This window comes from Amblyomma maculatum, chromosome 7 (genome assembly GCF_055883805.1).
Source record: "Amblyomma maculatum isolate TAMU_Amacu chromosome 7, ASM5588380v1, whole genome shotgun sequence".
Taxonomy (NCBI): Eukaryota; Metazoa; Arthropoda; class Arachnida; order Ixodida; family Ixodidae; genus Amblyomma; species Amblyomma maculatum.
This window is the reverse complement of record NC_139350.1, coordinates 126,276,912-126,421,090: the sequence shown is the minus strand read 5'-3', so window position 1 is coordinate 126,421,090 and position 144,179 is coordinate 126,276,912. Positions and strand designations below refer to the sequence as shown.

The 144,179-nt window shown below is 46.6% G+C and overlaps 1 protein-coding gene across 1 annotated transcript; it reads right to left on the bottom strand.

Moving 5' to 3' along the window:
• Window positions 1-25,131: 25,131 nt before the first annotated feature.
• On the bottom strand, window positions 25,132-139,367 carry LOC146184684 (uncharacterized). The gene is made up of 10 exons (XM_084609454.1): window positions 139,071-139,367; window positions 115,854-116,061; window positions 115,538-115,644; window positions 92,721-92,923; window positions 81,072-81,243; window positions 74,154-74,325; window positions 63,099-63,199; window positions 33,141-33,282; window positions 30,822-31,091; window positions 25,132-25,883 (listed from the first exon to the last, which is right to left on the bottom strand). The coding sequence occupies exons 1-10, from the start codon at window positions 139,257-139,259 to the stop codon at window positions 25,732-25,734; spliced, it is 1,716 nt and encodes a 571-aa protein (XP_084465580.1). The 5' UTR covers window positions 139,260-139,367; the 3' UTR covers window positions 25,132-25,731.
• Window positions 139,368-144,179: the final 4,812 nt, after the last annotated feature.

The window sequence follows — 144,179 nt, the reverse complement described above, 5'->3', positions numbered from 1 at the left end:
GACAGTTTCTCTATTTTTCAACAAAAATTGTTTACAATGTAGGTTGAAATCATACTAGCTGTGAAGTTTGTTTGTTTTTTTCACTAGCGGATGGAAGCCACAGCATTCATTGTTGGTATAAACGCGTTAAGAAGTGGTTCCGCACCAAACTTAAAATCAGTCACTCCGCAGGGGGCATCTGTTAAAGCAAATGTTTGCGTGCGCTGTGCGGCACCACGTATCCCGGGCACCCAAGCTGAGTTGTTTGTGGCGTCGCCGTGTCTCGGCAAAAGGGGATCCTCCAAAACGGGGAAACCATCTTTCAGCGCTAGATGCGAATTACCATCCATGTAGCACAGAAGATTAAAATAATTTCATAAAAATTATTGTAAATTGCAAAATGATTGCACGATATAAAGTGTTAGTATAACAGTCAATAAAAACATTTTAGGGTTGAGCTTTAAATATTATTATAATTCCTATATTATGAAATGTGTTGTATTATATTCATTATTTTAATTTTGCAAATAAACGTTGTTTTAATGAAATTTTTACATAATGTTAAGCTTCTTATAAAAACAATCAGAAAGTTTTTGATATTCGTCACACCACTTGTGCTGGAAGTGGTAAAAAAAAGCCAATAAATGACGCAGGTGATGCTCGATGCATTGACTTACAAATGGGTTCACCTGCTATATCGAAAGTATGCAGGAAACATCTAAAGCGTTAAATAAGGACACTCTCACTAAAACACATTTCAAGCCCTATAGCGACCCCATTGAGGCTCTTTTCAGGAAAATAAGGGTAATGTGAAGAATTAGGAAACGACATGCTAGATGCGAGGGCCGTTACAGCTAGCGGCAGTTCACTACATTGTCAAGACGGACGTTTCATCTGAGAGCAAAATCAAGGCACCTTGCGTCGATGCCAAAAAAGAATTATTTATGCCATGCCGCAATCAGTAACCGAGGAAGGGAAGGAAGTGATGGCATCTTCTGCCATCCCATTACCCACTGTCCCATATTCCGGTTTACCTTACGTCGCTGGATATATGGTTAAGTTATTTAACTTCGAGTGGGACGCTAGCGCTATTCTTCTTGAAACTAGCGAAAAAAGCAGCTCCATGTGTACTCTTCTACGACTACGAGGACAATATTCTAGTTGACTGCATTATACGAAACCAGAGCTTGTTGCCGTATTGGACAAGTTTTTTTTTTTTAAGCTACCGTGCACCTACTACACAAAAATGTTCTCGAAGTACTTAGGAAACAGATTCAATCAGCACTTCAGAATTCGCCATTCAGTAGCCCGGAATGAATTGACAACCGCCATGTTACAAGGTCCGCTTCTTTGATGTTTGAAAAATTTCTCAGATTCCTTCTGCCAATGTTTTTATGCATTGGAAGTGACAGACAGGAACGAGAGCCCAACTCCTTATGTGCACAATCCGTACAGGAAGATTTTGAGACTGTGCATTTTCTAGCCGCAAGTCGCATTTTGAGGAATTGTTGAATATGATGTACAATGCGTAACTTTGAAGGACCATGTTTTTAATTTTTGCCGCTCTTTTCAATTATGCATATCTGTTTACGCCCATTTCCTTGATTAAACGTTGTTGTTTATCTATGTATTAGAGAGACTACGTCTGTCATAGATGTGTGCACGGGCAGATGCATATTATTTTCTATTAATTTTGGGTAGCCTCACCATAGTATATGTCATACATGTGCGCCAGTCGCGAGACTAGATATACATCTTCGGTCTTTCAACCGACTGATATGTTTTGAACGAAGCTAGAACAGCCAACTCCACTACACAACTGAAATTTTAACTACATGCGCAAACTTTTGTTCCTTACTCTGAATCTGAGACGCGCCATGAATGTTTGCCGGTTCTCTTTTGCTCTGAACGAAAACGGCAGCGGTTGACAAAATCTCCACCCATTAGTTTGGCATGAACTCGCGTTAGGTCGCCCTACACTTACTTACAGCTTTCAAAGGCACACTGCATAGCCAGGTACATTTATTTTGGTACAACAAAGTGTTAAGGTAAGTGCACCCGAAGCTTTATTCTACCTTGCGCGGCCGTCCTGACGAAGGCGCGCGCGCGGGGATCATTGACTATTTTATTCCTCATACAAGATAAATCTTAGACGTTGAATACACGTCAAGAACTTTGTATAAGCCATAAGGGGTGAAATGTCAGGGTCTGCGAGTTGCAACTGATGCGGGCGGAGCGAAGAGCGAGCGCACGTTTCCCTTGCGCGTGAACGGTGGTAGCAGAGGCGCTGCAGTTGGGCGGTGGCGACCCCACCGAGGCGCAGCGGGAGATGGAAACAGACGCCATTGGTGAGGCCGTAAAGAGAAGAGAAGCGCGCACTCCCTCGAGACCGGCCGTGGTGAAACATGAAACGAGAGGGCATTATATGACTGAATAAGTCAGTAATTCATTGCAATCTTCCTTAACCGAGTGGCCACGTGCCGCGGTGTTCTGAAAATGCAATGCACTCTACCTATAGGGACCGGGCAGCTGTACGGGTGGCGCCGCCCCTTGGCGCATCGCTCAAACGCCGGAATGCGCTGGCCCCGGCTGGCGCATTGCCAGCGCTTTAGAGCGTACTGTTTGTCGTTGGTTTGTGTGCAAATTGGAAATCTTAAGGTTTAGATGACGTTGTGCGTGAATATACTATCCTCAAGAGAACAGAAAGTTGGGCTAGTTGTGTGAATATGTCCAGTGAAATGAAGTCTGGCCAAACAAGGCTGGCGAAACGTGGTGCGTTGTTGGCTCCACTGGCAGCTACGCAAACTCGTCGGACGTTTTTAAGTCGATTCATTTCTACGGGTTTCCACAGAAGCATGAGCGGCGGGTGACCTAAGCATGGTTCTTTGAAAGGCAAAGGCACGAATCTACGTATTTGGATACTGTGTGGTCATGGAAAGTGCCGAATTTTTAAAATTCCGCTTGCTACCGGATGCTCTGTGCCTTCTGTTCCCCAGGAGTGACGGCACGAGAGTCTCGGAGTCGAAGCTGCACTCCTTCATCTGCAGTCACTTTATTGACAATTGGAAATCGAAGTAACTACAACGCTAGCATTTCACCGCCTGCGTACAAGAAAACCCCAGCACGGAAAAAGAAAAGGCAGCTCCACCACCGTCGTTCGGGCTGCGTTACGATTCAGTGATGGGCAGAGAAAATGTTTTTGCAGATACTTTCGCTGACATAGTCAAAGATAATTTACTTTTTTCTCTTAACAGAAAGAGCAGATGGGAGACATGAACAATTCCTATTATCATGATCTTGTCATTTTTCCTCTTTTCGTTTGTCAACCAATAAAAATGCGCTGAGAGCTCTGCGTTGATACTTTTAGAATTTGTTAACATTTGTTTGTGGCATATCCATTTTGCCTAATAAAATCACTCATTTCACAGCTCAATCAATACCGCATGGTCCCAAAATCTGCTATCGGCTTCATGTAAAAGTCGAACAAGAAAAAAAAATACAATTTAATGTGCTGAAACGAGCATAAACGTACCATTTTTTTTTTAATTTCGAAGGATATGTAGCAGTTTTTTTTTTCGCACTGACGTTGCACCTGACACGGCTTTACGTATTTTCGCAGCAGCGTCCATTTCCTGGCCCGCCTAAATATATGTTTCTCATCGGCGTTTTAGTGAACGTGAGATTTCCTGATTGTGGCATAGTATGACAAGACCGTTTTACCTCTCAGAAATTGCTTCTATGGCCAATGTAAACAGATTTAGCGGCAGTCCGGCAAGCTGTAGTGACAAAGTTATAAGAGGAATGGCTTTCAGTTATTCGGATTCTTTTACGTGCAAATAGAAAACTACATACATGGTCGTGTCTCCTCACACTCATCAGGTATCGAGGTCAGCTAGGTATCGGCCCCGCAAGTTCGTGGTACACTGAGAAAGTAGACCACCTTAGTGAACGAGCCATCAGAGGGATTCATTTAACAATAGAACGCTCTCTTAGTTGTCGGTGGCTTATCTTACAACACATCACACTGTGTTTTTTTTTTCGATTATATTTAACAGTTTGACAGACTAGTGCCTTCAGGTGATCAAGGCAGGTGCGGTCAATCGCATTGAACTTCTTGCGCTGAGAGAACGCTAGCAGGAAATTTAATTTTTTTTTCTTTTCACAACCTCCGCAGCATGTAGGGAGAAAGGCATGTATAGTATAATATTTTCTACGTCAATTATATGTAGCAGCTCCGACGTGTTCAACAAGAGCATTTGTCGTATATGTAAAAATGATGCTGAGGTGGTATTACTCATTTGGCTTATATTATGATTAAGTTTGATAGTCTCAAGGCCGGGTTCAGTGAGCTGTTGTAGCGTAATTGTGCAGGAAGTCCTGGAAGTATATGTGTGTTTGCTATTCCAACCATAAATAGGATCCTACTTTTGTCTTGCTTGTTTATTTTTCTCCTTTTACAGCTATCGTTGCAAGGTTGAAACTGGAATGTCATTTGCTATTATACTACTCTGAATCGTTTGAGCTATAGCTATTACCAAAAAAGACAGGTGCAGCATCTTTTTCATTTTACATGAACGCTGACCATTACAACTACCACTACTACGGCGCCACGGCTACACGGCTCGGCGGTATTTGATCTCCAGGCAGGTTTCGACTAGGCCTAATATAAGATGGACGCGCAGTGCAGGTGCAATTCCCGTCTTTGAAGTCGCCTTAACAAGTGTCTAACGAAGGTGTTCCTAGCGCATGGTGAAAACACGGGCGCGGCATTTTCGAGTATATAACAGAAATACCATGCGCCGGGCGGTTAAAAAAAAACAAAAAAAAACACGCACGCCCTGCCGAGAACGGCCCTTTTCTTTTTCAAGATTTCCCGGTCAAAAAATACTCCTTGCGATTACTGAACGCAGCTCAAAGCTCTCAAAGCCACACCGCAAAACGACGGGTAGGAACAGGCTCAAAAATGCCTCGCAGAACGGAAACGACTGCGCCGCTCAGCTGCCTCGGCATTCCGCTGTTTCGGCACTCCGCCGCGGGCGGCGCTGTTCCACCGAGGCGACGGTGGCGCCATACAACGGGCGCCCGGTCCCTATAGCGTTACGATAAATATCAAATAATATGCTATGTTGGGTTGGGTTTTATGGCGCATAAGCAACTAAAGCCATCATGCTCCAAACACGGGGTAAAGCAGTTCCGGTTATAAATAAGTCAGAGTGTTTATTACCTTTACTTCTTGTAAAAATCAAGAATAGAAGAAATTTCTACAATGGCATTCCCTCCTAGTAAGAGACTTGGAGGAAATGGGATGTGTTTACTATAGAAACACAAATTATTCCCTCCTTATTTCCTCATAATTCATGCATGATATAAAATGTGGTTCTCTGTCAGCTGTTCATTGCATGTCTCACATGTAGGCTTTTCTTGTCCGAGGAGCATGAAGTGTGTGAGATGTGTAGGTCCAGTGCGGAGGCAACACAGGATATCATTAAAAAATCGCTCTTTATAACGGGATGACTTCCATTCTTGAACAATAGGCTTTACCAAGTGTAGCTTGTTGTTTGTTTCATTATCCCATGAAGACTGCCATTTAGCTCTTTGTTCAGTCATTATAAATTTTTAACAGTCTTACGGGGCATATTGACGGGATTTATTTCAGTGTTATGAGCGCATGCGGCACATTCGTCCGCTTTCTCATTCCCGCTGATACCCATGTGTTTATAACCTGTCCTTTTTTATCAGCTTTTACGACATTGTGGATGATATCTTCAAATAAGGGGTCCGTTATATTTTTGTGGTGCAGTGCTGTCTTAGAGTCAGAGGTAATAACACTGTTTTTCATGTTTGCTTTCATAATTTTTTCTTTCGCTACAGACTGCATAACATTCTGCATTGAAAATTAATGAACATTCAGGTAGTCGTGCTGTTAGTTTCCATTTTTCGTGAACAACTCCCTTTCCAACAGATTTTCTGTTTTCTAGCTATCAGTATAAAATGCGGTACAAACTGCTTGCATGTTTCATCTACTGCGAAAACCTCCTGTAGCATGTGCTCACGTGGGGTTTGCTTTTTATGAAAGCTTATTAGCGTGAGGTTGCATACATCAGGAAAGCTTTACCATGGCGGAAGTGGGTTGGGTGTGCAACATTCGAGAGAGCATCCAGTATATTCAATTCTCTGCATATTTCTTCAAAGCGAAAAATTATTGGTCTGGCAGTATGAGGTTTGTTGCTGTATAGTGTTCTGGGTGGTGTAATGACAGTGTAACAGAGATGTTTCGGGAGGGACCTCATTTTCAATGTGCACACGCAGGCAAGCATCGTTCTTCTGTCTGCGAGGGGCGGTTAATCGGTTTTCACATAGAGACTATTTACGGGGGATGTTCTGTATGCACCGGCTAACAGTCGAAGGCCTAAGTTATGTACTAGGTCCAGTCTTTTTAAATATGATGGTCCAGTGGAGCCATAAACAATGCATCTGCAATCTAAACAGGAACGCACTATAGAGCGGTATATATGCAAAAGGCGGGTTTATCAGAGCCCCAGAATATTAAGGGGTAGAAAAACGATTTTTTTTTAACTGGTCTGTGTGTGCCAAGAATGTCAGCTTTCTGTCAGTCATACCTAGAAATTTGTGCGCTTGTTTTACTGGTAGTTAAGCTTCATTTAGATATAGAGTTGGATTCGTCTGTAGGCCTCTCTTAAGTGAAAAACGAACAGCTGCTGTTTCTGAGGAGAGAATTTAAACCCATTCGTGTCTGTCCATGTGACTAACTTATTCAATGTTATCTGCAATTGCCTCTCACATGATAATATGCTGGATGATGTATAGGCAATTTGCAAGTCGTCAACATAAAGTGAATACATACAGACTTTGGAATTGCTTTACTTATAATATTCATTTTCACAACAAACCATGTAGTGCTTAAAACACATCCCCGTGGTACGCCATTCTCTTGGATAAAGGATTTTGACATAGTTGTGCCTAGACGAACATTATATGAGCGGTTAGAGAGGAATTCACTTAATATGTTTAGCATCCTCCCACGGCTGCCCAAGTCTGCAAAGTCATGCAGGATTCCGAACCTCCAAGTTGTGTCGTATGTATTTTCGAGGTTTGATTTGGTTTGATTTTTATTTGCCTTAATGCGGCATATATTAAACATGTGAATGAATTTCTACAGAAGGAAGCCCCAAAGTAAAAACCGTCAGGGGGGCCTCCTGTGAATAAGTACAAATATAAGACAGCAAAACAAGATCAGTGTACAGGGGGGACCTAAATCGTAAAAGAAATTTTCAAAAATGCAAGGAATGTATGAAGAAAAGTCAGTATACGCACTAATACAATTATACAAAATGATAACAATTAGTAACCAATACCATTGGCAAGAAATGACAAAAGATAGAATGAAATGTTATCAGTAATACAGAAAAAAAATTCAGTATAAAATAACATGAAGACAACTTTGTCGTAAAAGAGCATAAATATTTCGGACAATAATCACCTGCGGTAAAAAAATAAAAGAAAAAAAAGGAGAATGTTCACAGTGCTAATGCAGTTATTAAATAGCTCTCCAATGATTGATGAAATCAGCGTGATATGCGTAGTGATTTCAAGTGAGTGGGAAATGAATTCCAGGTGAGTATTGCTTAAAAGAATACTAACTGCTTACCGTAATTAGTACGAATTTTAGGAAGAAGTAGGTTGTTATGTTCTGAAAAGCTTGTTATGTTTGTGTGTGACAAGAGAAGGGGATCGAAGCAATCTAATTTGAGTTCATTATTATGAACGCGATATATAAGCAGGGATAAATTAGCCTTAAGTTGAAGGTTCAGAGCAAGAATGTTTAAATTAGCGTATCCTTGTAAACCCCGGTGGTCGCTTAGGGTAACAAACTAGATTCCAAGGGAAGGAATGCATAGCAGGGAGCGGCAGAAAGTTAGGTGGGCGGATGAGGTTAAGAAGTTCGCAGGGGTCAAGTGGATGCAGCTAGCACAGAACCGGATTAATTGAAGAAATATGGGAGAGGCCTTCGCCCTGCAGTGGGTATAGTCAGGCTGATGATGATGATGATCATCATCATCCTTGTAAAGTGGTCGATCTTAATGGGGCAAAAATGATTATACGGATTGCTTGATTTTGCAGATGACGAAGGCACGAAATATGAGTTGTATTTCCATATGATGATAAGCAGTAAGTGAGATGGCTATGTATGAAATAATACAGAGAGCGAAGAACATGCAGCTGCAAATAATGACGTGTTTTAATTAATACGCGAATTCCAAATGCAATTTTAGACGTTATATATCTGGTGTGCATGTCGAACTTTAAGTTAGAGTCAAGCGCTATTCCAAGAAATATGGCAGTATCTGATCCGTAAATAATATGAGTATTGAAGTGGAGATGTGGATGTATGTATGTATGTATGTATGTATGTATGTATGTATGTATGTATGTATGTATGTATGTATGTATGTATGTATGTATGTATGTATGTATGTATGTATGTATGTATGTATGTATGTATGTATGTATGTATGTATGTATGTATGTATGTATGTATGTATGTATGTATGAGAAGAAAACCGCTATAGTGTGCTGTCTGTGTATGAATGCTTCTCTGACAGTATTCACCAGACGAACAAGATAGTCAGTTGTACCACATGCCTTCTTAAACGCACACTGATGATTGTCAAGACGCTCTTGGGATTCTAGGATAAGCAGCAATCTAATATTACGAATACCCTCAATTGATTTAGCAAGGCAGCTAGTTAATGATATTGGCCTGTAACTGCTGGCCGAAGTCGGCGGCTTGCCATGCTTCAAGAATAGTACAAGAATGTTTTCCATGCCTCCGGTATCTGTCCTAATACCCATATCTTGTTGAAAAACGTTAGAAGCGCTTCTTCAGATGTCTCAAAAAGGTGGGACAGCATTTCGTAATGTATCTCGTCGGGACCTGGGGCCGTCTTTTTACCTGTAGATAGAACTCTAAGGATTTCTTGTGTTGTAATTAGACAAACAGCTCATTGCTGCCACCGCTATTTTGAAGTCTGTTTTTCCGCTGTATTTTTATATCTTAAGAATCATTTTGTGTAGTGTGTGCAGCTAAACACTCTGCAGAAATGTTCACCGCGTATATTTTTCTGCTTCTCTAAGCTAGTTTGCACACCTGGAGGGGTTAGGAGAAGGAGTGTGTAGGGAGAGTAGGTACCATCTAGTTTGTGAACCTGTTCCTATACCTTTTTGGGTGGATGTGATGGAACTGTTGATAGATGAAACAGTTTTTTTTTTTCAGATGTGTTTTCTGCACTAGGGCAAATATATATTGTTTTTGCTTTTACTGCCATAAAGTTCATTATGTTCTCGCCCGTTGGGAACCTGCGAAACACATCCGAAGCTTTATTTTGCCGTTTTTTCACTTCCTTACATTCCTGTGTGTACCACAGTTTATTAATTCGTCGTATTGTCACGTAGTGGTGACAAGGCCGCATAAACCAAAAGAAGAGACAGGCTTGATGGTACTGAAATTAACTCTTTATTGGGCTGAATTTCACCCGCAAAAGAACTAAGCAACTCGGCGGCGGCGATAGCAAGAAACGTGCTCGTCGATCGTCGAACAAAGAACGCCCGTCACATTCGTCAACGCTCAATTTAAAGGCTGCCTAGAACAATCTAGATAATGTCGCAAACTGCTACTAGTACACCCTGGAACATTGTGGAAACATACGCAAGTGATAGGAATTTTCGAGACAGATCTCGGCGCATCTTTCGCGACAAAGAAAATGACAACCCGTCGTATCGCGACCACGAGCATGAACAACCACGGGATACAGAATTGATACGCGTCCCAGAATCACAGTGATAAGGCTACATGCCGGCGGCTGTTAAAAAAAAACAACAAATACAGTTTTGAAGGCTTCGCGGCATTACTCCCCCTTAAAAAAAACATCGCCTCAATGTTCCAAAACAAAGCAACTTAAACATAAACAATGCAAAGTTTAAACACCACAGATTCTTTAACGCGCGTAATATGGCTTCAGGCATACAACATGTACCATTTCTGGGCGTGCGCGTCGCCGTTGTGATGCTGAAGTTCCGTCGGGAATGACTTCATAGTCCAGCGGTCCGACGCGGCAAATTATTTATGTACGGCCCAAAGTATCGACGCAACAACTTTTCACTTAGTCCGCGACGGCGAATCGGTGTCCAAATCCACACTTGGCCTCCTGGGTTGTACTCTGCGTGGCGTCGTCGTAAGTTGTATCGTCGGCTGTCGGTGCGCTGTTAGTCTTTAATATGCAGACGTGCGAGTCGTCGGGATTCCTCTGCACACTGCAGGTAGGCGGCGATGTCAAGGTTGTCCTCGTTGGGTAAGTGCGGCAGCATTGCGTCGAGCATCGTCGTGGGCTCCCTGCCGTACAAAAGCTTGAACAGGGTCGCTCTGGTCTTCTCCTGGACTACCGTATTATACGCGAAGATCACGTACGGCAAAATGGCGTCCTAGGTCTTGTTTTCAGCATCGACGTACATGGCGATCATGTCCGCGATCGTTTTGTTCAGGCGCTCCGTAAAGCCATTGGTCTGGGGATGGTACGCAGGTGTTCGTCGATGGCTTGTATGACTGTATTCCAGGATGGCTTGCGTCAACTCTGCCATAAACGCCGTTCCCCTGTCCGTGATGAGCACTTCTGGGGCGCCGTGTCGCAAAAGAATTTGTTCGACAAAAAATTTGCGATTTCCGCCGCGGTACCATTTGGCAGTGCTTTTGCTTAGCGTAACGGGTAAGGTAGTCAGTGCCCACGATGATCCACTTGTTACCCATAGACGAAGCTGGAAAGGTGCCGAGGAGATCTATCCCAATTTTTTGAAAGGGCAGGTCTGGGGGCGGAATCGGGTTTAGTAGTCCTGCTGGTCTGGTAGGCGGCGTCTTGCGTCGTTGGCACTCACGACATGTCTTCACGTAGTGGGCAACTTCGGCAGGAAGTCGCGGCCAGTAGTACTTCTCCTGGATTCGATGCAACGTGCCTGCAAATCCGAGATGACCTGCTGTGGGCTCATCATGCAACGCCTGCAGATTTTCCTAACGGAGGTTTTTAGGCACTACAAGAAGTTGCGCAGTCCTGTTGGGCGCGAAGTTCTTCACGAGGAGGCCATCGCTTAACGCGAACGAAGATAAATGTTGCCTGAACACACCAGGAGGGGAATCGATCTTTCTTTCTAAGTAATCGGCTAGCGCTTTCAGCTCAGGGTCTGATCGCTGTTGTTCTGCGAAACTGCTGGCGCTTACCGGTCCCAAAAAGTCACCGTCGTCATCGTCCTTCGGGGGAGCGTCGACGGGAGCGCATGATAAGCAGTCTGCATCGGAATGCTTCTGGCCCGACTTATAGACCAAGTCAATTCTTGAAGTCGTTGGCTCCATCTGGCAAGGCGGTCGGAGGGATCTTTCAAATTAGCCAGCCAGCAGAGCGCGTGATGGTGGCTTACCACCTTGAATGGTCGGCCGCATAGGTATGGACGAAACCTAGAAGTGGCCCAGATGATCGCGAGGCACTCCTTCTCGGTCGTCGAGTAATTGACTTCGGCTTTTGTGAGGGACCTGCTAGCGTAGGCGATTACTTCCTCTGTCCGGCACTCTTCTAGACGAGAACGGCTCCTAGACCCACACTGCTCGCGTCGGTGTGAATTTCGGTCTCGGCGTTTTCATCAAAGTGACCAAGTACAGGAGGGCACTGCAGGCGGCGCTTGAGTTCGTCAAAGGCTTCCCCTTGCGGCGCTTCCCATTTAAAAGGTACGTCAGCCTTTGTAAGCTCCGTCAATGGTTCGGCGATGCGCGAAAAGTTTCTGACAAATCGTCGATAATAACCGCATAGCCCAAGGAATCGGCGCACAGCTTTCTTGTCGGCAGGCGGTGGGAATTGTGAGATTGCAGCTGTTTTCTCCGGGTCTGGGCAAATACCATCCTTGCTAAAGATGTGACCTAGGAACCGCAGTTCTTCGTAGGCGAAGTGACATTTCTCTGCTTTTAGCGTTAGTCCCGATGACTTGATAGCTTCCAGCACTGTCTGCAGTCGTTTTAGGTGGGCTTCAAAGTTTGACGAGAAGACAACAACGTCATCCAAATATACAAAACAAATTTGCCACTTCAAGCCTGCCAGGACTGTGTCCACTGTGTGCGGGGCAGAGGCCAAATGGCATCACCTTGAACTCAAAAGGACCATCCGGTGTGATGAATGCGGTCTTCTCGCGATCTCTTTCGTCGACCTTAATTTGCCAATATCCGCTCTTCAGGTCCATCGATGAGAAGTACCTTGCATTGCAGAGCCGGTCGAGAGTATCGTCGATGCGGGGAAGCGGGTAGACATCCTTCTTAGTAATGCTATTCAAGCGGTGGTAACCAACGCAAAAGCGAAGTGTGCCGTCTTTCTTCTCCACCAAAACGACTGGTGCCGCCCAGGGGCTCTTCGATGGCTGGATTACGTCATCACGCAACATTTCCTCAACTTGATCGTGTATGGCCTGGCGTTCTCGCGGCGATACACGATGGGGGCTTTGGCGCAGAGGTCGGGCGTGTTCGTCCGTTATAATGCGGTGCTTGGCCAGTGGTGTTTGCCGTACCTTCGATGATACCGAGAAACACTCCCCGTAGCTTCTATGAAGATTGATAATCTTGTCTTTCCTGCTGTGGGTCAATGCCGGGTTCATGTTAAATGTGGGCTGACGGAATTGGTCCGGTGCGTCTTTCAGCGTTTTGTCGTGGAGGGTGAATACATCTTTGAGATCCACTAATTCATCGAGAAAAGCGATCGTCGTGCCCTTGTTGTATGCCGGTATTCTTCGGTGAAGTTTGTTACCAGCACCTGAGCTTGACCTCTCCGTAATTTCGCGATGCCTCTTGCGATGCCGACACCTCGTTCAACGAGCAATTGGATATTTCCTTCGACGATGCCTTCAGCGCTCTCGATGTTTGCGCTACCTACGCAGACTGCTGCGCTTGATCGGGGTAGCACGGTCAATTCGCCATCGAAGCCGTTTAGAGCGATGCGTTGCGTTGAAGTCGTCCTAGCAGGAATGGCTTTGTCTGCAGAGAGCTTGCTGAGCTTGGATCGCGGGTCGATGATAGCCCTATCTTCATTTAAGAAGTTCATGCCTGAAATCACGTCGCGGGAGCACTGCTGCAAGACCACAAAGCTGATGGGGTAAGTACGTCCATTTACGGTTATTCTTGCAGTACATCGTCCCGATCGAGTAATCAGGTTACCACCTGCGGTGCGAATCAGAGGGCCATCCGAAGCGGTTCTAACTTTCCTGAGATGGGAGGCTAACGGTCCACTGATGACTTAATAGTCAGCTCCGGTGTCTACTAGGGCAGTGACTCTGCGACCGTCGACATCAACTTCAAGTCACTTGTTCGCGTCCTCGCATTGCACGTGGGCCTTGGTGTTCGATCTCGGCTCCGTCGTTTCTTCAGGTCATGACGGGGCATACCGTTGTTACTTCGCTGGGCTGCGGTGTCGGCTTGCACTCTGGTCGGGTTGCGGTCGATGTCGTCGTGTGGAGCGGCGGTGAAATAGCTGTGGACGTCGTCGTTAGTGGTCGTCGGCGGCGGAGGATGTTCGTCTTTTCTCGGTTGAGCAACCTCACCTCCAAAGGTTGCTCTATTTAGTTTCCCCTGCGCGGGCTTGGAGACCTTCCGCGCACATTTTCATCGTAGTTATGGCATGGCGACGCAAAGCGGGCCCTGTACGGCGATGAAGATCTGAACCGAAGGCTTGGTGGCGCAATCTCACCGCTACGCAGATAGTTGTCGATTTCTTGCGGTCGTTCGCCTGGGCGTGGTCGTGGAGCGTCGATTGCAAATCCGCGCAGACCGATTCGTCGGTGCGGGCAGTGGTGCAGAATGTGGCCAGCCTCACCACAGTGGAAGCATAATGGCCGGTTGTTTGCTGTCCTCGAGGCGTCGCACGTCCTGGGGCTTGGCGGTAGGCTTGGCGGGCGGGGGTGAAGGGGCGGTTTTTGGGAACAGGACGGTAGCGGCGAGGGCTCGTAAAGTCATCACGTCGGGGCGCAGGGCGGCGTAATGCAGCAGAGTAGTTCATCGCTGTTGCCTCTTGCGCTGGAATAGTCGCAGCCGTCGCTTGAGGAACACCCAGCGTATGTTGGAGTTCTTCACGGACGACGTGCGCGAGCGTCGCCACCGGGGTTGTTGCGATGATGGCATCAATCGGCGGAGCTCCTCTCGCACGATCTCCCGGATGAGGTCCCGAAGGTTCTCTCCGCTTGCAGATGCGCTGGGGTAGTGGCTTGAGTAGTCCGGCTGAAGTGGTCGCTCGTAGCGGCGCATCCGGGTGTCCAACGTCTTCTCAACGGCATACGCTTCCGTTTCCAATTCCGCCATGGTTTTTGGCGGATTTCGGACAAGACTTGCAAAAAGCGATTCTTTAACGCCTCGCATTAAAAATTTGACTCTCTCACCTTCGGTCATGTTAGCGTCGGCGCGGAGAAAGAGGCGCTTCATCTCCTCAACGTACTCCAGGACAGGCTCATCAGGAAGTTGAAGTCTTGACTGAAGGAGGGCCTGGGCTCTTTCCTTTCGGACGACGCTTGAAAAGGCAGTCGCACTGGGATACTACCAGGTTCCTAAGACTCCTCATGAATGACAGGGGAAGAAATTTCAAAAACGTCATGCTTCATGTAGCGCGAAAGATAGAAAGGGTCACAATGAAACACAAGGGTATATGCTCAGACAAGGCACCATCGCCTGGTTCACGCAATCGTTTTGAAGTGGGTTATTAATACACCCCATACTGGCAATTGCACGAGACAGAATAATATATATATATATATATATATATATATATATATATATATATATATATATATATATATATATATATATATATATATATATACTGTTCCGGCGCCTGTCGCTACCGATCTGCATGCGACGGCTGCCTCTGCCTCTTCTACACCGCTGACGTCCCCTAATGCACTTCCTCCTCACCATTTCACCCAGTCAACAGGGTCAGTTACTTCACGTCAACGCTACCCTCCGGTTTTCGCCGGTCTCCGTGATGACGACGGCGAAGACTGCCTACAACAGTACGATCGGCTGAGCGCTTTTAATGGCTGGGGCGTTCTTGTTTTTGTGTAGATTACCGTGCTCTAAACAGTCACTCGCAAGGATGTGTATCCCCTGCCTCGAATGGATGACGTCCTCGATTGTTTACAAGGTGCCCAATTTTTCTTCAGACTTGACTTAAGATCAGGCTACTGGTAGATCCCCTTGCATGAAGATGATAAAGAGAAGACCGCCTTTGCAACACCAGATGGTTTATACGAATTTAATGCAATGCCATTTAGACTCTGCAATGCTCCTGCTACATTCGAGCACATGATTGACAAAATTCTCGGCGGCCTCAAATGGAAAACATGCCTCTGTTACTTAGATGACAGCGTCATTTATTCTTCATTTCCTGGTCACCTTACTCGTCTCGATAAAGATTTGACAGCACGTCCCAGTTCTGGCCTACAGCTAGACACGAAGAGATGCCGTTTTGAATCGAAATCTGTTAGAGTTCTTGGCCATCTCGTAAGCAGCGAAGGAATTAAGCCTGACCCCGAAAACATCGCTGCTGCGCTGCACTTCCCTATCCGACTAGGGTCAAATTTCTCCGCAGTTTTCTCGGCTTGGTATCACACTTCCGCAGATTCATCCGCAATTTCGCCTCTATTGCCTCACCTTTACACGCACTTCTTCACAACGACACGCCTTTCGTCTGGTATCCTGCTTGCGAAGAAGCGTTTGAAACTCTCAAGCGAGCTCTGACTTCGGGTCCCGTCCCCTGCCATTTTGATGACAAAGCTCCGACTATTTTGCACACCGACGCCAGTAGCCATGGCATTGGCGCTGTCCTTCCGCAACGCCAAGACACCTCTACAGAAAATGTTGTTGCCTATGCAAGCCGCCCTCTCATTCCGTCGGAAGAAAACTACACTATTACCGAGCAAGAATGTCTCGCCATTGTTTGGGCTATTCAGAAGTTTCGTCCTTACCTGTACGGCTCTCACTTCACGGTAGTCACTGACCACCACGTCCTATGCTGGTTATCCTCTTTGAAACATTTCTCCGGTCGTCTCGGGAGGTAGATCCTCCGCCTTCAAGAGTACGACTTCACTGGCACTTACAAATTCGGCAAGAAGCACAAGGACGCCGACGCTCTCTCTCGTTACCCTATTGCTTTGTCATCGCAACACATGTCCTCGCATTCCTCTCTTATCCCAACGGAGTCACGCCATTTAAACCCTACAGCTATCCAGTTTTTAAGCGCCGCCTCTCTTGCTCCCATGCCAGATATAGACTGCAATCTTGCTCACCACCTGAGTGCTGACCATTACTGTCTAAAGCTGATTAACAGTCTCAACTGTGTTATTAGACTTCCAAATGCCCGTCTCCATCGTGGGCTTAACAATTTCAGTTACAGGATGGCACATTATTTTGGCACAACTGCAGCCCACTGGGCCACACATGGGTTCCTGTAATTACTTCTTCCCTGCGTCCTCAAATTCTATAATCCTTTTACAACGACCCCACTGCAGGTCACCTTGGATACCACAAAACATACGACTGCATCAAAAGTCGTTTCTTCAAGTCTGGCTTTTCAACCTCAGTATTGAAATATGTAGTGTCTTGCATCCCTTGCCAATGACGCAAGCGCTATACGTCGTCTCCTGCCGGTCTCTTGCAACCTCTCCCATGTCCTTTCACGCCTTTCGAAGTCGTCGGAATCGACGTGTATGGACCCCTGCCCTTGACTCCAGCTGGCAACCGCTGGGTCGTTACTGCCGTTGACCACCACACCCGATACGCTAAAACAGCAGCACTTCCTTCTGGCTCCGGTTCCGAAATCGCCAACTTCTTCCTCCACACCATACTTCTGCGCAACTGCACCCCTCGCCTCCTCCTTAGCGATCGTGGCAAGTCTTTCTTCTCCACCATCCTCGCCGCAGTGCTTCATGCTTCAAGCACGGTGCACAAAACTACATCTTTTTACCACCCTCACACCAATGGCCTCACAGAACGCTTTCATCGCACCCTTTCTGATATGCTATCCACCAACATTCACCCTCAGCACAGCAAATTGGGACTTTTTACTGTCCTTTTTAACCTTCGCCTGCAACACAGCCGTTCAACGAACCACCATCTACTCTTCGTTTTTTCTTGTTTATGGCCGCCATCCTAATTTCTCCCTCGAAACATCTTTCTTTTCAGCTTCCGCTCCTTCTGCCGCACCTTCCCACGAACAGTTCGTCTCTTATATCACCCACTGCCGTGATCGTGCCCGCCTTCAAACTGAAACCACTCCAGCTTCCAGGAAAAGCACGTATGATACGACCCATCGCTCAGTGTCTTTCCGCCCTGGAGACGAAGTGCTACTCTGGACAGCTACTCACATCCCCGGCCTGTATGAAAAGCTTTTGAGCCGTTTTATTGGCCCGTATATGGTTCTAGAACAAACTTCCCCTGTAAACTATCTCATCACACCTGCATCGCCTGTTCGCGATCATTGGTGTCGCGGCACTGAGATTGTGCACGTGTCGCGTTTGAAACACTTCAATCTCCGACCTTGAGATTTAATTTGCTACCAGGATAGTCGCTTTCGTTCGGTAGGGGGATTGTTGTTAGCACTGTGAGTAAATTTCATCTTTAGATAAGCGTAATCATCATTGGTCATCGTGTCGTGGGAAGAAGACGAAGTTTTGTGTTGATGAGCATCGTCTAGTCAGTGGCTGCTGCTTTGCCCTATCTGAAATAGAAAAACGAATTTGCTGGTGTGTCATTCTGCCTCACAATATATATATATATATATATATATATATATATATATATATATATATATATATATATATATATATATAGTGCAGTTCACTTATAACGATACCAGATATAGCGATATATCGCTTATAACGATCAAAGTCTTGAGATTTATCATTTTTCCCATTGCCCCCATGTAAAAATAAACAAGATATAATGATCGGTTATCCGTGGTACATCGGATACAACGATAGCTTTATCGCCGCCTGATAGGTGTTTACCACGAAAATTTGACTGAATATTCAATAAAAATATTAGCAGTGGCTTAGATTGGTTAAGCCTGGTTATTGCGAAAGCAGTAGCTATGGCTACGCCTTGGTTCACCTGGTGGTGTAGCTGGTTGCGGTGCTGTGGTTATGCTTATGGTTATGCAGTGATTCACTCTGGCCATGGCATATGGTTCAACTATTGTTTATTGCGTGGTGCTACCTGGTTGTTCTATGTATAACTAGTAGCTAGGCAAGGAGTGCCGTGGCTGCAACGATATACTTGGTTGTGGGTGAGGTCAAGGCAGAGCGTACAACTGCCGCTCCGGCACATGCTGCAACGGCATTCTTTATGCCAGCAGAAATGAAAGCATCCCTGGAGACTGCATTGGTTCCACCTGCCGCTATGCCACCTCATATAGTATCCAACGTTGTACCCCCGGCGGTAGCTGCAGTAGGAGCGGGAGTTAGGCCGCGGTTGGTAGCTACCGCCTCGCGAGTTGACGGCACGAGTTGGGGGCCCTGTTTTTGCGGCAGATGGGATGACGTCATTCCGGCTGTAGCGCTCCCTCACGGAGGGAGCGGAAGTTAGGCCGCGTTTGGTAGCTACCGTCTCACGAGTTAACGGCGTGAGTTGGGGCCCCTGTTTTTGCGCAGCTGTGCTGGCGGTACGCCAAAGGTCACGCTAAACGTCAATGGTAGCTACGTCCTCGCTACGCGAAGGGCTGAAAAGTGAAAGTAGTATTGCTTTCGCAATAATAAAAAATATTATATTAAGAAGGCAATGACGTGGAAACTCGACATATGAGGCGAAAACGGAAGAAAATGAGCACTATAATCATCGCAATCGCAGGAGCGTAAAGGGTGCTGCTGCGGCCGTATTGTCATCGTCATCACCGATTCTGCATCTGTGGAAGATGGCGGCACCCACATTGGCGGAAGGTGCGAAAGCTCACGAGATGAAACGGCAGATTCATCGGGATTTTTGGCAGGATTTCAAGATTGGAAGCCTCGTGAAAAAATACGGCGATTCGCACTCTATGATTTTAACGATCATCAAGGCTGGGGATGTCCTTCTGTTCATCCAGCCGCTAATCGCTTTAGTGCACGCTACTGGAAGCGATGTTCACAGCTATTGTCAAGCTTCAGCTGCAGCTCAAGTGAGCGCGAATTTCCGACTTCTTTAAGTATGCTTAAGTTATTTTATGGCTATTGATTTATACTGTAATAAAGTGTTTAGTGCTCTGTACAATGGTTAGCATTGCTCAACCCGATTTACTCAACCCGAGTACTAGGCAAGCCTACATGCATGGGAAATTACGTGGGTGTGCTTTTTTTTCGCCGGTCCAGATATAACGATAATCGGTTATAACGATCAGAATTTTAGGTTTTCTCAATATCGTTATACGTGGACTGCGCTGTATATATATATATATAAGTTCCCGTCTATAAACCGCCTGCCGCATTTGGCGGTGCATAATTCACCGTAAACCACCCAACTAGCCGCCCAAATCAATCACCTGGCGGATATACTTTCAAAGGCGAGACATTTTCCATGGACACTCCTTCCGCCTAACACACCCCTGATATATGTTGCAAGATATACCACCTGAGCAGCCAGATTGATTCGCAAACGATCCCCCCTATCCTTCACCCTCTGGAAAGATAATATAGAAGCGGTGGAGGACATGGCCATTACCTTGGCCGCCCCATATGCCACCTGCATGCAATCATAGATTATATGACTGCCTAGCACGATTTTATTATGGGATAAATCAGCCACCTCAAAACACAGAAAACCTGAATACTGCAAGATCAGGGTCACACCACCAACACAGAAATGTCTCGTCTGGACACTGGGACATCGCGGTGTAACAGAGAATGTAGGCACCCGTGACGTTCCCAATCTCTCCTCTCCATTGACTCGCCTCTTTATCCTTCACCCCACCCTTGCCTCATGCCACGGCTACATACACACAGAGGCTGCAAAAGTGCAGACTCTCTAGCATAAATCCCTTTCTTCAACCAAGAGACCCTAAAGCGGAGATCGCATGGCGACGCGAAGAGATAAAAATATAAAAATCAACTGCCTGTGTATATACCTATAATATACCCAAAATATATCCTGGGGCCTGGATACCAAATGTTATTTCAGAGAAGAGAAGTCAGGCCTCCACACATGATGTGGGCCTGCCCATGAAATCCACCTGACGGTCCAAACGCTATTCCAAATTGTGAGGGATGTGAGGCTGCCCTGTCCAACTCTGGACTCGAAGCCCAAAGGGCCCTCGTAAAGCGTTTAGCTGCAGCCACTGCATTCCTGGACTAGGAAACCCAAGCACATATCCCGCTCCCTTACATCCGAATGAATGTTTTCCGGTTATGTTGGCCACGGAGGCCTCGATGAGCTTAGAGGAAGTTAATAGGTGTCACGAAATCGGCGCACATTTTTATTAAGCCGGCGCGGCGAGAGGCCCGCCCGGCGTCGCATGGAAGGTTCGAAAAAAGCCTCCTTCCCTGCGCGAGAGAGCGCGTAGCTTTGTACACGTCGCCGTCGCCCTCTTTTTCATCACCTGGCGATGACGGTGGCTGATCAGTCTGGAAGATGCCAGAGATCTCCAGAAATTGCCACGGGTCCTAGCCAATGACGACGCCTGGCTCGACGGGAGGAAAAGGGAGCTCTCTAACCTGCGAAGCAAAATGTGTGTGAGCGCTACCCTTAGCGCGCCTTAACAGACAGACGCAGCACGCCCAATTTATGGAGGCCGCACCACGTGTATAGTCAGTCAGCTAGTCAGTCAGTGATTGCGGCGTGTTCGCAGGTGCGACAACTGGACTCCCGCGGATCACCCGCTGCTGACAACCCCACGGACCTGCGAGGGAGCGGCGCTCGTCTTGCATGGCAGCCACATCGTGACTATCGAGGCGTCGGCCAGCAACATTCCCCGATGAACAATTTCGTGTTTGTTTATGTGACTCTCTCGTGTTTGATATGCGTTGTAGAGCCTCTGTGTTATTGAATGCCTCTGTAGTTGCATGCTTAGCATTTGTTTTTCTGTGAACCTCTCGTCTGTGTATTTTAAGTGTTCTTGTGTATTCCACTGTACTGTCTCTTGCTGTGTATAAAGTGTGTTTTGTTTGTCACTTCTGACTCCGATCCTTACTCTGGCTTGAACCGGCCACAGCTGGGCACCAAACAGCCATCCCCTTCTGTCACTACAAGGTAGTTGAATTCCGGCTGAGCTTGCCACGCAAGTCGAGGGCATCTCCAATGCGACCGGAACAGCTACCCCCACCCACTCTAAGGGTGTCTGGCAGTGTGCGCGCCGTTAAAGGCGCATCGTTAATAATGCTTCTAATTATTAACAGGTGACAATTATCCTGGCGTCCGCGACAGGATGTTTGGTGCAATCAAGCACAGAAGACGGAGAACGAGTTCGAAGAGTTACGAAGTGGTCGTAAACTGTGTGGCAGCAGAGCGATAGCGAGAGGTAGTGCCGCGCGGAAGCGTTTAGGCGAGATTCGCTAAGCAGACTTTAGGCTACACCCAACCGGTTCTCGCCTCAGATATGAACCTGAAAAAGCTGATTGAGGCTGGCACCCAGCTGTGGTAGCCCGGTGCCGAACTGCGCAAATGGGTTAGCCAGAGAGAAAAAGAAGAAAGAGAGGGAGCAGAAAAGGAAAGGGAGAAGGCTCGAAAGAAAGCCGAAAAAGAACGAGAGAGGGCTCGAAAGCAAGCCGAGGCAGAGAGACAACGAGAAGAGAGAAAGAATGGCTCAGGAAGCGAGCTAAAAGAGAGAGAGAATGGCAGAGAGAGCAAGCAGAGGCAAGGAGACAAGAAGAAGAAAGGGAGAAAGAATGGCTCAGGAAGAACGCAGAAAAAGAAAAAGAATTCTTAAAAGAGAGAGATATCCTTCTCTAGAACCTGGCTGAAGTTCGGCGTTTAAAAGGTATCACCGAGCCTCTGGAGGTTACCTTTCCCTGAAATAGGAGGTACAGCGAAACCAGTGTGTATTCCACTGTACCGCCTGTTGCTGTGTATAAGGTGTGTTTTGTTTGTTACTTCTGGCTCTAATCCTTACTCTGGCTTTAACCGGCGACAGCTGGGCACCAAACGGCTACTCCCTTCTGTCGCTACAAGGTAGTTGAATTCAGGCTGAGCTTGCCCCGCAAGTCGAGGGCATCTCCTTTGCGACGGGAGCAGCTACCCCCACTCAATCTAAGGGTGTCTGGAAGTGTGCGCGCCGTTAAGGGCGCATCTTTAATAATCCTTTTAAATATTAACGGGTGACAATGGGCAGCACGTGCGTCTGCTGCGTCGCGAAGCAGCTGGCCTGGCCTGGCTCTAATGGCGGTGCATCGCACAGGATGCCTTGACAGACTTCGATTTCGATAGTGCCGGAGGATGCGACCGGCTTCGTCACATTAAAATGTCATGGCTGGTTGTCACTAGAATTCCCAGCAGTGTACTTCCCGAGGAAAGAGCCGTATTCGCCAGCTTGGCGGGTAGGCGCCATGGCCTATAGACGATTTTAGTATCGATGCCTGGGCGCAGCGATCTTAGTTTGATGGTGACGCCCCGTATGAGCCAAACTGTAAAAGTCTTCTTCTGCTCCTCTTTACGCCATCTTGGGCTGTGCTGTGGGTGCTCATGCTGCGAAGCGGCCGTGTAAAAGTACTTTTTCGCAGTGCTCGTGAAAGCTATCCAAAACCTTGGTGCTATTTTGTGCTTTATTTGAGCGCGCCAGCAAACCATATACCATCCGTTTGGTATGGCGGCAGCTTTTGTAAACAGCACTAGCGGTCGGGGAAACTGCCAAGGACTGCACTCTGTTTCCGCAAGCCGAACTCGTCAGAGTTAACTGTGAGGATGTGTCTGTTGTATCTTTCACGATACATGTATTTTTAAATTATATTTTATAATCGCAATGGTAACTGTACACAAAAAGCTATAGCGAATGGACCGTACGGGCAGCTACGGAAAGATGCTTGCCAGTCATTGCCGCATTGATTTTACGTGATGTGCGACCGATTTAGATATACGATCTAGCTGTCCTGCTTCACCAATGTATACTTTTAAATTAAACCACGGCTCAAGAACAGCACATAAAAGACGTAGTGTCTAAAGTACCGTCCGGGCGACGTTTTTAGGCAGCCTTGGTGTTTGTCCTGCGGCCCAACCACATCGTATCCCCGTCCCGTTCTTCGTAGCAGCATTTTTTGCACGACGTATTGCTGAGCAAAACATCGAAAAACGTGTGCTCTCAGCTGCACCATGAACGAAGACAACAAAGTCGCAGCACATACAGCAGCGCTTACGAAAGCGGCATCACCCACTGTCGCGGCGAACGACGCCACTCTCGCCGAGCGCTACTCCCTAGTCGTCGCTAGGCCTAAATTGTTCCGCATCGAAGGCAGATCCGACTACGCTTTGTAATTGCTCAGCGCTAGAGTAAATGGTCTCTCATGGAACTGCCCTACTGCCGATCCCATTGTATCCGTAAAATAAAGATGTAAATTTCGGTGACGCTTTAGCAGCGGAGCCAGCGTGCCGACGAAAGGCCGCGCGCCGCACCAGCGGCAATGTGTTGCGAAACTTGTTTGTATTACAATTATAAATAAAAAACGGTATGGGTCAGAAATCTGCAAGATATATATATATATATATATATATATATATATATATATATATATATATATATATATATATATATATATATATATATATATATATTTTGCTGTCGGCTTATTGTTTAGATGATGAACAGATTTTAGCCCGCTCGTTTTGCGCTGGCGAAAGAGATCCACCATATCGTTGGCGCTGAGGGCTTGCGTGAGGCATGCCCTGCCCGGCGAGCGTGCTAAGTCTGCCTGGCTTGCACAAAACGTTCATAGGCGAATTAAATCAGGATGGACTGGAAAGCGGTGAAGGAGAAACATATCACAGCCGCAGTTGGATTGTCGTTGCATGCTTGCCGCGTACGCTCTCGGCAATCATCTTGCGATTTCTTTGATAGTTTGTGCAGTCCACAAACACGCATTGTTGTCCCGATGACATTACCACTACAATGGATGCTAATAAATTTATTTAAAGCTCTCAAGCGACAATATACCGACGTGCAAGGCCGCTCTGTTATGCATGAAGCGGGCGAATGCACAGCCCAGTCAGTACTGGCAACAATGGGCCGGCGCAAGGAATCTGGTTAGAGTGTATTTTCCTCCTCTTCTGCTTGCTCTCAGTAGAACGGTGTATAGTATTAATGAAGCAGCGCACGAAAAAGAAGTAACAGAAAAAAGTGCAGGAAAAGCTATAGCTACCTTATTACATTAGTGGTTCGGATCTGACGGTGTCGGATCGGGGCTGGAGGCAGTGTATACTATAAAAAATGTAAATCGTATCTCGAGCTTCATCGGCTGGTGGATGTGGCATTGAGCGATTAAAGGATACGTACCCTCGCCGGCAACTTAAAATTAATTTTTGCATCCCTATGAGGTTTTATTTTTTGACGGAATGGTAAGATGTATGCAGTGATATAGAGTTGCCATTTTTAGCGCAGTGTTGCTTGCTTAGTTTGAAGAAACACGAAATGCTGCTTATTACAAGTAAGTTAAGACCGAGAAATAGGGCTTGTACTCCCTATTTCAGTTATGCTCTCTAGTTCTCAGCTAACGTCCAGTTCTCCCTATGTGGACGCAGCTGTAGTACGTGCAGAAAAGATGTGGAGACTAAAACAGAACACGCACAGTTTCATTCTCCATGCAAACCACGTTACCTCATTATAAATGAGCTACCAATGTATTGATACTGTGAAATATTAGGGTGAATGATTGCGGATGTAAACATTAGACGCCTCATTCGTCCTGGATGATTTAAGCACAAAGCTATAAATATGTAAGTACAGTAAAACAAGTGGCTCTGGCCGTCACTTGAATGTAGTTGCAGCAGTTATATAGGTTTCTACTTTTTATTATATAATTTGATTTCAAAACCCTTAAGTTATAAACCTGGCATGAATGCTGTTCAAAATTTTAGGTGTTTACGAGGAGTGAAAAAAAAAAATTTGGTCCTTTCTTAGCTAAGAACAAGTGCACTAGCGACCACTTAGCTTACATGGTCGGTCAATGCGTTTATCATTATGTTGCTGCCACTTCGGCACATTTCACTTTAACCTCACGTTGTTCTTCCACTCAGCCAGCAACCTTGACCTCAGTTATTCTTCATGCACATTGTTTGAAACGTAAAATTAGTCCAACCTAAAAGTAGTCTCACAATGATACTGAACCCGCATTCAAAAAATCTAGCTTCAAAATGGCATTTATTGTTTGGTAATTATGCTTTATTTTTATTCACCAAAATTTCTTGTCAAAAACGAGACATTTCTCTCGAAAATGTAATTCGCTGCCTTGTACCACAACCATACCCTTTCTCAAAGCACGAACCACAAGCGGTTTCTTTGTGTGCCAGGAAGCGCGGCTCTTTAAGCAGCGCTTTTAACATCGCTCTAAGCAAATGGCATTACATCCATGGATGCTACTATACTCCCAATAAATGGCTTCCAATCAAATACGGTGGGCTATAAGCTTCTGCAAAAATGTATGCCCCTACACTGTTTAAGAAAACTGAGAGAACTGCGCTACGAGAAGCACAATGCACGGCCAGCTTCAGTGCAGTCGTTATTCCACGCCATCTCTTATCAAAGGTTTACAGTATAACTGTACGTAGGCCTCCTGAAGAGAGTTGCGAAGTATTTTGCCGGTCGACGATCGGGGGATGCTTTCCAAGAACTCGACACCAGCGTACAGGTGCTTGTGAACAGCAAAATGGCCTGAAATAAGAGAAGCGGATGGTTAATAACAGCTCTGTAGAGGTACTCAGAACGATGCAAAAGAAAGCGTGCAGTGGTCATAGTTTACTTGAATGTAATAATGAAGGGGAGCATATATATGCTCTTTTTTAATGATAATATCTTTGTAGATTCTGTTAGCCGATTGTCTCCGTCAGAATTCATTTTATACTCCTAGTGTTCCTTAACTCTAAGAACACGGTTGTTTCAAGTTACTGCTTCAACGAATTGGGCATTTTTTTCATTTGCGTTATTTGTTTTCTTCTCTAGATTAGATTCATATTTCCCTTTTTATATTACATCACTTTTTTATTCATGCGCAGAAGTAAAGCGCGAAAAGTTTCTTTATCCACATAGTTCACACTCAATTACATATAAAAACCCTCAAAATTATTGGTACCGATGATTTTAATAGCGCAGTAAACGTTTCCCGCAGAATGGCAAGGACATGCAAAATATGCAGGTTTGTTTTATTTTTGATTAGAACGTCGTGCTCGGTAGGCATGTATATTTGCACGCACTGTTCTACAGTTTGTGAACACGTTGAACACTGTGGGATCAGTATGATGCCTAACAAATGCAGCGAATGCATAACAAACGCAGAGATGCATGCGTACCAAGCTGGTTGTCGGTGAGGTCCCCAAAGCAATTGTCAATGCTAGAAAGTAAAAGCTGAGGTTATGCCTCCTGATTATCGGTCCAAAATCATCGACACAAAGCCACACGAATTAGGGTGCTTTATCCCGTGAGAACCAATGATCCAATATTTTGGACACCTACTAGCGCTATGCTTTTGAAGTTGTGCCAGATATGCGCTGACTATCTGCCAGGGGAGTTTGAAATGGCTACATGCAGCAGCACCTACTTTTTGCGGTAATCATCGGCCTATTATAATCTGTTTCTCCCACTTGTAACTGCGTTTTGCTTCATCTCATCCTTGAAACGTTTTACGTGACGATCGCAAAAAGTTTGCCGCTTCCTTCCACATCATAGCGTCTCCCTCCCTCCAATAAACGAAATTCTCAAACTTTCTGATATACGCGTTTCCCTGCGTTCTATGTTACCATTTGGAGCCACTATTTTTTTATTAGATAAAGTAGAATGTTTTTTTTTTGCTCTTTTACGTATAAAAATGTCGCGCACTTGCTGTCCTGGGTTTCTTGTGCAAAACTATAAGAAAATTCTATTCAATAGCTGTTTTTTTCTCGTCTTCCTTTACACAATTGTCTGTCATGTCGCACAGAAATAGCCACATATTTAAACAAGACAAAGGGCAGAATTATGCATCTTGCAGTCATTCTGTGCGGCCTAATCCGAGCGCGGACGGGGCTTATGCTTTATTTTTACTGTACATGTATATCACGACCTCTCACTAGTTGTAAATTTGTTTCAAGGACATGTCGCCGGCTACCTCATACATTTCGGTTGCCGTTAGTTAATAAGGATACACCAATGTACCACGTTCCACTTAATCGGCTTCATAAATCTTCCTCTGCCTCTGTCTACCTATGAGTTCGTTTTATATTACGCGTTGAGCATATGAATGAAACTACTAAATGTGCAAAAAAGTCAGCTTCGATATTTTTCAACCTAGAGCACTAAGCCTGGGCAGTACGAGCATGATATCCTGTTTCCATTGACGAAATCTGTGAGATGCGCGTGTGGTCTGTGAGAAATCAGAGTGGAATAGGACATTGCAATTGTTGAAAGCGCTCCATATTTTTTAGTCGGATGACAATTAGTTATGGGAATTTTATGCTAACTTCAGAGCTTCCGGCTATGAGCCAAAAGTTTTGCTTTCAGAATAATTGTAAAATAACGGTTGGAGGACTACCTCATGAGCCGCTAAACCTTAGAGCGGGCCTGGCTGTCAGTGCCGGTTCCGCATCAATGCAATTTCTAGTCAGCGCACCTTGCTCTAGGGGGAAATATTTAGTAAGATAATGACGATATTCCGACATATATCTGCAGACATCCTTTTATAATTACACCTAGCCAAATATGGATACGCAATAAAGTCGTCCTTCTCTGCTGCTTTGCCCCAGAAAATAAATGTTTCCGCGAATTTGGCATAATGTGTAATGATCGAGGAATGATTGCTCACAGATCAAGTACTTGGAAGCCAGAATATGGTGTTAAAGCTTCTCTCACTTGTTCCCCCACAACTTCACACAAGGCAGAAAGCACCATTGATTGGCAACGAGCACAGAAAGGCGATGACGGAGAGAGGCTAACAAAACCCTATCTCACATGCCCAACAGACCATTTATCCGAAAACGTAACAGAAAAACTAGCATTAGGCGCAGAGGAAAAGACATAATGAAACCTAAAATTTAGCTTCCATGTACCTTTTTGTGCTCGGTAATAGTAAATACTTAGCAAATAACCATCTTTTGAGGGGAAAGTTATAAAAGCGCCTTCGCGGAGTAGACCGCATGCAGATAAAACCGACTGTGGCCTTAGCAACAATTTACGCCGGTACTTGACAGCTACTAAATGGACCTCCGTAAGTAGTGTCACGCTTAAGACTGCCGTTTAGACTCTGTGCGCCTTTCCGACAATCTGGCGGCGATCAGATGTATTTATCTGCCCTGTAAAACCTGACCATGTTCAGTGAAGAACCGAGGGGTGGAAACAGTGCTGATATAGCCACGCACATGATGCGATGCACAGGAGCGGCCTCCAGCCGGAGTGCTACAGCTTCCAGGGTGCAGGTGGCAGTGTTGCATTTTCCGCAAGAGCATGCGAAATAGATCTGTTCGGTTTTGATGTGATGTGCAAAATGTTATCCAAGTGGCAGGCTGATTTTTCTTCACAATACATTTTCACTGTTGAACTGGCATGCACCAAGTAATAAGTTGCAAGTACATAAGCCTACATTCGTGCTTAGATGTTTTTCGATTGCCATAAATACAACGCAGAGGCTGCATACTACTGCAATGTGAGAAAACCACTGAAATGTGTGGAATGGGCTCCATAGCTTGAAATTCTAGCTCAACAAGACCATTAAACCAAGAACGATATCTTAGTAATTTTTGCTGTGCTGAGATCGCCTCTTATGAAAGCAAAATTGGCAGCATGAAGTATAAGTTGTGCATAAGTACATCTCAAAGCGAACCCATCCAAAGCTATACAGCAGGACGTCCGTTTGTTAAAAGAGCATTATTTTCATTGCCACCTTTTACGCAGTCGGCTAACCTATTCGTTCCCGTTGCCGCAGTTCTCATTCAGCGGACAGGATAGGGCAGCGGTCAACATAAACACGTACAGATCTTTCAGCTGCACATTACGCGTAGGGCTGAAACATTTATCCCATTCACACATTGGCTTTAACTTCTTTTACGGCGTGCTACGCATTCATTCTCAATTTCGTTCTCATACGTAGTGATTATCATACAGCCGTATGCTACTAAAGTCTGCCAACGACCACACGAAATGGCTATATAGCTGTACATTAACCAAACCGTGCGAACTTGCCTGTGTGGTCTAGGAGTAGTGAATCTGTCTAGGATCCACAGCTCCTTGTGAGTCGGACTGCAGATTATATTTGCCCTTGTTATTAGCTCCTTCCATGTCACATAGTCTGGTGGCGTCATACCATCTGCTAGCCTACCTGTGCCCGTTCATTTCACCTGCCAACTACCACCTGCCCGGGCTTCACCTTGCGAGTACTCCTCACGATGCGTGATTCCTGCATATCTCATCTAATGGAAACGTATTAATAACTACGCGCACTGCCAAGCACATCATATCATGCTTTTAGGGGGAGAAATTATCGAATATGATATACCATATAATGTGGAAATCTAACAGCCTGGCACTGTCGCCCCCACATTTCTTGAGCTACTACCGCAGCTAGAGATAATGAAAAAAAAACGAAGCATTTTCTTCATAGTGGACCTCTTTTGAGCATTCTAAAATTTTTTGTGACTGTATCTCATCCCATTCAACAGTTTCTTGCTGCTTCTTCATTCATGCTTATGCGCCAAGATGGAAGTGTTGCACATATATCATCATCCTGTCCACAAATTTTGAATTCCCGGAAACTGCGAATTGCTCAAGACATGTATTCGAATATTTGATTTAATTTGCGATGAGATCAATGATCGTAAATGGGAAACATTGTTCTTTAAAAGCTAAGCCCATAAAAAGAAATTTCCGCTTCCACTGATTGGTTTTGACAAAGGCAAATCCAGCTTTTCAGGACATATCTTTAATTGAGAGTCAATCGTTGATAATTGTAAGACGATAATAAGACCCTAAAAATAAAACCTAACCTTCAATTTTGTGGCATAACCTTGCTTTTATTGTTCCTAATACGTCCAAAACAAGTAGGTAAGAGTGCAATATGGCACCAGCGGGATTGTTGTTCTCATTTAATAGCAGACGACAATAAAGATCCCCAGGTATGAATCTGCTGATGTATTATTTGAGCATTTTAGCTCCTACATATAATATACAAAAAAGTCATTCACTAACAACCTCCAGTTAAGGCAACTGCGCTTGGCCAGGACTTACCGGTATGTCCCCATTAATATACAGCCTTTCATTAAGGCTTCATGGCAAACTTTGTACTAATCTGTTTCTTTAGTTTGTTGTACTAAAGAAATAGATCAGACGAAACGACAGCAGTGAAGCACAAAGAACGAAGCCTTGTTTTCATGCGGAAAATTATGTCAATACCATCGCTGGTAAAAGTTAGGAAGACTAAGGCAAATAGCTAAGAATGCTATGTGTTGATACTAGGGCCACACATTCAACACGCAACAGCCGAGGTTCGAGTAAGTTTCCGTGATACCATTGCATTTGCGATGCGACTTTACGGCCACGCTTCTAAGCGTACTTTTCTGCCAAAATGGTGTTTCTGCAGTATTAGCTAACGCCAACTATGCAAACGTCGCTCAGCACGACGATTCCTACCTGCCACGAGTTCCTGCAGTCTCTTTGCCTCTGTCTGTTCTTCTACGCTTCCCGGTCGAATGGGTCGCCTGGGCACCACGTAAGCTCGTGCTGCCTCTCCATACTTGGGGTGCGGCACTCCGATGACGACCACATGGCGCACTTGGGGGTCGGAGGAGAGCAGCTCTTCCAGCTCGGCGGGGGCCACCTGTTGGTCCATGCACTTGATGAGTTCTTTCAGCCGGCCGCACAAGAAGAAGCAGCCATCGGGATTGTAGTAGCCCCAGTCGCCTGCAGCAGAACGAAAGACACTAGCAGTGCAAAGACCACACGGAATTTTGTGCCGCATTTTATATATCAGGCAGTTCAATTTCACAACCTCTAAAAAAATGAGATTGTGGTCGTCGTGAATGGGGCTGTTCTGTAACTGCTTCTGCAGAAACACCGGGCTCTAGCTAGTTGTCTTAGAGACCGCCGTTATGACTTCATTAGACATCCTTATGCTTGCGCAGTGGTTTGATCAACACTTTTTATTTTAATCTAATTTAACCGAGGATGAGAGCATTCTCAAATTTTAATAAGAGGTCACTTTCATCAGCCTTTATTTTGCGATTACTGGCATTATATTAGCTTCCCGACACCTTTCGCATGTGTAGCAGTGAATGCGAAATCCCATGGAAACTCAGTGCCCGGCGTCCGCATTCGTATGTCCGGCAAGAGAGTCTATTGGAGCGCGAGGGGTCATGGATAGAGAGGACTGCGCAGCAAAGAGCTCAAAAGTATTTTCTCCGAGCCTCTTGCTTAGTACGTCGTCACCTGGGGCATACGGTCACACAAGTGGCCTTCTCATGCTTTCTGCAAAATGTTCCCTCGTGTTAGAAGTCCTCACATGCCATTCTCGTTCGCACTTTGCCAATCAAAACGGGCTGAAATTTCGTCCGCAGTGGCTCTTTTTTTATGCTGCCCAAATGTTAAAAGCGCCCGACTGCGGTGCGATGGGACGTTATAGTGAAGAAGCTCGGGCAGTGAAAATAATCCGGTGCCCTCAACTATACTTCGTTGCCTGCGTTCGCTTCTTCGTTTATCCTATCCCTATTGCGCGGTTGACGTTCTGGTCGAGAGTGAGGTAACTGCAGCACCTTTCCTATAATCCCAATCAGTTCATTTCCTTCAATTTCAAGGCGAAAACCTTTATAGGTTATTGGGGTGCGCAGAAAGTGTCTGTCCGCATAGGGTATCACACCGTTCCTATCGAAAAATGACGTGATTTATGAGCAAAAGAACGGTTGTACGATGCAAAGGCCGCAAAAATATCTTTATGGTCAAATTTATTTTACGTGAAAACATTAGTTTAATTATTATAACAAGAATTATAACAAAAAGCAGCATGACATCGAATAACCTTGAGCGTCGATGTAGTGCAGACACGTCACAACAGCCAATGACGTCAAAATTGGGCAAAATACGTCAAAACTTTTTGAAGTGTGCACAATTGCTGCAGAGGTTTAATGGCTTAATGTCAGGCCTCGTCTTTGCGATACAACATCGAAAACATCCAATCAAAAGTAAAAGAAAAATGGTAGTAAAGATAAAAAGTAAAAACTGTAAGAAAGAGGAAAAAAAGTAACCAAAAGAGAAAAAAATACGGAAAGTAAAAAAAGAGAAGAAAGTGGAACGAAACAGAAAAAGAGGATCAATAAAGAAAAAAAGCAGAATAAAAAGAACCAAATTAGCGAAAAAGCGGCGGATCAGTGCGAAGAGTCGCAGGAAAAGCCTGAAACAATGCTTCATAGAATCTTGAGTCTAGAAGTAGTTGAACACAGTCGAAACAACTCCACGGAACACCGACGTTCCACCACCGACTGGTGCCATATAAAAACTGCGGCTGGCGTGACTTTATAAAAATCACTCGAGAAACCTTTTGTTTATGATGATGGGTTTTCAAAGTACAAGGGTAAGTTTAGAGAAAGAGTGCCATGTATCTTCCTTTACTCGAGGTAGGGTCACAGTCACATTTTTCGAATAGTTCACCGCACTTGAGCTGAGTGCCAGACGACGAGAAATAGTGTGCCTATTCAATCACCGGTGGGCCCACGGTGCCTCTGCAGGTCGAACATTGTACCTCCCTCCTGTGAGGCGGGTACACAAACCACCAGGCAGTAACTGCGGTACTGTGGGAAACTTTAACCTTTCGCAGCGGATGGCTGCTTACGATCCGCACCGCAGGAAATTAAGCGCGAGTAAACCTCGAGATTGTGAGCGGCCCCATCTTTCCTGGGCACAGGTGTGATGATTACTGAGTCATCTCGCATCGAAAACAGACACATAAGGATGTCTCACCGGTGCGAACGAAGCCGTTCTCATAGGCGTCAGCCGTAGCTTTCGGATTATTGTGGTACGCCTTGAAAGCGCCTGGGCTCTTCACGCAAATTTCTCCAAGCTCGTTAGGTCCCAAAGCTCTCCGGGTACTCAGTTCAACCACCTGAGAAAAGCAAGAAAAGTTAAAAAAATATCAGCAGTACTGAAATGTTCTCGGATGTATCTGAGACTAAAAGCATAATGGAAGGCACACCGGATGTATAGCAAGCATAATCTATGTCTCCTGCTTTGGATTTAAATCAAGTTTTTGATATGTTTCTAATACTGCGATGAAAAATAAGCATACAGTAATTTGCAGTGGCCTTCCCAAAATCTTTGCAAGTACATCATTGTAATCTGGCTAGCTCTCTGGCATTAGGAAGTTTCTTAGTAAATATAATTTGCAAAAGGCCGCGAAGGATAGAGCGCAGAAGCATTCTAACATGTCGGTGTAGATGCGTGAGGGAGACGGAAGGTAGTAGGACCCAAACAATGCTATGGAAGAGTTTATATTGCAGCCACAGGCATCTTATGGAATCGAACCCACTTCAAGAGCTTTCGTATAGCGTAGAGAAAGAAAAAAAACTTTTCTCTTCGTTTATTTACCTTCTAGTCTCGAGCCGTGCTCCGCTGATGAAAACAATGAAGTGTAAAGGTTTATGCTGCCCGGAAGGTAACAAAGAATGCCAGCAAAAGCTGTGAAGTCCTTCTACATTCCCCTGCTGTCCGAGGCCACTTTCATGAAAATGCCGAGACCGAAATTCACACCGACACAAGCAATTTGAGCCTCGACGCCGTTTTCGTTTAGAAGAGTGTCGGACAGGAAAAAGGTAAAGCTTACGCTCTCATGTCTCTCTCAAAAGCCGAAGCCAATTACTCGATGACCGAGAAGGAGTGCCTCGCGATCATCCGGGCCACTACAAAATTTCGCCCGTACCTATACGGTCGACCAATTGAAGTGGTAAACGACCACCACACGCTCTGCTGCCGGGTAAATTTCAAATACTGCTCCAGCCGGCTTTGATGTGACTGTAGTTACAACACTTGCCGCTAGCATTCCGACGAAGACTACTTGTCACGGGCTCTCGCCGACGTGCTCCCTTGAAAGAAGACGACGACGACGCCTTTTTGAGGCCGGTATGCGCACCAACTGTTTCGCACAGCAGTAGCGATCAGACCCTAAGTTGAAAGACATAGCCGATTACTTGGAAGGCAAGACCCCTTCCCCTCCTGCTGTTTCTACCTTACGTGATCTTCGCGTATAATACTGCCATCCAGGAGACAACCAGGTTGAGGCCGTTTATATGTGTGTATGGCAGGGAGCCCACGACAATTCTCGATGCATTGCAACCCCATGTCACCCACGAAGAAAGCCTTGACGTCGCCGCCTACCTTTAAACGATGGTGAGGAAGCCCGAAGGCTCGCCGCCCGACTGCACGTTGAAGAACAGCGGCACACCGATACCCGACGCTACAACTTACGAAGACACGATACAGCGTACAAATCATGTCTGGGTACGGACGCTTATTCGCCGTCGCGGACTAAGTGTTAAGCACTTACGGCGGTACATCGTCCTATACAAAGCCCTCTGTCGCATCGGGCAGCTGTAGGTAATTCTCGACGCCACGAGACATCCCAGCGGCGGCCGGCGCGCACAGAGATCGTGCATGTCGTTCGCCTTAAGCTTTATTACACGCGCTAAAGGCCCTTGATTATTATTTTATTATTTATGTTCACCCTTCTCAGTTAATTTCGGAACATCGAGGCGATGTTTTTTAACGGAGGGAGGGGGGGGGGAAGAATGCTGTGAACCATTGAAAGATTTATATGTTGTATTCAACAGCCGCCAGCCAGCACGCGGGCTTAGCGATTGTAGCGCACGGAACGATCATGTTCTTGCTCGCGGTCGCCAGATACAGGTTTATCACTTTATTTGTAGCGCGAGTTGCGCCGATTTTTTTTTTTCGAGTGAACGCAGCGAAGCACGACTGTTTCTATATCCTCCGAGATGTTTCCAGGTTCCTTAGTCGCGTAATATAGATGATTGCTTGCCGTCTTCAAATTAAACGCTGCCGAATTTCGCGGGCATTCTTTGTTCGACGAACGACAAGCACGCTTGTTGCTATCGTCGCCTACGAGTCGCCAATGCTAATTTGCTGTATATTTTTAATTTACCAAAGTTAATTAATACGTGAAGGATCACTACCTAAGATTTTATCATTGGTTTGAAAGAAAAATATTATTGCATACGTTGTCAATCTAAAACAACACTAGTTGTGTTCTTTCCGTCACACTAGCATTTACGCGAAGTGAATTTTGAAACGAGCCGAAAACCATACCCCGCGCAGTCAAATAAAACTTCATCATGAGAGTGGTGCCAACTTAAAGCCCCGAGACGCGTCCCAAGTAACACTGTTTTTTTCCTCCTCAGTGCTCTCTCCAGTGAAGCTAGATGCACTCACTTGAATAATTTAACACAACATCTGCTGACGTCACGGCATTTTTGTTGCCCTATAAATAGAGAAAATAAGTCGTAAGATGATGGAAATAACATAGCTAAACGTGTGTCGAGGTGATCTACGCTTTTGAATGTACACTTTTCCTCAAGACAATAATAAAAATAATTAAAAAGAGCTAATTTGTACTGTATATATATATATATATATAAAAATATATATAACTACCCCGTAACACACACACATGTGTTACGGTGTGTGTGTGTGTGTGTGTGTGTGTGTGTGTGTGTGTGTGTGTGTGTGTGTGTGTGTGTGTGTGTGTGTGTGTGTGTGTGTGTGTGTGTGTGTGTGTGTGTGTGTGTGTGTGTGTGTGTGTGTGTGTGTGTGTGTGTGTGTGTGTGTGTGTGTGTGTGTGTGTGTGTGTGTGTGTGTGTGTGTGTGTGTGTGTGTGTGTGTGTGTGTGTGTGTGTGTGTGTGTGTGTGTGTGTGTGTGTGTGTGTGTGTGTGTGTGTGTGTGTGTGTGTGTGTGTGTGTGTGTGTGTGTTTGTGTGTGTGTGTGTGTGTGTGTTACGGGGTAGTTCAGCTTGGGATTGCAGAGAGCGGACACGAAAGACAAGGCTTTCAAACAACAGGCGTTTTCTGCAGGCACCAGCCAACACTGCTCGAACGTCGTCTTCTCCAAAACTCACGAGATTCTTCTTCTTCCTTCCTTATGCGCATATCAGCGCATGCACCGGCTGATGTAACACTACACCGCCGGCTGAAAAGCACCGTTATGGTGCGTACTAGCGTCCAAACCAGGGTACGTGTAGTACGGCCTGAGGCGTGCAACATGGACCGTCTTTGTGCGTGGTGTACAGCTATGGCGTGCGGGATGCAAGAGCGCAATTTCGTATGTCACTGGATTCACTTGTAAAATATGTTAGGGTCCTGTATAACGGGGCAAAAGTTTTTCCGAAAGGCCAACGCGTCGAGCTGGAGTCCAAAGCAGCACGAGAGAGCCGCAAGAATACTGGGTGTTGCGATGACAGGTATCATAGCGACGTTTCTGGGAGTGCTGAGAGGCTGCGAGTCGGTTGCGAGCAACAGCGCGGGCAGCATCAGCTCGGGCTATGGTGTCATGAGCATATGAGCTGGCAGTGGCGCGTAATTCCGTCTCCTCAACGGTAGGGTCCCGCAACTTCTTTCTCGTCACCGGTTGCCTCTCAGCGGATTAAACGGCGATTGTTACCGAGAGGTGCGTCTGAACGCAACCTACGGGTAACATACAGTCAGTAAAGAGAGGAAATGATTATGTTGAAATTAATTAAATAGTGTTATCGTTGTCATGCTATTGTCTCGTGGCGGTGTTTTGTGGCTGTTAAGAATTAAAAACATCACATGATGCAACCTAAAGGAGAACACCCCCCAGGAAAGAAACTAGTAGCTTATTTTAATGTTGCAATTTAAAAAACAAATTCAGAAAGAAGATTACCAAAACAGGATTCGAACATATATTTTACCCGCTAAGCACCTAGGTTAGCAATGCGTATCAATTGCGCCACTGAGGCTTTTGTTTTTTTCTGACATGGTATTTATTATACAGAAAGGGTTATGTACACAGGCTATTTACAATTCCCTCAGGCATTGCTGAGATGCACAACAGAAGACACAACTTTTTAAAAGGCAGGCAAAAATAAACACCTTGTCACCAGCGGAAACCAATCAGGTTGTAAGTCATTTTCATCATAAGTGTCCTTCAGTTGCAGCATCATTCTGCTAAAATGGAGTCTAGGTGGAACAACAGGTTCAGCGTTGCGATCCGACATGCGTGTCTTCCACAAGCTATGAAGTCCAATAAGGAAAAACATGTCATATGGTTCGTAATCAGATTGTGTAACAGTAAGATACCGCACACTGTACGAATTTAGAACAAAGTCTTTCTTTAGAGTTCTTTGCAGCACATCCCAAAAAAGAATTGCGCCTTTGCAATTAATGAAACAGTGCTCAATTGTTTCAGGCACATCACACAGACGGCAATTTACAGAAGATACAAAAATATTTTTGCTATGGAACCATGTGTTAACAGGTAGAGCTTCGGTGTGTAATTCAAAGAAAAATGTTTTCGTGCAAGGAGAAATCTGCATTTTGCGCACCCTTTTTAACACATCATGACCCTTAAAACCAAAGTATAAAGAACGATACAGTGGTGGCGGAAAAAGCATTGCTACCAAATCCTTGTATAGTATCTTGCGCGAAACAGAATATCAGTACTCATTCGAGAATCGTACTGTCAAAAACCTCACCGAAGCCTAAACTTCCTGCATAAATCCTGGTAACTGCGGGCGGTCAGTAAAATCTGAAGAAAACACTAAGTCGGGAAACAGATTCATGAAATTAACTTGTAGGAATGCACTAATAATCGGATGTGAACAATCACGAAAAAAGAAGAAACGGGCAACTAACCGCCTTACATACAAATGCACTAAGCCGAGCCCCCTGCACAAACAGGTCTGAATAGGTTATCACGTCGAATCGGTTCAAAATTGGATGATCAAATAAACGTCGCAAATATTCGGTGAAAACGCTGGATGTAATGCCTAGCACAGTGGAGGGCCTGAAGCACATAATAAAGTTTTGTCACCAAAAACATGTTGCAGGCCTGAGCCCGACCGAATATTGAAAGCCGATAGGGGACAAATGTATTAGCATAACGCTGGACTACTGGAACGCGCTCTTTCCAGTAATTTGAACTTGACGTAAATGCGTGCAGTGTAACGCCTAGATATTTAGGGATTCAGGTAGAACGAAAGGAAGAAGATGGTTTGCACGGTATAAAAAAGAAGAACCGAACAAGGGTAAATAGGGTACGCCTCAGGTCGCAGATGCACAGACGAAGACAAGGCCACTTGTCGAAACGTTGGCTCATCTGCGACCTGAGGCGTACCCTATTTACCCTTGTTCGGTTCTTCTTTTTTATAGATATTTAGGGGGCACACATGACCATTCAACTCCTGCATATAGGGGTGGTGTTGAGCCCCACGAACCAAACCAAAGGCCGGAACTCTTGGAGTGATTCATCTGAGCACCAGTAACAACGCAAAATTCTTCTACGCTGGATATAACGTTTTCTATGCTTGGTTTGTCAGTGCAGAAAAACGCAAGATCATCCGCATATGCAGGCACTTTAACCGCATTTCTAAGGAGAGGGAAGCCATGGATACTACTGTTATGTAAAACGCTCTGACAAAGTGGTTCCAAGTAAAGAGCAAAAAGCAGTAGAGACATCGGACAGCCTTGCTTCACAGAAGAGTTGATTGATATGGGGCTTGATAGGTGGCCATTTACAATTAGGCGAGCCGAACAATTTTATAGCAAAGTTGCACCCCCTTCAGTACTACAGAACCAACGTTCGCTCGTTCCAGAAGAGAAAACAGGAAAGAATGACGACCTCGATCAAATGCTTTTGCGAGGTCGACCTGAAGTAAAGCAACCTGATCATGAGAGCAGGAGCACGATTCGAAGATTGTGCGCGCAATATGTACATTAGTTTGTATGGCTCGGCCCCTAAAGCCGCACGTCTGGTGAGGGCCAATGAGAACCGACATTGCGAACTATAGGCGATTTGATAAAATTTTGGCGACAATGTAACCCAGGTAGCACAGAATGTGGGGCCGCAGTAGGGCCGATGTAGGCAAGAGGAACTGGGCAACCATCATAAAACCTGCATCTGTCCCCCATAGGGCAAATGTGGGCAAGCCCCATTTGGGCTTGCCCCTGTTCCTTCCGCATGGGTCCCACAGCGGCGTTGCTCGGGCTAATGCAGAGCACATTCCTGCATCCAGACCGCAAGGGTCCTTGGTCGGATATTAAAGGGCAATCCAACCTAAATGTGGGCTCTTTATGGGAAAGCCCTCATAGATCCGAAATGAGGCCGCCCCCATAAAATCTTTGTGGGGCCTGCACCGGCCGTAGTGGGGCAAAATAAATGGACAAGCCCACATGCTTCCCCAATCGGCCCCTTGTAGGTTACTTGAGGGCAGGTGAAATAAGAGCTCAATTTGGGCAAGCCCTCATGAAGCCCAAATGAGGCAGACTTAGCTAAACCGCTTTAGGTCCCACATAGGCTGTATAGGGGCTGGAAGGCGGGCGTGCCCGCATGGTACCAAAGTTGGTCCCTTGTGAGAAATTTGGAGGCACGTGCAACCGCAGGTGGGCTCTAGGTTCAAAAACACCCAGCCCCATTGGGGCTGCCCGCACAAAAATGGGCCGTAATGGGGCTGGAAGGCGGGCACGCCTGCATGATACCAAAATCGGGGCCTTTGTGGGGAATCGGAAGGCACGTGCAACAGCAAGTGGGCTTTACGTTCAAAAACAACACCCAGCCCAATTGGGGCTGCCCACACAAAACCGCTGTAGGTCCCACATCGGCCGCAATAGGGCTAGAAGGCGTGCGTGCAATTGTGCAATGATTCTTTCCAACCATTATTTGTATTAGATGCTGCCCTATACTACTATTAGAGATGATCTGTATAACAGTTGTTGCTATGCTTAGTCGGTTAGAAATATTACGTGGCTTTAGTTCTAGCGCTCATGCAAATTGCACTAAAAATGCTAAAACATACTGATTGCTAACTGTTGCTCCTAATGTGGTTGCTGTGGATAGCGTGCAACACTCAGCACAGAATTGCTGTTCAGAACAAACATCTCCATAGCCTGAACAAGATGTACACGAAGTCATTTACGCTAGACTAATGTTAAGAATTATTGCAAAATTTAATTATGTAGCTGTTTAGAAAGGGTAGACATGAATAAAATAATTAGTTAAGTATGTGCATAAATAATGATTGGGAAAACGTGGACAAGAGCTTCCCATCAATTTCCTGCGTCGGACCCCTATGAGAATAATGTGGGAAAGCCCAAGTGCGGCTTGCGATATGGAGCCCGTATCTGTCCTATATGTCATTGTCTGAGGGGCTAACCGAAATAAAAAATAAATGTTCATCCAGAGCGGCAGCCCATAACTGTCCAAAGAAGGACCATTGTGGGGAGTTGGCGGGATGTGCCCTTTTGGCAATGCGGGAAAAATGTGGGCAGCCCCGCAAGGGCTGCCTACATCAGTCCCTAGTGGGGCCCATCGGGGCTTTGTCGACAGCCCCCTTCAGGCCTACGTCGGCCCCTTTTGCAGCACCCACATTGAGCCCACCGGGGCTGTCTTGCATTGCCTACATTGGTGATTGGTCTATAGCCTTCCACTGAACATAATTTTTCTTCATCAGTACTCTTTGGAATTAGGACTGTGTGGCATTTTGTAAAAGTCTCCGGAAGGGCTTCTAGATCAAAACTTATCGCGAAGACATCTAGCAGAATAGGATCAAGAACAGTTTTAAAAGCTTTGTAAAATTCAGAGGAAATGCCATCAGGACCAGGCATTTTTGAGAGAGGTAATTGATCAATTGCCACTTCTACCTCTTGCTGCGTGAAAGAGCTACTAATTGCACAACAATCATCTTCTGATAAAGGGGTCACCAGGGATGTGAAACGCGAGATGTCAGAATTTCTTACAGGAGGAGTGGCACTAAACAACATCGAATTATAATCCACGAATGCGGACGTAACGTCATTCGTACTCGTAACCAATGTGCCATTACACATTAATCCCGGAATCAGCTCTGCAGTCGCATGGTGACGTTCATCAAGCAAAGCTTCCCGCGCCGGCCGTTCGCAGTGCAAAGCACGCTTGACACGAGATCGAATTAAGGCACCCCAGTATCGTTCCGCATCATGCGTTTGTAACTCACTTTTGACACTAGCAATTTCGTCCGTATATGATCCAGGGGAGTCACATTCTAGCTCATACAGGTTACACAAGTTTTTCTTAAGTGTCTCCTCCTGATGTTTCCTGTAGAAAGATTTAATTCAGCCAAGTTCAATTGCTATCGCACGTACTTCCTGCTTGAACATTGCCCAACATTGCCCAAAATTGTCATCAGAAACGTACATAGACAGCATGTCAGTCAGTGTCCGGTTAAGGCATTCGGTAGGCCTGTTCGTCTGCGGATGGTAGGCAGTCGTGAAAGAATGACGAACGTTGCACAACCGTAGGCTCTCGTCGACTATACGCGCAAGAAGGCAACGGCCACGGTCGGTGAGTAGTTGGGTAGTTGGCGGGGAGCTCCATGGGCGAGTATAACGCCGTTGAGGAGGAAAGCAACGACATCAGTTGCACAACTGTTTGGTATTGCTCGTGTGACCGCGTAGCATGTGGTGTAATCAGTGGCCATCGCAATCCATCTGTTCCTCCATGCGGACAGTGGAAAAGGCCCTAGACGATCCAGACCCACCCGAGAAAATGGATCTATGGGGTGGTCGAGCGGCTGCAGAAGTTCAGCTGGAAAAACTGAAGGCTTTTTTCCGGCGTTGACAGCGGTCACAAGCAGCCACGTAGCGCCGGACTGCGAGGTATAGGCCTAGCCAAAAGAACCGACGCTCACACTGTCGTATGTGTGAGAGACGCCTAGATGACCCGCTGTAGGAACGTCGTGAAACTGTTCAAAGACGGCTGTGCGTAGATGCTGAGGGACTACAAGTAGAAGGTCGAGGCCATCAGGTCGCATATTGTGCCGGTATAAGGTGCCATCGGGGAGCACAAACAAACGAAGGGAAGGGTCATGGCAATCGGCGTTGAGGCGATTGATAATTTCGCAAAGCTGAGGGTCCTGGCGTTTCTAACGGCGAATTTTGGAAAAGTCAGAAATAGAGAGCACGCAAGCATCATTGTCACATTCAGGTTGGTTTGGCGGGTCGACTGGATGACGGGACAGGCAATCGGCGTCTCGATGCAACTGGCCAGACTTATAAACTACTGAACAATTGTACTCCTGAAGGCTCAAGGCCCAACGTCCAAGGCGGTGAGTAGGTTCTTTGAGTGTAGAAAGCCAACACAATGCGTGGTGGTCAGTGACTACTGCGAATGGCCGCCCATATAAGTATAGGCGGAACTTTGTAATTGCCCAAACTAGGGCTAAGCACTCACGTTCAGTAATGGAATAATTCTGTTTGGTCGCAGAGAGGAGTAAGCTGGCACAGGCGATGACGCGAGGGGAACCGAGCTGGCGTTGTGCGAGAACGGCATCAATTCCATGACAACTTGCGTCGGTGCGTACTTCTGTGGGCGCTGACGGATTGAAGTTGGCCAACACTGGTGGACCGGTGAGATGGGCTATAAGAGCGACGACGGCGGCCAATAGTTCGTGGCCTCAGGAAAAGGAAACCTCTCTTTTCAGAAGCTGCGTGAGTGTACGGGCGATTTGCGTGAATTTTCGTATAAATTTTCGGAAATATGAGCAACGTATGAGGAAGCTACGCACGTCGCTGCTAGATTTTGGTATAGGAAAACCACTTACAGCGCGAATTTTGTCGGGGTCTGGCTAAAGGCTATGGGTGTTGACCAGATGTCCTAGGACCTTGAGTGTCCGGCGACCAAAGCTACACTTCTTGAAATTGAACTGAAGGCCAGCTCGTCGGAAGGCGCCAAGAAAAGCAGAAACACGATGCAGGTGGCCCTCAAAGGTTGATGAAAATACGATGACGTCATCGATGTAGCACAGACATGTGGTCCATTTGAACCCGCGTACTAAGGAGTCCATCATGCACATGAAGATCGCAGGGGCATTACATAAACCGAAAGGCATCACTTTGAATTGGTAGAGGCCATCCTGGATGACAAAAGCCGTCTTTTGACGATCTCTGTCATCAACAGAGACCTGCCAATATCCAGAACGGAGATCAATGGAGGAGAAGTAGTTGACACCATGCAGGCAGTTGAGGGCGTCATCGATCCTTGGAAGAAAGTACGCGTCTTTGTTATCTTGTTTAGGTTCAATAATGTACGCAAAACCTCCAGCTGTTGTCTTTCTTTCTGACGAGTACTACCGGAGACGCTCAAGGCCTGCTCGACCGCTCAATAATGTTGCTGGCCTACATTTTCTCCACTTCTTCCTGGATGATCCGGCGTTCATAAAGAGCAACTCTATAAGGCCGACGGTGAATAGGGCGAGCATCTCCAGTATCGATGCGATGTGTGACGACGTACGGTTGACCCAGGGATCCGTGATCAAAATCAAAAATGTCGCTGTTTGACCGCAAAAGGCCAGGAAGGGCACTGGCATATTCTGGAAACAGGTCAGAGGCACCTATGGCTGAGATGCGGTCCTCCGGATTATGTGACGGGACTGCTTGTGCAGGTACTTCAGCGTGCGGTCGGAAAGCGCTGTAGAAATAGTTAATCTGTACAAAGGTGACAGCTCGGCAGGAAAATGCCCTCCTGGAGAACCTGCGAAGGCATGCTGAAGTTGAGTACGGGGATGTCATCATCATCATCATCAGCCTGATTATACCCACTGCAGGGCGAAGGCCTCTCCCATATTTCTCCACTAACCCCGTTCTGTGCTAGCTGCATCCACTCGACCCCTGCGAACTTCTTAATCTCATCCGCCCACCTAACTTTCTGCCGCCCCCTGCTACGCTTTCCTTCCCTTGGAATCCAGTTTGTTACCCTCAGCGACCATCGGTTATCCTTTCTTCGCACTACATGTCCTGCCCATGTCCATTTCTTCTTCTTAATTTCCACTAGAATGTCGCTAACTTGAGTTGTTTCTCTGAACCACTCTGCACGCTTTCTATCTCTTAATGTTACCCCTACCATTTTTCACCTACGGGGATGTAGGTGAGGTTATTCTCGACGTGTAGAATGTTATGAGGTGGGACGATGTTGCGCGGTAGAGTGACGTCGGTGATAGGGTTGACAACGTAGTCGCCGTCAGGAAGGGAGGGAAAAGGGGACATGGGCACGTATACTGCTGCTTTGAGAGGTAGGCGTGTAAATGTACTGGAGCGGAGGTGAGGCTGGGAATGGTCAGCACTAGGATCGTGAACACAATGGGGCAGGGCTAAGCGCAGAAGTCCGGAGGAACAGACAATGAGAGAGGAATGGGCTGTTAAAAAGTCTAGGCCTAACATGACGTCTTAAGGACAAGTAGTATGGACGGTAAAGAGCACTGGGACGTGGTGGCCGGCGATGCTAACGCGCGTAGTGCACATCTGGATGATGGTAGCAGTGTTTCCATCAGCAACACGAACTGTAAAGGTATTATCGAGCGAAAGCACTGTTTTGAGGCGCGGCCGCAACGACGAACTCAGGACTGAAATATGGGCTCCAGTGTCAATGAGAGCGAGCACAGGGACTCTACCTACGAGGACATTGGTCATGTTGCGGCGTGGTGCGATGGTCGAAACACAGTTGGTTGTCCGGGTTGGTAACGCAGAGTCCTGTCCGGGTGCTTCGTTGCCTAGTTTCCCGAGTAGGGGCATTGGTAGGTTCGGAGCAAATTGCGGCGAAGAGTAGGTGATCGCGAACGGTGGGCTTGAGGCGATGGCGAACGGCTAGGAAGACGGGCTTGCTCAATGTTCTCGGTACGAAGCTGTGCTGGGGTGAGAGGAACTCGGCGTGGTGCATAGTAGTCATGGCGGACAGGGACGTAATAGGGGCGAGAGGGGGGAGCCGAGTGGCTTCGGCAATAGCGGGACATATGGCCAGACCGACAGCAGACGAAGCAGATAGGCCTATCGTCAGATGTGCGCCACTCCGCAGAATTGTGGGTAGGGTAGCGCGGTGTGTAGGGCGGGGTTGTGGTAGCAGCAGCAACCACTGGTATGGGCTGTGGTGCACGGGATGGCGTGGTAGGATTGGAAACGAGGCCCCCACATTGGCGAATTCTTGGCGGACAGTAGCCTGTATCATATCTATTGTCGCTTCTGCAAAAGGTGATGTTATGATAACAGGAGTCAAGGCCTCGGTTTCCCTGCGGACGGTGGTAGTGAGGCTATTCTGACTTGAAGGCTACTGCAAAGTGGGCAGGCCGCCACATGATGATGTAGTCGCCCTGTTTGGAAGGCGCTCAAACCGATGGACGATGCGGCGCTTCTTCGCCTTTTCGAAACGGCGACAGACTTGCAGGACTGAGGCCACCGTAGCGCAGTCTTTGCAGAGAAATATATTAAATGCGTCATCAGCGATACCCTGAACTATATGGCTCACTTTATCATCTTCGGTCATGAAGGTGTTCACCTTTCGACACAGTGCGAGGACATCCTGTATGTAGGCGAGGTATGATTCGGTTGACGATTGAGCACGAATAGACAGGTCTTTGTTGGCTGCTAGAGCTCGCCCAATCAGCTTGCCGAACAAGTCCTGAAGTTTTTGTTTTGCAGATATCCCAAATAGGCATCGCCTGTTCGTGGTTGGTAAACGAGGTCTTCGCCGTTCCCGCTAGATAGAAGATGATGTTTGCAAGCAATATGCTAGCATCCCACCGGTGATTCTTGCTGCACCTCATCGAGCCATTCAATCATCGAGCCAATCTTCAACATCCTTCTCATCGTCGCCGTTAACAACAGGCGGAATGCGAATTTTGGCTAAGACCATGGGGGCAGCTGGAGTTTCCGTAGTGGGTGATGCGTTCTGGGATGACATGCTTACTGCGGCAGTCGCTGGGATTAGTTCGGGGAGATGGCGACCACTGCGCAAATTCAGGTTTCTGATGCAGAAATACGAGAAGCTCTGGCAAGGGGAATCGAAAGCGCCTCCACCAAGGTGTTAAGGGGGTAGTTCAGATTGGGATTGCAGAGAGCGGACACAGAAGACAAGGCTTTGAAACAACAGATGTTTTCTGCAGGCACCAGCCGACACTGCTCGAACGTCGTTTTCTCCAAAACTCACGAGATTCCTCTTCCTTCCTTATGCGCATATCAGTGCATGCATCGCCTAATGTAACAATATAGAGCGAAGTGTACGCTTCATTTAAAGAAACATTTTATTAGACTCGACGTTTCGACCAGAAACTGGCCTTCATTAGGACTCCAATAAAATATTTCTTTAAATGAAACGTACACTTTGCTCTATAATTACCCTAAATGTAAATGTTCTCGCATCCTATATATATATATATATATATATATATATATATATATATATATATATATATATATATATATATATATATATATATATATATATATATATATATATATATATATATATATATATATATAGAGAGAGAGAGAGAGAGAGAGAGATATTGTTACGCCGCATAGCGCCGCACTGAGAAGTAGCAGAAGCAGAAAAAGAAGAAGCGAAGGAAGCGAGGCGCACGAAGACTAATCCCGGTTTTCTGAGCCGTGTGCGTCCATCCTTCAAATGAAGTTCACCTGTAATAAAACCATTTCATCCGTTACATTTGTTGGAGGTGCTGGGTAAAAAACGTTCTAGATCCGCCAGTACCTCGTCGCAGCCGTCGTGTAGCAGGTTTGCCACCTTTATCTCCTAACAGTACCTTTCAATGGCTACCATCCGCACGACGCAGACTCATGAACAGCGACCTGAAGAGACGATGGCCTTTTCCCACCAGCGAGAGCCGCGTACGTTCCACGGTGAGCCCGAAGATGACGTTGAGCAATGGCTCCGACATTACGAAAGATGCAGCAAGTCCAACCGCTGGAACTCAATCGCACGTCTGTACAATGTTGTTTTCTTCCTCACTGGCACGGCTCTGACTTGGTTAACCACGAAGAAATCCTGACGACCTGGGACCGATTCGTTGAATAAATTACGAAGTCCTGTGGGGATACCCTTGCGAAGAAGGAACGCGCTGAGCATCAGCTTTCCCAGAGAGCCCAGCTGCCCGGTGAGACATGCTCACGTCACATCGAGGAAATATTGAAACTTTGTCGCATTGTAAACCGGCAGATGTGAGAAGAAGACAAGGTAGGGCACCTTCTCAAGGTGATTGCTAACGATGTGTACAACTTCCTTATTTCGCGGGACACCCTTGCCACAGTAGCAGATGTCATCAAGCAGTGCCGGCATTTGAGGCGTTAAAGGCATGTTGGATAGCACCCAAATTTGGCCATCTTTCTAATTTGACAACTGGTGCCGGTCGCGACATTCCGGAGGCTGAAGACATCGCTTCTATGGTCCGGAGGAATGTACGCGAGGAGCTAGATATTCAGTTGCAACGTATAAATTTCGATGTACCTTACCACCCTACATCGAGGTCCGTATCATCATGGGAACAGCGCACGCCATGGGCTGCACAAAATAACAGCGAACCATCTTACAACAACGGCTTGGAGCGGACCCTGCACCCAACATCGCACTCTTATTTCCAGCAGCGTCCAGCTCATCCGGATGAAGTGCCTCGCGGTGCTCCTCGTCGCGCTTTTGTCGCCTCATCTCGGCCTTCAAGGGATCCTGAAGTGAACTACCAGAGCCGCCAGCCACCCTTATGTTACGGTTGTGGGAGCAGCGTACATATCTTCCGCTTTTGCCCGCATCATCAAGTTTCCCGACCCGCTTTCCAACGAGCACAGCGCTTCACGAATGGTGCCCAGTTGGAGCAGCAGCCACCCGCTACCTTCTATCGGCCCTCTTCCCCTCAACGCCACGCGTGGAATGACTCCCCTTGTGTGTGATCGCAGCATCACTCCCCCACCGCAGTGACAACCCCGTTCTCCAGCCCCACTTCGCCGCTTTGTTTCTCCACCGCTGGGAAACTAGGTGGTGCCACCGATGGAGGTAAGGTCCCAGGACGTTCAATTTCACGCATACCTCTACCTATCGCCATGCTAAAGAACAAAGTGTCAGTGCGTGTAGACAATGTTAAAACGGTTGATTTAGTTGGCACTGGTGCCGCTGTGTCAGTTATGAGCAACGCTAATAGAACTAAGATCAGTTGCCAAACTCTCCGGGTTCTCCATGCTGCTGAAGCGGCGCGTCAATTTTAACGCGAGGTGGCGCTGCCGTCGAAACAGGCTCTATCTAGCCGCTGCTGCAGCTGTCGAAGCACAATCAAACGCTGCGTGCCCGGCTGTTCGGCGTAGCATGTAGCATTCGGGAATGTTAAATTACTTGGTGTCCTAAATGCCGTACTTATCGTTAATTACTCACAATCACCAATCAAGTCTGAACCGTGTGTGGCGAGCATGCTGCAAAACTTTACTGCAGCAACTCGAGCGTGAGCGCTGCTCAGGCAACGCTACCATTTTTTTTTTTTAGGAAAGTTGCTTTGCTAGTTTCTTCCCCGAAGTGGCATATGAGAAACGAGGAATAATGTTAGAGATATGATCATTGCAAGGTTCATCGTCAGTTCGCAGTATGTTTCTGCAGTTTCTGCGCAACCGCATGCATATGCATATGTTTAACAACAACAACAACAACAAAAAAAGAATTACCAGCGCTTTTTCACCAAAGAGCCGCATTGTCTGTGGTGCAGTTTAACGGAATAAGCGAATTTTGCGCATTGCATTCATTTCGTCAATAAGCACGCATGTGACTTTTAGCCGAGCGCCGCGCTCAATCTGTGCCGCGAAAAGAGCGAACTTCTGCTTCTTGAGTTGTCGGTTTCTTTAATTGTTCCAGCAAGAGAGAAGAGTTCTTTAATTCTTCCAGCAGCAAGTTGTTGGCGTCTAACACAGGAGGTTAGACGCCAACAACTCGAGACAATAAAATTTAGTCTTTTTGGGATTCCCAACTGTGGGTGTATCGTTACTGGCCTGCGCCCGCGTCGCAAGTACTTTTTTCTTTTTTGCGACCTTTCACGCAGTGGGCTACAGATAGACACACAAGTAAATGTAATTTTACATTTTATTCACAGCACGTTTTCACACTTTACTGAATGCACAAATTACAGCAGGCGAGACTTATTCTTCCTTGCATTTTTAACCTGACTACTCACATTGCTCCTCTCGGATCGGAATAGTGTGTAAAAATGCATCCGCATTACCAAATAATACTTCACCACTTGCACAGTGCACTGTGCAGGCTACAACCTATTCGGGGTAGCTTCCTGCTCAAAAGCAGGTCAACAATCAACCAGAACAGATTTCCAAAAACTTTTTCTGTCTTTGTCGCTTGACCACTGACTTGATGCCAGTCACCAGTTCAGTCAGGGAGCTTGAAGGGTGCTTGAGCACTCCAGGGACAAATGAGCGCTTTTCAGTGAGGCAAAACCTTCGGTACACATCCTTCAGCGAGGTTTCATTTGCCCCTATCGATTTTTACTTCCTTGCCATTAATGATATGACTGTACATCTTCAGTATGTCTTCATCGTAGAAATGAAGATCGCACACACCTGATTTGTCAGAAAGTTTCCTGTCAACACGTGGAATCGCGCGGTCCCATGCCGCAAGGAGATCCGCGTCACGCGGAGCCGAGAAAAAACGCCTCGCTGTGTTGTCAGTGTTGTGGCTCTTGTAACCGCTCGCACAGCCCGGCACGCAGCACGTCGGCATGGTTACTGTAGCCCCTTCAACTTTGCATGCTAGCACAGGTAGCACAAAAAACGATCACTGCAGCCGCCGAGTCGGGAACGCACTGTACTCATGCTGCCCGCACTGCACGTGTTCAACCCACGTTCGGGCCGACGAGAGCCTGGTAGAACTGCAGCGCCACTAAAAGCAGCCAGCGGTGGCGGCGCCGCGAAACAGCTCTCAGTTTGGCAACTGATCTTAGTTCTATTAACGTTGGTTATGAGCCTTTCATTGAAGAACCGCCTTCAACAGAAAGTCATGTTTGTGTGGGACAAAAACACTACATTTTGTGTAGTTGGAGGTTAAACTTTAGTTCCGATTGGCCTGTGCTCAATTTCAGTTGTAATTGGTGACGAGTGCTATAAGACAGAATTCGTTGTATTGAGAGGTGCCACGCATGACGTTATCTTGGGTGTTGACTTGTTGCACGAGTGTGGTGCGACTTTAGACTTTAGTGCCGGTGAAATTTATTTGCAGCCGAACATTATCCCCGCATTAGTAGATAACATGTCTCAGAGTCATTATGGAGTTCTCGCCTTGAGGGAAGATGTGCTGCTGCCTGCGATGATGGCGACATTTCTCTCCGTGAAGTCATCTGAATCCTTCATGGGTAAACATTCAATAGTCGTCGAGCCAGATGTCTTGGATGGAGCGAAATAACAATATTTTGGTGCCACGCTGCGGACATGGAGTCGGAGGATGGTGGCGCATAGCTCTGGGCTTTGAATGTGTCAGAAGAGCCTGTTCGCCTTCCTTCTGGTTTGACACTGGCGAGTTTTGTGAATTATGTGACTCATACCGTCTGAATATTGTGCTGCGTTTGAGGGCATGGTCAACAAATCGCTCCCACCTAGTGAACATCGTATTCTGCAACACATTTTGACAACTCATGCCCAAGTGTTCGACTTTGCCTCAAACGGATCGGGTAGCGATTTCCCAGCTTCTCGGCTGCAGCACAAAATTAACACAGGAAACGCACCCCTATTCGCCAAAAACCTTACAGAGTCTCCCGGCAGAGCGCAAGATATTTCAAGAACAGGTGGACGAAATGCTGCACAAAGGAATCATCCAAGAATCTTCGAGTCCGTGGGCCATACCTGTGCTCCTGGTACGAAAAAAAGATCATTCTTAGTGATTTTGTGTAGACTACCGTCGTTTGAATGCGGTAATAAAGAAAGTCGTATACCCGTTACGTCGCATTGATGACGCTGTCGACTGTATGCATTCGGCATCATATTTCTCCTCTGTTGATTTGCGATCTGGCTATTGGCAAATTCCTCTACTTCCAACTGATCGTGAGAAGACTGCTTTTGTAACACCAGATGGTTTATACGAATTTAATGTAATGCCCTTTGCATTATGCAACGCTCCCGCGACGTTCGAGCGATTTATGGACTCTATCCTACGTGGTCTCAAATGGGAAATATGCATGTGTTACCTTGATGATGTCATCATTTTTGGAAAGATCTTCCAAGAGCACAATGAGAGGCTTCATAAAGTTCTTGAATGCATTGGTAAAGCGGACCTCATTTTGAATTCGAATAAGTGCCATTTTGGAGAGCGACAAACTTTAGTTCTTGGGTTTCTCGTCAACGAGGATGGTATCAGACCGGATCCGCAGAAGATTGCTGCAGTACGAGACTTCGAAACTCTACGCAGCCTGAAAAGTTTTCGGAGCTTTCTTGGCCTCTCTTCTTATTTTCGTCGCTTCATTGCTGGTTTTGCGCAACTTGCCCACCCCCTTACTTCTCTATTGCACAAGGATTCGCAGTTTGTGTGGACCCCAGAGTGCGAATCGTCTTTCAATCTGCTCAAGTCTTCTTTAACTTCAGCACCACTGCTGCGCCACTTAACTTCAGCACCACTGCTGCGCCACTTCGACCCTTCTGCTGTGACGGAGGTTCACATTGACGCTAGTGGCGTCGGTCTTGGGGCGGTGCTTGTGCAGCTGCATAGTGGGGCTGAACACGTTGTTGCATGCCAGCCGCACATTGACAAAATGTGAACGGAACTACACAGTTACCGAATTGGAGTGCCTCGCAGTTGTGTTCGCTGTGCGCAAGTTCCGGCCATACCTATATAGACGCTACTTCACCATAGTTACTGACCATCATTCGCTACACTGGCTCATCGGACTTCGCGATCCATCTGGTCGTCTGGCGCGCTGCGCATTACGCCTACAAGAATACAACTTTGGTGTTGCGTACAAAAGTGGACGACATCACAGTGATGCAGACTGCTTGTCACGGCACCCATTGCCGACTTCCGTTAATAATCAAGACGGCTCGACGGATGTCTAGCCTATATCGCGTCGACGTTTCCTAGTATGGCGACTTTTAGGCGAGAACAACGCAACGACCGGTCACTACAGCCTCTTATACAAGAGGCAGAAGGAAGAGCAGAGTCAACGCAGTTTACTATCGCAGATGGTGTTTTGTTCAAGAAGAACTACTCAGTTGATGGTGCTGCCCTCCTTTTGGTCGTCCCACGCACGATGATACTACTTCTGCACATCTAGGCTGCTGTCGTACGGTGCACCGAATTCGCCAGCTTTTTTATTGGCCACAAATTTATAAGACCACCAAGCAATACGTTGCGACATGTGAACAATGCCAACGACTTAAGGCAGGCACCACCACGCTGTCCGAACCTTTACAACCCGTCCAGCCACCTACCTCACTTATTGAAAACATTGGAATTGACCTGCTCGGTCCTTTTCCAAAGACTGTAGAGGGCTGCCGCTGGGCTATAGTCTGCGTTGACTATCTTACCAGATACGCGGAGACCGCTGCTCTCGCTACTGCAAAGACTGCTAATGTTTCGTCGTTTCTTTTGCATTCCGTTAATCTTCGCCATGGCGCACCCCGTGTTATTGTAATTGATCATGGTCGGCAATTCACTGCTGATGTCGGGGAAGAAATGCTCCGACTTTGTGGTTCCCGCTACCGACACTCGACACCGTATCATCCGCAGACCAACGGTCTCACCGAGCGCACCAACCGCACCTTGACAACTATGCTGTCCATGTACGTCTTGTCTGGCCATCGCAACTGGGATGCAGTGCTACCGTATGGGACGTACGCTTATAACACTGCAAATCATGAAGTTACCGGCTATTCTCCTTTCTATTTGCTCTATGCAAGACCTCCCCATGTTTTCTTAGACATCATCTTCCCACTTTCCCCCAATGACAATGCGTCTGTTTCCCAGATACTATGCCGTGCCGAAGAAGCCCGTCGTATAGCCCGCTTACGCACACTGGCTTCTCAAAGCCGCTCGAAAGAGCACTACGATCTGCATCATCGCACAGTTGCTTACTCCCCTGGAGACTACGTCTGGCTTTGGACGCCTATTCGCAGGCGAGGATTATATGACAAGTTTCTCTGCGAGCACGATGGCCCCTTCATCGCGTTGGACCAACTGAATGACATGAATTACGTCATCGCCAAAGTCACGATGGATAACCGCCGATCCCGCAAGACAAAAGTTGTTCGCGTGGCTCGCCTGAAGCGCTGCCATCTTCGATCGGCCTAATTTTTTCGAGGACGAGAATCGTTTGCCCGGAGGGAATTGTTACGCCGCATAGCGGCGCACTGAGAAGCAGCAAAAGCAGAAGAAGACGAAGCGGAGGAAGCGAGGCGCGCTGACAGATGCGGGTTTTCTGAGCCATGTGCGTCCGTCCTTCATACGAAGTTCACCTGTATTAAAACCATTTCATCCGTTACAATATATATATATATATATATATATATATATATATATATATATATATATATATATATTCGATACAACTCCAAGCAGGGCCTACAGATAACATGATTTAATGGCCGAATAAAACGACTCCTGCGTTCAAGTCTCCTTCTCTTCCAGCCTCGCGCTCGTGGTCCCAGTCATGGTCTTTTTCATCTTCTATGCGACAATATACATATTGCCGCATTCCTAATTAATCTTTTGGCGCCGTCATGCGGCTGGACTGCATTACCGAATGTTTTAGCTGGCCTTAGCCTTGCTAGTCACCCCCGGCGTTCTTCGTCTTCCTCTCGCACTCCCGGCTTTCTTGGCCACTTACGTTCGCTCATTAAACCTACCTTCTGGGTTACGCTACTTTGGCTACTCTGGCTGTTTGAAAACTGTGGCTGTTTGGCAGAGTGAGTGAGTGAGTGAGTGAAAAACTTTATTAAGTATATTTAAGGGAGGGCGATGGTAGGTGGGGTCCCTAGTCCGGGACTCCAGCGGCTGCCGCTGCTACCCGCGCACGTGTCACGATGGCCCGTTGGGCCTCTAGTCCTCCTGAGAACACCAGGTGGCAATATTTACCTGTGTGTAAAGCAGAGTGAGGAACACAGGTAAATATTGCCACATGGTGTTCTCAGGAGGCGCCTGAAGAAAACGACGCTGAAGTCGGGTGCACGCGCTGTCGGCGGAACGCTGCTTGTTGATAATGTCTTGCCCCTCTTTTTCGTCAAGTGTACATATGCTTTCATGAAATATTTTGGTGGAGGTGCTGGGTTTCGATCCCAGTATATGTCCCGTGCACCTCCGCATGCCCAGGAATCAACTACTGAGCCAGTCGACACCCCTGTGCCCCGTGCTAACCGGAGGAATCAAGTCCTACCCCATGAGCACGGGCGGTTCAGCATCGCAGCCGCCCCTCGACCTGCCATGCAAGCTCCAGGTTACTACACCTTGCAGAACCCGCGACTGCCTCAGCCCTTCCACAGCAGTCAGACTGAAGACGTCCAAGACTGGCTTGTCCAGTTTGTACGGGTCGCCTCATTTAATCGGTGGGACGACGCCCCCAAGCTTAGAAACATCTTCTTCAGCCTGGAAGATGGCGCTAGTACTTGGTACGAGAAGCGAGAAGGTGCCCTAACATCATGACGTGAGTTCCGCCGACGCATCCTTGAGACTTATACCAGCGCGGATCGGCGAAAACGCGCAGAAAGTGCTTTACAGTCTCGTATGCAGATGCCGAACGAGGCTGTAACCGCGTACGTGGAGGACATGACCCGGCTATTCCGACGATCCGACCCGGCCATGCCCGAAGGCAAAATGGTGCGCCGCCTAATGCGCGGTGTTAAAGAACAACTGTTTGCTGGTCTCGTGCGTAATCCACGGAGCATGGTTGCCGGGTTTCTTGCGGTAGCTATCGGATGCTCTAGAAGCGGTCTACCACCTACGACAGGCCGGCACTCAACGCTTCGGTTGCGGAACCGCTTTCGGCCTTCGCGCTCACCGAACATTTACGCGACATCATTCTCTCAGTTTTACGCGAAGACCCCCAGACGCGTTTCGGTGCTCCCCAGCCCACTTGCAACTTGCCCACCCCCTTACTTCTCTATTGCACAAGGATTCGCAGTTTGTGTGGACCCCAGAGTGCGAATCGTCTTTCAATCTGCTCAAGTCTTCTTTAACTTCAGCACCACTGCTGCGCCACTTAACTTCAGCACCACTGCTGCGCCACTTCGACCCTTCTGCTGTGACGGAGGTTCACATTGACGCTAGTGGCGTCGGTCTTGGGGCGGTGCTTGTGCAGCTGCATAGTGGGGCTGAACACGTTGTTGCATGCCAGCCGCACATTGACAAAATGTGAACGGAACTACACAGTTACCGAATTGGAGTGCCTCGCAGTTGTGTTCGCTGTGCGCAAGTTCCGGCCATACCTATATAGACGCTACTTCACCATAGTTACTGACCATCATTCGCTACACTGGCTCATCGGACTTCGCGATCCATCTGGTCGTCTGGCGCGCTGCGCATTACGCCTACAAGAATACAACTTTGGTGTTGCGTACAAAAGTGGACGACATCACAGTGATGCAGACTGCTTGTCACGGCACCCATTGCCGACTTCCGTTAATAATCAAGACGGCTCGACGGATGTCTAGCCTATATCGCGTCGACGTTTCCTAGTATGGCGACTTTTAGGCGAGAACAACGCAACGACCGGTCACTACAGCCTCTTATACAAGAGGCAGAAGGAAGAGCAGAGTCAACGCAGTTTACTATCGCAGATGGTGTTTTGTTCAAGAAGAACTACTCAGTTGATGGTGCTGCCCTCCTTTTGGTCGTCCCACGCACGATGATACTACTTCTGCACATCTAGGCTGCTGTCGTACGGTGCACCGAATTCGCCAGCTTTTTTATTGGCCACAAATTTATAAGACCACCAAGCAATACGTTGCGACATGTGAACAATGCCAACGACTTAAGGCAGGCACCACCACGCTGTCCGAACCTTTACAACCCGTCCAGCCACCTACCTCACTTATTGAAAACATTGGAATTGACCTGCTCGGTCCTTTTCCAAAGACTGTAGAGGGCTGCCGCTGGGCTATAGTCTGCGTTGACTATCTTACCAGATACGCGGAGACCGCTGCTCTCGCTACTGCAAAGACTGCTAATGTTTCGTCGTTTCTTTTGCATTCCGTTAATCTTCGCCATGGCGCACCCCGTGTTATTGTAATTGATCATGGTCGGCAATTCACTGCTGATGTCGGGGAAGAAATGCTCCGACTTTGTGGTTCCCGCTACCGACACTCGACACCGTATCATCCGCAGACCAACGGTCTCACCGAGCGCACCAACCGCACCTTGACAACTATGCTGTCCATGTACGTCTTGTCTGGCCATCGCAACTGGGATGCAGTGCTACCGTATGGGACGTACGCTTATAACACTGCAAATCATGAAGTTACCGGCTATTCTCCTTTCTATTTGCTCTATGCAAGACCTCCCCATGTTTTCTTAGACATCATCTTCCCACTTTCCCCCAATGACAATGCGTCTGTTTCCCAGATACTATGCCGTGCCGAAGAAGCCCGTCGTATAGCCCGCTTACGCACACTGGCTTCTCAAAGCCGCTCGAAAGAGCACTACGATCTGCATCATCGCACAGTTGCTTACTCCCCTGGAGACTACGTCTGGCTTTGGACGCCTATTCGCAGGCGAGGATTATATGACAAGTTTCTCTGCGAGCACGATGGCCCCTTCATCGCGTTGGACCAACTGAATGACATGAATTACGTCATCGCCAAAGTCACGATGGATAACCGCCGATCCCGCAAGACAAAAGTTGTTCGCGTGGCTCGCCTGAAGCGCTGCCATCTTCGATCGGCCTAATTTTTTCGAGGACGAGAATCGTTTGCCCGGAGGGAATTGTTACGCCGCATAGCGGCGCACTGAGAAGCAGCAAAAGCAGAAGAAGACGAAGCGGAGGAAGCGAGGCGCGCTGACAGATGCGGGTTTTCTGAGCCATGTGCGTCCGTCCTTCATACGAAGTTCACCTGTATTAAAACCATTTCATCCGTTACAATATATATATATATATATATATATATATATATATATATATATATATATATATATATATATATATATATATATATATATATATATATATATATTCGATACAACTCCAAGCAGGGCCTACAGATAACATGATTTAATGGCCGAATAAAACGACTCCTGCGTTCAAGTCTCCTTCTCTTCCAGCCTCGCGCTCGTGGTCCCAGTCATGGTCTTTTTCATCTTCTATGCGACAATATACATATTGCCGCATTCCTAATTAATCTTTTGGCGCCGTCATGCGGCTGGACTGCATTACCGAATGTTTTAGCTGGCCTTAGCCTTGCTAGTCACCCCCGGCGTTCTTCGTCTTCCTCTCGCACTCCCGGCTTTCTTGGCCACTTACGTTCGCTCATTAAACCTACCTTCTGGGTTACGCTACTTTGGCTACTCTGGCTGTTTGACGGTTACAATATAGGATTACAAGATTGGGGTTGATTTGAAGGCACTGGGATCCCAAAACCCGGTGGCAACACCGGTCCGTGGTCCGGTAGCTCGATCGAGCCCGAGAACACACGAAGCAACAGCAATGCTATTGAGGAGAAGTTTCAGAAATGCTTCGTGTTTGCAACAATGTTTTTTATCGTTGCAATGTATATAATATAGACTCCATATAATGTATATAATATCCCGCTGTCTAATTTTTGAGCACAGTTGCGCATATTTCTCCATCAAAGAATGCCTCAACATGAAGACCGCCAAATTGTAGCTCAATCGAGCCGCGAGGTTTGTCTTAATAAATTGTAGCTTTGAAGACTTTCTTAAGAGAACTATAAAGCAGAGTGAGTGAGTGAGTGAGTGAAAAACTTTATTAAGTATATTTAAGGGAGGGCGATGGTAGGTGGGGTCCCTAGTCCGGGACTCCAGCGGCTGCCGCTGCTACCCGCGCACGTGTCACGATGGCCCGTTGGGCCTCTAGTCCTCCTGAGAACACCAGGTGGCAATATTTACCTGTGTGTAAAGCAGAGTGAGGAACACAGGTAAATATTGCCACATGGTGTTCTCAGGAGGCGCCTGAAGAAAACGACGCTGAAGTCGGGTGCACGCGCTGTCGGCGGAACGCTGCTTGTTGATAATGTCTTGCCCCTCTTTTTCGTCAAGTGTACATATGCTTTCATGAAATATTTTGGTGGAGGTGCTGGGTTTCGATCCCAGTATATGTCCCGTGCACCTCCGCATGCCCAGGAATCAACTACTGAGCCAGTCGACACCCCTGTGCCCCGTGCTAACCGGAGGAATCAAGTCCTACCCCATGAGCACGGGCGGTTCAGCATCGCAGCCGCCCCTCGACCTGCCATGCAAGCTCCAGGTTACTACACCTTGCAGAACCCGCGACTGCCTCAGCCCTTCCACAGCAGTCAGACTGAAGACGTCCAAGACTGGCTTGTCCAGTTTGTACGGGTCGCCTCATTTAATCGGTGGGACGACGCCCCCAAGCTTAGAAACATCTTCTTCAGCCTGGAAGATGGCGCTAGTACTTGGTACGAGAAGCGAGAAGGTGCCCTAACATCATGGCGTGAGTTCCGCCGACGCATCCTTGAGACTTATACCAGCGCGGATCGGCGAAAACGCGCAGAAAGTGCTTTACAGTCTCGTATGCAGATGCCGAACGAGGCTGTAACCGCGTACGTGGAGGACATGACCCGGCTATTCCGACGATCCGACCCGGCCATGCCCGAAGGCAAAATGGTGCGCCGCCTAATGCGCGGTGTTAAAGAACAACTGTTTGCTGGTCTCGTGCGTAATCCACGGAGCATGGTTGCCGGGTTTCTTGCGGTAGCTATCGGATGCTCTAGAAGCGGTCTACCACCTACGACAGGCCGGCACTCAACGCTTCGGTTGCGGAACCGCTTTCGGCCTTCGCGCTCACCGAACATTTACGCGACATCATTCTCTCAGTTTTACGCGAAGACCCCCAGACGCGTTTCGGTGCTCCCCAGCCAATGGTCTGCTCTATAGCTGGCATTGTCCGCGAAGAGCTTCAAGCATTGAGGCCTTCGGTACCGTCTGCTGATCCGCCACATTTTCCTACGGAGTATCATCGTCCAACGTATGCAGATATGTTGCGACGCACTGTGCCTACCACGACGCCATCATACCCGCCCGATCAAGGCTCACTTTATTCCGCACCAACTAAGCCGTACATCGACAACCGACGACCACCCCAGCGGAAGGCGGACCTATGGTGCGCCTCAAATTGCCAGCGCCTGTGCTACTATTTCGGGTAACCAGGTCATCTGTATCGCCAGTGCCCCTATTGACACCTGGGACTGCACGGATTCTCCATCGAAATGCGTCGCCCTCTAATCACAAACGAGCCCGGAATCTTTTTCATGCTACTGCCATCGATTTCGCCGGCTCTTTAGCGGTTGCTTCTGAATGTTTTACTTTTTGAGCTGTTAGCACTGTGCACCCGCCCCTTGACCGCCTTGACATTAGTCCGGACCTCTCGGAAACACAGAAGCATGACATATGTGCCCTCCTACTAGATTACAGCGCTTGTTTCGTGTACTCATCGAAAGTAAGGGAAACGCCTCTTGTTACACACCGAATCATTAGTCCCGCCGACGCCAGTTCTATCCGCCAGCAGCCGTACCTTATCTCAACGACAGAACGTGAAGCGATTTAGACACAGTTTCAAGAGATGCTTTGTGATGGCATAATGCAACCGTCCAACAGCCCGTGGTCGTCCCCAGTCGTGCTGGTAAAGAAAAAGGTTGGGACCCTTCACTTCTGTGTTGATTATCGAAAGTTGAACATCACTAAAAAAGATGTCTTACCGCTGCCCCGTATCGACGATTCGCTCGACAGGCTTCGTCGCGCCCAGTACTTCTCAATTTAATTGAAGAGCGGGTACTAGCAAACAGCCTTCGTCACCCAGGATGGACTGTACGAGTTAAAGTGCTGCCTTTTGGCCTATGTTCAGCGCCGGCTACTTTTCAGCGCATGATGGACACGATTCTTGCCGGCCTGAAATGTTAAATTCGTTTAGTTTATCTCGACGACGTTGTCGTGTTCTCAGAAACCTTTCGCGAACACCTTGAATGCCTGCGCGTAGTATTAGATGCCCTCCGGTCCGCTGACCTGACGCTCAAGCCCGGGAAGTGCCACATTGGCTGTGAGGCCAGACCCCGACAAAACTTCTGCTGCCGCCAACTTTCCCGTTTCTGCCAGCGAGAGAAGTTTGAAACGTTTCCTGGGTCTCTGCGCGTACTACCGCCGCTTCATAGACAATTTTTCAAGGTTGCCGCTCCCCTGGCTCGCCTCACGCGCGATGACACACAGTTCGTGAGGGGCGTCAAGCAACAAGAGGCTTTTGTGGACCTGCACAGGCGACTGCAAACAGCCCCTGTTCTTGCGCACTTTCATAAAGACGCTGACACCGACGTTCACACTGACGCCAGCAATATCGGCCTCAGCGCTGTACTCGTTCAACACCAAGCTAGCGAAAACGTCATCGCGTATGCCAGCCGCACGCTCTCCCGCGCCGAGACAAACTATTCCACTACAGAAAAGGAATGCCTAGCGGTTGTGTGGGCAAACATGAAATTTAGGCCTTACCTCTATGGCCGGCAGTTTAAAGCGGTCACCGACCATCATTTTTTGTGCTGGCTGGCTAACCTCCGCGACACATCGGGGCGCCTGGCACGATGGAGCCTTCGCCTCCAAGAGTTTGAGTACAGCATTGTGTATAAATCTGGCCAGAAGCGCGAAGATACTGACGCGCTGTCGCGCGCACCCGTCAGATTAGACGATGAGAGCATGGATGACGACAGCGGTTTTCTTGTACTGGTAAGTGCTTCAGACGTAATGACCTGACAGCGAGCTGACCCGGACCTTCGACCTGTCATTGACCACCTGGAGGGTCGCGCTGCTGATATCCCTCGCCAATTTGCGCGGAACTTGTCTGCTTTCTGTCTCCGGAATGGTGTTCTATTTAAGCAGAACTCCAGCACTGTTGACCGAGCATACCTCCTCGTAGTGCCGGCCGACCTCCGTGCCAATATCCTTTTTGTTTGCCATGATGCGCCCACCTCTGGCCACTTGGGCTTTGCGCGCACACTCGCCCGAGTTCGTCAAGCCTATTATTAGCCTAAACTTGCCGACGCCGTTCATCGCTATATCAGAAGCTGTCGTGAGTGCCAACGTCGAAAGGCGCCGTCTCTCAAGCCAGCGGGTATGCTTCAACCTATTGCGCCTTTCCGGACGCCGTTTTGCCAAATCGGCATCGACCTTCTAGGCCCATTTCCTTTAACATCGGCCAGTAACAAATAGATTATAGTCGCGATCGATTACCTTACACGGCGTGCGGAAACCAAGGCGGGGCCGCGTGGCACGTCATCTGAGATTGCCCAGTTTTTATGCAGCAAATTGTGTTGCGCAATGGAGCACCGTCCCGAGTCATCACTGATCGAGACAGGGCGTTTACAGAACAATTTATGCACGACGTATTTCAGCTTAATCACACGAGCCATCGCAACACCACTGCCTATCACCCACAGACGAATGGCCTCACGGGGAGACACAATAAAACAATCGCCGACATTATTGCAATGTACACAGACTTGCCGCACAAAACTTGGGACGAGATTCTCCTGTACATCACATATAAGCCCGTTACACCTAGTGGCACGGGCAGAGGCGTATTATTTTATATTATTTTTGGGTAGCCTCACCATAATATATGTACATCGCATATGCCTACAACACCGTCATCTAAGAGACGACGATTTTTACGTCATTTCACCTGCTCTAATCACGCGACGTTTAGACAATGTTGGATGCCATGCTTCCGTTCTGCACTCATGATCATCCGCTCACGGCAGACGCCGAACAATTTGCTCAGCGCCCCGAGAAACCACGTCAACTTGCCCGAACTCACATTTAACAACAGCAGACCAAGGATAAGTGTCGCTACAACCTCCGCCATCAGCACGTCACATACCAACCTGGAGAGCAAGGTTGGATGTGGCCACCGGTGCGCCGGCCCGGCTTGTCTGAAAACCTGATGTCGCGTTACTTTGGATCTTACGAAGTTCTACGCCGTGTCACGGAAGTGATATACGAAGTCCTTCCAGCGGGTACTGTGTAGCCCTCGCGTCGGCAACCACGATCCGAGGTGGTGCACGTTGTCCACATGAAGCCGTATTTCACGCGCTAATCTGCAGTGTGCTATGCGCTTGTTTATTTGTTGTGTAGGGCACCTTACCCCGCCTCCGTTATCTGTTCTGTTCCTGCTCTGATTCTTTTGTTTTCGCTTGCATCGCCCATCGCTCGCGCTCAGTCTCTCCTTTCGTTTTTACGAAGGGGAGTAATGCCACCTAGTGCTCTCAGGTGGCGCCTGGAAGAAAAGAAAGATTAAGTCGGGTTCGCGCGCTGTCGGCGGAACTCTACTTGTTGATAAAGCCTCGCCTGTCTTTTTCGTCAAGTGTACACCTGCTTTCCGTGACATCATTGAGTGGTAAAGTTTTCTTACATTAAAGGGTCACAAATAAGCCTTGTTAAAATTGTTCCAAATACTCCCACAAAGAACATATATTTAATCTTGCTTGCCTACCGTAAGAGAAAACCTCCAAACCTATTGTCATCTGTATATCTACATTTGTATACTCAGGATGCGATTCATCGTACAAAGTACCGTAATTTTAAAATGGCAAATTTAAAAGCTATAAGCATTGCCGTTTTCTAAATACTTCGCTTTTTATTCATGACATTACAGTCTCCACGTAGATATATGAACTAAAAGAGCAGGTGAAAACATATATTCGTTATTAAGAGAAAGCACTTACTTTCATTTCTACAAACGGTCCAGGCTTTCCAACACTCCTGAAGTCGTCCATTTCAGGAGTCGAATATGCAATGCAACTCGTCAGCTCTGTCATACCATACACTGCATTAAGGTAGAGAAAATTGGGTTATCTTGAACTCCACCGTCAAGGGTACAAAGCGACATACTTCATGAATCCTGTCTGCGGCTCCCCTGGCAGATCCTCGTCCGTGTACATGCACTGCTCAAGCGGCCTGACCACTAATCTCTTAACTGGCGCGGTTTATTACATTACACGAAGCCGTCATCATGCAGTCGTAAGCTAACACATTAGTTGAAAGCCCACCCGGCACGCGTATCAAGTCTCGCTTTAACCATTTCGTATCAGTGCACCAGTGCGGCCTAGAAGTGTCTCACTCGGGATCTACATTTTCTGGAGTTTCGACTTCCATCTCGCCCTTTCATCTCGTAAGAACGATTCCTAGCTAGCTGCTCATGTTAACTCCGCTACCTCATGAGCTCTCGTCACGGGATCCAACCCGCTGATCATTCAATGCCTCGCCTTGTCAGCTGCTGTCACCTGCAAATGACATGCTCTCGATTATTTTCTCAAACCGCTGATGACGGCGGATGTTCGACAGAACGGGGTATTTAGTGCTGCAGCCTTAAAAGTTAAAAGGGCAGCCAGCTAGCAAGAGCCGCAACAATATTTATTAAGGCGATAACCATTAATGCTCATACAGTCTTTCTCAGGTGTCACACTTTGTGGCCGCCCTAGGCCACGTGGTGGCACCCAAGATGGCCACCATAGGTCAAGGGGGGCCACCCTGGGCCCACGCCCCCGAAAAGGGGACGTAATAAAGCGTATGCCTTAATACGCTTTGGTTACGTGGAAGGCGGTAGCTGGCAGCTGATATGGCCGAGCACTAACTGTACGTAAGGCTTCCTGACACTCCGTTTGCCAGGCGCTGCCAACTCGGGTCTCTCCTTTCATATGGGAGGGTGATATTAGAATCAGCCTGCCAAGACCCTTGCCTTCACGCTATCCCTAAGCCACGCAGGCATGTTCATACGACTCTGTTAAAGCGGGCTTTATATGTTGGCTGGTAGCTTACGCTATCTCCTCATACCGATCCAGGCGTCCGTGCGGCGCCTTTTATTTGGTGCTTCCTCGAACGCCGCACCACACAGCCTACAGAAGCAGACGAAGTAAAACCAGGAATCAGCAGTTTCGAACAAAGGGTTTCGCCTTATCCACTTTATTGGTGCCAAGTGCCACACAATTTTTTATGTTTGCTATTACTCTGCGCGAAAGCTATATAGAATAACTGGCTTCTAATTTCAGTTCATTGTAATATTGAAGCGGGAGCTTCACAACGCCAGCAAGCTAGAGCCTTCAGCCTCAGTGTTGGCATACTGTACGTAGGGACAGTGGCAAGCGGTAGCTGGTAGGTGACGTAGCCGCACACTTACTTGACTTAAGGCCCCAATTATAGTCCGACGTTTTCAACGCGACTGGCTGAGTAGGCGACGTCGACCACGGCACGTCGGCTACGACGGGCGCGTCAAAAAACTGCCGCTTCTACAGTCTGGCGCGGCTGGCGTGCCCGGTGCGGCGCGCATGCGTACAAGACGCCCTCGAGGGCTGGTACGTTTTCGATGTGCATTTTCGAGCAGACGACAGGCCACCTACAGGGACGAACTGGCTGCCTATCGAGGCACTAATTATTGTTGTGATCAAGGCAATGATGAGGTGTGTTTACTGCGAATGTTCAAATGGCACAAAGCATGTACAGTCAGCCATGGAGACGTCCAGCCCAGCAACGGTCTGAGCCCGCGTCGATGACAGCTACAGACGGAACGATGATTGTGTCCGTGCGTGTTTTACTGAAAACTAATCATAATTTAAGTATCTGTACGATTACAGAAAAGTTAGAGATTACACAGTAATCAGGATCACTTTGTCGGCCAGCTGTAGTTCCTGTAGAATTCCATAAATTTCGCGAATTCCCTGGTTGTCGAGCCGCTGACGTTCCGTGTGGCCAAATCGAGTACGGCCTTCGATTCCGGCGTGTGCCGGTCACAACTCTATGCGAAACCGCGTCTGCAGTTTTTGGTATTCTTCCACTGAATGTACTGCAGATAAGTGAAACAACACCATCGTTACACCTCCTAGAGCAATGCATTAAAACGTGTATGGCACACGCACCGCAGCGAAGAACTCACAGCTGTGCCCGGTCGCACTACTGACAGTTTGCATCCTAGGCATTTTTCTTTCCTCTGAACGCCTCTGTAGTCAATCCGCTTGATATCATAGACGCAGGGCTACCCTCGAATGCCTTCTAGCAGCTTTTCCGCAACAGTGTCTGAAATGCGCGCGCAGTCGCTGTCTACATGCAAGCCGCCATCTTCACTGCGCGTGAGGAATGCTGGGATACGTGGCCGACGCGGCTGACGCGGTAGACGAGAAATAGGCGAGATTCTATTTGCTCGTCGGCGACGTTGGGCCGCATCGCCTCGCGCTCGCTACGTCCATCACGCCGTGACGTTGGACTATAGACCTCGGTTTTTCGCCGACGTAACGTCGCGGAGGCCGACGTGCGCGCGCGCGTGCGTTACGTCGGACTATATTGGGGCAGGTTGCCTGACGTTACGTTTGGCCGGAGCTGCCAACTTGGCCTCTCCTTTCATATGGGAGAGCGATATCAGACTCAGCCTGCCAGGACCCTTGCATTCACGTTACCTCTTCGTCTCGCAGGCACGTTGATACGGCTCAGTTAAAGAGGGTCTTATATATGGGCAAGTAGACTAGCCTACACTATCAAGTCATACGCTTAAAGGCGGAGATTAAGTGTCGGCAATATTTTGACCACAATCGTAACCAGAAAAAAGAAGCTTCCTCTTCCATCCAGGTTTAGCAGAGCTAAACCTCAGGCATTTTTATTGAAATTGGACAGCGCTTAGATATCTTATAAGGTCGGCCGGCATTACAAACTTGCAACTTAATATCGACTACGGCACTAGCACGGGTGAAAAAATTACTCGACTTTAAAGTAACCACGAATGTTCCAGATTTTCCCCCAGTGACTCATCCATTCGTCCCTAGCGGTATTATGCGTTTGAGAGCAGATGTTCCATTAGAATAAAAGTTTTTTCTATGACAACAAATTCGCAAATCCTGTAAATACCCTTAATGCAATCTTTTAATTGTAATGCAACTCATGGGCAAACGTTTTTAGCACAACGCAGCGTAACAAGGTTGAAAAAATGATGCACATGAGCTGATCTTTTTTAACTATACTGCTGCATACGAACCTAACACCTAAGCAGTAAAGTTCCGTATTTCCCCCGTCATTTGGCCTGATTTAATACGGTCTAGTAGCGACGGAGCCTTTAGACGTGAGAAAAACGCATCCTTCAAGGATAAAGGCTAAACATCTTGTTTGCGTATTTATTTTAGGTGCGTCTACCTGTTGTCGTCTACCACCAAAGAACCAGAACATGTTTTACTGCAATCTTTCTGAAAGGAGTATAGACACCAATTTTCGAACCGTTGAAAGGCATACGATTGCTTTTCTGGTTATACAGAGATGCTCCCCAAACAATCCCAACTTCGAGCGTTGCTGCGAATATATTTTACTTTGATTTTAAAAACAAGCCTGACAAGTACTCCTTTTTCAAAACCCATCGACAACGACATCTTTGTGACGAAAAATTGCGCATGGCTAAACAACATGACGTCATCAGACAGCTTTGACGTGTAGTCAGCAAAGATCTGTGACGACACAGGACAGCTCATTGGGCCGGACGCTTTTCAGTCCGGCCTGTCCTGCTTCTGAACGTTCTGCGCTTCTGCTCGCTTGACCCGATGGCCTTTCACACTGTTGTCATTGGTGCATGCTACAATTACTTCAAATTACCTTGATTCCGCTGGCGGCGGGTTTTTCAAGCGCACAGCTTATAGTATACTTTCCGTGCACTCGGGTGCGCCGATCGGGCTCCAAAAATGGGAAGCAGAATGTAATCTTTTCATTTTACTTCGGCCTTGTGCAACTTGAACTGATCTATACTCGGGCCCCAACAGAATGCCTGCACAAGGGCAGAGCTTTCGGCAACAGCACCTCCCGTTGGTGCGCCGGGAGACGCATGGCCTAGATGTCGCTAGGCTTAGCTGTTTTCACATTGAAGCGGCAGCAGAACGGGCTAACGATGTAATAAACGTTCGACGTTCGCGCCGTTTTACTGAAAACGCCAGCTCATAATAAAATATGTTCAAGATTTGTACGACGCCTTCAGCAGCGGAGCTATAGCAGATGCCAGGCGCGTCGCTCCGGGTAGCAGATAGAAAAATGACTGTGGAAAAACAAAGCAATAACTTCTATCATCACTCCAATACTGGCCAAACAACCCTCCAAATTAAATCGCTATTGATAGTCCTTTGTACAAGGAATTATGAAAGTGAATAAACAGTGATATGCGATAGATTATGGTCTGGGAGCCGATCGGGGCGGCCACGGCTTACCATGGCCTCCGAGATCACCTCCGCGCGCACGTTTCTCTCCGGCCGTTCCAATCGACCGGAGAGAGCGTAAGTTGGAAAAAGGGCGTGGCAGCGTCTTTCGCCGCACCACGGCGCTCGCCACCTATGCATCAAGTGCTCCGCCGCAGCTTGGCGCAAACTATAAAACACGAGTTTCCTCAGCTTGCGCTCGCACCACAATGAGCTGCCAGCTTTAAAATGCCACGGGCAAGACGGTAGCCAACAATTTCGCGATTCTTAAAGTCCTAATAATATGAAGCCCACATGCGTAAAGTTAGGCATCGATTACCCGAAGTTGCATGCATGGCCGAAGCATGAATGCCTGCTCTAGCGCTGTCTGCTGCGGTTCCGCGTTTTTTGTGTGTGTGTGTGTGTGTGTGTGTGTGTGTGTGTGTGTGTGTGTGTGTGTGTGTGTGTGTGTGTGTGTGTGTGTGTGTGTGTGTGTGTGTGTGTGTGTGTGTGTGTGTGTGTGTGTGTGTGTGTGTGTGTGTGTGTGTGTGTGTGTGTGTGTGTGTGTGTGTGTGTGTGTGTGTGTGTGTGTGTGTGTGTGTGTGGGTGTGTGTGTCAATGTATATACATGCCGTGCATTTGGCAGCTCATTCACTCGCTTAACACAGTATTTAAGAGTGTGACGACTTACATAAACATCCATCGCATGAATACAATGCTAGAAATGATTCCGCCACTAGCCACAAGATTATTGCTGACTTGGATCCATGTCACGATAGCTATTTTTTTTCTTGCATGGTTTTAAAGCAGCCTTGGAAGATCTTAAGCACGCAAGTTCGATAGAAGTGCAGGGTAATCGTGGCACGTTCAGGCGCCTCTGCCGTCATTTGAGTATATACAAGGTATTCGGAAATGAATCCGTTAAAAACGGATCAGTTTATACGATCGAAAGTGAGGAGAAGCTATACCTCGTTTGTAAACTATGCGGCCCGCCATAGCATAAATGCGCGCACTTATCACGCGAGTTGTGGCTAATTTCTTGTTATCACTTGTTTGCGTATGCTATACTGGGTGCAGTGTTTTATTTTTAATTTTTACTCCTAGGCCTATATACGCAGAGGGCCAAGCCGAGCAAGTGGGTTAATTCAAACGAATTATGATTAGACTATAGAATAATAGCACGCCTGCCACACTAGTTAGCAATTTTTCATTAACTTTTAATGATACGCGAAACTTATCAGAACATTTTTGGCACTAAACCTCCGCCGGTTGTAATGATACTAGCCACTTTCTGAACAAAATTACGAGGCAAACACTGGGAGCAATTTAAAAAGACATGTTTCTTTATTTACAAAACTCATATGAGGTGGACAAAGAGAAAAACAATGTGGGCAAGCACAATCAAGAAGTACACACAAACATTTCGTTATTTACAAAGTTCAATCACCACATGATGACTACTTGCGTAGTTTTCCATTCGCAAAGATAAAACTCGCAAGACTAAACACGCAGCTCCTATCTTGCTCAGCAGTAGTTTTTTTTTTCCGGTAAGCTGCTTGATCAATTACTATTTTTCCTCCGTTGATAAGCTGTGGCCTAAGCAACTTTTCTATGATTATCTTCGTTGTTTCAGTGGCGTGGTCCTTCCTGACTGCACAAAGCTAGAAGAGAGCACCTCTCGAAGTAAGCAACATAAGCTAGCGACATGTATACGCTACACATGGAATGTAGCGATGTACGCTCCACTGGATTATGTTATATTTGCAAGCAAGCGCAGAACCCTTAGGATCAAAAATGGGGAGAAAAACGAATGTTTCATCAGTTCACCAAACTGCAACAAGACCTTGCAGCTGAGAAACATGCATGCCTTTGACCACTCGACCATACGCTCGTGACGTTGATTGACTGCCAGCTTCACGAGTGACCGTTATATAGGCACTCAGAGACTATCACCTACACGAAGTAGTCTTGACGAGTAACTGTTTCACAAGCAAAGAAAACTATCTACTCGAGCACAATGCGGAAATTCTGAGTAGAACGGAACGCATTATGTTAATTCGCAGCAAACATGAACACTCCGCTTCGGCAGTAAACACAACACTTAAATTGTGAAACATTTCGGACACACCTTGCGGTCAGTCTTTGCTGGAAAACCATCTAAAAATGAAAGGCTACGTGACATGCTCGTAACAAATTTTTCGTCAATGTACACGCTCAAAAAACGAGAGAATCGCCAGCAGAGATACGCCGCGAGCGGGCTGGATGATGCATCGACGCCTTGTCGACGCCTAGGTGCGCACTGCCGCCTGGTGGCGCCTGGAGGAACTGACAAACTTACAACATTTGGCTGGGGCGCGCGCCGATTAGAACGGCCGGAGAAAACACGCGCGCGGGGGTAATCTCGGAGACCATGGGCTTACATGACCAGGTTGCCTTGACAGCGCCAAATGGCGCCACATGCTTGGACGGCGGTACGCAGACCTCCTGCTTTGAGGGCGATCAACGCGTCAGTAGGTGTGAGCATGGGAGCCGCGCGTTAGCAGGCCTCGTTGGCCGGTCGCGCCAAGCTGTAATTCTCTAATAAGTATTTTTTTTCGAACGTCTTCTTGACTCACACCGCTTAAAAGCCGGGCTGAGAGAGAGCAGCATCTTCATGGTAATCAGTTCCTTTGTTCAACATCTCCAACCAATTGACATTTCTTGTACGCCTACCGACCAAGCTTCCGTGGCTGCTGCTGATGCCTGCTTCGTCGCTTGTGTCGCTAGCGAGCGTGTCGAAATCAGTGTCTGGCAATGTCAGTAACGTCCGTGCCGTCGGGCGAAACAATGTCTCAGTGCTATACTTAGTGTCACAAGATGTTTGCAGCACTGCGAAAGGCAGAGTCAACCTGGTCCAATCAGGATAACGCGCACTACAATAGGAAATTGTGCTCCTACGCGCCTCTCGCCCCCTAAATTGGCGAGGGTGACAGTAGGAGCGCGATTCTCTATTGTAGTGCGCAGGGGCGAGAGGCAATTAGCACAATTGCATGGGCTCCTCTGCCTGTCACAGTGCTGCAGACATCTTGTGAGACGGAGTATAATTAGCGCCGCTCGAGGACGATATTTTCTTCGACGTGCGAACGCAAGCAGACAAGAAACGTTACCCGCATACGTCATTGGATTTTGTGTTTACGTGTTGACCAGCCTTGCCAGTAGGGGGCGCTCGTGTGGAGTCCTTACATCTTTGGCGTCATCGCGCACTCTTGTTCGGAGAGATCGAAACCGAGACAGGTCCTAATAATTGCCCTGATAATTATTAATTTAGCTGTGCTGGGGCTTTTTGGCTCGCATCCCTCTGTTTTGGACCATCGTGGATCGATTAAAGCAAAAATAGAGAAAACAAAAAATGTGCTTGCCTATACTCCTTTACTTGAATTTGTGTTTTTTAGACAATAGAGGGCTTAGAATTGCCGCCGGTTAGTGACTCTAGGGGAATATCATTTTTACTTTTTTCATACAAAGATCCCGAGTTATTGCCCGTGTTAGCCATTTACTGGAGCTGCCAAGTGGTGACGGTCGCCTGTCTGATGTCTGCGGGCCACCTCGTCTTCTGCACGCGCACAGCTTGGCTGAGCAGTTGCTGTTGTGTTAGTGCCTCTTTAAGTAAATCAATTCCTTATGTTCAACCAGCTTTTGGTGATTTTGGTGAAGGTGCTCAATCTGTCGTAATCTGCCTGGCCCTGGAGCTTCGGCTTCTTCTATCGCCTTTCGCCTTAGGTCGAGAGTGCCTGGAGAGCGCTGCCTTTGCCCAGTCCGACCAGGCCCAGCCAGACAAAGCCGCTCTTCGTACCTCTTCCCCAGCCCCACCCAGTCCAGATGATGACAAGCGATGGCACGACAGCAAGGAAAAGACCAGACAACTCACCAGTGGTGTACTACTGTCACATCAAGTGAAACCCTTATCGCGCATTCTGTTCGGTGCGTCACTAGCCTTACCCTTCAGTTCGTGGCGACTACTGTCATCAAGCTCCGGGGCCAAAAATGCATCACAACATTTTATTTACCGTAGGCGCAAACCTATACTCTTTTACCCCTTTCTTGCACATATCCACCATCACCTCACCGCTCAGATAATCTGTGGTTGATTTGGACGGTCGATTTGTGGCCTCGAGTAGCGTTACGTGCCAGAAGACAACGAAACTTGCATTTATGGAAACATTGCACTGCGCTAGGTTCATTCGCTATTACGCCATTTCTCGCCGTGTATTCTTTTTTTATTATTCGGCTAGCCGCCTCCTTCATGTATTACAAGATCATAGGTATCACACAGGTGAAAGTATCCTAAACATCCTGCAGATGCAAAATATCTGGCCTCACTGCCAACATCTGCAGGAAAACTGTGTAAGGCATAATTCTAGGTACCTTCATCGCAACTGTGCATACTTTTAATTTAAGGAAGCGGCATGATTTTAACTAATTTTTCCTTTCCTCCGCTTCTTAAATCAAGAAAAATCTGGTAACTTTCTCTGCTCAACACTATATTTTCTTTAAGAATGAACGAATAACACTCAAAAATTTTTTTCAGTAAAATCGATGTGAACAATTCGATCAACTACCTGCTCACCACTATAGACAATATACACCTTTAGCACATCATGTAGGTCCCATGCACGGCCTAAGGGGCGCCACTGAAAGCCGCCTAGCGGTCGTTTTCAAAAGTTCTTCCGGGATACGAGTTGCCGCTGCCCATGTGGTGCTGAGAGATTTGTCTGATGTTCCCGGAGGCGATTTCTGTCTTTGTTTTTCACCTCCTACAATTTGTTTTTTCTTTTTTTTTTTTTGGGGGGGGGGGGGCGGGGTTGTAGCGTAAAAATAAGGTACCCCTTTGTGTAGAAGCGAAAACAATGATGATGCTTCAGCCATAGGGGAGCAACTAATGCGTACACGCGCCAGGTACCTCCTACTACAAGCGCTTAACAATCAGCTGCAATGTTGAGCCTCTCTTTACTGTGGGTATATGCTACATCGACTGAGCAATTACTTCAAAAAAATATTCGGTGTATTTTTTTGTTGTTTTTTTACCATGCGTTTAGTTTGCTATCTCTTTCCGCATGTGCTCATGGTAACGCGCCTCGACGCAATATGTGAGATACTTTGCACAACCCACCGTTACATCGTGCGAGCACCGCGCTCTTGTACAGATATTATGACTTATAGACCGAATGTACGGGATTTTAATGCGATGTCGCAAAGGGTTTTTATCGCAGAAAATCTGGCGGTGGCATCGTTGTCGTTCACCGCGAACAAAAACTCCCGATGGAAAATTCAAGAGCAGCGTAAAATGTTTACAATGAAGCTAAATTTCACAACGAATTCACCAACGAAAGGAATATAATTAGGCGGAAATGAAAACTGAATCAACTTTGAGTTAGGGTGGAGGCCGAACTCAAGACTTTCGTGTTGCTTTATAGACACAGGCTCATAGGTCACGAAGGCTCGCATGTTCAACTTGAATAAGAGTAGACCTACTGAATTCGCGATGCGAACGGGGTCCGACAATGCAGTCGCGTTGTGATCTCAATAGACGATGCTTAATTAAGCACCACGCCCCATTGGATGCTGCTTAATTAGAAATGAAATGGATCACGGCTAGGACCCGTTTCATGGCGTGTACAGTCGGAAGTGGGTGAAACGTGATAAAACGAACCCTTACTACCTTCAATAAATTCTATACTTCGTATATCTTATGCGTTTAGATAAAGTGATAAAGTATTTTTAGATGCGGCTCTTAACAAGCATCGCTTGTATGACATTATGGCTTGTATGACATTAAATGGTACCGTCCGCTTGAGAAAGGTATTTAATTAATTCAATCTGGTAATTGACGCTCATCACATTTATCTTTACTTTCCACTCACGAACTATAGAACGACTTGAAAAAGTAGGCTCCACAAAAATATGCAGCACTGCACTAAATAATTGAACTATTAGAGGTTTACGCAAAAATCAACATATTTAGTTTCTTGTAACTAAAAGCGAATCATAGCGATTGCCACAAAATTCACGATGACGCGCCGACATTTTTTAAAGTGTTTTCATTTCGAAGTATTACACCGGAATGGCAAGCGGCTTGTTAACGCGAAGTGACCTCTGACGCTGCCTCCAGAGCATCCGACGTAACAAACTGTTTTGCACTAGGCACGCACCTAACCAGCCATATTACCTCAGATATTCCTCGGTAAGAGGGACGCACAGAGCCAGACAAGCCACGCACCTTTCACAAAAATATGTTACACGGCCAACAGTGCCTCTCTCGCAACGGTGGTTGCTTCTTGCGCATGCGCGCAAGCAGCTGTCTTGCACCACTTTTGAGACCAAGACCTCTTTCTGGGCTGATTTCTTTCAAGTCGTGCGGTATAAGGCACCGTTTATTGCATTTCCCTAGCTGACAAAGTTGCGTTTTCGTCCGCACTCAGCGATCAACGAAGCGCACGCCGTTTTCGCCACAGTAACATGTTATATACGTATAGTGAAACAACAAGCAAAATTTTCTGAAACTAGAATGTAAAATAAGGTTGAGAATGGCAACGACGTGTTCACACATACCTTGTGAGAGCCCTTTCAAGCCGAGCTTCGCCGTTAGCCTCTGCAGTACAGATGAGTTAGCGGAATTTCCACCTATCATAAGCTTTCCGACGCTTGATGTGTCCACACGCTCCAGGAGGGGATGCTCCTCAAGATTTAGGAGAAAAGTAGGGTAAAGAGCAAGTGTTGTCGGCTGGGAATAAGAAAAAAATAGTGATGTTATTTTTGCAACCAGGCTGCTGATATAATGCTATAACATCTGTCTCCCAAATTTCTTTCGGCGATTATCAATTTGCCATCAAAAACACTGCAAAGGTGAACAGGGTTGTTGATGCGTTTTGTGAACTGGGCAAAGCAACTGCAGGCTTTGATCTTCGCGTGGAGGGGTCACAGCATTATAGAGGTAGCGTATATGGAGCCACGTGCTTCATGTCGGTGTGGTTACAGGGTTCATTTACAGAGGCGGCATCATTTATACTGCTGATTAATTGACCACCTCAACAAAGGCCAAAGAATGCTATGTGCGTAAGTACGCCACACTTGGTGCTGAAGTCTGCTGACCGTTGCGAACGAAATCTGCAGCAGAAAAGCATGTCTTAAGGGACTACAAATCAATCACTAATTCCTCTCGTTCGCATGCAAAAGCAGAAAAATTTTTGTACCTAAAGAAACAACTCCGTGCATTAAAATTACTGGATTAGACGTTGAATTTCGAATGGTGAATGCAGAGTTTCCAAACTCTAGCGGAATGTAGATGGCCACAAGCGGCTAACTCCAAGCCCATTTTGGAGTGCCACATTCGTTGCGTAGCACCCTTTTGGCGTTCGGGACGTAAAGAGCAAATTTCGAAAGTCCCGATGCGTAACTGCGCATTGTGCGAAAGCCTGCTCTGGTTTTACGAGGTTTCCAGCTCAAAAAAACGCAGATGGGCGAAGGCGAGGCACATACACTCACAAAGAAAAAGGTCTCAACAATGCCGGCGTGGGAATCCCTGTGATCCCACTAGAAAACACTGCGATTTGTTAAAATGGATTTCGATCTTATACATGCAGTCTATTATTTAAGCCACAAGCTTTTTAGGCGTTAAATGAAAGTTCATCTCTTGCCTCCAATTTCGCAATTTATTTAAACTGTCTTCAGTAAGTTGCGTGGTATGTCGGCTTTAACGCCACGAAGTGCATGGAAACTTTCCGCGACGCCTTAGGGGAGGACTCCGTAAGAATTTAGTACACCTGAGGCTCATTAACGACCTCTCTACATTTCACATACCATAGAAAATGACATTGTGCATTTCGTCTCCATCAAAATGTAGCCATGAAAAACGTTTTCACGAATAAATTACTTACTCTCTTGAATTTATTGAGCAACAATTCGCTAGCAAAAACACGATAATCTGTTAATATTTCCACCAACACGCGACAGTGCAACAGAGCGCGTAACATAGTGCGGTGCAATGAACTACATCGCATTTACAAGTTGTTTCCTAGCACGGCAAGAGTGAAAACAAAAATGAAAGGAGCTTTATTAGGCAGGTTTTAGGTTCCCTGTAGATGTGACGGATCCTTTGCTTGGTAATGTTTAGCCATTTGCACCCTATAACCATTTGTCCTTTCCAGTGGCTAGGTGAAAATGATGCACTTCGCAATGCAACACTACTCAGCATCCAAGAACATGCATTCACGTCTGTATAGTTTTGCTAAACAATGGGGGGAGACACTGAAGCTCCGTCTTTTAGAGGTATGGCACGAAAGCATTAACGGTTCCCGCTGGATGCTTCTCTTCCGGAAGCAGTTTCGCATGCATGCACAAAACATTTTCTCGCTTCATAGCTCATCCCTTAAATTGTTTCCCTACTATATTGAACACAATTTTGACATACAGTCGTAAGGTTCCAAATAATGCGAAAGACCACAAGACATATATTTGAAGCCCCGCTTTAACCAAGACGTACGAGCGTGCCTGCGTGGCTATAGGAGTACCCTGTCTCTCTCATCGTCCAAATGTCCTGGAAGGTTCGAGTTCACCCTAAACTCCCACCTCAAAGAAGGAACTCGAGTTTACAGCTCCTGTCATATCATGTGATCGCATGACTTCACACAACCCGCCTGCCAATCAGCATCCGGCCATGCACTTATCAACTACCGCTTGTCAGAAGCATGTGCGTGACCCCCCCAGCACTGACAACGCAGAATTTTGCCCAGAAAGGGGCCTTTAGCGCAATTGCATTAAAATGCCTTTAATGACAGCACTCTACTGCAGTGTTCTAGAAGGCTTTGTAGTGGCAAAAGCGGCGCCCTCCCGGTGAGGCTTTTTAGGCTGTTGCCGCGAGTGGCGCTGGCGTCGACTCCTGGAGCAGATGCCGGCTCACCGCCAGTACGCGCAGCACGCGCGGCGCGCGGCTACGAGGGCCGATCAGACAATCGCGGCGCTCGTTGTGGCGTTATCTCATAAACAATCATCTTTTTGCGCAATAAAGTAAGGGTCCCGTGTCACAGAAAATCCGACGTCGGCGTTGCCGTGGATTTAGCGCAAAATCAGCGGGAAGCAAAAAAAATAAAAGAAAAATAGCCTTGCAGAACCATTTAATCGAACTCGATTACATAGATGTGATAATTTAACTTACAAAAACTGTGCCGCAAACGTTTTTTTTTGCGCAGTGTTCAGGGTGGTGTCATACCATTTTGCTTCCCACTTAGTATCCATTTGCTAGACAAGTTGAAGGCTAGTGGGTGATATGGGTTATAATCCTGACGTGCGCACCTCCCACTGCATGCTGGTGATTGTAAGTGTAGGTGTCCGCAGAGAAATGAGGCAGATACTGCAGCTTCCTTTCCCCAAAACCCAACATTAAGAAAAAAATAAATATTTGCGGATTGAAGGTGGTATTAAAGGCGCTACCAAGCAAAAAAAAAAAAAAAAACGCTTGAGCAAGCGTCTTCTAAGATTTCTCTCTTGCTTTTTTCCCGCCTGGCTGGCAATAGAGATGCATAAAACCGAATGGGTCCTTGCTTCCTACTCTTTTTAAGTAAATCAGTTGGCTTCAGTAGGTATAGTTTTATTTTATTTAATTTTTTTCAAGATAGGTGGCTACGTGAAATATACACGACTTTCCGACAGTCGTTAAAATAACCATAGAGGTCATCACAATTATTACTGCCTGTATTTAATTGGTATAATTATGTTGTGCGCCACATAAATCTACAAGCGTACCGAAACTCTGTCTGTGGCGTAATAAGGGGAACTATACCAATATATAATATGGTTACATATGGCACAACATAAACAATTATCGCTGCTTTGAGGCACGACAATGATGTAAAACTGCAGAACAGAAAGAGAGAGAGAGAGAGGGAGATATACTTTATTTCTAAAAAAAAACTGTTATTGTCCAGATCAAAGCTATCGGCGTGTTTGATCAACTTAGGTGCACACCTGAAACGCGTTCTGTGACACGATCGACGATGTTGCTGATTTCTGTGTAATGGAACGAAGTGCAAACGCACAGCTACCAATCAATGCTGACGTAATGGCACTTCGCTCAATTACCTGAGCACACACCGGGAAATATGTAAACATAAAACCCACTGAAAATATATTTTCGCGAACATTTATTGCAGCAACAATGAGTTATATAATCCAAATCTTGTTTCTTATAAAAACGCACTCATGTAAAATAGCCAGACACAAGTAGATTATCGTTTTTTATCTTGACAGTGCGCATGAGTGAGAACATACATAACAACCGTAAGTAAACATCGCACACTTTGAAATTAATTGGTACTGGTGCAATTTTGCCTGCTTCGGAGGAAGCCACTAGTAATTCGAGCTTGTATGGAGAGGAAATATAAAGAAGGGGTTCGAGAGAGAAAGCGGGTAGCGCACCATTTTAAGGGGGAAATATTTAAAAGTGGCTTTCTGCTCAATTCATGACACATACTAGAAAAAGGGAAGTGATACACACGCTCTGTCAATGTCCTCAACAGTATGTGATGTAAAACAGCTCACAATAAAACGAAGCTTTGGCAATTGCAACTTATTTAATATTTTTCGAGAGACCATTGTCATATTATTTTGCCATCGATCCAGGAGCGTCTGAACAGTCCCGACGAGCTGGAATCGAGATCTTGAAAAGTAAATACCTGTAAATTATATTTCTGAAAATCAATGTACCTTAAATACACTTTAATAAAAAGTAAATGACATAAACTGGGCAGAATATGACCAATTTCGCTGCACAAGTAAAAGAAAATTTCTCTCTCTCTTTTCTCTCTTTGTTTATATATATATATATATATAAGCAGATAAATGAAGGGGAAAGAAGGGTGCCCGTTATAATACATGAAGCAAGGAAGCCAACAGTCGGCGAGGCCAAGGAGATTATTGGGTATTGTATTTTGTCTTTTTTTATTATTTTTACTTCGGTAATCAAATAAATTAGTAATGTAATCTGCTTAGGCGAGAGATAAACACAATGTAGAAGGAAAAACAACGTGCCGATGGTGGGAACCGAACCCACGACCTCCGAATATCGCGTCCGGAAGTGCACCGGACGCGATATTCAGAGGTCGTGGGGTATATATATATATATATATATATATATATATATATATATATATATATATATATATATATAGATATAGATATAGATATATGTGTGTGTGTGTGTGTGTGTGTGTGTGTGTGTGTGTGTGTGTGTGTGTGTGTGTGTGTGTGTGTGTGTGTGTGTGTGTGTGTGTGTGTGTGTGTGTGTGTGTGTGTGTGTGTGTGTGTGTGTGTGTGTGTGTGTGTGTGTGTGTGTGTGTGTGTGTGTGTGTGTGTGTGTGTGTGTGTGTGTGTGTGTGTGTGTGTGTGTGTGTGTGTGTGTGTGTGTGTGTGTGTGTGTGTGTGTGTGTGTGTGTGTGTGTGTGTGTGTGTGTGTGTGTGTGTGTGTGTGTGTGTGTGTGTGTGTGTGTGTGTGTGTGTGTGTGTGTGTGTGTGTGTGTGTGTGTGTGTGTGTGTGTGTGTGTGTGTGTGTGTGTGTGTGTGTGTGTGTGTGTGTGTGTGTGTGTGTGTGTGTGTGATAACTGCTTGGTTGATCTGTTGGACGGGCGACATACAACCTATATCGCGCGAACTGCGAGCATATCGACAATTCACTCAGTCGATGCCCTAAAAAATCGGGGAGACTTGGCGCGAGTGCAGAATAAGTTACAGCCTTTGTGCGGCGAAACCGACTTGTTATTTTTCTCCGACTCGGGATTCAGAAAACATGGTAATGATTCTTGCTAAAACACTGCGAAATTTTTGAAACGAAAGAGAAAGAATGTCAATATTCAGACCAGCACTTACGACAAGATAAAAAATTATTGCCCTTTTTTTTATATTCATGCAGTCTTTAAATTCGAGCGCGGAAGGCGTCATATGCTTGGTAAATACTATTGGGGGGGGGGAGGGGGGGGGAGGTCTAAGACCTCCGAGCCCTGATTTATATTTAAGCACTGACTGGCGGTGGCAAACACACCGTAATTAACGCATTAAAGGTATAAGTCAGGTGCAATCGACCTACGTTTATAGCGACTTAAAATGCCATCCTCTCAGTACTCATGTGATTCCGCGTGATCAGAACACTCTCCTGCTTTTTTCTTGTTTTCTATTGTAGAAAGCACTAACGTGATCAAATAAAAAAAGGAAACGCGCCTGTGAGCCCAGTATTTTACAGAAATACACGATGTGAACAATCTATAGTCTGTTTCAGCGACGGGAAAATAGTGCAGGACGAGCAGACAAAAGACCGTCGGTCGCGCGTACGAGCTCTGATTTTCAACTCAACGTTTATTTCCCAGTAACGAAGTACCAGAAATGGAGAAAGCTAGCCTATGAGGCCTCCTTTGGAGGTCATATATGCTTCGTTCTTGAGCTGTATCCCACCGTAGGAGCTAACCACTTAAGGCAAAATAAGAAATGAAAGCAGGTATGAAAAACAAAACGCTCTGTTTTGCAGTTTCCTTACCCCGGGTGGTTTTTCACTTTTCGTAAGTTTCAGCGAGGTACCCTAACCTTTTGCGATAGCAATGCTTATGTGCGATGTCCAGTTCAGGCTTCATGTTCGCGGCTTCCCTTCGGTGGAATGGTGCCACATGTGTGATGGAATCCCCCCGTGTTCCCCATGCATATTCTTAATATTTTTGTTTCACCCCAACACGACTACCAGCCAAATTTGTCGCTTTTTTGCCAACAGCAGCGCTCAAACTCACTGCGATGCGCCTCCCTCCTAAGCCGCGCAGCGAACCAGACGGCCAACTTTTCTCCTCCAGTATTCGACAGAAGCGCCGCTCGGCCAACCGGTTTTTTTGCCTCGGCGCCTCCCAGCGAAACGCGCCCCGCTCTTGACACTACAAAGCTTTCTAGAACACTGTACTTCTACCATACATTCCTCTTAAATGAGAGCTCATGAAGAAGAGCCGCGTGCCGCATTACTAAGAAACGAATGACGCAATTTCGAACTGAGGCTTTTCGTACAACGTAGTAAACCGCAGCTCTTCATCTGTCACATTTGCCGCCGTAATTATGCTTCGTCAAAATGACCTAAATTAGTTTGAAACGCATTTCGAAAAACGGTAGACTTCTTCTCTACTGACGTGAAGAAACGTAGTCAAACATCAATTTTATCGGCCGATTTTATGTTTCAGTTTCGATTTAGGATGCGATCCCGCTACCTTAATCGAGGTCGTCGTCGCCGCGAGCTCTGGGACACTATTGGGAAGTTGTGGCAGTAAAGACTTCACAGATGTCATTAATCACAATGTTGTCATATCATTGCTTTTTTGCCATTCCCCATACACTGTTTTAAACATCCTGATTTTTGTGAAATGAAAGCAATAGAGCATCACGGCTCAATGAATTGGGCGTTATCAAGTTTAAACATAAGTTCCATGGGTTAGTTCACTTCATATGTTTTACCTTGTGCTTTTCGATGGCAAGCAGGATCGCGCCGATGTCCGCCGTATGAAACAAGATTAGCTTGCAGCCATTGCCGAGGGCGCCTAAGAAAACCCAGAAACCGGCAATGTGCATCATCGGTGCTGGAAAAAGGACTATGTCGTCCTTGTGAACCACTGATGGACCCAGAAGCCTGAAAGCAAATGTTGCGCAAGATGATGCGCACTCTTCGTATGAATTAATCCTTGAACGTTCGCACTTGACCATGCTATTCAGCACAGCGGCTGTCAATACAAACGTCACAACCCTTCGTGCGAGAATAGTGGACCATACTTTACGTATGCTGTTATGTTGTTTTCGAGTGTTCATTGCAGAAATATCAAATGCTTGCAAGATATAATTCTTGCCAAATTATAGGCATTAAACAGTATTACAGGCCGTATTACAGGCCCACTTGCCAAAAACATAATTGATATTGGTACACATAACAGAACACAAACATCACTGTGAGTCTAAAATTGCGAGCATTTTCGAAATCAGACAACGAACTTGTCCTAGTTCTTATTCTAAACCAGTGCCCAGAACCTTGCTCTGACTGTCTGCTACGAAATCGGCGCACATTTTCGTGAACTAAGCGCAACTCGAAAGAGTCGCGCACGGCGTCTGCGCAGAGCGTTCTAGAGCATTGAGAAACGTCTCCTTTTCCGCGCGAGGATAGCGCGTAGCCTAGCGCACATCGGCGTCACCCCCTCATCACTCGACGGAGACGATGACTCAACCGGCCGAAAAAGTGCTCGTCATTTCCAGGAAGTTCTGCCGCGCCTAACCAATGACGACGCGCGGCTCGGCGGGAAGAAGATGGGGTTCTTGCCGAGTGAAAGTTAGGTGTATGCCCGCCTGCCTTGGCGCGTTGTAACAGACAGACGCGGCGCGCCCTATATAGTTGAGGTCGCACCGCTTGAGGAGACAGCCAGCCAGTGTTAGAACCAGTGTTGCAGCGAGTGTTGCAGTGCTGCTGCTCGGCTCCCGGTGTCAACTCGCTGCTCGGTAAGCCCGCTGATCTGTGAAGAGCGGCGCTCGTCAACAGTACGGCCACATTGTGACTCTCCAGACGTCGGTCTGCGACAGTGCCCGGTGAACAATTTCGTGTTTGTTTGTTCTGACTCTGTCGTGTATTGTTCAGTGTTGTAAAGTCTCAGTGTTCATTGAAATCGTGTATGGTTGCATGCTTTGCATTGCCTTTCTGTGAATCTGTTGTCTCTGTATACTTATTAGTGTGAATTTCCCTCTATTGCCCTTGCTGCTTATAAAGTTTGTGTTGTTTGTTAACTCTGGCTCCGACCCTTTCTCTGGCTAGAACCGGCAAAAGGAGTGCATCACACGGCCCCCACCCCCATTCTTCACTACAGGCAGCTGACTTCCGGCTGACCTTGCCACGCAAGTCAAGGGCATCTCCTTGCGATCACAACAGCTTCCCACCCTCCCTCCCCCCATACACACTCTAAGGGTCTCTTCTGGAATTGTGCGAAACAAGTGTGGCGTATCGTTAATAACTTACAATTACTAACGGGTGACACAATCACAGTACCATCTGGGCTAAACAGGTAGGCTAAAATAAGGCCCGGCGAAGCTGAATTAACATGAAACTATATAGCGCATGAGTTGATTATATATCGGGAAATTGTGCGAGTGCAACTTCATTAGTTGCGCTGTGCTAGCAATAAAATGACCGAGGATGAATTGTATAATACAACCTGTGTGTGAAGAACATAATTTGTGCTCCGTACATAAGAATATTATGAGTGTTCCTAAAACGTGGAAAGGCGAAGCTCCGGAGGAATGTGTAAGTAATGGGATGTTTATTTTCGGACACTACAAGTACTGCATGAACTTAAGAATGAAATGTTTCAATTTCTCGAATTTATCGTTTTTACCGCGCTATAGAAGAGAGTTTGAGAGGTTTTAACCAATAACAACCAACATTTATCATAATATTACATCGCACTATTTCGCAGCGAATTTTTTACAAAATAACTTTCTCTAGAAGAGGGCGAATACGGGCTGGTTAGTACATGATCACGAATGGAAGGAAACAGCTCTTCTAAGACGGGACAGGAGACAGGGCAGGACACATGCGCGGCGCATGTATTTGTCTGCTCTCCTGTCCCATTTTAACGCGGTAGCGTTAAGGAGCTCGTGTCGCAGAAAAGCCGGTGTCGTCGGCGTCGTTGGCAGTGAGCGATAAATCCCGGCATGCACTTCATAAATAAACACAGAAGAACCTCTACTCGCAATGTGCGGCGCTGCCCCGACACGTGGCGCGCCACTCGCCCCTGACGTTTTTAGTAGCGCTGTTTTTTTTTTTTTTCGTAACTTTATGCTTGTGTAGGTATGGCCAGCAATATAGGTTTTCGGTCAAAGAGGCACTATTTTCAATGATGATTTTATACGCAGTCTTCTTCCATGCTTTCCATCCCTTCTTGACACCACTTACGAATACAGTGTAGAAAGCTGTCGTTGCACTTCTTTGATTTGTCATTTTTACAGTAGCCCTGTGAAATTACTTCGTAGTGCTAGTGGATTTTTGTCTCTAAAATGATGAGCGAAGCCTATTTAAAATGTTCCAAATTGAGTAACCTCCTCGGATAGGTTCTTTCACCAGCAATTTCTCACAAGCTGATGTTCTGTTGAAAAACATTAAAGCCCAGATTCTTGCATCTCTATGGAAGGATAACCTTCTTATGAATTCCCTTCGGAACATTTCAACTTATTTCCTCTTGATTTAGGTGATGGCTATCAGCTCCACTACGGGAGAATTCCCGTAACAATTCGACCTATGCTTTGACGTAGAAAGTTGATATAGAGTCCCACAGAATTTGCTCTTTGGTCCATCTGCATATCTCTCTTATTATTTCATCGGGACGACAGCATGATTTGTCTCACAATGTCAGTATTTTTTATTCGCCACCTATCCACACCAGGTTTCGAACAGTCTATATGATCCTGGAATCCCAGTTCTTTTTACAGATGCGGCGATGTTGACCTGAGGTCCTGTCGTTTAGCTCAAAACATGCATCATGACGTTTAACAATCAGTGGGGCCACATTAGGTTTCAGTATCTGCAAAAAACCTTCCTAAACGCATCGGAAACAGAGAGCGAGTTTTTCAGATTCGGACGCACAGTTTCTTTTGCGACAGCTGAATTTGGCCATCTGTATTGTCCACCTCCTTTTGATCTGCAAGCTCTTGCGCCGAAGACTGCCAGTAATGTTTCAGTTAAATATTTTTGTGTTCAAAGGACGCTGTCGCAGGAATTGCATCTTCTGTGGCCACATGCAACAGAGTACCGCTGAGCGATGTTAACTTGCAGAGTGGTTAAGTAATGTTACATAATTAACTTTTCACCATTTACATTTAGGCTCATTTTCACAGAAATTTGTAGCCGAACGTAAATGAAACCATATCAGCTTGTGAGCGTTCGAAAGTGCCACTCTTGTCGCTTCTGCGGTAAAAAGAATTGGGGTGTTGCACTGGAGCGGAAGGGAAACTGAGCGGCCGCCGAGAGCGCTAGCCAGGCTTGTTCCCCCTTGGACCGCCCAACTAAAGAAACCTCCCATGTGGCGGCATATGAACTTGTTCAGTATCGGTAATCGACTACTCTTACGATACGGCAAGGCGGAGAGCTGCACGGGTTAGAGGCCCTCAGGTATTGTCGAAGGTTACATTCACGTTTATTCTTCCTTTTATCATTAGTCGTTACACGGTGCACAAGAACACAAAAGTATACCTCATGCTTTCCCATCAACGACTGGAAAGGTCGTTTATCTCCACATACCAGCCACAGCACTGTTCGGCAAGAAACTTTGCAGAGCGAACTCTCGGCGTGATTTATCTATTAGGGCCACTTGTGCATGACGTGAACAGAGTGTATTATGTCAAGGCGTAAACGCCCTCCTCTGCAAAGTGTCACCTATTTGTTGTAAAGTGTAACCCACCGACACTGTCGCCCATTCATTTTCTATCGTTCGGAGAAGGATATAGCATAGCAACTCACGGCCTTCCATGTCGAGCCGTGTTCTCAGTAAAGTTAATAAAAACAAATGCGGCTTCATGAAAAAATTGCGTCATTGTTACGAATGCAACACCTTCTATCGCCGTGAATGTATTCGTAAATTAAAGCGGCCTGAGTTAATGGGCTGCCTAACCACTCCAGGGTCCCTCTGTTCACATGGAGCTTCAACTCATGCCTTCCTGCATAAGCAGTGTGGGAAAGCTTGGTCCCATTAGTGCAAAGTTTGGGACAGTCCAATACATACATATTTCGTTCTAGCGCATTTCGGGCACAGAATATTGCACCTAAATCAAATTGAGTTAAATTTCTATACTTAGTACAAGGCATAAAAATTAGGAGGAAGTTCCCCTTTCAATAAGGATATGATGTGGCAACACTGATGGCTCTTGTCAGCGCGTCCTGTTGTGGATCCTTGTTCGCGTACAATAAATAGCTCACTAGCTTCTTGCCGAAATACATATGTCTGCTCCCTTATTTATTTAGTTGAGGGGAACTTTAGTGCGCTAGGCATGTTGTATTCATGGCTAGCGTACTGACGCTTTCCATCAAATGACACTCATTTTCCTTCCTATTCGTCAAGAATTCCCCCTTCCTACTCCTTCGTCTATATGGACCGCTCATAATTACTGTCGCCATAACCTTCTGCATATTCCTTAGCATCCAGCCGTAAACTACCATATATATATATATATATATATATATATATATATATATATATATATATATATATATATATATATATATATATATATTATGTGTGTGTGTTTGTGAAAATGCACGACATAGATATCGAACTCACTTTCACCAAACTGTTCAAACGTACAAACGTGGCCGATGTTTGCATGCTTGACCGGAGATTCAAGTTTAGTAGGTTCGAGTCCTATTTCACCGGAACTCTTCTTTCCATTGAAAATCGTTTACTTGTTATTTGCATGTCTTTACTGCTCTTCTAGTGATGTTGCGACCTTGTAATCACGATGTATGTAACGCTTAGTTTGTTTTTAAACCACCTTTTCAAGTGTGACGTCAGACCTTTTTGACCAGACTCGAGCCCCTCTTGGCACCACCGGCGCTGCCAAATTCTCCGCTGAACGGCAGCCATATCGCTGGAGCTTTGAAATTGCGCACCGCGTTCTGCGATTCGGCGATGGCGCGTTGTTAGTACGTTACTTATAAAAGTGCGCGACTTTTGCACTCCTCATGTGTGAAACGAGAGAAACATTGACACCTGTTTATTGCAAATGCCTCAGCAAAACGTAACAAAGGTATTTATTGGTTATTCTTGATGATTATTAGTATATATAAATATATACATTAGGTACCATTTATTCAGTGTCATCTGGAATGAAGAGCCACTCAATAAACTGAAGATTACGGCGCGAAATTTGTCTATTGAAAAGCTTTTGTAGTTTTTGCTAGGACACCTCGCCCATACCGGAAATTTTGTGCGTATTTTCTTAGAACTGATAATTAAAAATACCAATAATATCTCCATGATTGTTTCAGATAAGATTAACGGGTTTAATAGTTATTTTCTAGCGTCCTCATGCTGACCTGCTTCGCGCACTGCATGCATATCAGCAACACGAAAATCGTCTTGTCGTTGTCTTACAAGAAGTTATGTCGGCAGTGTTGAATTTTTATAATTGTTTACTTTTCAGGCTCACCACTTGTTTAGGAATGTTGAACCACTTGAAGTTAGGATGTCATGTCTATATTATAACTGCACCCTAGCCGTGCTTGTCTATTGATGTCTGTGAGCTGTGAAAGGCAGCATTTTCTTAGGTACTCAGTGATTTTACTGCAGCATCATGTTTTTGCATTCTTCCAAACGACCTCAATTTATTTATTGTTGTTTTTTTAACGAAAAGAAAACTATGCACCTATTACGGTCCCGTAATTCACTCGAACGCGTCGCTATTCATGCTGGTTCCTTGCACATACCGTAAGCTCAGGCAGCTAACCTTTGTGGATACAGTTGCAGTCACATGCTCACAAAATCTCGTTTATCATGCTTTGGAAAGGAGAATTCGGTAAGCGCACTTCAAACTGAATGTGATAGCGCCTTTTATTATCTTCATGAACGTTGACCTTCTAGCTGCAGACAACGAATGGACATCTTTTCTTAACGCCGCCAGTATTCATTTACATTTGATGATTCTCTTTCCAGATTGGTATGTGTCGTTTGATAATACAGTTGATGCCAGCTATAACAAACTCCTATATACTGAAATATTGCTTATATTGAACTCCCAGAAAGTCCTTTTTGAGATCCCAATACAAAAGTATAGAAGTGGTATTCGCGTTTATCGAACTCCCGCTCAGCCGAATATTCGATGTATCGAACTGCGGGAAGCGCCCCTGCAAGGTGCGCTTGTCGTAATGGCACTCATACGATTATTTATCGCTCGCGGAGCAGTGTCGGCTGCGCAACCTTGTGCCCCTCCTGGCAGCGTTAACGTTTTAAAACTGCTTCTTGACTTGAACTTCAATTTGGCTTGGAAGTGGCTTTGTATCTGAAGTGCTTGTTTTTAACGCGAACACTACTGCCATGCGAGAAAACCAGAGCTCAATGCACCGGTTGTCATGCGGAGAAGCTTGCGGAGATTTTCGCGTGGCTAGCTTCGCTGCCGGAGACGGAGAAATCAATATCAACTGTACCCTATTTCAATAGCGTTATTATAACGTTAATAGCGTGCTAGTAACAGAATTACACTTTTATGGCGAGCGCGTGGCGTTTCCCAAAGCACCGTGCGCAGGAGCTTTGATGTCAACCTCAACCCCAACGGCACTTGCGGCATGCAGGGCTACACGCAAGGTGCCAGCAACGTAAACTGATATGCTCCGATCTAACACTAGCAAATATTTAGAGCACGCGTTCGTGTCCACGGAGCGGCAAGTGAGGTTCTGCTCCATTTTTGACCTCCTGGCACTCAGCGACGCTGGGCGCGTTGATGAAGGCATGTGTGCCGCGAGGGTCAGGTTCGAGGAAAACGATGGCCAGCGTGCAGCACACGCTGTAGCAAGTGCGCCGCTAGCTAGGATAGACCACAATGACGCTTCTGTGTTGCAAGGGAGGTCATATTTTGCCATGTTTTATACATCGAACTATTTTTCCATCTCTTCTAAGTTCGATATATCCAGGATCGAGTGAATTAAGTTTCAATTTCTAGGTCCTGTTCTTCCCTATCACACCTTTTGGAAACTCTCAATATTTTGCGATCAATCATGCCATGTGTGGTAGTTTTAGTAATTTGAAGCCTATATTTTCTATGCTTGTTTCAAACGACTTTGAAGCACTGACAATTTTGTGCGGCATTGCACTGTATTTAATTTCTCACCTGGTCATTATTAAGAGCTTATAGATGAGGAGAAACCCGCTCAGTACGAACGCGACGGAATCAGGTATGGCTTTCAACGTCTCGTCGATCCGCTTAACCGACCTATGTCACCAAATTAGAAACGCGTTTTCTTGAAGTTGGTATAAATATTACCTAAATGCACCCTGGGAGCTGATTAAGACTTTCTTCTGAAGTGATGGATTGAGAGCTCGCAGACCTGCATCATTTTTCTGTAATAGTTTGGCCCGTAGTAAATCTCTATAGAATTGTTTTCTATAAAACAAACACTTCTATAAGGCCGCAGTGAAAAGCGACTCGCACGTGGAGTCGAGCTGGCGGTCGAACCCCCCACGCGCCGAGGCCAAGGAGCGAGCGTTGGTTTTTTTTTTGTTCTTTTCTCCCCTTTTCTTGGGCGCGAGCGCGAGGGCGCGCGGGAAGCCTGGTTTGTTTCGTCCTTTCGCCCCTAGGCGTCGCCAAGAAGCGAACGACAGACGCATCCAATTATCAGCCGGGAACAACAGTGGCACGCTTCTGCGAACCACTTTACGGCCAGCTCGTCCAGCGATCGCCCGCCGTGGTGCCAAGCATGGGTGCAGGGAGACGCCGGTAATGAAGATTTTTGCACTGCCACAAGCGCTCACTAAATGTCCTGCAGAAGGCGACAATAGGCACGACCCTCGGTCCTCCCAAGTAGGCAATCAGCACAGCGATCTACCGCTGTGTCGCGAAACATCGGGGCAGAGAGACCCCGATAATGAAGCCGTTTTGCCCTCCCCAAGCGCTCGCTAAACGCCCTGTAGAAGGCGACAATGGGCGCGGCACTTAGCCCCCACGCAGAGGCTTATCGGGTGCGAGCAACAGCGACGCTACACTGCTCTGGGACAGTGCCCCCCCCCCCTTTTCCTCGAATGGGACGGCGGGGTGGCCTAGTCTCCAGATACCCCGCGGCGTTTCTTTCACAAAGGCATCAGCTGCAAGGTCGCATCGCAAACACGCTGAGGAGGGGAGGCAAAGACAGGCGCCATGTGAGAGGGTTTGGGGACCAGCGAGTGGAAAGAGTGTGTGTTTTGAATGTTGTATTTTAATTTGACGTAATTAAGGACCTGGGTCCGAGATTATTCCCAACCCACGGGGGTTGTGACATGTTTTTAAATAATTTGATTGGCTGCTTCATTTTCGGGGCGGATCACCTAAGGTGACCGCCCTTGGGTCTTTGTTCTGGTATGTCTGGTATCAAAAAGCGGTCCTCGGACCAGGTTCGTCAGTCAAGATTGAGGCTCCGTGCTTAGCACGTATTTACAGTCCCTAGGCTTTAACCGAAATGCTGGGTAGAAAAGTAAGGGCTTGTAGAGTGAATTCTCTGCATGAGAGTATTTTGTTTTAAGTTGCAGTTGTCTGTGTGACTCTTGTTACTGTAACTTACAGTTTGCGAATGTAAACTATTTTGCTTCTGTAAATATATATCTCCTCCTGACCATCATCAGATCATCGTCTACTGTTTCCTCACTGCCTCTTGCCTGTAGAACACGAACTTAACATCACTGGCGCAGTCGACAGGATCAAGTCAGCTCTGTGCGAAGCTGCATCGCTGAACACCCCCGACATTAAAAGGCCACATTGGCTGTTGACCGACACGTCCGACGTTGCAGCGGGGGCTTGTTTGGCGCAGATGGGAGACGAGAGACGGGAAAGGCCGATAGCGTTTGGCAGCCACCGATTCACGCCAACGCAGACCCGCTGGTCTACGATCGAGCGGGAAGCATTCGCCATTATCTGGGCACTAAAGAAATTTGATCATTGGGTGTACGGGCAAGAAATTAACGTGGTGTCTGACCACAACCCCCTCTCCTATCTCACTACTAGTACGCCTCATAGGGCAAAACTCGCGCGATGGGCGTTGGCCCTACAGCGCTACAATGTGACGGTGACCCACAGGAAAGGATCAAGCAATGGTAACGCCGACGCGTTAACCAGTGTCCCCAATGTGACTTGGGGCGTAGAGCAAGCACACGCTTGAGCCATGGCCTTTCGGCGACGCGTGAATGTTCCCGCGTACCCAGTGCAATGTGTGATGTGAACGGTGGAGTGCGCGTGAACTTGGCGTGAGGACATCCAATAGCTCGCGCGCGGGACTTTCACGAACACTGTCCGGTCCTCCTATGCGAATGTGTGATTTGTTTTGTGTTATACCCATCTTGTGTCGCGAGATTCATTTGGTGTTCCATTCACGTGCGAAGTCTTACATGTTTTGTTTTCTTCACGGGTTGTTCTGGCCTTTGTTGTATTAGGCTGAAATGACCGGATTCCAAGCTCATTTACCCTCTTAGGAGGGATGTGTAAGGCCGCAGTGAAAAGCGACTCGCACGTGGAGTCGAGCTGGCGGTCGAACCTCCCACGCGCCGAGGCCCAGGAGCGAGCGTTGTTGTTTTTTTTTTTCTCCTTTTCTCCCCTTCTCTTGGGCGCGAGCGCGCGGGCGCGCGGGAGGCCTGGTTTGTTTCGTCCTTTCGCCCCGAGGCGTCGCCAAGAAGCGAACGACAGACGCATCCAATTATCAGCCGGGAACAACAGTGGCATGCTTCTGCGAACCACTTTACGGCCAGCTCGTCCAGCGATCGCCCGCCGTGGCGCCAAGCATGGGTGCAGGGAGACGCCGTTAATGATGATTTTTGCACTGCCACCAGCGCTCACTAAATGTCCTGCAAAAGGCGACAACAGGCGCGACCCTCGGCCCTCCCAAGTAGGCAATGAGCCCAGCGATCTCCAGCTGTGTCGCGAAACATTGGGCCAGAGAGACCCCGATAACGAAGCCGTTTTGCCCTGCCCCAAGCGCTCGCTAAACGCCCTGTAGAAGGCGACAATGGGCGCGGCACTTAGCCCCCACGCAGCGGCTCATCGGGTGCGAGCAACAGCGACGCTACACTGCTCTGGGACAGTGCCCCCCCCCCTTTTCCTCGAACGGGACGGCGGGGTGGCCTAGTCTCCAGATACCCCGCGGCGTTTCTTTCACAAAGACACCAGCTGCAAGGTCGCGTCGCAAACACGCTGAGGAGGGGAGGCAAAGACAGGCGCCGTGTGAGAGGGTTTGGGGACCAGCGAGTGGAAAGAGTGTGTGTTTTGAATGTTTTATTTTTATTTGACGTAATTAGGGACCTGGGTCCGAGATTATTCCCAACCCACGGGGGTTGTGGCATGTTTTTAAATACTTTGATTGGCTGCTTCGTTTTCGGGGCGGATCACCTAAGGTGACCGCCCTTGAGTCTTTGTTGATGTCTGGTATCAAAAAGCGGTCCTCGGACCAGGTTCGTCAGTCAAGATTGAGGCTCCGTGCTTAGCACGTATTTACAGTCCCTAGGCTTTAACCGAAATGCTCGGTAGAAAAGTAAGGGCTTGTAGAGTGACTTCTGTGTGTGAGAGTCTATTGTGTTTTAAGTTGCAGTTGTCTGTGTGACTCTTGTTACTGTAACTTACAGTTTGCCAATGTAAACTATTTTGCTTCTGTAAATATATATCTCCTCCTGACCATCATCAGATCATCGTCTACTGTCTCCTCACTGCCTGTTACCTGCCGAACACGAACTTTACATCACTACTTCTCTATACAAACACTCACTAAAAGATTATGAATCTATGTGAGGTAAAACTGCGATAAACAAACAAGCGCAAATTCTCAACTTATGACTGGCAAGAGCAGTTTCCGTATTATTTTTCTAGTCATCTTTGGAACCATAATAACACAGCGTTCAATGACCAGAGATTGGTTAATCAATAATCATTCTAATTTACGAAGGGGGCTCGGGTTTCACATCTTGTTTGGCTTGTTACATCTGAGACTTTCAACACAATGCCAATTTGTGCTCAAGTAGAGTATAACGATTTTTCTACATGCTATATTCCGGAACAAATAGGAAGTCACAGAGCAGCGTGTGTGATACAAAAAAAAAGCAACTAGCAGCAGCTTTTCCTTATTGCGCTGTTAATTTACCGGGAGGAAATTCTAGCAGTCTGGCAGAGACACATCAACGATATATGCCTCGATCAGAACCTTGGAACGTTATGTTGGCAAAACAAGGCAATTAGCACAGGATTAGTGCAGGTCACATCGAGACATCCTGCACAAATTGGCAGTACGTTATTTCTAATTGCCGGAGAGTCGTACATTGAGCTCAGCCATTACATATCAGGACCAGTCGGCGATGAAGGGCTGAAAACAGGGTTACCGTCCTTTTATAAGCCTACGTTCAATGCACTTTTTCTTACCCGTATATTACCACTTGCGCGATGACATTGCGATGAGTCAGCTGTACACCTTTAGGCAATCCCGTTGTTCCACTGGAATATATTATCACCAGAACCGAGTCAGGGCATATCTTCACTTGAGACTCACATTCATTGACAGGATGCTGCTTGAGCTGCGATAGACTAGTTGCTCCTCTCGAATCCCCGCTTAGAGGGATGAAAACCTGGATAGAAAAAAAGACATACCATCCGACGAAATGGTAAGTTAAGCGAAGCATAAAATTGCTTATAAGCGACAGCTAGCGCACTCGTGAACAATCCACTTCATTTTGTTTCACGTGCATCGCTTTGCTCGTTGTGCGTCAAGAAACTTGTTTTCTACTTATTATTTCTCCGCCTCGAACACGATCGAATCACTTGCGTGAAGATATAACGCGAAAAGGAACGTGTTCTCCACGAAACTCGATGTTGGCGACGACATTTTCAGCGAAGTGAGCCACACCCCACAGGCATATCTTGGGGAGGCAGTAGCTGGCACTGGTCATGGACCGACACACGTGGGTCATCAAGTTGTGTGACATAATAAGACCGCGTGACATAGCATGGTTGGTGGAAGCATTTATTGCCAATATACCAGAGGGTGGAAGCGGAGTTGTCATGGTCTGCCAACTTGGGTAACTCTTGTAACGTGGAAATCGAACCCGGGACATTTGGCCCTCGCGTCAGTCACACTAGCCCCTGTAAGCCACGCAGGCACATTCGTGCCGCTTGCCTAAAGCGAGGCTTTAAATTGATGTCGGAGTTATTCACATATTGCAATATATTAGATCATTACAATAATGAGTATATATGAGGAAACAGCGGCACAAATAAAAGACTAGCGTGTGATCCAGAAGCAAAGTGGAGGCAAGCAGACGAGGATCCGCAAGGTGCACATCCATAAACGCTGTGCGTTATATCTTTAAATACAAACCATTTACCCTTCATAGCGTCATAGCAACTTTTTTCTTGGCCTACTTTGTCCAAGCAGCGTACTGCGCGTTCAGAAGATGATAAATGCTCAATGACTTGATGTCATTAGTACTGTTATGACATCTATATACGTTACAATTATACCTTCGGGATGTAAGCCCCAGTTAACATTATAAACACGTATAAAGACAAAATAGATGGAAGCCTCTTCGAATATCATTCCATGTATTGTCAAAGTAGTTTTGCATTTTTATAATTTAATATTCAAATGAAATTTGTTATCATTAATTTGAGGGTCAAAATACTGGCGACAAATTTTACAGCGTCTCAAAGAACGACTAAATAATGTTTCTTTTTTTTTTGCGCACAAACAATTCAAAGTTAAGTAAAGTAAATAAAAAGGAGCACCTTTGTCCAGCCCGGATCCAACATGTAGTACGCGCTCAAATTCCCGGTATATATATATATATATATATATATATATATATATATATATATATATATATATATATAATGGGCCAGAGGTAAATTCGAACAAGATATCACACAACGTTTCCGATCGCCTATTTTATTCAGGGTAGAATTGAGAATAAAGAATAAGTCCACACATTGCGCCACTGTTAAGAGGGGGAGAAGAAATTCTCGCTCTCTGACTTTGGAGAAACACACATCACTGAGCAGATAGAAAGGGCAAAAAGCTCCCGTTGATTAATGGCTGGTAATGCAACAAAGAGGGAGAGAGAAAGAGAGAGTGAGAAAAAAGGGGGTGGCAGGGGGGCGCAAAGAGAAAGTGAAGAGCCGACGAATGTTACATACGAGAAGTGCATCCACGAAGACAATACTAAAAGCAGGCAAGTCTCCCCCAGAGGAAGCCAGAAATTCAGCAAATGTTAAGAATAACCTTTGGGAAAAAAAAAGAGAAACCAATGCGAAAACAGATAACGTGAGCATGCATACCAGGACGGCCTGCTCCCCAGCGGTGCAGGTGTTCAAAAAACCGTTTGGATAAGAGTTATGTGTTCTAGACTAATGGCGAATTCGAGTGGGAGAGCATGCGCACTCGAGAGCACTTCGAAGGTGCTCTCAGACAAGCGGATGTCCTCCAGTGGGAGAGCAGGAGTAGAATCCCTGGCTTCCAATGGTAGAGGAGGAGGGCTTTTCCTCTGCTGAGAGCACCTGAGTGCATTCCCGGCCGCTCGATCGCCTAAAGCGAGAGTAGAGGAAGTCACATGGCACAAAGCGTCATATCCGAGCGACTTTTTTTTCTCTTGAGTCGGCGACGATCACAATGGCGGCTGCAAAGCCGCCGTAGTGTCGGCGCTCGGCTAGCGGAAAACATTGCTCAGGTGCTGTATGCATGTCTGAGAGTAGCTGGTGCTGGCGTCGAAAGGGCCAAAGGAGGCAGATCGCCGCGTAGTGAGAACAAAGGCAAACAAAACAAGCGGTTCTACACGAAGCGTTGGCCTCCTCGAGTTGCAACTGCCGCCACTGCGGGCACGCGGAGAATGCTGGGGAGAGAAGTGCGGTCTGATGGTCGTGGCGCTCTGCCCGTGGGAGGACAGTTACAACCTCCCTCGGCGTGCTCCTGTACTGCTCTGTACTGCACGACGCTTATGCTCTCGTCCCCCGAACCGAATGCGGCATAAAAGCGGGGACACATGTTGCGAAAAGCGAGTGCGATTAGCTGCAGCGCGCCGCTGCGAACGTTGTAGCAACGGCAGATCGCAGCCCTTCGCCTGCGTCCAGCAGATTAGATGCAGACGACGGGCCGCGTGTGGCAGCAGCCAATGGGAACGCAAACAGCGGAACGTCAAAGTGACGTAGGAGGGCTGTGCGATGGAGCCGTGGAACACCTCTCGGCTCTGCTGTCGAGGTGCTGTACTGCTGAGTGGGCGACCCGGTGACCTGGTCGCACCGGCCGCTGGCACCTGAAAAATGATTTTGTATTGTTTCTTCGTGTAAATAAAAGGTCAGTGGATACAGGACTGTGAACGACGAGTAAATTGAGAAGATCACTGGCCAACACTGAAGTGCTTTTACGAGTGATAACTGCGACACAAGCCAGTTTTTTTCGCACAACCCCTGCTGGGCCCGTATTCCGAGTTTGCGTCGTTATCGACAGTGTAGCTGTCTCCCCGACCTCGAGTCATCTTATTGGTGGAAACGCCGAAACATGATGTTGACAGCTATTCCGGTTTCGTAGTGGCAACACCCGGTTCCGGCGTTTAGACCAATCAGATGACGAGGTCGGGGAGAAAGCGACACTTTCGATAACGACGCAGACCCGGAATACGGGCCCTGCTGCCCGGTCGATCGCCAAACGTCTGCTCGTTCCGCTGCTGAATGCGCCGCGCAAAGCGCGTATATTTTTATTTTATTATAATTGATGGCCTTCCCCGTACATCGGGGGTGACATTCGATCCTTTATTACAGCGTTGGCCAGTTTCGAAACGCGGTCCGCTGCCTCTGCGATGCGAAACCGGCTAGGCTTAGCGACGACTAGGGCAGGTACGGATAAGTCATTTCGTCGTCCGGCGTGCCGCGGGTGACACTGTGGCCGAAAGCCTCGTACGTGTGCAGGCATGTTGTTGTTGCACGAATATAGCAGGCAATCCTTCTGATAACAACCGCTGTTCTGTCTTTTGTATGGGCGTGAAGTCATGCGAAGTTCATCAAGCCAGGCAGTCTTCCGACGACGCTGCGCGCTGACAGTTGTGGGCGGAGCTTGAGGGAGTTCGCTCGCCGGATGCACGGTGCTCCATGTGTCTCTGCTGGCACTGCGGCGGCAGTTCGCAAGCGACGTTCACTGCGGCACGCCGGTCAAACTTTCGCACATATGTCCCCTGTTTAAGTTGTTCCACCCCGCGCGTGCCAGCGATCGGAGCAAGGGCAGCGCGCCGCCGCGGCGACGAAAGAGCGGTCGGCCAGACGCGCTCTCCCGAAATCCGATCCCGCAGCCGGGCATTTGCGGCAAGTCGTTCCCGCGAGCGTGTCCAAAGTGAAGGCATTTGTTACGGTAAAGTAAGTCGGCCAGAGGGGGGAGTCCAAGGAGCTATATAACGATCATTGGAGTTTGCATGAAAAGTAGAAAATTCTTGAGCCCCCGCTCCATGGGGCGCCCAAGAGCGCGCCTACGCGCACGAACGTACGCTGGATGTCTGCACATGCGTGACGCGTCAGGCGGGAGATGAAGCGCGCGCGGAGCAGACATTTGTCAGATATTTCCGCGGCGCTCGCTGCGCGCTCGCGCTGGCGCGAGGAGACTCGCCGGTTATTGGCTGGCGTGCACCAATCAGAGGATGCATTTCGCGCCGTCTCTGCGATCTCTTTGCTTTTTTGGGGGGCATCGGTGCGCGCCGTCTCTGCGATCTCTCTCCGTTTGCTTTTTTTTGGCATCGGTGCTGCGGTACGTAGAGATGTGCGTACAGTTTCTCGATAGACAACGAAAGGTTGATCGCCACAGTGTAGCGGCTCCACTCGTTGTGGCTCGCCAGCCAAAAACCGCATAAAATAAACAAGTTAAAGAAGCTATATGGCGAGAAGTGGCGTCTGGGGTGCTGCCGGGGGCCCCGCGCGCAGGTCAGCGCATTGTTTACGGCAAGCATCGAATAAGTGAAATGTGAGTGGGTGCAAATGCGATGTAAGTCGGTCCGGGATAAGCGTAAAGTAGCAGTCGAACTGTTTCGGCCGGTTTCAGCCTACGAAGACGTGCAACAACACAGGATCTCGCGCATCAGATACGCTTCATGGAGATGCGCACTTTTTCCAGCGTTTTCAGGGCGCGGCACTGGGCGCGTAGGCGCCTTTTTCGTGCACCCCATGGAGCGGGGGCTTTAGGAGTGGGCAAATGGAGATAAAAATCTCATCTATTAGCTAGGTAGGCGTTTGAGAAAGGCAACGTTGACCAAAGTTTAATTAATTTTATGTTTTAGAGCCTGAAATTCGTGTATAAAGTACGATTCTCTTTGTTCTCTTTGTCGACTTGTTCGGAAGCCTGATTGAACGAGAACGACCCGAATGCTTTCGAGAGTATGGTTTGAAAGGCAGAGGTGCTTAGAAAAATTAAGATTTGCCAGTGTGTGGACGTGGGCCTTGTGGTTATTGAAATGAAACCTGAATGGTGTTTTGGTCCGGCCGATGTATTCCATGCCGCACGCACCGCAGCTTAGCATGTATACGACATTCGCACTGTCGCGGTTCAGGGATTCCTTTTTCTTAAAGGTGAAATCAGAGAAGTTGCCTTTTACAATGTTGGTCGCCTGCACATGATTGCAAACTTTACGGCGTGGTTTTCCACATGGTTTACATCCGCGGTTAGGGTTAATATTGGCGGTCGCTTTAGATTTAACTAACATGTCCTTTAGGTTTCTAGAGCGCCGATACACTGCTCTCGGTGGCTGTTTAAGAATGGAAGACAAGTGACTGCTTTGCTTTATTATATTGAAATGTTTCGATAGGATATTATTAACCCGTGGCATGTTTGAGGAATGTGTAAGAATGAGGTTTGTTGGCCTGTCATTCTGCTGTGATTTTTCAAAGCTGATTATTTTATTTCTGTCTAAGCCTCGAGCTTTCCCAATAGCATCATCAACAATAGTGGGGGTATTCCTTTCGTAAAAGATTTGTTTTTAGTTCCTCCGCATGGCGGTCAAAATTCTCTAGCTAAGAGCAAATCCGTCGGAATCTATGGGCCTGTGAATAGGGTATCCTGGTTTTACAGTGGTGTAAAACCCCTTCATGGATCACTGCCTTGTCGTGGCGGAGGGGCTTGCGAAACTCGATGAAGTCGTGAGCTCTGCTGTGTAGGGCCACCCAAGATAGACAGGTCACGGCAGAGAGTTCTGACAAAATGTGATTCACTGAAGAAGGTAATGGCAACCCACTCCAGTATTCCCTGCCAAGAAAACCCTATGGCCAGTCACAATACCATTAATGATATGGCGCCGGAAGACGAGCCCCCCAGGTTGGAAGGCGTCCCACATGTTACTGGGGATGAACAAAGGGCGATTCCTAGTAGCTCCAGGACGAATGAAGCGGCTGGGCTAAAGCCAAAAGGACGCTCAGTTGTGGATGTGTCGGGAAGCGACCGGAAAGTCCGATGTTGCAAGGAGATATATCACACAGCAACATGGAATGTAAGATCTATGACGCAAAGTAAACTGGATGTCGTCAAGCGAGAAATGGACAGATTGAACATTGATATCTTGGGTATCAGCGAGCTCAAGTGGACCGGAATGGGAGAATTTAACTAAGGCGACCATTATGTCCTTTATTGTGGGCACGAATCCAAGAGAAGGAATAGGGTCGCTCTCATAGTAAACAGAAGAACGGGTAAAGCAGTGCTAGGGTGCAACCCCCAAAACAACCGAATGATTTCACTTCGGATCCAAGGTCACCCTTTCAACATAACAGTTATCCAAGTCTATGCACCGACCACTACTGCTGAAGAAGCTGAACTTGAGAGATTTTATGCGGACCTTCAATGCCTTTTAGACCGCACCCCATCATCAGACGTCGTTTTTCTCATAGGAGACTGGAATGCTGAGGTCGGGAGTGAAGAAATATCCGGAATTATAGGCAAGTTCGGTCTTGGCAAGCCAAATGAAGCTGGGCAGAGGCTAGTAGAGTTTTGTCAAGAAAATAACCTGACCATAGCGAATACTCATTTTCAACAGCACGAGAGGCGCCTGTACACAAGGACTTCACCGGACGGTCTGTACAGGAATCAGATCGATTATATTCTTTGCCGGCAGAGATGGAGAAGCGCTATACAAGCAGTAAAAACAAGGCCTGGGCCCGATTGTGGCACCGATCATCAGCTTCTTGTTGCCAAAATTAAGCTTCGATTGAGGAAAACGTAGAAAACTAGAAGGCCTTTCAGGTATGATCTGGATCAAATTCCATTAGAATATGCTGTGGAAGTGAGAAATCGATTTCAAGAATTAGATCTAGAAGACAGAGAGCCCGAAGAGATGTGGACTGATGTTCGTGATATAATACAATAAGTTGCTACTAAGGTAGTTCCAAAACAAAAGAAATGCAAGGAAGCAAACTGGTTATCTGAAGAGGCTTTGGAAATAGCTGAGGAAAGGAGGGTGCCAAAAGTTATGGGGGAAAGAGAAAGATACAAGGTTCTCAATGCGGATTTTCAGCAAATAGCAAGGAGAGATAAGAATGCCTTCCTGAGCATACAGTGCCAAGCAGTTGAGGACAACAGCCAATTAAGGAACACAAGACCTCTGTATAAGACAATCAAAGATATCAAAGGAAGCTTCTGTGCTAAGCTGGGCATGATAAAGGACAAACGAGGCAAGGACCTCACTGAAGCCTCAGAGATAAAGAAGAGGTGGCAGGAATACAAAGAACTGTACAAGAAGGACCCGAATGTGCAAACCCAACATTAAACGGTTGTGATTACTGATCTCGAGCCGGGCATCCTGAAGAGTGAGTTGAATGGGCCTTAGCCAGCCTTGCTAAGAACAAAGCTAGCGGAATTGATGGCATTCCAGCTGCGTTGCTTCAAAACCTCAACCATGACGCCATTAATTTTCTGCATACATTATGTCAGAAGATTTGGACAACCCTGCAGTGGCCACAGGATTGGAGGAGGTCAGTTTACATCCCCATTCCAAAGAAAGGCAGTGCCAAAGATTGTTCCAACTGCCGCACGATCGCGCTTATTTCGCATGCTAGCAAGGTGATGTTGAAAATCCTCCGAGGTAGGCTACAGCAGTATGTGGATCGGGAGCTTCCGGACGTGCAAGCTGGGTTTCGCAAGGGCAGAGGAACTAGAGACCAAATTGCCAACCTTCGCTGGATCATGGAAAAAGCAAGAGAGTTCCGGAAACCCATCTTCTTCTGCTTTATTGATTATGCGAAAGCGTTTGACTGCGTAGATCACAGTAGATTGTGGCAAGCTCTCCAAGAGATGGGTGTTCCAATTCACCTCATCGGTCTCCTCAGGAACCTGTATGAAGGGCAAGAGGCCACAGTCAGGACTGGGCATGGTCTTACTGATTGGTTTCCGATTGAGAAAGGAGTGAGGCTAGATTGCATACTGTCGCCCTGCCTATTTAACCTATATGCAGAGTGCATCATGAGGAAGGCCGGCCTGGACGAGTTTTCAGCTGGAGTGAAGATTGCTGGAAAACGTACCAACAACCTTAGATGTACGGATGATACCACTCTAATGGCAGAAAGTGAAGTGGAACTCGAGAGACTTCTGATGCGCGTATAAGAAGAGAGTGAGAAGTTTAGGCTTAAACTGAACATTAAAAAGACAAAGATCATGGCGTCTTGCCCTATCAAGTCCAGGAGCATCAATGGACAAGAAGTGGAAGCTGTGACAGATTTTCTCTTCTTGGGCTCCAAGATTACCTCGGAAAGAGACTGCAGCCATGAAATTAGGAGACGCCTGCTTTGCTTCTGGGAAAGAGAGCAATGGTTAGCCTTGACCGCCTAGTAAAGAGCAGAGACATTAGTCTGCCAACCAAGATCCGTATAACTCGTGCTATGGTCTTTCCAGTTGTGATGTATGGATGCGAGAGTTGGACTGTGAAAAAGGCTGACCGCCGAAGAATTGACGCGTTTGAATTGTGGTGCTGGCGAAGACTCTTGAGAGTTCCTTGGACTGCCAGAAGATCAAATCAGTCGATGTTGTCGACCATCAACCCTGACTGCTCATTGGAGGGTCAAATTCTAAAGTTAAAGCTCAGCTACTTTGGTCATCTGACGAGAAGAGAGGAGTCGCTGGAGAAAGATTTGATGGTGGGAAAGGTTGAGGGTCGCCGGAGAAGGGGTAGGCAGCGAACGCGATGGTTAGATGGCATCCTCGAATCGCTGCAGATGAAGTTATGGGATGTTAGGAAGATAGTGAGACACCGGAAAGCGTGGCGTGACATGGTCCATAGGGTCACGAAGAGTCGGACGCGGCTGAACGACTGAACTGAACTGGGTGACTGCTTTTAAAATGTAGGTACTGATGGCGGTCGGTGGATTTCCGGTATAAGGTAGTCTTAAGCACTTTACCTTTTCTCTGTATTGTAACGTCTAAGAAGTTAATTAAGGATTTAGAGATGCTGCGGGTGAACGATATATATGGGTGAAATGAATTGCAATTTTGTATAAATATAAAAGGCTGGCTTCGTAGTGAGGCCAAATAAAGAAAATGTCGCCAAGAAAACGTTTACAGAGGAGGGGTTTCAAAGGCTGAGTGTCGAGAAATTGCTTTTCGAGGGCCGCCATGAATATATTGCCATAGGCTGGTGTCGTCTTATTTCCCATCGCCGTACCGTTAATTTGAAGGTAGTGCCTTCCCTCAAATTTGAAGTTATTGTGAGTAAGCACCAGGCTAAGAATAGTGAAGAGGGTTTCCTCATCCAGGTTCACCGAGGGGTCTGTCCTTAGGTATGCACCACTGCCGCGCGTACGCCGAATGAACAGGGGATATTCGTGTACAGGGATGTTAAGTCCATTGTGACCAAAAAGCTCTCCTTCGGATTTTCGAGATTGGACACGACCCTGAGGAAATGATTTGTGTCCGTAATGTAGGCAGGGATAGTTGGTATAATGTCCTTACAGAGGCAGTCAAGGACGGCGGAAATATGTTCGGTGAGTGTACTGTTACTTGACACAATCGGGCGGCCGGGACGGTTGGGCTTGTGAATTTTCGGGAGGAGAGAATCGCTCGGGAACTGGTGTGATGGGCTGCATTGCTTTAAACATATCCTGGGATACATTTTGCTTTTGTAAAAGAGATTCTAATTGATTGTTGATTCTGGTCTCAAAATCTCTTGTGTGACCGCAATCCAATTTAGTGTGGAAACGTTTATCTTCCAGTTGTCGGAAACCTTCTGTTAAATATTCGGCCTTGCCCATAACAATAGCGCCGCCTTTGTCTGCAGGTTTTATGATGATGTCGGACCGCTGACTCAAAGCGTCGAGGGCTTGGCGCTCTTCGGGTGACAGGTTGTTACGGACTGCATTAGGTTTTGATTTTGTATGCGCAGCCAGATTAATCTTTTGAGCAGCAGCGATGTACATATCTAAATGTTTGTCTTTGTGTTCCCTTGGTGTCCATGATTAATCAGATATCTCAGGTATGTTAATTTCACGCTTCGTTTCGTGGTTACTGAAATATTCACGGAAACGAGGACTCATTGTAAAGCTATCTAAATCCTGGAATAACTGGAATTCATTAAATTTTCCTGTCGTAGGGCAGAAAGTTAGACCCCTAAAGAGCAACGTTCGTTCCAAAGGAGAGAGCGGCAGACTCGACACATTCACAACATTATCAGTATCCATGGTAGACTGGTTTCTAGTAAACCCGTAAGGCTTGCAAGGAGCTACTTTATCTTTAGCCACAGGTGGGGCTAGTTTATTTTTGGCCACAGGCGGTGTTTTACGATCTTCAAATTCGCGGAGCTCAATTAGTTCATTTGCCGTGAGTGATTGCTCACGGCGGCAGCATTCTTCCATATGTTCCAGTTCGAGAGCTTTTTGATGGCTGTGTCTTATGATTAGATCAGCCTCTTCGTCGCCGTTCAGGGTTGTCATAGCCAGGTATAGCTGTAGCTTCCAACCCTTTGGCATTTTTTGCGATTCACAGCATTGCGCTAGTGTTGTTACGTGAGCGCGGTATCGGATGCGTTTTTCTGTAACCTTACGTATTTTTAGGAATGAGCGTGAATACGTATTTGGGGAGCGGGCCGTACCTGTGGCGGTAGTGAGTCAGTCACTGCGCTGGCCGTACCCTGTCGCCTCCCCTCAGGCTTTTCTGGTCATCTATCGGCGGCGGGGTGGCACGGGGAGTGTCTCGGGTTCCTGAGACAGCGGGCGAGTCCCAGCTGACTTCACTACTGTCCTGCAGCCACCTGGAGTCCTTGGCGTCTGATGTTGATGGGACTTCGACTCTGTCGTTGGGGTCGAGGCGCCAAGTGTGCGTTTCAAGTGTTCGCACACGATAGCCACGCCCTCAAAGCTCATGGGGAACCCATCAGCCGCGAGGACCCTCCATGGTGGCAGCTCCTCGATTGCGTGGTTCAAATATACCACACCTCTTCCGAGCTGTCATGCGTGACACAGATCGGCGGTTCAGTGCACGGGGGAGAGGAAGGCTCATGCAGAGCCTGATCGAGGGCAGCTCACGGCCTATCCTCTTCACGAGCTTTCTCACAGATGTTAGGGCATCCGAAGCACCGGCTGCCGCAATGTCCGCTGCTCCAACATGTAAAATCACCTTCTGGACGGTCGTAGGTAGGTACTCCAGAAGGGCTTGAACATTGTAGAATGTCGCTCCCTTATATATCATGAAGCCAGGTGTGTCAGAATGGTCCGGGTCGAAGTATTGATACAATTGCTTGAGAATTTTGTCGCCAATAATAGCTGTGCGGATCGGGATCCTGGGTAAGTGAAATGGCAATCGTTGAGTTGTATTGAAGCTGGCTGCCACAACAGTGGAAATAGACATGGTTGCTTGTGACTAATGGGCCAGAGCTAAATTCAAACAGGATGTCGCACAACTTTCCCGATTATCTATTTTATTCTAACAACAGTTTCGGACGGTGAACAGTCCTTCTTCAGGTAGAACTGAGAATGGAGAATAAGTCCGCGCATTGCGCCACTGTTAAGAGAGGAAGAAGAAATTCTCGCTCCCTGCCTTTGGAGGAACACACATCACTGAATAGATAGAAAGGGCGGAAAGCTCCCGTTGATTAATGGCTGGTAATGCAACAAAAAGGGAGAGAGAAAGAGAGAGTGTGAAAAAAGAGGGGTGAGGGGAGCTGTTCAACGGGAGCTTTTCGCCCTTGCTGTCTATTCAGGGATGTGTGTTTCTCCAAAGACAGAGCGAGAATTCCTTCTCCCTCTCTTAACAGTGGCGCAATGTGCGGACTTATTCTCCATTCTCAATTCTACCCTTAAGAAGGACGGTCCGCCGTCCAAAACTATATATATATATATATATATATATATATATATATATATATATATATATATATATATATATATATATATATATATATATATATATATATATTTACGAAAGCAGAAGCTGGGTTCCTGCATATTAGGCGGCTCGCCTCTGGCATGTGGCGTCTTTGCATTCCGGAGCAATGATTTGGGCAAATGACGCTGCTTCTCTGTCTCAAGAAACCGCCCGAAAGATGAATAGGAACCGTACACGTATGTTGTAGTCTGTGCATTGCTACCGGCAGTCAGCGGGCCCGCTGGTTTCCCTGCTGGGAGCATCGAGGACCAGAAACCTCTTGCAATTTTACCAAGAGCGACCATTGTTTCCTTTTCACCGTGCCCCAGCTACAATCACACGAAAATTGAACAAGGTACTGTTTACAATTTCTGTGACTGAAAAGCTGCTGTCGCGGTGGGCCAGCGCATGACCTCACGGGATTGTTTAGTTACGATTCCGCCGCGACGCGAACCAATGAGGCTGGCTGGCTTCTGCACTATCGTGTTTAACTTCCACTCCCTCGCGTTATGCATGGCATGTCGCCGTCTTTATCAACGTCTACCCGCCCACGCGCAGTGGAACCAGAATACACGGCTGAATCCGGAGCCCTGCACTGTACGTTGATGAAAACAGATGGCCCGTGGTCATCGCATATTTCAGACTAATGTGCTGTAGATAACCTCTACATTGCTCAGTAGCCAAAGTAGTCAGGACCGTAATGAGATTGGCGGTAGGGAAAAACAGTCAGACGTTCCACCAGTGACGAAGGACGAGGTCAAGAAAGCACTAGAAACTATGAAAAGGGGGAAATCAGCTGCAGAGGATCAGATAACTACAGATTTGCTGAAGGACGGGGGGGGGGGGGGGGGGATATCGTGCTAGAAAAACTGGCCACCCTGTATACGCAGTGCCTGGTGTCATCGACGGTACCGGAACCATGAAAGAATGCAAACATTATCCTCATTCACACGAAAGGGGACTCTAAGGATCTTAAAAATTACAGACCAATCAGCTTACTGTCTGTTACGTATAAGATATTTACTAAGGTAATCGCTAATAGAATCAGGACTACCTTAGACTGCAATCAAGCAAAGGATCAAGCAGGGTTTCGGAAACGGTACTCTACTATCGATCATATCTATACAATAATCAGGTGATAGAAAAATGCTCGGGATATAACCAGCCCTTATACATAGCATTCATTGATTACGAAAAAGCATTTGACTCAGTAGAAACCTCGGCGGTGATGCAGGCATTCCGAAATCAGGGGGTAGACGAGCCGTACGTGAAAGTGCTGTAAGATATATATAGTGGCTGCACAGCATCCATAGTTCTGCATAAAGAAAGTAACAAAATTCCCATAAAGAAAGGTGTTAGGCAAGGAGACACAATCTCCTCAGTACTATTCACAGCTTGTTTAGAGGAAGTATTCAGAGACTTGGAATGGGAGCAGTTAGCGATAAGGGTAGATGGAGAATACCTCAGTAATCTGCGATTTGCTGATGACATTGCCTTACTAAGCAACTCGGGGGATGAGCTGCAAATAATGATTGATGACCTAGACAGGAAAAGTAGAAAGGTAGACTTGAAAATCAATATGCAGAAGACTAAGGTAATGTTCAACAGCCTCGGGAAGGAACAGCAGTTTACATTTGGTAGCGAAATACTGGAAGTAGTAGGCGAATATGTCTACTTAGGACAGGTAGTAACCGCAGATCCGGACCACGAAATAGAGATAACAAGAAGAATAAGATTGGGATGGAGCGCATTTGGCAAGCACTCACAGATTATGACTAGCAGCTTACCGGTATCGCTCAAGAGGAAAGTATACAACAGTTGCATCTTGCCTGTACTCAACTGTGGGGCTGAAACGTGGAGGCTCACCAAGAGAGTTCTACTTAAGTTGAGGACAACCCAGAGGGCTATGGAACGAAACATGGTAGGTGTAACATTCAGAGATAGAAAGCGTGCAGGGTGGGTCAGAGAAATAACTCAAGTTACCGACATTTTAGTAGAAATTAAGAAGAAGAAATGGACATGGGCAGCACATGTAGTGTGAAGAGAGGATAACCGATGGTCGCTGAGGGTAACAAACTGGATTCCAAGGGAAGGAAAGCGTAGCAGGGGGCGGCAGAAAGTTAGGTGGGCGGATGAGATTAAGAAGTTCGCAGGGGTCAAGTGGATGCAGCTAGCACAGAACCGGGTTAAGTGGAGAAATATGGGAGAGGCCTTCGTCCTGCAGTTGGTATAATCAGGCTGCTGATGCTGATGATGATGATGAAATTTCTCAGTAGTAATAACGGAGTAATTACTCAATGACATCCACCCAAGCGCAGCCATACGGCTACAAAGGAAAGCTATACAGCTTTCTTACTTACGTCATGCCTTGCCAAGCTACAAAATAATGGAAGAAACGCCACTATTCTTCAGCGAATAGATCATTCTGTAATCCAGATCAGCCGCCTGTTCAAGAGAGTCGCCGACAAGCATAAGGGCATGCGCGAATCCAACCTGTTGCGCCTCGTGCAAGCCTTCGTTTGTACGCGCATTGCGTACATTGCCCCTTACCTTCGCCTCACGCGAACAGATCGGGAGCCACTGGATGCATCGCTGCGCGCAAGGCATACAAGACACCATTGGGTCTACCCATGTCCACTTCCACCACCAAACTGGTGACCCTCGGGATCTCCAACACAGTCGACGAGCTGGTTGAAGCGACTCTAATTTCCCAATATGAGTACCTCTCGCCGACACATGCGGGCCGTGCAGTACTGAGCCTGGTAGGAATCACTCCTCTGAGGGCGACTTCTACGTATATGGACCTCACGCCTGAGCAGAGACTCAGTCTTCGTATACTTCCGCTTCCCAAACGTATGCATCCAGAGTATCATACAGAGCGCAGAGCAGACCGAGCCCGGCAACTCCACAAACGTTTTACCGGTCGCCCCGACGTTGCATACACAGATGCCTCCCACCACCCCCGTCGCCCCGCTATGGTTGCGGTTGCATTGGCACCGCACCGAAACTGGCACAATGCCTGCAGCGTCCTCAACGCCGCAACTGTTACCACCGCGGAAGAGGTTGCCATCGCATTAGCTCTGGCCGACCCCTCCACCGTAGTAGTCGTTAGCGATTCCCAACAGGCAATTCGTAACTTCGATGCAGGTCGTATATCCCGACAGGCGCACACTATCCTCCGATCTCTCCCCTTACCGTCTACACCTTGTCTTCTTATATGGACCCCAGCTCTTGAGGCGCTCAGCGGGAACGCACAGGCGCATGCTCTAGCCCGAGAACTCAGCTACCGGACGGAGCAGCCTCCTCAGCCTGCCGCTTCCTCTGACACTCCCAAAGGCACTCATTCATGCCTTGTTACATACACGGACATCCTCCAGCATTATCGGCTCGAACGGTGTCTATACCCCCTGCACACCGGGAACTACCCCGGCGCAAGGCCGTCCATTGGCACAAAATACAAACAGGAACCTTTCCAAACCCATGGCTATATAGAAAAATTTTCCCAAATCTTATTGCACCTAGCTGCAAACACTGCTCACAAGCAGTCACATTCATTCACATGGTTTGGACATGTATACGACACAACACAGACAATACAGCTACAGTGGATGCGTGGGAGTCCCTCTTGCGTACCACCGAGCTCGCCCAACAGCGCCAGCTCATTTTGTGCGCATTGGAGGCCACAGAGTCCCAAGGGATCCCTGCTAACCTTCTCTAAGCAGTGCAACCAGTCTTTTGGCTGGTTCCCCTTTTTTTGGGAGTAAATAAAGAGTTTACTATCATCATTGCCAAGCTAGAGGCTGCACGTCTTCAAGCTTGGACATCTTGTTGGCATGCGTCACGAAACCCTTCATGCCGCTGCAAGCAAGCTCTATCGGTTCCAGTTGTCCCTTGCAGGGCGGCAGCCACGCACAGAATCGGCCAGCATCGTCAGCAATGCAGTGTACGCGGTGTCATCCCCACCTGTGCTCGCGTTGTCGGTATCATAAGCTCTGCTTTCACCATGTCGCTGCTCCACGCAAAACATGTTTCGATCAAGCAAACATGCATTTATTAGGGATGCTCATTGGTGGCACTTTATTCTCTTTCATGAAGTTGCACAGTTCAATGCTATCCCTGTAAGTCTGATCGATTGCAGATTTGAAGAAAAAAAATTTATTTTGACACGGCATCCTACCCGATACCCCACTGCGCTGACATTTGCTGATGAGCCCTTAGACACGTCCTTTCTAATTGGGTTACAGAGCTTCTGGAAAACAGGCATGATGGACCGACATTGTGAGTTATTTTTTTTCTGCAAAAAACAACTTCTGTGGGATGATTGTTCATTTGAGGGAATTCTATGCACAAGCCGAGTTTGAACCGACGTGGCACTCATTCTCAGTGACAGGCTCTTAATTGCATTTTGTTTTGACCTCTGTTGACTTGGTGTACGATGTTGTAAGTCTTGTTCATGTGACGTTTTTTTTTCTATTAAGTTGCACTTGTGCGCAGTTCATTCTTCCAGTGTAATAAATACCACGCTGAAAAAGTAAAAGAAAAATACGGTCATAGCTACAGGTAGAGCTAGCCCCTCATTTTGTTTTGTTTTTTCAGCATGGTATTTATTACACTTTGTTGGAGTGTACTGCGAAACAACAATATCCGCGGTTTTGTTGTCTTTAGCTGTGAAGTAAAAGTGCATGCATACGCCGATTATTTGGCTTTTTTTTTTCTATTGATAAACCCGCTATAGACAAAGCTATAAAAGCTATTGAACAGTTTCGCAATTGCCCCTGGCGCTCAAATGAATACTTCTAAACGTTAGCGTCTGTGGTGCAGTTCACAGAGATCAATTTGGGCTCATTATGCTGGACTTGAATGGTCTCGTGTCACTCCTAAATACCTTGGAGTTCCCTTTCATGCATTCAAGTCTAGCGGGCGTTTCTGGAGAGAGCGGGGGTCCCGACCCTTCAAAGTTATGCTCCGATTTCGTTCCGCACCGCCTATCAATTTTTCATCGAACACAAACCTGCAAAATGTTTCTGGTAACGAAATTTTATTATGTTTTGCAGGAACTTCGCTACGTTTGAGAAATTCATATGGTCATCCAGTTTTGAGTTGACGTGGCTCGATAACATATTCAGGCCTATATCTGGTAGCGGGCTAAGTCTGACCCATCCCTTTGTGAGACAGTTGGTTCCTGGTTTCGTCTTTTTTCGTAATAGTTTACATCCAATTATCAGAGCATTCTTGCAAAATACCTTCCTGCACCTTATTTCCAAATTAGTGGTCTTTTCCAATTTTACCGACCGGGCTCGATTATTTGGTTTTATGAAAAATGTTTGCGGTGCAAAGTGTTTTCTGGCAGTTCCCTTTTCTTATGAGTACTCACTCTCCGTTTTACGTAAACATTTATACAAAGAATTGATATCAATGCCATTCCCGCCTCCAGTATAGATCTCTTATACTCTAGTTGTAGGAGGAATTAGGTGCTAAGAAGAGAAAGTAAAATGCCGATTTCGCCTTGTAGAAAACATTTTTCTTTAAACTTGATGCCGATGTTCTACCTGTTAAAATGCGGCTTCAATTTTTGTTTCTTCTGGTAATTGTCGGCTATGTGGCACAGCCGAAACCATCGAACATTGCTTTATTGCCTGCAAAGAGGAGATATTGTCATGGTATGAAGTCTAGTCAGAAGTCACCGTGGGACACAGAGATCACAGAAGTCAGAGTGCACAGAGCGGCAGAAAAACTGGCAGGGCCCGCCTCAACGGGATAACTTCGGTTTTTTCTTCTCAAACAGGCGCACGCTCGCGATCAGCGCAGACAAAGACTGCACCGTGCCAATATCATGTTGGACGTTCAACAAACAACAATGAAGAAAGACTTTGTTTTGAATTCTCACGTGCGCGTTACCTAATGGCCACCCAACATGACGATGAACCCTTTGACATGATTTACCCCCTTGTACTGCACAGCCTGTGGAAAACGCGCTTGTTGAACCAGATTGCTGAGCCTCGTTCCTCCAGTACTCATTTCGGCCAGACAGTATAGAGATACTTACGAAGATAGTGAATATCAACCCGACTGGCTCACGTTATTATGTGTTGTCTTTCCTTATCACCGTTTTGGTTGAGTTGTGTTATGACGTGTTTTAGTTGCGTGCTTTTTATTTGTATACTTCAATTGGACTTGTTCACTTACAGGCTGATTCATCATCATCATAATCTGCCGGCCTATACCCACTGCAGGGCGAAGGCCTCTCCCATATTCTTCTAATAATTCAGGTCCTGTGCTACCTGCAACCACCTGATCCTGCGAACGTCTTAGCCTCATCCGCCCACCTAATCTTCCGCCGCCCCCTGCTACGTTTTCCTTCCCTTGGAACCCAGTTTGTTACCCTAAGCAACCATCGGTTATCCTTTTTGCGATGTTTATTGGATCGGGGCATGAAAGGAATATTATGAAAGATGAAGGACGTATGGTCAAATAAATGAAGAAAGGTTGATTGATGTAATGAAGTCTAGGAGTGAACGATGGTGCGGTCCTTGCGTCTAAGCGGCATATGACGATGGAAAATGGGGGTGAGGCCAGCTTCCACCAGGTGCCAGATCCGCGCCGGCTTCAGCTCTAGACATTCCCACAGCAGATGATGGACATCGGTTTCTGTATCTCGAAACTTACAGACGGGGCACCCAGCGTGGGGATACAAATGTCAAAATTGAGGCAACTATCGAGTCACTTCAGACGTTTGAGCCACCCCAACTCGAATCCTCCTAAGTGTCACTTCCTCTGCGCGGGTTAGACCACAAGGGATGCTTACCGTACACGGAAGTATGAGAGTACATGTACGGTGTCGGAGGTGCACCTTTCTTGTTAAAAGGAGGATGGCATTATCCAATTTTAGGAGGTTTGGCGATGACGAGGTTGAGGTGGAAAGGCGAGTCGCAGTATCCGCATGGCTTTGAGAACTTAGAAGGTCGCGCGGAATCCATTGAATTGGAATTGGCTGTGGTATGCATGCCGCTAGACTGTGTATGTTTTGGCAGATTTCTGTGCTGCTACTGACTCGCATAAGTAGCTTTGTCACCTGGAGAGCATCAGTGCGTATTACGATACGGACCTTGGGAAGCATGGGAATGGCGGTGACAGAGCGAAGCGCCTCCTGCACACCAAGCAGCTCCGCACAAAAAGGATATGAAGGTTCCGGTAATTGAAACGTTGATACCTTATCCAGTGCAGACTTGCAAGGGCGGTACAGTAAACTACAGTTGTCACTTCGCAGGCCTGGATTCTTGCATCGACGTAAATTACGATGCAACCTTGTGGCAAGCGGACGTCTTGTTCCACAATTAGGTCGCGGATTGACGACGCCGATTCCGGTGCTCTTGGCCGCCGTAAATCCGTTCGCTTATTATCACTCAGCTGTACAAAACGCCAAGGGGGAAGAACTGGCAGTTGCGATGATAAAATTGAATGCGACAAGCACAAGCCCCGAGGGCGCACGTTGCGTGAGAGAGGGTGGCCGTAAGCCTGCGAACATCACGTCGTTGCTGCACCAGTTCATCTGTTGTGTTCAGCTGTGCGTTTTCTTGGAGCGCCACGATTGGCTTAATGCGAGGAAGAGGCTTAATGCAAGACTTGTGTCTGGGTTTTACCACGTTAAGCAGTGGTTTCGGACTAAAACTCACTATATTTGTTAAAAGATTTGGGACACTTTATTTTATTTTCCTGCAACACTGATCAGATTAGTTCATCCGTAGCTTCCATAGTGGTGCACGCAGCTTGTGAAGCACAGTATATTATCCTTTCAGAGGCGACACCAGCGCAGAATATACACAACACAAACCTGCATGCAAGAGGGATACGAGCCTATTAGTCAGGAACCATTAGCTGCTTCATAGTTTGTTTTGTTTTCCTTTTAGCGAGATGCACACTGCCCTAGTGTGCTACACAAAGCGCGACGCAGAGTCTTTTATGTTCCTCGCACCGGACCATCGGGAACACAGCTGCACAGGTAAGATACATATTAACGATTACGATAATATCAATTAGACGTGCTTCCTTCCGCCACACCGTAATGGCAACGCTTTGCACCTCGGCTAACGTGTAAATTCGCTATCACTGCCCGACCATCATTTTATCAGCCATCGAGTTTAGTGGCTTCAACAAACAATGACCCTACCACGGAACGAAGATGATACTTGAATGCGTAAAGTTGCATGCGTGTAATGAGTAAGGCGATGATTGCGAACTTCCTTAACTCATGGGTTATAGAGTGAGCAGGCTCAGTTTCGGTCATAAAAAAAGTAAATGGAGAGATATCTAACCATAAATGCGACTTTCGTCCCACTTCTATACTTTTTAAGCATCCTTGAATATATGTTGGTGAAGAACAACAATTTTACGAATGACATCATGCACCAATTTTTTCATATTACGCTTCGGATTAAAAAAGATGTTTTTTTTTTTTTTCGCAGACTCGATCTTCCTTTTACTTTTCGCATTAGCCGTACATTGAAAAGTTTGTAATTTGAAGATTACCCTTCAAACAAGGCCAAAACAAAATACAATCTTTGCGCAAAAAACCTGTAAATGTCACGGCTGGTGGCGCCCGAAAGGACAAAAGAGCCGAAATGTGAATGATATGTACGACAAATATCCTGCGATTGCTACTAGTATGAAACACTTGCCTGCCGCTCACGCGTTCTTCCAAACTGCGTAGGAATTTGTGCTAGCGCCTGAATTCAAACCTTATGCTACCACGGCTTAATTTTTCTTAACACTTAGTTATTCATAGAAATTACGTTCATGCACGATAAAACAAAAAACACCGGGTAATTTACCGAACGTGTTGCGATGAGTTCGCTCATAGTCGCGTTTTCAGAATGCTGTTTTCTACGAACGAATGGCAGATATTTGCATTACTCGTTGCGAATATAAACAGCACAAAGACATGTCTTGCAGGCAGGAAATAAAGCGGCAGAAAATTAATTCAATCAATGAGACGAGGTTTGCGTCAGCATTAGTGGCTCCGAAAACCAATAGGAGCGGAAAAGACAGGTACGTGATTTCGTATCAATATTGTGGCGCAAACATTATCTGCGCAATATTGAGGGTGGTCTCACTTTTGAGGCTAATCTGCGATCGGGCGTCGAAGTGACGATATATCTGCCCCAAATTGTATACCACTCATTGTCAATGTTGGTGACCACCGAGAACTGGCACGGATACGGCGCCTTCCTTTTCATCGATACTAAAGATCTCAAGGCTCTTAGCACAGTACCGAACTCTGTGACGGTCTCTTATTGCCCCCCCCCCCCCCACACACACACACAAATAAAGATAAGAAAGGGTCTCATAAGACGAATAATAAGCATCCTAAAATTTTTCATGCTTCTCGTTGCAAACTCCGCACGCGAAAGCGCAAAATACGAGAGCACCAGTGGAAAATTTCTGTTTCCTGAAATGCCCACAACAAATCCATTTCAAGTGTTTGAGGCATAATATTTGTTTCCTAAAATTGTTTACTGGCAAAAGTCTTCTTGATAAGGGGAAATATTTGTTTAGATAGCAGGTTATATATGACCAATAGAATCTGAGGCCATAATATATTTTGATGAAATTTAGCATTTACGTGCGTTTTTGCTCCTTTAATACAGCTCATAGCCAGCGTATTACGATAGGAAATGTTAGGACATTTATGATTGTAAATCGCTTATTCCTGCGTTATTTCGTTCCCAAAAATTTGTGCTTCTGCAGCGCCCAGGCCCATAAGATTCCTATAGCGCCGATGGTGGCTCTTGTGGCCTTTAAGATACTGTATAGAAATTCACATAGATTTTTGCGCCAGCTTTTCATTCAGGTAACAGTTAGAAACTCTCTCGGTTCAAACCAGCGAAACTTTCCAAACCGCACTCGCGCGTATAAGTGTTCTTGCTCTATTCCATTTAGAAGCTGCACGGCTTGAGCATCCCCGCTCCTCCTCCACTCCTACCAGAGCCATCAAAGGGCACATTTTCAGCAGACAAATTTTTCAAAGGTGTCATTAGTAACGACGACGCATTAGAGATAAGTCAACTGCCAAACACCGCCTGCTGTTGCCGCACGAGTAGAACCTTCTTCGAAGAAATTTGCTCTACGTTTTGAGGGTATACGAAGACTTGCATTAGCTTTCCCGTAATCCATGCTGCATGATGTAATGGCACTAAGGTCGATGACTGCTGCTGAACACCTGTGTGAATTCTGCGTCACGATGGGAGAGACGGCGCTCCTGCGTCAGAGTCGGGTAATGGATTGCCTGTGGGTGCTCTGGACAGGAAATGTCGCAAGAATTCGAAAAAAAAAACATTCTGCGCTTGGCACAGGTGGAGTGTATTCCTCGCTGAACTTGTCCCACCACGTGACATAGCGCGAACGTTCATGCTTTTTTTATAGCACGTATGCCGCGCACAAAAGCACGGCAAATACGTACGTGCCAAGGGCTCCGGAGGAAATTATCACAGGAATTAGAGCCGCTTTTTGGGCACAGCAGTTTAATACGCTTTCTGGACACGATGCTCTCTTAAGTTCCTCAATAATCGCGGAGCCAAAGAAGTGTGATGGGGGGACGATTGAATGCGCTAACAAGTGCCACTGTGAATAAGACGTCGAAAAGGCAGGATATATGAAAGAGAGCCCCTTAAGCATAGAACCCGACCCTAAAGTGGAGCACTTGTCCTTGCTCTTTGTAGCTCCAAAATGAAAAAAAGTTATAAAAGGCCGCCGTGGTAGTCAGATGAGAATTTCTGCCCGATTTGGGGGCGTTAAGTAGAAATGTAATTGATGTTAGCAAGCACATCATGAGAGAGAGAGAGAGAGAAAAAGAAGCACTCTGTGAAACATAGACAAACTTAGTCACCTCAATTGACGAAATTTCTCTGCAAGCCTGTTCAGTCCGTTGCATGTTGTCGCCATTGCAAAAAACAAACCTGGGCTGGGCATCTTCAAACTGGGTAACACATTCGCCTGCAAAAAAACAAACATGAAAACGTAAGGATATACAACCAGCGCGATAGTCGTTTGATTATGATATAGATTCAGTGTTGAAAGCTCATTTTTATCTTGACACGGCTCAAATTAGAATCATACGAAGAGCAAAAGCTTTCTTCTTGAGGATTTGTCCCAGTTGTTTACAGATGTCGTTGAGAAAACGGAAATATTTGTAAATCACGTACTTTCGGTGAGGTTGTCTTTGATTAGAGCAGCTGTTCCCCCAGCAAAGAAGGTTCCACATATTGCGACCAGGAGATCACAGGTGGTGGGGGCCTGGAATGCGACCACATCTCCCGGGCGTAGGCCGAGTGTCCGAAGCCCCGCCGCAACCCGGCGGCATACATCCAACAATTCGCCGAAGGTGTACTGGCTGCCAGTCTTCTCATCGACCTGTGAGAGGACATGAGGGCAAATGAAGACAGTGGCGAAAGCATAACAGTTTGACCTCTCTCGGGGCGCTTGCTGCCAAACCATATTCCGTAGGAGCAGTCGAGCAACGCACTCCGGATAGAGTACAAACTCCAGAGTCGAGACGATCTTGATGATCGAGTCACATGACGTTATATCAATGAGGTTCAATGCAAGCCTTGCCTTTCTATGTTCGATATGCACCGCTGGGTGTTGAAAGTGCGCCGTTGGTTGCGCCGGAGCTCCAAGATCGTCACTGCTTGGTGCTGTAACATTTTCTAACGTTTGCTCGATGGTAACTAAAGAGAAGCTAGCCCCAACGTTGGCGCAGCTATAGCAAGCAGTTTTGAGAAACCGTGGCGGCACAACTTGTTCACTGACCAAGCTCTCATTCACCGCACGCGTATTCGCCCGCGATGTGCGTTGAATAACAAACGATGTCGGCATGTATGATGGACATGGTGCTACAAAAAAAAAAATTAGCTTTTTACCCCAAGAATAGACACCAAACCGTGTACTCATTTATAAATTGTGTTGAACTTGTTTTGCAGGCTCGAACAACGGCAGCACACTTGTTGTAGCCAGCCTTTTGGTGTTGCGTTAATGGGGCTTTTAGTACAAACACATTAACGCGTTTTGAAAACACTTCTGTTGCTGCGACGCGCTGTTCGCAACGGCAAGCGCGCTAATGTTAGTTACCATTAGCCGTTCACTATTGTAGAGACAGGACTGAAGGGCAGTCAGGCCTGAAAACAAGAGGGCTGAAATCAAGAGTAATATGAAATCGTTAATGAGTTCTCACGCTGGAGGGTTTAGAGCAGCTAACTGGGCAGTCATCGCGTGCAGCGAGTCATGTCGTCCCAATGCTTATGACACCCTTTAGCGTTTTCGGGATTGTGAAAGAAATGTATATCTGAGGTGTCTTGGAAACAAATTAAGTGTACGAGCTTTAAGAACACCTGGTGTAACATATATCAAAATTTAGCAAATTAAATGCACTTCCATACCCCTCAATAAAATTTACTTAAGGTGGATACATGACACGAAGAAAAACCTTTCAGTTCCAAACTTTTGGAGGAAATGATTTACAAAATGTTGAAAGAGCACGCATATAAATTTATAAAGCTGTAGTACAAACATTTTTCAGAATATAGACAGGTGGCACAATGCCCCTTTTTTACTTTTCAAAATATGGGTTAGGCATGTGTAATTTTTCTTCTTTTTATTGCATTTAAGGACCATGGTGTAAAACAGGCAACAAGATTTTTTTAGATGAAATATTTACTTTACTTTTATTTACTTTTACTTTTTTTGCTTTAGTAATATTTAATTACTTTTTTTCATTTCGTGTGATTTGGTGTCTTATTACCTGTGTAGGTAACAATGAAATAAAAATATTACGGCCGATTTGCATAGTTAATCAAATGCGAAGTAGGTGCGTAGCACTGCTTAACTGTTGTACTTCAGCACGTCAAGCACGGCGAACCTGCGCCGCAGTGCCTGACGGCCCGGCTTCATCCATTGCGACGCGAAGCAAATGCACCGCGCAGCCGCGTCCTTAGCTTTCCTTACACCATCTTCAGAAATGAACGAAAACAGGTACAATGTACCTCTGTACAATGCACTGCTCTGTGGCCGAGAAGTCTGGGGTGGGATCATAGGGGTAGAGAAAGAGAGAAGAAAGAGGGAAACGCGCTTGAAACCGAGCGCTAGTTAAGGCGCGGAGGTCTCTGTAAGCACAAGCAGCTTCGCGTCGTGGTGAGCGGCTCGGAGCCGAGGTCCAGGGAGCACCGCGCGTGCACGTCTGCTGTCCGCGAAGGTTGATGAATAACTGATGCGAGGGGAGAGATGCCTGAGTTGAGGACGCGCGAGGGACACACGACTGCTCACTCCAGAGTTAACACACGCTTGTGAATCGCTGCCCAGTGACGACCGCCACGTCTGCAACTGACACGGCCCTCTCTCACTAAATTACTCTCTGATGGGGTGCATCTATGCGGCCGCTCCGCCCCCTCAGTGTTAAGTCGCGTGATTCGGGCTTCGCCATTTTCCCTTCCTTTTCTTCAAGTTCATGGAAAGCCGGATGGAAAAAGAGAGCGGCTTCTGCTGCAGCTATGCGGCGGCTCCGCCTCCTCAATGCTTAGCGTTCTCTTTCTGCACTTCAAGTTCACGAAGAGAGCGAGAGTGAGCGGCTCCGGACATCGGCGATATCTGTGATTGCGGCTAGTAGTGCTACACACTAAAACAAACGCTAGCAGCTTTGCAGAGGATTGGATTGTGGCGGTCTCTGATACGTTTAGCTATGGAGCTATATCAGAGTGTTTTAAAAAGAAAGACATGGATATCAGGCTTTCGGTGCCACTCTTGTAAATGCTGCTTAAAGGCGATTATTTCCCCCCCCCCTCGCTTTGTTCTCTCCGGGCGTTGTTTATCGCGGGGTTACTCTGATGTCACAAATTGCGAATGCCTTGACAATCATATCGTTTTGTGAAATACATTGAGGATCTACGCCCGAATGTGCGGTTCCTTCAGTTGCTTGGTCATTTAATGGCTAGGCTTCCAGTTCATATCAAGACCGAGACATGTAGGCTTGCGTAGCCGATGCTGCTTTTCCCGCGGGTGTTGGGCTAGACGACATACAAGTCTTAGACACTGGCTTCACCTGTCGGCCAAAGTAGCAACGTGCATATACGTGAACGAGGTTTCTCTAAAGGGCCCGAAAGTGGGAGCCATTATCGCTTTCGCGTTACCTGCTTAGAGGCGGAGGTTTAAGTGTTCCCATATTTTTAGTTTACTCGCATGCGCGCTGCGCTTGCAATTATTGTATATAAAATATTTAGTAGCCTGCCGCTGTCCCAAATTTTTCTATTTACTGTCACTTCACTGGGTACCGTCTCTCCCATTCATTTAAGTTACTCATTTTTTGTCGCCCTGATTGTTAATATTTTCACTAACATGAAAGAAAACACTAAAACACTCATTACCCCTATTTTCCTTTCGTCAGTCTGCGCCTTCCACCGTGCTAACGTGACTAGGAAGCAAACCCTCAAGGTGTTAAAATTTGTACAAAGGATGTATAGTAGCAGCGCGCTTGAGAAAGCAGGAAACGCAGCATGTGCTCCTTAGCAAGGCAATTGGACAAAACGAAATGTTGTCCATGAAAAAAAAGGTGCACCAGGGACGGCTATACAGCAAAAGTTCCCAATTACAGGTGCGTCTACGCCCACTTGTACCGAAATTGAGAAAGCGAACCTTTGGAGAGTTCAATTGCCGTTTCGTTATTGCACAGAGGTTTCGTCAAAAAGGCATATAAGAATGTGTGCACTGGGTACCCACATGGAAAGCAGCCGGAGTGAAAGGACATTGCTCAAATACAGGCCACGCCTGCGAAAAGATGGCGTCCTCCTACTTCGCTAGTTTAACCCGTGACCGGAACCACAGATGCATACGCAAATCGAGCACAGCGTGAAAGCAGAACGTCATTTCGGAGTCACTTAAAAATCACTATAGCCAACGGCCGAAGAGTACGGTTCCCTGCGCGGCAGTGACGTCACGTCATGGTAGTTTCTTACTTGTCAGTCGCAGAGCGGTCACAGCTACGCTGCGGTTAATTGCAAACGGATGGAAGTCGCAAGCCGTTTGCGGCAAGATCGACTGCCTCCCTCCGCCACAGACTGACGAAAATCTATGCGACGCGCGGCGAAAATTGCAGCATGTGAAACGGCCCTGATCTAGTGAAAGGCTAGTCGTAGAGCTTCGGGGGCGCAAGCCGCGTCAAGCTGTTTTGTTTAAGGAGGATTCCCTAGCTCAACTTTAGGCGGCCGACGCGGTTGTTCCAAACTTCTCGAAATTGTAAATAAGCTGTTTAAATAGTTGTATAAAGTCTGCGATCTCCTTCCAAGATCCCTGGCTGCCTCATGGCGATCATCATTCAGCGAATCATTCACCGTTAATCATTCGTACTGCTGTTTTTGTTTTAGTCTTTTAGTGAAACTACACCTATCGGCAATTTTCAAGCTATCATGGGGCATATTTAAGGCACGTAGCCTGTTTATATCTCGACGAATATAGATGCAACCAATAACCGCACTTAATTAAGCCTCAAAGCACTGAAAAATATAAACTGTGATTTCGCTTCGATAATCAGATGCATATACTGTGTGGTCGCGTGTTGATAAGGATTGTGATTTGATAGGTAAGTCATACCTTAGGTAAAATTATACAAGATATGCATTTTTACCTGACCTATTTCATCCAGAAAAATGCGGTGCATGCTTATATCTTAAAGATTATGCAAGCATGCACTGTATTTTTTTACAGAAGTGCCGGGTCATTTTAAAACACGTACCATGTATGATTTTAACTAAGAGACTTTTTTTTCTTATTTTAATGCCTGCGGTTAATTAGCAACGGATGCCGCGGAGAGCGCTGCTAGCTTGTAGCGCATCTCAAATTTCCGGAGAGCCTGAGAGTATAATTCCTTGAAAATAAGCTCACATTCCTTTGTTGTTTAAGCACTTTGCAAGGGCGGCTTTCACGATTACAAATATTATTGTTGAGGCTTTTGTGGATGGAGTACTAAAATCATATACACTAACATGAAAATATTGAAGTGAAAGTTGCGGTCTTCCGATGCGCGGAAAGATATTTCTTCTAATATTTCTGCTCCGTCACATATACTAGTCAGAGCTGCCTTTGAAGAATGGGAAACGTTTTTAACAATAGCAAAAAAGGTCAATAGAAACAACTGTCCCGTGGGGACATCTTTCTTTCTTTCTTTCTTTCTTTCTTTCTTTCTTTCTTTCTTTCTTTCTTTCTTTCTTTCTTTCTTTCCTTCCTTCTTTCTTTCTTTCTTTCTTTCTTTCTTTCTTTCTTTCTTTCTTTCTTTCTTTCTTTTTCTTGGAAATGCAATAAAGGTGTGTCCAACACGGTTTGGACCCGTAGCCATAAGCTAGTTATGGGTCCAAGAAATGAAATACAATGATGCAGACACTTAACGTCACATGCATATACAAACTAGGAACAGCGGGGAGTAGGATGTATACATCAATACAAATTCTAAAAAGCAAGCAAAGCAAGGAACAATCGCTTCATTTTTTTTAGGAGAAAAACATTGTGCGTGCTAAATTACAGTAATATATCAGATGCCAACGGTGCACAGTATTATTATCACATATAATGCATGCGCTGAAAAAAAAATTTTTAGCTGTAGACGCGAAAGTTCGAGCGTATTTTATTTCTTGTGGTAGAGTGTTCCATATCTTAGCACCTATGAAAGACAGCCGTCATTCTCCATACATGGAAGGGGTGGTTATACCTTACGATGCTGTTACCTACAGTTGCTGTTTTTAGCTGGCGCAGTGAATCGAAGGGTAGTATCTGTAGCTCGCGGAATAATAGTTTGCTGGGGTGATCCAATTTAGAATGTGTTATGATTCATAACGATCGTTTCTACAATTTTCTGATCGGCTCGAGATAGCTGTCGTACGTCCACCCCCATGATTCCAGACAGTATGAGAGATGACTGTGGATAAAGGAGAATTATAAAATACGCAGTGTATTTGTGCCAAAGAAGTTACGTGCTTGCAGTAGTTTATAGCACCCAGATGCCACCTTCGCGCCCACTGCTAATAAATGATTTTGCCAGTGCAGATGCCTAATAAAGATTACACCAAGATATTTAAAATAAGGTGTATATTCTAGTACGGAGTTGTTAATGCTAATGCTAAAAGAGTTGGTATCTACTTGTTTACTACGAGAGTGAAATATAGTATATTTTGTTTTCTTGACATTAACAGAAAGCTTGTTAGCTGAAAACCATTCAGAAATGTTTGCCAAATCGACGTTTGCTTTAGCCTGTATTTCCTCGATGCTATTGCCTGTGATTATTATAGCGGTGTCATCTGCACACATCAGCATTTCTCCGAATTTTAGGGCACGTGGAAGGTCGGAAACATATACCGCAAAAAGCATTGGGCCCAGAACAGACCCTTGGGGTACGCCTGTACGTATAGGTTGTGGTGACGATGAGACATTATTCATGACAACTACCTGAGGACATTCATTAAAGTAACTTGAAAGCAACTATGTTCATTTAAAGCGGATATGTTCATTGTTACAGCCCAATTTTTTTATATGCGCCATTCTCCACGGGTCCTCGATCCCGTAGTAGGAAGAACCACTCACTTGATGACGAATTCACTTTATCCAGTTTGCTCAGCAACGTGTTATCTAAACAAACGGGGTATCAAACTTTTACTTGCTGCGATTGCGTCAACAGCACTTAGGTGACGCTACAATTTAAGATTTTACAATACAGATTGGTGTTTTAAAAGCATTGAAAAAGGGGAATTCGGAGCAGTATATTGGCGCGAACCATTCAAATGTGACCTTAAAACTGCGATTGTAGCGCATGGGTCAATTATGTGTTCTTGATTTGTCCATGCTCGTTGTCGCGAAACGCAGCTTTATCATTTTCTAGTTGCCGGGTATGATGCGCCGAGGTGTATCACGAAGGGCTCTAGCCACTTAGTGTGTTTCTCAATGTTTCAGGTTGTGTTAGTCACCATTTTCGAGTTTATCTAGATGTTTCTTCGCCGCCTTTAAATCTAGCCTTGAAAGGGTGAAACGGGTATTAGTAGATCGCCGACCGAGTTGTAATAATTGCCATAGAAACCAGAAGGTTGCATTTCTTAAATTAATTGTCATGCAACAGTGGAATATTGAACAGTACTTTTTGAACAGGTTGGATAGAAGTCCAAAAGTTTGATGCTTATCACAATTTTGCTTGTGAAGTTTCTCCTGCGTCCACAACTGATAAGTCGGTCTGCCATACAAAACCATTAGGCACACTTCTAAATGTTAGATCAAAAAGTAGAAGTCTGCCGAAAGTACATCTGTAGTTTTTTTTTTATTGTGAGATTTTAAAAATGTATAAGCAAAACATCGTTCAGAAACTTTTCCCAGAAAATTGCCAAGTTTTTGGGAACGGTGGGCAGAGCTGTCGTGCTTTAGGATTTTGGGTGAACATGAAAAGGGGTTCCTGAGAATAGTGAAACAGGCAAAGGGTTCATAAATGGTCGTAACTGCGACGCCGGCTGGATCTGTGCAATGACACCAGAATCAGCTTCAACCGCGTGAAGCTCCAGCGATGCTGCCAACAACAAAACACAAGAGCAGCTCACCCATTACCTAGAAACATCTGGTGCCCTCAACCATCTGCTGCACTCAGTTTACGCCACAGAAACGTTGTGCATGAATTGGAAATAGTATAACACTACTAAATGGGAAGAAAGTGCTGATGCGGTGCATATTATTGACTCGCACATTGCGCTTACACTTCCGAAAAGGAGCTTACGGTCAGGTGCAGCGCGGGTAATTTTACTAATAATGAAGAGGCACATGCTGCCCCTTTTCATGAAAGTAATAAAAATATTGCAAGCCACAGCTTAGATCGAGTATTCGAGACATCATTATTGAGCTCTTAAAACAACAGAGACTTTCTTTAACAAGAAAGGCTGTGTTAAAATTTGTTTGTTAAGATACTGTAGGGCTTTCATACAAATTATTCGATATTTTATCTACACTCCTATATCAGAATGAATGCTTTCTAAAAGTATTATATGAGAACAGCTACAAACAGTTATGACAAATACATTTACAATACAACTTTTCTCTGGTTACTGTATTTCCGACACCAAAGTATGCTTAATTCAGTTCGTATTATTATGGCGACATTACAAGTCTGCTACCAATAGAGTGACGGCACTTTTTAAGCGATATTGTTATACTCAACACCAATTTTGATCCTGGCAGAATGTATACCAACATGTAAAATAATGAATTTTCACCACTCTGCAAAAGCACTCAATATGCGCCAAAAATATGAAGCTCTTATATTTGGACAGCATTTCAAATATGTTGCAACTATACTTTCGAAACTAGAAAAAAATTTAAAACGCCATATGAATATAAATATTCAACCAGATTTAAAGCTGACAATAATAAAAAAGAGCAATACAGACAAAGTTTTCCACGAAGATTTGTGTCCGTTTTCATACAACTCCGTTACGAGATTTCAAAATTTGTTCCACGGACTGACCGCCTATAGTTAGGGCAAAAGCCATTCCAGCACCACTGCATGCTAAAGCGCGCGCGCGCGTGTGTGTGTGTGTGTGTGTGTGTGTGTGTGTGTGTGTGTGTGTGTGTGTGTGTGTGTGTGTGTGTGTGTGTGTGTGTGTGTGTGTGTGTGTGTGTGTGTGTGTGTGTGTGTGTGTGTGTGTGTGTGTGTGTGTGTGTGTGTGTGTGTGTGTGTGTGTGTGTGTGTGTGTGTGTGTGTGTGTGTGTGTGTGTGTGTGTGTGTGTGTGTGTGTGTGTGTGTGATAACTGCTAGGTTGATCTGTTGGACGGGAGACATACAACCTATATCGCGCGAACTGCGATATAGGTTGTATGTTGTATCCACAACGTTGTATCCACAACGCTCAGTTGTGGATGTGTCGAGAAACGACCGGAAAGTTCGTTGTTGCAAGGAGATATATCACATAGCAACATGGAATGTAAGATCTATGATGCAAGGCAAACTGGATGTCGTCAAGCGAGAAATGGACAGATTGAACATTGATATCTTGAGTATCAGCGAGCTCAAGTAGACCGGAATGGGAGAATTTAACTCCGGCGACCATTATGTGTTTTATTGTGGGCACGAATCCAAGAGAAGGAATGGGGTCGCTCTCATAGTAAATAGAAGAATGGGCAAAGCAGTGCTAGGTAACAACCCCAAAAACGACCGAATGATTTCAATTCGGATCCAAGGTCACCCTTTCAACATAACAGTTATCCAAGTCTATGCACCGACCACTACTGCTGAAGAAGCTGACGTTGCGAGATTTTATGCGGACCTGCAATGCCTTTTAGACCGCACCCCATCATCAGATGTCGTTTTTCTCATAGAAGACTGGAATGCTAAGGTCGGGAATAAGAAATATCCGGAATTATAGGCAAGTTCGGTCTTGGCGAGCCAAATGAAGCTGGACAAAGGCTAGTAGAGTTTTGTCAAGAAAACAACCTGACCATAGCGAATACTCATTTTCAACAGCACAAGAGGCGCCTGTACACATGGACTTCACCGGATGGTCTGTACAGGAATCAGATCGATTATATTATTTGCCGGCAGAGATGGAGAAGCGCTACACAAGCAGTAAAAAAAGGCCTGAGGCCGATTGTGGCACCTATCATCAGCTTCTTGTTGCCAAAATTAAGCCTCGATTGAGGAAAACGCATAAAACTAGAAGACCTTACAGGTATGATCTGGATGAAATTCCATTAGAATATGCTGTGGAAGTGAGGAATCAATTTCAAGAATTAGATCTAGAAGACAGAGAGCCCGAAGAGATGTGGACTGATGTTCGTGATATAATACAATAAGTTGCTACTAAGGTAGTTCCAAAACAAAAGAAATGCAAGAAAGCAAACTGGTTATCTGAAGAGGCTTTGCAAATAGCTGAGGAAAGGAGGATGGCAAAAGTTATGGGGGAAAGAGAAAGATACAAGGTTCTCAATGCGGATTTTCAGAAAATAGCAAGGAGAGATAAGAATGCCTTCCTGAGCATACAGTGCCAAGCAGTCGAGGACAACAGCCAATTAAGGAACACAAGAGTTCTGTACAAGACAATCAAAGATATCAAAGGAAGCTTCTGTGCTAAGCTGGGCGTGATAAAGGACAAACGAGGCAAGGACCTCACTGAAGCCTCAGAGATAAAGAAGAGGTGGCAGGAATACACAGATGAACTGTACAAGAAGGACCCGAATGTGCAAACCCAACATAAGACGGTTGTGATTACTGATCTCGAGCCGGGCATCCTGAAGAGTGAAGTTGAATGGGCCTTAGCCAGCCTTGCTAAGAACAAAGCTAGCGGAATTAATGGCATTCCAACTGAGTTGCTTTAAAACCTCACCCATGACGCTGTTAACATTTTGCATACATTATGTCAGAAGATTTGGACAACCCTGCAGTGGCCACAGGATTGGAGGAGGTCCGTTTACATCCCCATTCCAAAGAAAGGCAGTGCCAAAGATTGTTCCAACTACCGCACGATCGCACTTATTTCGCATGCTAGCAAGGTGATGTTGAAAATCCTCCAAGGAAGGCTGCAGCAGTATGTGGATCGGGAGCTTCCGGACGTGCAAGCTGGGTTTCGCAAGGGCAGAGGAACTAGAGACCAAATTGCCAACCTTAGCTGGATTATGGAAAAAGCAAGCGAGTTCCAGAAACCCATCTACTCTGCTTTATTGAATATGCGAAAGCGTGTAACTGCGTAGATCACAGCAGATTATGGCAAGCTCTCCAAGAGATGGGAGTTCCAATTCACCTCATCTGTCTCCTCAGGAGCCTGTATGAAGGACAAGAGGCCATAGTCAGAACTGGGCATGGTCTTCCTGATTGGTTTCCGATTGAGAAATGAGTGAGGCAAGGCTGCATACTGTCGCCCTGCCTATTTAACCTATATGCAGAGTGCATCATGAGGAAGGCCGGTCTGGACGAGTCTTCAGCTGGAGTGAAGATTGCTGGAAAACGTATCAACAACCTTAGATATGCGGATGATACCACTTTAATGCAGAAAGTGAAGTGGAACTCAAGAGACTTCTGATGCGCGCACAAGAAGAGAGTGAGAAGTTTGGGCTTAAACTGAACATTAAAAAGACAAAGATCATGGCGTCTTGCCCTATCAAGTCCTGGAGCATCAATAGACAAGAAGTGGAAGCTGCGACAGATTTTCTCTTCTTTGGCTCCAAGATTACCTCGGAAGGAGACTGCAGCCATGAAATTAGGAGACGCCTGCTTCTGGGAAAGAGAGCAATGGTTAGCCTTGACCGCCTAGTAAAGAGCAGAAATATTAGTCTGCCAACCAAGATCCGTATAACTCGTGCTATGGTCTTTCCAGTTGTGATGTATGGATGCGAGAGTTGGACTGTGAAAAAGGCTGACGCCAAAGAATTGACGCGTTTGAATTGTGGTGTTGGCGAAGACTCTTGAGAGTTCCTTGGACTGCCAGAAAATCAAATCAGTCGATATTGTCGACCATAAACCCTGACTGCTTATTGGAGGGTCAAATTTTAAAGTTAAAGCTCAGCTACTTTGGTCATCTGATGAGAAGAGAGGAGTCGCTGGAGAAAGATTTGATGTTGGGAAAATTGAGGGTCGCCGGAGAAGGGGTAGGCAGCGAACGCGGTGGTTAGATGGCATCCTCGAGGCACTGCAGATGCAGTTATGTGATGTTAGGAAGATAGTGAAAGACCGGAAAGCGTGGCGTGACATGGTCCATAGGGTCACGAAGAGTCGGACACGACTGATCGACTGAACTGAACTGAACTGAACTGTAGCATATATCTGCTGCTTAAGTTAGAAAGTAGCCCGTGGGAGAGTTCAGGACCGACGATCCTTAGTGCATCCAACTGTACATATTCTCCGACATTGGTATCAAAATCGCTATTCAACCACTCGTCATACAGCGTTCAGGATGGCTTCACACGATTTGTCAATGCCTATAGCCTTTAATCCCTCTCAATCCCACCCGTTCGCCGCTGAAGCGCAAGTTAATATTTCGAGTGTGTTTTAGAAAAAACATTTTAGAAAAGAGGTTCCTAGTGACTTAAAATTATTCCAACTTCCTACTATAACCGTGTTCCATCAATGAATTCAGCATGGCTGAGGAGAACCTCGCGGTAAGGGTAAGGGTATTCTGCCTGCTGTATGTTATGAGGAAGCATTTGTCTGTTCGCCGAAACATGCATGGTTTTTGAAGACTAGACTCTTGAATGGAGACATAACGTATGCTGGAATAATGTTTTCCTGGACTGCCATTTTGTTGCTTTTACAGTATACTTCGTACGTAATAATTTCGGACTTACGAAAGTGCGTTTTTCTTTGCATTGTGATAAATACTACGAATGTATTTTTTTCGTGTATTCGAAACAGGCTCGAAGCGTACTTCAGGTGGTATGTTCCTCAAATTATATAATTATATTTGGAATATAATGCACGAGATCGAGAAATATATTTGTTATATATTTTGACGTATTGGTGAATACAAGTTGTATGCAAAATACATAATGATTATCAGGCTCTACACTCCAAATGTATTTCTATTTGCTAAGGGTGAACAACAGAGACCACTACAAGGAATACGAGGAAAGTTTACGAAAAGGAGAAAAAAACCATCACCACCATTTATTTCCTTCCGATATAAAAATAACGTAGAATACCATTAGACTCTGCATGTTGCAAGCGCCCTTGACCACAGTATGGAAGCGGCCTTGATTGCGCCTCAGTCATTTGAGGGTAGTGAAAAAAAAGTAGAAGTCCTGATGTCATTCTCTAGAGGCATCCTCAGCATCTGTGCGGCGGCACATGTTCGGCTGGTTGAAAAAAAAGACAACTATATGCGTTCGTTGCACGCGATGCAATAATGAAAATTCAACAAACTGGCTTGATAATTGAATAAAACGGCGGGAAGACAGATACTGATAGAGAGCGACATAGATGCTGCGTTGAACCGAGTACTATATATATAGCTGTTAGTTGTCTGTATACATATTTGCCAGTGCTGCGAGCTTCAAGTGGAAGGCAATTAAGTATGTTCCACCTCCGCCGCTATGGATGAGGCGCCGGTGAACAATCTCAAAGTTCGGTTATAGGCTTCATTATTATACAAAAATGTAGACGGTTGGACAACCGATAATGTAGCTCATGTACTGTGATAGTCAGCACTTCAGCCATCGACATGCACCAGTGCGTTGTGCAACGAAGACAAAGAAGAAGTACGCTGGGCTCGCCGTTGCAAGGTCCTCTCCTCACAGCTCTCCATCTGAGCGTCAATAAACGCCCTATTACAATTGGTGGAGGTGCTGGGTACGATCCCATCCAAACTGGAACTGCGAAGCCGTACACTACCCTCTACAACCGCCATGCAAGACGAGCCCACTTCTACGCTGCCGGGCCGTTCCACCCACGATCATGTGTTCTGGCGTCGTGCGCCAGCGTGATCCTTGCCTCTTCAGTGGCACGGCCGACCAAGATGTCGACGACTGGCTGTCATCGTATGAAAGAGTAAGCAGCTACAACAAGTGGGATGACTCATACAAGCTCAGTAACGTCATATTCTATCTGACGGATGTGGCGAACCTCTGGTTTCACAACCATGAGGCTGACCTGTCATCTTGGTCGACATTTAAAAAGAATTTCGCGGAAGTGTTCGGCCGCCCGGCAGTGCGTAAGCTTCGTGCCGAACAACGTTTGCACGATCGTGTTCAGCGCGCTGATGAGACCTTTACCAGCTACATAGAAGACATCGTTGATCTCTGCAAACGAGTCGACCCGGCCATGCCGGAAGCGAACAAAATCCGCTACATCCTCGAGGGTATTTCTGAGGACGCCTTCCAGATGCTGGTAGTGAAAGATCCCACCAGCGTTAGTGAACTCGTGAAGCTTTGCCAGAGCTACGACGAGCTCCGCAAGCGGCGCGCTTCTAGGCGCCGCTCCAGTGTGTGCGACGAAGGCGTGTCCGCATTAGCCCTGGGTGGTTCGCCAACTTCTGAAGGGAGCCCGCTGAATCAACAGATCAAAGATTTTATTCGTGAAGAGGTCGCACGTCAAACCTCACTCCTTCCCCATTTTCAAGACTCGGGCCGCCTCGTTCCTGAACTGGCTCCATCTTTGGCCCCTACTATACGCCGTGTCGTGCAAGAACACGTCGCTGATGTCTTGCCGTCCAACCCCGTGCTGCCGCCTGTGACGGCACCTCTCACGTATGCCCAAGGAACGGCTAGGCCACCACCTTCGCCCGCATCTGGCTCCTATGTGCAGGTCCCTGCCTACCGTTCACCGCCGCATGCTGAGCCTTCGTTCCAAGCCTCACCCTCAAGGTTCCGCCCACATCCTATGAAACCTTGGCGTACTACGGACAACCTTCCGATTTGCTATGCCTGCGGTCGGCCGGGCCATGTTGCACGCCTTTGTCGCCAGCGCCTCCAACCTTCACAGCCTGACATTCGACTTTACCCGTACGATACCGACTCACGCTCGCAAATGATTCCGCCCGGTTCTCAATTTGTCTCACAAGATCGCCAAACCTATGACACTCGTCGATCACATTCTCCTCGGCGCCGATCGCTTTCTCCAATGCTGCGACGTTCTACTAGCACCGTTGAGGGAAACTAACAGTCGCAGTTGCGGGGGCAAGAACTGCGCTTGTTTCGAATTCCTCAAGTCCTCCGTGTCGTCCCGCTAATGTTATCAAAGTTTCTGTAGAAGGCGCCACAGTTCTCGCTCTCGTCGATACCGGTGCAGCCGTCTCCGTCATCAGTGAAGCGCTCTGCCGTCGAATTCGCAAAGTGACCACTCCTATTTCCGACTTTTCGCTCCGCACCGCCTCATCACAGCACATTCACCCCTCCGCATCTTGCACAGCCCGTGTGCTCATTCAAGACGTCTTGTACCCCATCGAGTTTATTGTTCTGCCGAACTGCTCGCATGATATCATCCTCGGATACGATTTTCTATCGACTCATCAAGCCGTTATTGACTGTGCTCGTGCGCAAATTGCATTCGCCCCACTCTGTGATGCCCCCTTCTGTTATACCCCTCCCCGCACTGCAAGACTTCTCGTCGCCCATGACATTCCTCCGTTCTCTGCTGCCCTCGTACCACTGTCTTGTGAGTGGGCAACTGCTTTGACTGCGATTTTTACACCTTCCGAAGCCGCCTCCCGTCATCCCTGCCTCCTTTTTCCGTTCGCAGTTCTCGAAATTCAAGACGGCAAGAGTGCACTTTACGCCTCGAACCCATTTTCTTGCCCAGCAGTCCTGCTCCGTGGCGAATGCATTGGACGTCTTGAAGAGCTTGATCCCAGTCATATCACCACTCTTGCTGACTCAACCCCCTCCTTCGACGTTAGTCTGTGCTCTTATGATCTTGCGACCGCTTCGACGCCCTCCGACGTTTTCCAACGTGCTATTGATGCTGATCTTCCACTTGCGCAACGTGATCAACTTGTCGCCCTCTTGCAGAACTTCGCTTCTTCATTCGACCTTCCTCAAACTGACTTGGGCCGTACGTCTGTCGTAGAGCACACCATCGACACCGGCAAAACCGCACCTTTGCGCCAGCGCCCCTATCGTGTGTCGGCTTCGGAGCGCCAAGTAATTGCTGATCATGTGGACGACATGCTCCGTCGTGGTGTCATTCGGCCATCCCACAGTCCCTGGGCGTCTCCAGTTGTGTTGGTACCTAAGAAAGATGGCTCCTTCCGGTTTTGTGTCGACTACCGCCGGCTCAACAAGATCACGCGCAAGGACGTCTATCCTCTGCCACGCATCGATGACGCACTGGACTGCTTGCAGGGCGCCGAGTTTTTCTCCTCGTTGGATTTACGATCTGGCTACTGGCAGGTGCCAATGGCTGACGCTGACCGCTCTAAAACTGCCTTCATCACACCAGATGGATTATATGAATTCAACGTCATGCCCTTTGGGCTTTGCAATGCCCCGGCCACATTTGAACGCCTCATGGACACTGTGCTTCGTGGATTCAAGTGGCGAACCTGTCTTTGCTATCTCGATGATATCGTAGTCTTTTCTACCGATTTTCAATCCCACCTGCTCCGACTGAAGGACGTTCTCACTTGTCTCGCTGCCGCTGGCCTCCAACTGAATTTGAAGAAGTGCCGCTTTGCTGCTCGCCGACTAACTATTCTAGGTCATGTCGTTTCTAAGGATGGCATTCTTCCCGATCCCACCAAACTTCGTGCAGTTGCCGAATTCCCACGCCCAAAATCACTGAAGTAGCTACGAAGTTTCATCGGCCTGTGCTCTTACTTTCGCCGCTTCATCTTAAATTTCGCCTCTATTATTGCTCCTCTCATCCAGCTCCTCTCCGGCAGCTCCGACCTCTCCGCATGGACACCTGCTTGTGATGACACCTTCAACACCTTACGCCGTCTTTTGGTTTCGCCTCCCATCCTCCGCCACTTCGACCCGAATGCGCCAACTGAGATTCACACTGACGCTAGCGGTATTGGGATAGGCGCCGTTCTCACCCAACGCAAACCTGGTATCCGAGACTATGTGGTGGCGTACGCAAGCCGCACCTTGACCAAGGCAGAGTCAAATTATTCTGTTACGGAAAGAGAATGCTTGGCCATTATTTGGGCCATCGGCAAATTCCGTCCGTATGTCTATGGCCGACCATTTTATGTGGTCACTGTCACTGATCATCACGCTCTGTGCTGGCTTGCGTCCCTCAAGGACCCGTCCGGCCGCCTTGCTCGCTGGGCTCTTCGCCTCCAAGAGTATGACATTCGTGTCATATATCACTCAGGCCTCAAGCATACTGACGCGGACGCTCTTTCGCGCTCACCGCTGCCTCCCTCTTCGTTGTCTGATGAGATCTGCGCCTACGATTTGTCTTCGCTTGCCACTATCGACATGACCACGGAACAGCGGCGCGACCCGTGGATATCTACACTTCTGGACTTTCTTTCAAGTCACTCTCCAGGTCGTTTGTCTAGGGCGCTTGCCCGCCAAGCTCACCATTTTTCAATTCGTGACGGGCTGCTCTATCGCCGCAATTATCTTCACGACGGAAGGAAGTGGCTTTTAGTCATCCCCCGTCATCTCCGCGCCGAAATTTGTGCTGCTTTCCATACTGATCCCCAGTGCGCCCACAGCGGAGTGTTGAAAACCTACACGCGCTTGTGTCTACGCTTCTTCTGGCGTGGAATGTACCGCTTTGTCCGCCATTTTGTCCGCTCTTGCCAGTCTTGCCAACGCCGAAAAACTCCTCTCAAGTCTCCTGCTCCATTGCAGCCGTTGCCCTGTCCTGCCCGTCCGTTTGATCGTGTCGGAATAGATCTATACGGTCCCCTTCCTACAACTTCAGCTGGCAACCGCTGGATTATCGTGGCAGTGGATCATCTGACCCGCTACACTGAGACATCATCACTGCCCTCTGCTTCCGCACGCGACGTGGCTGCCTTTATTCTGAAAAACCTGGTTCTTCGCCATGGTGCCCCTCGCGAACTGCTCAGTGACCGCGGACGCGTTTTCTTATCAGACGCTCTTGAGGCTCTCCTGAAAGAATGCCGCATCATACACCGCACCGCTACCTCGTATCACCCTCAGACGAATGGACTGACAGAACGTTTCAACCGCACTCTCGGTGACATGCTGGCTATGTACGTGAACACCGACCATTCCAATTGGGACCAAGTTCTACCGTTTGTTACTTACGCATATAACACCGCGGCACAAACCACTACTGGATTCTCTCCATTCTTTCTCCTTTACGGGCGCGAGCCACCCTGTACCATGGACACACTTTTTCCCTACCGCCCTGACGTTTCCGAATCTTCCCCACTATCCGATGCCGTCACATGCGGAGAAGAATGCCGTCAGCTCGCCCGCTCTCTCACAACAGAAAATCAGTGGCAACAAAAATACCTCCGTGATACCGGCGAAGCTTCGTCATATCTCCCGAACTCTCTGGTGTGGCTCTGGGTGCCCTCCACAATCCCTGGCCTTTCAAAGAAATTTCTTGCTCGCTACCACGGGCCATATAGGGTCCTCCAGCAAACATCTGCTGTCAACTACGTAGTTGAGCCCGTCACGCCCTCTGCGGACTTGCGTCGCCGTGGTCGTGAAACAGTTCACGTGAACCGATTGAAGCCATTCTATGACCCCGCTGTGGTTTCCGCGCCATAAGTCGCCAGGATGGCTCCTTTTTTTACCCGGGGTGAAATTGTACTGTGATAGTCAGCACTTCAGCCATCGAGATGCACCAGTGCGTTGTGCAACGAAGACAAAGAAGTAGTACGCTGGGCTCGCCGTTGCAAGGTCCTCTCCTCACAGCTCTCCATCTGGGCGTCAATAAACGCCCTATTACACTCAATTGGTAAGGGCGCCGGAAGTGACATTCGGAGGTCGTGAGTCCGGTTATCACCATCGACACGTTGCTTCCATTCTACTTTGTATTCAATTATCGTTCAAGCTAATTTCATGATTGTACAAACTCTGGTCAATGACAAAAATTAAATGCAAAATAATAATAAATAAGTCATATATATATATATATATATATATATATATATATATATATATATATATATATATATATATATATATATATAATGGGGTTCGGATCTTACCGGCAGCATGTGTTGTTTTTTCTTCTACTTGTAGCCAATTCCCTTCCACGATTTTTTATTATTTCACATTCATAAAATATATTCCCTTATAGTTTTCTCTTCATCAGTGGGCTGAGTAGGACATGTGAACGCCTTTGCGTATAGAGGAATGTTGACGGAGACAATGATATTTTATGCCCAGTACCAGACTGTGCTCCATTTTAGCCCGCGGGGTAACCGGCTGCAGCGATATGGGTACCATGTATTTTTATTGGAAGGTCCAAAATTACAAAAAAGGTTGACTCGCTTTAAAATCATTTAATCCCTGGGGCTTTATTAGGGGCTACGGTGGGCACCAGGTAAGAGGCAGAATGCTTCTGTTATACCGCTAATAAATAAATACATTAATTACCGTTTTAACTTGTAATTTAAGGAGTCCTCATATTTGCAGACTTGAATCTCGTCCCTCTAATATATAGCCAAGAGAAAATATCGCGTCTTAACGCGCGGTCATGCAACCCGAAGCAGGGCAGGCGAGTTGGAACAGGATGTGGGATGATAGGCTGTCGCAGAGGGCTGCGTGGTTTTGAGCGGCTGGATGGCGTTGTCGTTCAAGTATATCACAGCCTCCATTTGGCCGAACCACCCACCTACGCTTACAGGCCGGCACGATGGCAGCAGTGGGTCAAAAGGCGGGTCTTGCCTGCCGGCCATCTTGGGACGCCGCCACGGTTGAAGGCTTGGCTCTCCTCACCACTTGTGTAGGTCGCCTAGCATGGCGACCGCAGCCACATCTACTGAACGAAAACTCGAGGAGCGGCGGCGGCAGACTACGGCCGAGGTAAGAGTCCGGCGCATTCTATGTAGTGCGTGCCGAAGCCGCCTCATCTTTTACGGCACGCGGCTAAAACTAACCGCGTAGTCCCTCCAATGCATTCACTGCTTCTCAATATAGCTTTGTTCCTTGAACCCTACTTTTCTTCATTACCCTCTCTTTAAGAGCCTTAGTAAGAGAGTATGGAGTATTATAACAATAAAAAAAGCTCCATGGTTCCGGAAAAAGGCGATGCACTTAAATTGTAAAACTTTCCCTTGAACCTTACAGAAATAGGACATTTATAGCCTGCCAGCTTTTTCTACACTAATTCAGTGGAATGAATTTCTTGTCTTCAGCTGTGAGTAATTCATTTCAGTTAACAACCGATAAAATGTAGGTATCGATGTTTGAATGGTTCACTGCCAGCTTTCTGGTGCATCAGCAACTAACGTCATCTGCTGGCCGTTAGCACCGAACGCTGTGGTAAGGTAATGCCGATATCCAAATCTTGTAATATTGGGAATATCTGAAAGTAAGGAGAAGCTAGAAACGATTCTGCGTGAATATCTTGATCACGAATGACATATCTTCTTTATAGCCGCAGAATGTGACCTGTAAAACACTGCCGGTGCTCACGGCGCGTATTTTGGATGGACATTGCTTTTTCTCGGCGGTGTAATTATAGACAAATTACATTGTTTGTGTCGCCACTGCACGGAGGCTAATGTGTCCTCGCGTTGTTTTCGTTTCTTGTGTTTATGTTATGACACGCCGTGTCTCTACACTGCTAAGATAAGCCTTGCTGATTGGGTTGTCTATGACGAGGCACAAAATAAATATAATACTTATTTAGGCTCAAAATACCAACGGGGATATTTGTACTGGATACAAAGTCGTTAGATACAATATCAGCTGGGATGCATAAAATCAAATACAAATTATCCAAATTTTTGTAAAGCCATAATAACATGCATTAATTCGTAAACTAGCTCACCAAAGGCTACCCTTAGGTTGTTGCAAGTCATTGCCAGCACGAATTAACGACTTCCAGTTCGCGTGATTAGTTAGACGCATATTTGAAGTTATTAGCACTTGACCTGGCATCTATTGACAAAATTTTGAAGAGTCTGGAAGTTGACGCCTACCGCATTCTGCACCTCTGGTTCATGTAATTTTTCCATAGAGGAACAATGAACAGAAAAACAAAAGTACCGGACGTGTACCTTTGCTCTACTGGGAATCTGAGTGAAAGCTGGATTGGCCCAAAATGCCAATGCCAGTTGCATGTGTTTGTTATCCGCGTGGAGATTTATTTCGCTTATCCATCGCTAACCTCGCAATCAATGCCACGTGTCAGCCCTAGTAAACGCAATGTCCACAGTCATGTCATCATAAGTGTGTGTGTGTGGGAGGGGGGGGGGGGGGGGAGGGCAAGCTAAGAGGCTCAGGCGGGTGTTAAACACGATTGCACATTGCCGCGCCTTATTCATATCACACGGCCATCCGCCCAGGTAGGGAGAGCGTGAGGATGGAAAGTGGAAGTGCCCTGTGGACAGTGTTAGATTAGGCGGACAGCAGTAAGGTGTATAGTGTTAACGCGATATCGTTAAAGGCCCCGTCCTCCAAAAAATTCGACGTTGTCGGCATGGCCATTGCGAGTGAAAAATCACGGCCAGGTGTCTGGTAAGGGATGGTTTATGGAAAGTGTGGCCTTGTGAGATGCAACAGACGGAACAGCGTGAAGTTATCAAGAATATATGATCACTGCTTGCTATAGCGCCTCATAAGGAATAAGGTGAATAGAGCTTCAATGAATATCGTCACGTTTTTTCGCGTAGTTAACCACTCACATGGCGGCCGGAATTTGTTTTTGAAGTGTTTAGATTACGTATTTCCCTACTCGACATAGCTATAAGCGGCTGAATGTCTGCTCAGATATATTTTTCAGTTTTACTCAAAAATTACACAGGAGGCTCTATGGGAAGGCAAAAGTCTTAGCACTTTTGGGTTAAGAAACACAATTTAAAAATATATAGAGCTCCGTATTGCTTGTTTTCCAGAAGTGTCCAAGGCACAACGGCCTGACCTCTGTGTTGTTTATTTCCGCGTGTGTCCAAACAAGCACATCTTCATAATAGATATTTTTACACTATAGTCGCCACCCCTCACTCGCATTGCGCCACTGCGTCAATATGCATGTGTGCTCCACACGGGGGCGCACCAGCATAACGTTCCTCACACAAAAAACACGTTCCCCTTTCAAAGTGTCACGAGACATCGTCAACAGATACCGTTTGCATGCTCCTCCTGCGAACCTACGTTGGCGCGCTCTACTCGAAAGTACGTTGCATAAATGCAGCTTGCCTAACTCGTTATCCATGGGTGCTGGAAGTCTGCGTCCCGATGCCACTTTCTCATTTCTAAAGCGAAGCTGCTGTTGGCGGCACCACCTAAATGGGCCATGTCCTTAGGTTCCATGGCGTAACCCAGCCCCATGACCAGTCAGCGTATGGCCATGTCGTCAGCCAACTACACCCTGTCAGAGCCATGCCCATGAATGTTCGCTCACGACATGAGAATGCCGACGCTGACGTCGGATTTTTTTTAAGAATGGGGACTTTAGTGGTGCGGCGCTAAAATTGAGGGGAATCTTTACGTGTTAATGACACTCTTCTGCTGCTTCCCCTCCAGATCCTCACTGTCGTACATGATCTTTGCGCTCCCAAAATCAATTATCCGTTAATGTATGTCTAAATCTCACCTCGTCTTAGTTTCAGGACCAAAATTTCAAAGTGTACGTTTTCATGGCAGCATAATGCACGAATGTATTTTTCAGAAGCTGCTGGTAGAGGAACAAAGACGGGAAAGTTCACTGGAAAAGAAATCGTTTTTACTCTGCACTTGGGGGAAAAGGATTAAGGGATAAAAAGATGAAGGGAAACAATGTGGTCGTCTTCCCTGCGTTTTTCTAAATATGCGTCGAATACAAGATTCTGGAGCACAAATAGAGGCAATGCTTAGAAACGAAGTCTGAAGATGAGAAAGGAGTTCCTACACTGCGAACGAGGAGAGCAGCTGAAAAACTGGCATCCGGTGGTTCGCAAAACAAGATAATAATCAGCCACTTCGCCAGAAGCTTACGGCCATTTTCTCATAGCTAAAGAATTCGCCTTAATTTGCACGGAGCACCAGGAAGCCTCCAAAAGCGAGCTGTCCGCACGTACCATTCCAGAACAATATTGTGCAGCCGAATTCAAGGGTATAAAGAACGCAAACGTGCCTCCCGAAATGGTGATTGCAAATATATTCCCAGTCATATAATGTTGGGGCTGCATAGTCGATACTATGGCTTGCTGTATTCACCTTTGAAATGAAAAATAAAGTCGAGTAAATTCAGACTGCGTTCGAGATACAAATGATTTGTTACAGGAATTGCCTAAAGAAGAACCTGCTTGACACATCTAATCCATACACTAAGGCACTTTATAAAGAAGCAGGGAAACAATTTGTGGGTTTGTGCATGTGCGTGCGCACACGCGCATGTGTGTGCTTGTGTATGCGTGTGTGCGCGTGCATGAGTGTGTGTGTATGAGTGTGTGTTTGTGTGTGTATGAGTGTGTGTGCGTGCGTGCGTGCGTGCGTGCAAGGAAACTGAAAGCAGAGTAAAACTCACAGTATGAGTAGTTCAATTCTACAGACAACAAAGCTCTGATTTCGACTTTAAGTCAAGTAGTATTCCGGGCAGGCATACCTTTGTTTATTAGTTTAGCGAAAACGCCGCTACTGGTTTTATACAGGGCGAACCAGTGCTGACATAAATGTCAAAATAAGCAGAGTCGCGGAATTTATAATATCAGCGATGTACAAGTGTATTGCAAACACCATACGTAGTTCCCGTTTCGGAGTAACACTGAACTCCGATTTGTTCTTTCATTTAATTATGAGAAATGCTAGTGAAATTATGATCCGATCAACTAAACATAATGTTAACTCACCAGGGCTGCTCGATGCTCATACTTATGCCAGGCCTCGGTGAAAAATGTTGCAAAATCAACATCTGGGACAGAGGCACCTGTGACTCGAGACTTGACAACGCAGTCTTCAATGACAAGAGATACCTTGGAGTCGATGGGCTCTTCTCTGGATGCACACACTACCTCTGGTGCAGGAGTTTGGGCAGACATAGCTACTAAAGCATATGCTATCAAAACTGCCAAAGAACTTAGTTAGGTTCACCGATAAGAATTAACAGAGGCGCACGTCGTGAACAATAGGGATAGCTAACCGCGTACGTGCGTGTGCGCAGGTTGAACGTTCTTTAAAAGCTACAGGTTTCAAGCTGGGCGCTCGATATGAAAGCTGTACCCCTGCCAATCACCAATTACAAACGGGAGAGTTTAGTGATAGCAACAGCTGTCTGAGCGGATGTCTGAGTACTTTTGCCGCTGACGCGGAAACAGAAAAACAGAAACTCTATTACGAACACGTACCTTTCTAATACGGTCCCATTACATGGAGGAGGGAAAAAAACAGAGAAGAGGCCCCATGTATTCCAGATGCATTGTGAAAAACGTGCAGGAAGTCACGCACTTTTATTAGCTAGATATGGGTCAAATAGCAACAGCATCAGCTTTGCTATGGGGCAGCATTGCTGACGGCTCCGGCGTCGGCGTCGGATGACGCGGAGAAGCGCTCAGACGGGGAAGGGCACACAGAGGAGTGCGAGGGGAAAAGCTGCCCCTTGTGTAGTAGCGCCACAGCATTTTGCGGTCGCGGGCCGTCGTCGCGAAAAGTGACGTCACGACCTCTCCTCAGTTTTGATCCTTCCTCCATGGTCCCGTTAGGAGCGTTATGTAGATGAAAACTGTGAAAACTGGAAAGTCAGCCCGAAAGTGTCATAAGGTGTGCACACGAGAAGCGATTAGAATGAAATTAGAATAAGGATACAGTAGAAATCGCTTAATTAAATATTGGATAGAACTAGGAAAAATAATAGATTTACGAGTAGACAAGAACTTCTGTCGCATTTTCTCCGCATAAATTTATTTTATCACTCATAATTATTTTCTTCTGTCTTCAATGGACAGCAAAGTTTTATTTTCCGCTTTGGCTATGAGATTTTATCAGAAAGGAAGCTTCTCCAGGCTATCTGGGGCCGGGAGCATTGTAGGTACTCAGGAATGGGGTTCTTTCAAGCCGTAGCTATACTTAGCACCCTTATTTTCGATTCATAGGCTATGCAATGAGAGACGGGCGAGCCACAATAGCCGACTCAGCTACCGGTTCCTTGGGTGTCCATCTCCGGCTACTGCATTAGAATAGGCGAAACAAGAACAATATTTGAAAAATAAGGCTTCAAATGACTGCGATTGTGGTTCTACTATTAGTGTTCTTTACAGGGTGCAGTTCTGGTTTCAAACATTTTATAAAGGATTTAAAACTTTTTGGACAACAGCGGTAATGCAGAGTGCTTTACACAGCGTATTGTTTCCCGATGTAAATCAGCGAAGTCCGAGTTTTGTAAATTTTGTTCATTTCCCGCCAATGAAAGAAAATGGTTGAGTAAAGAGAGCACTAAGAACACGAAAAACAATGAGGAAGGTAAGAAGCTCGACATAGAAGAGAAAATAGGAACATTTGGGTTCAAAATTCATGCAATAAATTATTTGAACCAACATGACATCGTTTTCCAAAGCCGCGGCTTTTCAAGATTAGTATGTGAGATACTGTTCACCTGCTTCAGCAGAAATTTAGCTTCTTACAGTTAGGCTCCTGAGAGTTACTTCCAGTTTTGACTTCTCTGCTACGTTTTTACGAGAACCATTTACAGCCAAGCCCACGAAAAGGCGCTTTAAAATATAAACCGAATTCTGGCACCTTGCTTGCTTTAATTTGGTTTTGTAGGGTTCCGGTAACTGCGACCACCGGGGTTCTTTATTGTGTGCTGGCGTCGCATAACACACGAACGCCTTGGTTTTGTCCCCACGATAAGCTGCCGCCGCGCTTGACGTCTTCTGGCACAAATAAAAAGACGTTACAAGCAAGAAAAAAAGAAGTAAAATGTCAAGTCACCTGCAACACCTGCAGTTTAAAAAGCGTCGTTTCTTTGTGTAGGTTCTGTTTCGTAGTCCGGCAGCTTCGTTTATATGTATGTTAGTCCCCGATAATTAAGGCCGCGGTGTCAGATCGAGCTGAAGGGGTCGTATATATATACAGACACAATATAGAAGTGGTCGCATGCTGTGCAATTTCAGCCCTTGTTAGACAATCCCAGGTAATCTAAATTAATACAGAACCCTTACTACGACATTCCCGTTTAACAGTTTGCAGCTACGAGGCGTTAAACTCCGAATTTTTTAATTAACGTAATGGCAGCTTTGTGTTTCAGTTTTGTTAAATTGGTTCACTTCAACTGACTCGATGCGCTTTGTAGATGTGTTCAATGTTCAAAGGTCTTATGGTAAAAGGGTACACCACAATAAAGCTATTCTCGTTATGTCTGTGCGAATTTTAACGCAATTAGGCACATATATGTAACTTTTTATGCTGATATAAGGAATGCATTCTGTTTAGTGGAACCTTCTGCAGTTACTGATTAATTACAATTATATTATTATAAATTCGTCCTCGAGGCATGAATAACAAGGAAGAGAAAGCACAGTTTTTTATGTCAGCATGTTCGGAATTTGATGTTCTGTGTCATTAGTGTCTTTCCAGGTGCCTAGAACTGATAGAAATATATTTACACAAAAACAGTTCTTACAAACTTTTCAGAAGTCTTTAGCCCTTTTAAGGCAAATTACATAGCAAAATTTCATTGTACTCACCTACGTGCTTCAATTTATGCCCAAGAAACAGAATTATTCAGCTGTTAATCGTTACTAACTGCTGAAGGGATGAATGATAGCTGTCGCAGAAAAAGTGAAAACTGGTCAAAAATAACCTTAAAGAGACACAGAAAGATGTTAGAAAGGTGCCTATCAAATTCAACGCACAAAGTAAATTTCACTGAGCGTCATGCTGCGTACACGGCTTCAGCATTGATTAAAATATTTGCAGACAATTTTTTATTGCAGTTCCCGAGCATCATGGCAACCACCGGCGCCGGTGTTTTGCGCGAATGTTATCTTTGAACGCGTCTTCAGGCACGCGTGACATTAATGGGGAGGGGCTGTCATTGGCTCGCCCAGGGCTCACCAAGGGCTATGGCGAAGAAGGCAGGGTGGTCGCCGGGTAGAAAGCGGTGCATCGTCTGCCTACTTTTCTCCTCACTCATCTACTGTCAAGCCATGAGGAAGGGATGAAAGGCGCGGGGAGACAAACGGGAAAATAAAGTTCCATACAGTGCTGGATGTTTTCCTAGTCCAGCTCGGTGTATTAGTTGAGATTGAAAACATCAATTCCTTATTGCTACATATGCTAGTCTGAAAAGTGCGTTGAGGATAGACGAGTGACGGTCGATAGTGGCTTTTCTTGCTCTCGCTGTACGCTCTTTCATTACCTCTGTAAAGTTCACTGCCTCCTTTGCCTCATTTTTATCTTGTACTTTTTTTGCTTTTGGTCAGGGAAACGGGGTTGCAACAAAAAAAAAAGCTCTAATCTTCTTATTCCTCGTTTCTATGGTGACACTCAGAAAAAGGTTCCTGGTCATCAGAGACGCAGGGAAAGGGCAATGTGATGTTGAAATAAGCATGATTACCTGCCAGTTGTGGACACACAACAAAAAATAGCGTAATTTGCACAACCTATTTAGATATAATTTTCTCCGGTACAATTTTTACAAAGAGAACTTATTGTTTACGAACATGTCGAAACATGCTTCTGTTTCGCCTGCTCGAAACGTCGGCACGCCTTCAGCACAGAGTCCACGGAGGAGCAATCCCTGCACAACAGGTGGTTGAAGGCATCGTCGGCAATGCCTTTTACTATATGGCCGACTTTATCCTCCTCAGGCATGCCTTGGTCGCCTTTTGCGGCATAGAGACAGGACGTCTTGAATGTAAGTGAGATAAGACTCCGTAGACGTTTGGGCGCGAGAGGCGAGCGCTTTCTTGGCGGCGATGTGGCGGCCAATAGGCTTTCCGAACAGGTCGTGTAGCTTCTGTTTGCAGATATCCCAAGATATTAGGTCGTCGTCGTGGGCTTCAAACTACACCCGCGCGGTACCACCCAAGTAGAAGATTACATTCGCGAGCATGAGTGTGGGATCCCACCGGTTGTGCTTGCTCACGAGCTCGTATAGGGCTAGCCAGTCGCCTACGTCCCGCAGAAGGTTCCGGGGTCACGGTGTGGGCCATGACAACAGCAGGTGCGGCGGCTGTAGAGGTAGAGGCGTCTGTAGTCATTGTAGTGGTTCCGACATGGAGGCCGCTGCGGAGATCCAGCTTGTGACAGATGATCGAATAGATTCACCTCCACCAAGAGATGTTACGTGGAAGATCTACAGTCCGAAAGCTGTCCGCACAACTAACGTTGATGAGGGCACCGATTTCACAACACTCAGCATCGTCGTCTTCTCGGAGTCTGTTGCACTTCTTCATCCTCATTACGAACAGCGAATACAGCTAAGTAACAATATCTCAAACATACGCTTCCATACATATTCTCCACCAAGACAGACTATACAGACTAAAAAGGAGCCACCTGGACAACCCGATGATCTATGCACAGCACTGCAATTCTCAGGCAGTAACAGATGGAGGAGGGGGGGGGGGGGGGGAGGGGGAGGACATGATTTGATCCCAGCGTCTATACAACACATGAAACCCATTGTGACAATATCCACTGCACATTAAACATAGTAGGCCACAAGTGACTGTGCATTACTCTGTAACATTTACAAAACATTTCAAATGTATTCTATTGAAAATTCAAGCCAATAACGCAAAGCTGTCATCTCCAGTCTGCCTCCATGAACAGAACAAAAGCAAATGTGCCAGCGTCGCAGAAACGGTGCCTCACCATCCCTTTTGAACTAGTCGAACAGATACTTCCAGATGACGAGACGCAGGTTTTCCGACGCTGGGTACATTGCACGAACGGAAGTGCAGCGTCGTACCTGCGACGGCACAGAATAAACAAACAGCAGTAAATGCTAAATACTC

Coding starts and splice junctions, on each gene's coding strand:
- LOC146184684 (XM_084609454.1), bottom strand. CDS start 139,259: ATGTCTGCCCAAACTCCTGCACCAGAGGTAGTGTGTGCATCCAGAGAA. Junction 81,244..92,720: donor GCGCAAGTGGTAATATACGG/GTAAGAAAAAGT, acceptor ATTTGCTTTCAG/GCTTCTGGGTCCATCAGTGG. Junction 74,326..81,071: donor TTGCCATCGAAAAGCACAAG/GTAAAACATATG, acceptor TCTTATTCCCAG/CCGACAACACTTGCTCTTTA.